This window comes from Gopherus flavomarginatus, chromosome 8, assembly GCF_025201925.1.
Source record: "Gopherus flavomarginatus isolate rGopFla2 chromosome 8, rGopFla2.mat.asm, whole genome shotgun sequence".
In the NCBI taxonomy this organism is placed as follows: domain Eukaryota; kingdom Metazoa; phylum Chordata; order Testudines; family Testudinidae; genus Gopherus; species Gopherus flavomarginatus.
In genome coordinates this window covers 38900557-39042684 of record NC_066624.1, presented here as the reverse complement: position 1 = coordinate 39042684, position 142128 = coordinate 38900557, and the positions used below count along the sequence as shown (strand labels likewise).

The 142128-nt window shown below is 48.1% G+C and overlaps 5 protein-coding genes across 14 annotated transcripts; 3 read left to right on the top strand and 2 right to left on the bottom strand.

Moving 5' to 3' along the window:
* Positions 1–13553: 13553 nt before the first annotated feature.
* On the bottom strand, positions 13554–49042 carry ARL13A (ADP ribosylation factor like GTPase 13A). Of its 2 annotated transcripts, XM_050965073.1 has the most exons (10): positions 48973–49042; positions 42256–42350; positions 28599–28669; positions 24249–24498; positions 22505–22610; positions 21123–21328; positions 19961–20054; positions 19639–19846; positions 16730–16843; positions 13554–14039 (listed from the first exon to the last, which is right to left on the bottom strand). In XM_050965073.1, the coding sequence occupies exons 1-10, from the start codon at positions 48979–48981 to the stop codon at positions 13963–13965; spliced, it is 1230 nt and encodes a 409-aa protein (XP_050821030.1). In that variant the 5' UTR covers positions 48982–49042; the 3' UTR covers positions 13554–13962. The 2 variants fall into 2 exon arrangements, with proteins under 2 accessions (XP_050821030.1, XP_050821029.1); XM_050965072.1 differs by lacking the exon at positions 13554–14039 and having other exon boundaries at positions 16395–16843; positions 48758–48994.
* Positions 49043–56873: 7831 nt separating this feature from the next.
* Positions 56874–76797, top strand: XKRX (XK related X-linked). The gene is made up of 4 exons (XM_050965075.1): positions 56874–57183; positions 65593–66726; positions 70076–70335; positions 75195–76797. The coding sequence occupies exons 2-4, from the start codon at positions 66392–66394 to the stop codon at positions 75938–75940; spliced, it is 1341 nt and encodes a 446-aa protein (XP_050821032.1). The 5' UTR covers positions 56874–57183; positions 65593–66391; the 3' UTR covers positions 75941–76797.
* Positions 76798–83698: 6901 nt separating this feature from the next.
* NOX1 (NADPH oxidase 1) lies at positions 83699–105410 on the top strand. 2 transcript variants are annotated; one of them, XM_050965061.1, is made up of 13 exons: positions 83699–86616; positions 96960–97055; positions 97511–97621; positions 98814–98898; positions 99631–99779; positions 99911–100035; positions 100467–100605; positions 101604–101696; positions 101942–102177; positions 102304–102466; positions 102702–102848; positions 103162–103286; positions 104653–105410. In XM_050965061.1, exons 1-13 carry the CDS (start codon positions 86572–86574, stop codon positions 104777–104779), a joined length of 1641 nt encoding a protein of 546 aa, XP_050821018.1. In that variant the 5' UTR covers positions 83699–86571; the 3' UTR covers positions 104780–105410. The 2 variants fall into 2 exon arrangements, with proteins under 2 accessions (XP_050821018.1, XP_050821017.1); XM_050965060.1 differs by having other exon boundaries at positions 99911–100092.
* A 1462-nt stretch (positions 105411–106872) lies between these two features.
* Positions 106873–125881, bottom strand: CSTF2 (cleavage stimulation factor subunit 2). Of its 5 annotated transcripts, none has more exons than XM_050965055.1 (16): positions 125788–125881; positions 122427–122505; positions 121976–122145; positions 121118–121254; positions 118037–118156; positions 117743–117898; positions 117392–117515; positions 117010–117072; positions 115454–115513; positions 114607–114748; positions 114063–114217; positions 113669–113716; positions 113349–113593; positions 109191–109346; positions 108632–108757; positions 106873–107091 (listed from the first exon to the last, which is right to left on the bottom strand). In XM_050965055.1, exons 1-15 carry the CDS (start codon positions 125843–125845, stop codon positions 108635–108637), a joined length of 1836 nt encoding a protein of 611 aa, XP_050821012.1. In that variant the 5' UTR covers positions 125846–125881; the 3' UTR covers positions 106873–107091; positions 108632–108634. The 5 variants fall into 5 exon arrangements, with proteins under 5 accessions (XP_050821012.1, XP_050821010.1, XP_050821009.1 ...); XM_050965053.1 differs by having other exon boundaries at positions 113349–113716; positions 117743–117803; positions 117840–117898; XM_050965052.1 differs by having other exon boundaries at positions 106873–107096; positions 113349–113716.
* Positions 125882–126028: 147 nt separating this feature from the next.
* TRMT12 (tRNA methyltransferase 12 homolog) lies at positions 126029–134648 on the top strand. 4 transcript variants are annotated; one of them, XM_050965069.1, is made up of 8 exons: positions 126029–126089; positions 127246–127330; positions 128091–128259; positions 129440–129638; positions 129719–129869; positions 129998–130107; positions 130592–130749; positions 132276–134648. In XM_050965069.1, the coding sequence occupies exons 1-8, from the start codon at positions 126047–126049 to the stop codon at positions 132747–132749; spliced, it is 1389 nt and encodes a 462-aa protein (XP_050821026.1). In that variant the 5' UTR covers positions 126029–126046; the 3' UTR covers positions 132750–134648. The 4 variants fall into 4 exon arrangements, with proteins under 4 accessions (XP_050821026.1, XP_050821027.1, XP_050821028.1 ...); XM_050965070.1 differs by lacking the exon at positions 126029–126089 and adding an exon at positions 126123–126203; XM_050965071.1 differs by lacking the exon at positions 126029–126089 and adding an exon at positions 126222–126914.
* Positions 134649–142128: the final 7480 nt, after the last annotated feature.

The following is a 142128-nucleotide window of genomic DNA, read 5'->3' as shown; positions in this document are numbered from 1 at the left end:
TGAAGTAACACAGGGCTCCATCCAACTCTCTTCTCACCCCTGACCAGCCCTGAAACCCTTACCAGTAGCCCTGTCTACTCAGCCGGACAATAGACCAAACTCCATGGCAATGACTCCTAAGTTCCTTGGCAAAGTTAATTTATTCTGTCACCATGAAATATCCTTCATTTCTGTCTTCCCATCACCACACAAACATCAACAGTCACAGCTCACAGTTGGAAATACTCACTGACAAAGTTTGTGGGTGGTTATTTTTGAGAACTGTTTCTTTTTCTATGCTCCCCAGGCATCCTAGCCCTACTTCCCAGGGCAGAATGGCTCAGGGCGGCCATAGCTAGAATGCACAGTGTGGGTGCACCTTGCACCCACCTCCAGCAGATGCTGCAGACTGCAGCATGGGCTGCTCTTGTGAGCTGCTGAACTTCCTCAACTGCTGCTGACTTTATGGGAAGGGAGGGGGTCAGTGCTTCTCAGGAGTTACACAGGATGCAGAAGGCTAGATTACAGCAGTGTCAGACAATGCCCCTTTGCAGTCATGGTAAGTTATCAGTGGCACTAGCTGGTTTCAGTATAGAACTCTATTTAACATTACAGGCCAGGTGCTGGGGTCTGGCTGAACCACACACAGCATTAGTAGGGAGGCATAAAATTTACCTTCGCACTCTGCCAGTCTAGGGGCTGCTAACTGCAGGACCAGTCTAGTACTGCTCCAGCTTACACCAGATTCCAGTACCCATAAGCTCCCAAAACCTCAGCTAGAGATCAGTGCATAGGGGCAATCTGGGCACATTGCCTTTCCTCTGGCCATGCCTCCTTTGCTATCAGCAAGGAGAATGAAGGCTGACATAGGAGGCCATATAGCAGCCCTATGCCCTCTGGTGCTGGGGTGTTCCTCCTGGGCCTAGAAACATCAGCTGTACATTCAGAATTCTCTAGTGGTGTTGCACAAAGTGACTGAACCATGCTGGGCAACCCAGCCTGGTGTTTGAAACCCTGTCCTGCTGCTGGACCAGTGGAAGGAGCTCCCAGTGCTCTCTCCCCTGTATAGTGCTTCTGAGCAGTAGAGCATCCTAGATGTGTCCCAAAGGAGGAATGAAAAGGAAGCTCTGGGAGTGACCCTCTGACACCCTCAGTTGCTTGTAACACTAATTTTATGACGCAAATTTCTGCAAGCATATCCAGGCAGTACCCTCCCTGTAGACAAAGGGTTGATCCTGCCCCCATTGACTTCAGTGGGAGAGTTGCCATTGGCCTGAGAGGGAGCAGATTGGGCCCTAAATACAGGGCAGAGCTGAAATTTAAAGAGAAAACCTGTGTTTTTAAGAGTGTGGGTTTTCTTCTTGTTCACCTGACTCATTTTGAGTTTGATGCAACTTTTACATGCTTCTTCCTTATCAGGCAGCTAATTCATTGATGTGCCCAATCTTGCAGTCAGGTGTCCCTGAAGTCAGCAATAAGAGGTGCCATTTTGGAAAGCCCCTAAGTGATTTAGGAGCATATCTCATTGAAAGTCAATGGCTCTTGAATCAAAGTCCTGGTGAGTTTCAATGAGACTTTGTTCCTTAGGGGCTTTTGAAAACTCCACCCAATGATACATAACTCTTATGCAGTGCATTTCAGCCACACATATCCAGGTGCTTTACACAGATAGCAGAACTGAAACACAGAGAGGTGAAGAGACCTCTCAACCCACCCAGGACACAGAGCAGGCCACTAGTAGAGCGGAGAACAGAACACAGGAGTACTGGATCACCAGTGCATGATGCCTTTGAGTGGGAATACTCACTGGAGTCAGGCCTGAAGGATTGGGCAAAATACATGCATGAAGTGCTGGAAATGTCTATTGCTTAATTGTTATGCACCGATGGAGATGCACTTAGCTCTGTACCAAATACAAAGTGCAGACAGACCCTACGAGTGCTGACCCACCGAAATAAGATTTGAAGATTAAAATTGTTATAAAAGTGCTGGACCTTATTACTCTTTATCACTATTATTTATAGTCAAAATGACTTTCTTCTTTTGTTTTTCAGTGAGAGTGAAGTTCCTGAGACCCAGGACAAAGGTAAAGGTTTGATTTTTTACTTATTTGAAGAGCAGTAAAGAGTCCTGTGGCACCTTATAGACTAACAGACGTTTTGGAGCATGAACTTTCATGAGTGAATACCCACTTCATTGAATGCATGTTGCACCCGACGAAGTGGGTATTCACCCTCGAAAGCTCATGCTCCAAAACATCTGTCAGTCTGTAAGGTGCCACAGGACTCTTTGCTGCTTTTACAGATCCAGACTAACATGGCTACCCCTCTAGTACTTTACTTACTTGAGAGTTCGAAGTTTTTTTTTCTTCTTAATCTGAATTCTGATATTTTGTATGCAATAAAATGCTATTGCACACACAAAAACTACATTAAAAGAACATTATTAAGGTTGGAAAGTCAAGCACTCAAAACTTAGGCAATGTCAGAATTAAGGTTATCTGTGTGACTTTAATTCAGCCCCTTTGTGCGTATGCATGGTACAGGCTTCAGTTACAGGGTCACATACTGCTTTTTCCACAAGATCCTGTGGACAGACCCACTCTGGAGTTGTTCCTTAGTACTATTCTTTAAATATAGCTTTTTGTGTGGAGTTTTCAAGGTTTAAAAAAAAAAGCAAACTGGAAAAACAGAAATTCTATCATGTGGCATCGTACTGACACCCACATGGGTCATCAGCAGGGTTAGAACTTTTATGTCCACTGCTCAGACCTTTGCCACCTGAATTAACAGAGTAACTACTAGCCGTAATAGGTGGTTATACTCTGTGTGGACCAGCTTAGAGGAGAAGACACTTTGCTAGTGGTCTCACTGATATTTGCTGACAGCAGAGGAATGGTGAGACTCAGAAATCTTATGTGCCATTCCAGTCTCTGGAGGGGAGTGTGCTTTACAGGGCAGATTTGTCTATCACTTTTCCTCCAATCTATCCCTGTCCCAGTCCTGTCTCTTCCCTACCCCTGGCTCCTCATCTCTGTCCTATTCTCCTAATGGAGTAAGTCCCGTCTCTTCTCTTTAGACCTCTCATCCCTCATTGCCCACCCAGGCCCAGTCTCCCACTCTGGACCCAGTCCCAATCTTCCCACTGCTCCCAGACCCAGTCTCCTTGGCTAGCCATTCACCATTCATCTCCAGCTCCATGTCTTCAGACTGCTTTCACCTCCAGTCCCTGTTCCTCATTCTTGGCTCCTTGTCTGATCAGCCTCTCTCCTCCTGCCCCATTTCCAATCACTCCCACACCTGTGCTCCTCATCCCCACTAGCTCCCAGTCTCAGTCTCCCATCCCAGGCTCCTCGTCCAGTTTCAGTCTCCCTCTCCCCATCTTCTTGTCCCAGTCTCTTTGCCCAGCCAGTCTCAGTTCTTCGCCCTCACCCTGGCTCTTCATCAGAACTGTCTCCCCTCCCCCCATCTCCTTCCTGCTCACTGGTTCCCAGTTCCAGTCCCATTGCCCAGCTAGTCTCAGTCTCATCCCAGCTCCTCAGCTGATCTCAGTCTCTCCACCTACCTACCAGCTCCCAGCCCTTCCCCCCCATTTCTTTCTCTGGCTCCCAGTTCCAGTCTCCTTGTCCAGCCAGTCCCAGATTCACTGACTACTCCCAGTTCTAATTCTACTCCCAGATCTAGCTTGCCTGCATATATATACCTGCCTCTGGAAATTTCCACTACATGCATCTGATGAAGTGGGTATTCACCCACGAAAGCTCATGCTCCAAAACGTCTGTTAGTCTATAAGGTGCCACAGGACTCTTTGCTGCTTTTACAGATCCAGACTAACACGGCTACCCCTCTGATACTCCCAGTTCTAGTTGTCCCCAGTGTCCGCCTGTCTCCTGTCTTCACCCCCCACTCCTCCCTGGGCTCCTTGTCCTACTTTACTGAGACAGAACCTGCCTGTCCTGTGATGCCCTTATTGCTGAGCCTAGGCAGTGTGAAGCAGGAAGCTGCCTGAATTGAATGCAGGGGATACAAGTACTGGATGTGGGAAGGTCGAGGGGGGAGTGAAATGACTGATACACCATACCTGGGGTTGCTTGGAACATATTGGCTGTAGCCTGTGTTTGAGTAAGAACCCCTTTTCACTTCCTGCTTCTGGGCATAGTTTTGGCTTCGTTGGAACACAAGCATGGTGCACCAGTAAAGGCTGCTGTAATGGATACAGGCCTTGAAACAATTGCACTATTTCTATGATTAAAATCCACTAATGACTTGCAGAAATGGAGCATAAACTGTCACTGAGTGGGTCTTTATGGGTTTATCCTTCTCTGTTCCCTCATCTTATTCCATGTATTTTTTACTATTGCTTATTTATTATGGCAGTACCTACAGGCTAGGGCCCCTTTGTCCTAGGCACTGTAAAAACATGCCCCGAAAGTAACAAGCCCCCTGAATGTAAGGAAAGCTCCTAAAGGTAAAAGACAGTGCCCACTATATTTACACACTCATCAGGAGAGAAAAGAGGCAAGATACTGCTCTCCAGTAAGGCTAGAAGAGTGATGCAATGTATAATAACTTGAAGTGGAAACTAGAAATGGTTGAACAAACGATATCTGTGTTCTGGTTGACAGCTCCATATGTTAACATACCCCATGCTCAGGATACTGAAGACACATTAAGGACGCCTGAGGTAAATCTGTTTTAAAATAATTTTGCATGAGAGGCACTCCTTGTATACAGCTTTTGGCAATGAGCATAGAGCAGGCAGCCGGGGACCCAATCAGGAGTGGCAGGAGAGGCTAGAAAGCACAGCAGGAAAGGGCCAGAAGGAAGCACAGTGGGGACACTTGGAGAAAACGAGGGGGAAGCACAGAGAAGCTAGGGATATTCTGAGAAAGAGGGATGCAGTAGAGGGAACAGGGAATGGGTGGAGCTGAGGTTCCCACCCAAAAGGTGAATGGATCCATGGTTTACTCAAAATATGGGTATTTAAATGTTATATAAGAAGCTGAAATTCCATCTAGTGACTTCCCTCTTGTCATTCCTGGCATCACTAGGACCCTGGGTGGAATTACAGCCCCTCCCCTAAGTTTTCCCACAGCTGCCTGTTGTACTTTCTGTACCTGCAGAGGAGAAGTTAAACCCTCAGAAAGGTGTACAATGAGCAGGCCATTTCCTCCCGTGTCAAACAGAACCTTTCCCAGACAGATTGCTGCCGTCTTCCTCTCTCTTCTAGGAGGCATGTTTCTTTGCCATCTAAGCCCCAGCTTGTGCTGCTGTGACAGTGCTGGCCACCAAGCACTAGCAGTGCTGTCAGCTGCAGGGCCAGAGATGGGACTCCTGTCACACTAACATACTAGGTCAGTTGTACAAGGAGGCAGCTGGGTTACTTGTGCCTTTTTTAAAAATAACCCCCAAATAGCCGACCTCAGGGCGTAGTTCGTAGGACTCCAGGAACCCTAGTGACTGGAGTCACACTGGGACTGGCCAGTTGGGGAGAAGGGATCGTTGGGTATTTCTAGAACAGGGGTTCTCAACCTTTCTCTTTCTGAGCCTCTCCCCCACAACATGCTATAAAAACTCCACAGCCCACTTGTGCCACAACATCTGTTTTTCTGCATATAAAAGCCAGGACCACTGTTAGGGGGTAGCAATCAGGACAACTACCTGGGGCCCAGGCCACAGGGGGCCCCATGAAGCTAAGTTGCTCAGGCTTCAGCTTCAGCCTTGGGTGACAGGGCTCAGGGCTTCAGCTGCACACGGAGGTGGAGAAGGCTTCATCTTTCTGCCCTAGGCCCCAGCAAGTCCAATGCTGACCCTGCTTGGTGGACCCCCTGAAACCTGCTCCTGGCCCCCCAGGGGGCCAGGGACCTGTGAGTGAAAACCATTGATCTAGAATAACCTTGGGGTGTAATTGCGGCTTGAGCTGCCATACCTGAGCTAGCTTTGATCTAGCTAGCTTGGGTACCAGAGCAGTGAAGCCACTATACAAACCCACTTGGAAGCCAGGGCAATTACTCCTGGGGCTAGCCCATGCAGAAGCCCAGGGTACCACAGCTGCTCCAGTATCCAAGCCAGCTAATTAAAGCTGACGTGGATATGTGTACATGAGCTGTCATCACACCCCATCATTACAGCGTAGACATACCCTTACAAGCTGTATGTGCCGCCTCCCAAACAAGTGTGATCAAAAATCGGGTCACCTTATTTTATGCATCTGCACAACAGCATCATCTTCTAATACACACAGCTATTCAGAGTAGCCTATCCAAAGGGGTCAGAAGAGAGGAAGTAGGCGAGAAGGATTTGTGATGAACCAGCTATTAGCTCAACCAGTTGTAAGCTTGTAACTTCTTTTCACTAAACCTTGGCTATCTGGGGTCACAGATTGCTCCCCCTCTTCTCTATTGATAAGACAAACCTGGGCTGACTTAAAGGAAAGAGTCCCCTTATGCCAGTAATGCTCATGGGATATGGCTCCATGGGCTAGTAATGGCCTCAGAAGCAGATACTGGAGTCTTTCTTTATACTGAAGGTGAGCTGCAAAGGACTTTCTAAAACACTGGGTTTGTGCCCTCTTTTGCTGCTTTCTCTTGGATGCAGAATACTTGGAGAGGTTATTTAAAAACAAACAAACACCCCCCTCTTTTCTTTAACCTTTTAAAATATTAGGCACGTCAAGCCTGGTCTTCTCTGATTTTGCTAGAGAACAGGTTGGGGTCTTCCATGTCTATTATGAGCTTCCACACCTCAGCTGACGGGGTGGTGATGTGCAGTCTCTAACAAAAGCACCCTGTCTCCCAAGTGTTCATCAGATAGGTGTGAAACAAAAAAAACCCAATCTGAGTCTGGCTAAAAATCCCTTCTCTTCCCTGTTGCTAAACTTTCACTCCTGTGATTTTTCTCGTTCGCCAGTTGCCAGCAGGCTGGACAAGGCCTGAATTTCTAAAGTGAAAAAAGAAAACTAAAATCTTTTTGGAAAGATTCTTTCAGAGCTTTTTCATAAAGCAGCAATAAATAGCAGTAGCCCCAGTTTTCCTGCCTTCTGCAGGTCTCTGCTAGCCAGGAGAAAGATTTGGACTTACGGTCAGTCTGCTCCTGACTATGCGTTATCAGCTCTCTTGGAGATCAGCCTTGAGGTCTTATTTACCTAAAAGGAGACAAACGCACGGACTGATGGATGAAGACACAAATACTCAGAGGGATCCATGCCACTGGCCATTACTTACAGCCTAGTAACAAGGTCTTGTTATTTTCCGAGACATGGTCCAATGGACCCAAAAAGTAGAAAACATGAGTCAGTTGTTACTTTTCCCATCCTTCAGTGAAAACATCTTCATTCCCCGAGCTGCTTTCACCCCATCTGGTATTCATAATAATTCACAAGCTAAAGCGGCAAATGCTTGGGGAAACTGGAGCCAATACAACAGCTGTAGCTCGTGTGAGTAGTCACCTTAACTCCAGGATGGGGTCAGTAGTGAGGAGGGCTGATATTTACATGGTCCCAGGAAATGGTTTGGGTTGAATTTGTTAAAGGAAATCAGTAGGGCGCTGTTCTTTGCCAGGCCAGATGGCAGCCTCCCTTCAAGATCCCTGTGTGCTCATCCAGTAATCCAGGCACTGGGTTAGATTAGGTCAGCTCTTTTGTTGTCCAGCAGCTTGGGTTAGAGACTGCTTAGAAAACTCTGACACTCTAATCCACATGCTGGAGGCTATAATTACATCTAGTGACTCCAGCCTCATTCCTGTCATTCCTGACATCACCAGAACCACTGGAATTACAACACCGCCCCCAAGATAAGAGCTTCTTGTTGTTCATTCAGTAGCTGTATAGCCCTGAAGAGCATGAATGAGACAGAATCATACACTGAGGGTACATCTACACTACAGGATTATTCCAATTTTACATAAACCAGTTTTGTAAAACGGATTGTATAAAGTCGAGTGCACGTGGCCACACAGAACACAATAATTCGGCGGTGTGTGTCCATGTACCGAGGCTAGCATCGATTTCTGGAGCGTTGCACTGTGGGTGACGATCCTGTAGCTATTCCATAGTTCCCGCAGTCTCCCCGGCCCATTGGAATTCTGGGTTGAGATCCCAATGCATGATGGTGGAAAAACAGTGTTGCGGGTGATTCTGGGTAAATGTTGTCACTCATTCCTTCCTCCGTGAAAGCAACGGCAGACAATCATTTCACGCCCTTTTTCCCTGGATTGCCCTGGCAGACGCCATAGCATGGCAACCATGGAGCCTGTTTTGCCTTTTGTCACTGTCACCATATGTGTACTGGGTGCTGCTGACAGAGGCGGAACTGCAGTGCTACACAGCAGCATTCATTTGCCTTTGCAAGGTAGCAGAGACGGTTACCATCCCTATTGCACCGTCTGCCATTGTAAATTGGTGATGAGATGACGGTTATCAGTCGTTCTGTACTGTCTGCTGCTGTCATGGGTGCTCCTAGCTGGCTTTTGCTGAGGTCGGCTGGGGGCACAAAGACAAAATTGGGAATGACTCCCCAGGTCATTCCCTCCTTTATGTTTTGTCTAAAAATAGAGTCAGTCCTGCCTAGAATATGCGGCAAGTGTACTAGAGAACCAGAGAGCACAGCCACTCCATGTCAGATCCCGCAGAAATGATGAGCTGCATGCCATTCTAGGGGGTGCCCCTGCAACAACCCCACCCGTTGCTTCCCTCCTCCCCCAACCCTCCTGGGCTACCATTGCAGTGCCCCCCCCATTTGTGTGATGAAGTAATAAAGAATGCAGGAATAAGAAACACTGACTTTTTAGTAAGATTAAATTAGGGGGAGGCAGCCTCCAGCTGCTATGATAGTCCAGGCAGGACATTAAATGGTGGCAGGGGAGAGGAACCCAGCTTCCTGCTGCTATGATAGTCCAGGCAGTACAGAATCTTTTCTGTAGACATGAAGCGGGGGGGTGATGGAGCTCAGCTCCCAGTTGCTATGATGAAGACAGTTACCAGCCGTTCTGTACCATCTGCTGGGAATGACCGGGAATCATTCCTATTTTTACCCAGGCGCCCCTGGCCAACCTCACCGAGGCCAGCCAGGAGCACTCACAGGATGATGAGGATGGCTATAAGTCATTTTGTACTGTACCATCTGGCACCGAGGAGGGGAGGGGAGGGGAGGGGAAAGGATGCTGTTGTTCAGTGCGGCAGCACCGCGTCTACCAGCAGCATGCGGTAGACATACGGTGACATTGAAAAAGTCAAGAAACGATTTTTTCCCTTTTCTTTCACGGGTGTGTGTGTGTGTGTGTGTGTAAATTGACAAGATATACCCTGAACCACCCTGGACAATGTGTTTGACCCTACAGGCATTAGGCGCTCAGCCAAGAATGCAAATACTTTTCGGAGACTGCGGGGACTGTGGGATAGCTGGAGTCCTCAGTATCCCTTCCCTCCCTCTATGAACATCCATTTGATTCTTTGGCTTTTCATTATGCTTGTCACGCAGCACTGTGTTGAGTCCCTGCTTGTGGCCTCTGTCTAGCATAGCCTGGAGATTTTTTTCAAATGCTTTGTCATTTTGTCTTCTGTAACGGAGCTCTGATAGAACAGATTTGTCTCCCCATACAGCGATCAGATCCAGTATCTCCTGTACAGTCCATGCTGGAGATCTTTTTGGATTTGGGACTGCATCGCCACCCGTGCTGATCAGAGCTCCACGCTGGGCAAACAGGGAATGAAATTCAAAAGTTCGCGGGGCTTTTCCTGTCTACCTGGCCAGTGCATCTGAGTTCAGATTGCTTTCCAGAGCGGTCATAATGGTGCACTGTGAGATACTGCCTGGAGGCCAATACCGTCAATTTGCGGCCACACTAACCCTAATCCAACATGGCAATACCAATTTCAGCGCTACTCCTCTCGTTGGGGAGGAGTACAGAAACCAGTTTAAAGAGCCCTTTATATCGATATAAAGGGCCTCATTGTGGGACGGGTGCAGGCTTAAATCAGTTTAACGCTGCTAAATTCGGTTTAAATGCATAGTGTAGACCAGGCCTGACTCTTTACTCTTCTCATGGTGCAGTTTGCCTTGTCCTACGAAGATGCTGGAAATAAAGGCTCCTCATTACGGGAGAAAACAGGTATCTAGGTACTTATATAACCCCCATCACTGTCTGATCTAAGTGCATCCCAATTGTTAATGGCTTTTAGACTCACAGAACCCCGGTGAGGTATGGACATATGATCCCTGTTTGACAGGCTGGGAACTGAAGCACAGGGTGGATTAAATGACTTGCCCAAGGTCACACAGGCAGTCTGTGGTTGAGCCAGGAATTGACCCTCTTGCCTACCTGAGGCCTAGTCCAGTGTTCTACCCACTAGACTATCCTTCTTACCCCAACGAGCCTTTCACTGACAGTATTTCATCAAATCTGTAATTACTGGTTAGCACACTGTTGTCTATACAGAGCTTGGCCATAGTTTATTACTGGCCTCCTTGGCTGCCAATATGGTGCAAGAGTGCAGGGTTTATATGGTACATATGGACATGTCATTACCCCTGTTTTGTTTCCTCCACAGGAGATGCTGCTGTTTCAGAGTTCTCCACTCCCAGTCCAGGGGCTTCAATGCCTGAGAAGGTGCCTGGTGTTCTGTCCACAGTTTTCTCACAATCATGCAGCAGCACAAGCGACATTTCATTACCAGCCCCAGTGGCCCCCTAGAAAATTCATATCAGATGCAAAACCTGTATGTCAAAAAGAATAAAATCGCTTCTTCAACTATTTGGATTTGGGTGTTTGTCAGTTAAGTTAGTGGTTAATTGTAGATTAAATCTCATGGAGTTAAACAAACCCTAACAGAAGAGGCAGACAAATGCAGGGAAACCTAAACAAAAGGACTAGTGAGTTATTCTTTTACAGGTGGAAGATGTCATAGCCCAGCTGCGTGCCATCCTGTCCAGCCTGATGGACAGCCGGGAGTTCTGTCATAGAGGCCAGACATCTCAACGTCCTCCTTCAGAGCAGCAGCAAACTTAGTGCTCCCATTCTTCAGAGACATAAGGTACCAGGAACTAACTGCTTTCCCTGGCTTGCGCCAGGTGCTAATGCAGCACATTTAGCTGTGTCAGTAAACATAATGCATTGTGGCTTCTGCATCAGAGAGACAGGAGCTGTGTTTGTTAGGATGAGCCCTGGTGTCAAGTGTACCAGAGACAACCATGCTGTAGCCATGAGCAGTTAGATACCTCTGATATCAGCTATTTATCAGAGGTGCAGGCCCTGCCAGAATGTCTCTTGGACCCCACATCTCATCAGGCCTCAGGCACACAATTAAGATCATGTAACCAAAGGGAATTTCAATAGCCCTTTTCTTTTAACTGAGGCCAGATAATGTTCCTGTTTGTCTCCCAATTAACTGAATTGCCCCAGCAGTTCTTGCTGCCCATAAACCAATAGGACCTGTGAACTTGTGAACATACTGTACAAATACTCTAACATTCAGTCATTGATTAATTCTCCTGCTCGTGGACCACTGAGTGCACAATTCAGTTCACCTCTTTCCAGAGAGTCTGGCTCCTACCAATGTTATGGCTAAGTCTATGTTAAGGCTGAGGCAGGTGAGATCAAAAGCCATGACATCCCTCCAACATATGCAAGACCTTCCTCAAGATCTTCGCCAACCAGCTTTTGTTGGATTAACCGAATAAAACTGGCAGATTGGTAGGGACTCTGGCACACCGAGCAGATGACCAACCCACCTGAGCTTGCATAGTCATTTGAGAAGACATTGGTGGCTGGTTGGTCCAGTGCCTTACATCCTTGTTCATAACATGGTGGAACCACCATATGCCTTCAATATGCTGTTGCTATTTCATGTCAAAAGCATCCAACTGGTGCATTTACATTTCTGTGGTGGCTTCAGAGCAGGGATAGGCAAATTATGGCCTGTGGGCTGGATCCAGCCTGTCAGGGCTTTGGATCCAGCCCACAGGATTGCCAGCCCTGCGCTGCTCCCAGAAGTGGCCAGCACCATGTCCCTGTGGCCCCTGGGTGAGGCGGAGGCAGAGGGCACCACACGCTGCCCTCACCTGCAGGCATGGCCCCCCGCAGCTTCCATTGGCCAGGAAAAGAGAACCACGGCCAATGGGAGCTTCAGGGAAGTTACCCGCAGGCGAGGGCAGCATGCGGAGCCTTCTTCCCCCGAACTCCCCTAGGGGCAGCAGAGACATGGTGTTGGACACTTCTGGGAGTGGCGGGGGTTAGGGCAGGCAGGGACCCTGCCTTAGCCCTGCTGTGTGCCAGTACCACCCCGGAGCCACTCAAGCTAAGCAGTGCCAGGCTGGAGCCAATACCCTGAACCCCTCCTGCATCCCCACACCCTAACCCTGAGCCCCCTACCACACCCTAAACCCCTCCTGCACCCCAAGCCTCTGCCATACCCCACACCTATCCTGCACCCCAAACCCCTGCCCTGAGCCCCCTCCTGCACCCTGCATCCTTCCTGCACCCCAACCCCTTGCCCTGAGCCCTTTCCTGCACACTGCATCCCCCGCACTCCCTCCCGCACCCCAACCCCCTGCCCCAGCCCTACATTCATGGCCGTGCATACAATTTCCCCACCCATATGTGGCCCTCAGGCCAAAAAGTTTGCCCACCCCTGCTTCAGAGCCATGCATATATATATACAGTGCTGAAACACTAACAGCTGAAAAACAAAAAACTAGTCCTCGCCATGATGCATTTATAGTATATGCAAGCATGCCTTGGATGCAGCCAGACACTCCTGGGCTGTTATCACATCATACGTGCCAATCTTATGTGCAATAATATTTCACAGGATGTGTGTGGTTATGGCTTTATGCATAAGGAGATAAAAGATGTGTGTCAATACACATGTCGGCGTCTGCGGTACACTGGGGCTGGACATGCTAGACAGGGTTATTATGATCCCATCCAGCCAAGCCATTTTATCCATGGAAACATTATGGGCCAGATTCTGCCACTCTTGCTCACGCATGATTAGTCCCATTCATTTCTGTGGGATGACTCAGAGTAAAGTGCACCTCTGCCAACAGACCCTTCACTTGTGGATTCCCACAAAAATCAATTCTCTCTCCAGTCCTACTCAACATTGACCAGCACTCAGCAGGTGAACTGGTCAGACAAGGTGGAGTCAGGTGACAGCAATATGTAGATAACACACAGCTTTACTTATCCTACACCAGCTGGCCCCTGGGGGAGAGGACTCCAGAAACAAAGCCTTAGTTGGCATGGTTGAACACTCAGTGAGGCCCCCTCACAGGGGATCCAAAACTCCCTTCCTGATCTTGTCACTGGAAAAAAATATCTTCCAGTTGGATAATTATTCAATCTACATCTACTAACTCAGCCCCAGCCCTGTGAAGCTAGGCTTGTATGGACACCAGCTGCCCTCTTCTGGATCGACAGATTGCATCATGCACAGACCTCTTCCCTGGCCTACTGGATGAGGGGACTTGGTCTGGTTCCCTGTTATCCCACCACAGGATAAGACAGTTTGAGAAAGAACATTAAGAAGAGACACAGAAAACCAGTCAGGTGTAGAAATGTTCCATTTCCTTTTATTCAGATGTTTGCATCCAGGTTGCTGGCAGAACTCTTTACACGTGTGACACTTCAGTTTCCACGTGTGAATCCCAGACATTCCCACAGTCCCTAGGAGGAGGATATTGGTCTTTACAGTTTGAAGACTCGCTGCTTGAGACTCCACAAGCCCTGAGAATCTTATCTCTCAAGCAGAGTTTCCATTAGGATAGACAATCTCACTGCCTGAGCTGATGATACTGACTGCACATGCTTGTGGACACTTACCCTTTGGGACTTGGGAGGTTCTGAGTGGGAGCACAGATACATTGCACTGGTAGAGGGGAACATAGAACTTCACACCAACAGCAATAACAGCACAGAACAATCTGCCATCAACTTCTCATGCCTGGTGGAGACCGTATTTATGCGGTCAACAATATGAAGCTTTTCTTCAGGGAGTGATAGCAGAAGGCTGCTTCCTCCACTCTTGCCTCATTTTCAGAGCCAGCATTGCCCTTCGATACAAGTCTGAGAAAATAAAGACCCATCGTTAATAACAAAGGAAAGATTTTAAATCCTGCTGCTGAGCAAGACAATGAGAACCCACCAACATCTTGGAGCAAAACTGATCATGAGCGTGCAGGACTCCTGTTCCTGGACAGTATATCGTGGGCCTGATTCAAAGTCCATTAGATCAGAAGTTCTGGCCTTGATGCTGAAGTTATGGGGTGAGGTTCTCTGGCCTGTGTTATGCAGGAGGACAGACTAGCTGATTACAACGATCCCTTCTGGCCTTACAATCTATGTAGTCAATAGAAAGGCTCCCATTGATGTTGATAAGCTTTGGATCAGGCCCTATGACAGCATGAGACCCCGCCCCCCAACAATAATGCTGAGCACAGACAACAAAGCTTACCCATAATTCATAACTCCCTATCCGCTCCTTTCTCCAGCCCTCTTCAAATAAAGAGGAGCAGGAGCAAGTCTACTTCTTTCCACCAAGTGTAGCAGGATGGTCTAGAAAAGGAATTCATTCTGCATCAGTGGCTGGGGTAGCTTCCTGCTTGGCTCGCTGCCACCACTCAGCCACACATAAGCTAGCTCTAAAGAAAGGATAGTTTTAAGACCAGCAAGAAGACGACTAATGGGGCTCTCTGTTCATCTAAGCAAAAACTGCCCATCTGAGCCAAAATAACCTCCAAAACTCTGTCTAATAACCTTAAAGATATTCTCCCATCCCTCTTGTGGAGAGGCCAAACAGCATTAACAATACACTTCAGCTAATGTATGCAGAAACATCTATATCATTCACCAGCCACCACCATAAAAAAAGACAGCTGTCTTCTCTTGGGGAGAAATCCTCTGAGAGAGTAAAGTCACTCACCCGGTGCAGACTTTTCAGTTATAACTTTGGAAAATCAAATGAACTTTGATGGCTGACAATCCCTTGACAGCAGTCTCAGCTAAAGGGCTGAAGTACTCCCCTCCTTTCTGGACAGGCTGCCCCCCATCCCCATTCTTTTTCAACCTCACTCTCAAGCCCTCAAATCAGACTTCACCCCTAGGAACAGAGGGCATCTGTGATGGAATACACCCCTGTATTCACACTTGACACACTATTGTAATAATCTATGTACAAGGTATGCTTTGTAAGGCATCATTTGAGAACTTGTAATTCACTGATCAGTATTGTCCTGATAACATACGTGTGGCAACAGCGTATGTGACATTATACGATTTCCCCATTCCAAACCCCACAGCCCCACCCAAGCAGAGGTTGGTAAACAGGTCTGTCCTAAAAAAAGGAATGTGTGCTTGCCTTAATTTGCATTTAAACAGTAAACAGAGTCATCAAGCAGGAAGGGAAAAACAGAAAGCTCTAACAGGTGCGAAAACCCCCCAGCAGGGAACATCCTTCTACATAGACTAATTCCTGGTTCTCAGCTGGAAATGTTTTTCAAGAGGGGGACTGAAATTAATAAAAGGAGGAGAAAACACCCTCAAGGGATCCCTTTCTCCCTGCCCATCATATTCTCCGCACCTCAGAAGACAAAAGGAAACAGCCATTGGACTCTAGGGGGTGGCTCCTGACCTGAAGAGTTTGGTTAGTAATCTTGCTAGAAGTATGTGGTGAGAAATGTTGCTAGAATCTAATACAGTTTGTTAAATTAGGCACTAGTAAGCATTTTATCTTTACTTTTCATGTAACCATTTCTGACTTTTATGCCTCATTATTTGTATTCACTTCAAATCTCTCTTTGTAGCTAATAAACTTGTTTTATTGTATCATCCAATCCAGTGTGTTTAAAGTGTCTGGGTAACTTCATTTATCATGATACGCTGCTGTATATTATTCCCTTAAAGGAATAATGAACTTAATATTTGCGAACTGTCCTGGAGAGGGCTGGACAGTACAAGATATACATTTCTGGGGGAAAAGTCCGGGACTGGGAGTGTGTTGAGGTCATCCTGTATTATAACCAGGCTGGTTAGAGGCAGAGCCAGGGTATGACTGGCAGGCAACAGTTACACTACTACATCTGGGAGTGGCCTGCCTGCTGGTGGCTGGTTATGAGCACTCCAGCTGGAGGCTATGGGAGCAAGGCATGGCAAGGCACCCCAGGTTACAAGGCAGGGATGACACAGCCACCAACTAATCTGGATTATATGCTGGTATGTCATAGTATCAGAGTTGCCTTGAACCATTGTATGCTTTCAGTATCCTCTGGGCACATCTGGCTATCCCTTTTAAACCTTGCTCTCCAATACCCACCCAGATAACCATCACTGGTCAGTCTGGGATCGTCCCAGGCTACAAGCTGTGCTGCAAAACAAATCAAACCAATACCTCTCACAACTCCTTGCTGACTGAACATACCATTCCCAACATTCCTCAGGCCAGCAGCAAGTTGGGGGAAGAGACTGAATGCAAACAGCATTAAATAAATAAAATAAATGTGTTAGTCTCTAAGGTGCCACAAGGACTCCTCGTTCTTTTTGTTGATACAGACTAACATGGCTACCACTCTGAAGCCTGCAAAGAGGATTCCCCATGGTCAGTTTGAAATCCACCAGTAACTTGACGCAATACGGGCCATAACATTTCACAAGCTTTCCTGATCCAAGAAGCACAGACGACAGCAGATCGAACCCTTTCCACTCTTTGCAGGAACATATACAGCGGATGTACAGCATCCCCTCCTGCATACACACTTCACCTGGGAAATACTGACCAAAGGTACCCGAGATTCCTTCATTCTGTGGCTCCAGTGAGGACTCCTGGGACTTGATTTTATTTTTAATTTTCTTCTTTTTCTTCTTTATGCTCTGCCCTGGATTAAATGAAATGAAATTGGATTTAACACTGAGACACAGATTTTTTGTGGTCATTACACTAGGTGGGAAAACTTTGCTCAACAGCTTTCTGAGAACATCAGTATTTTCCTCCCCATTCTCACAGCAACACCTGCCAAGGACGGCAAAGATGTTCTGCAAAGTCTTCCCTTCCTTTCCCCCTCCCACCCTCTCTGCTCCATGCAGCTAAACTCCAATTAGCTGCTTTAAACTATCTACTTTTCAAAAGTCACTGTTTAGTACCTGATAGTTCTGTGTCCAGTTACAGAGAGAGTTGATGTATTAAGGCACGAGAGTTTTCTATGTTAAAAACATAACTTATATTTCTATTACCAGGTTTATTTCTATTACCACTCTCTATGTTCAAGAGTTAATAACACATCTGAGGGAAATGTCCTGTAATACAAAGCAGGGGTTATTGGTTTCAGGCTTGTGTTTTTTAAATGCTCTTAACCAAAAAGACATCCATGGGGTTGATCTAATTTATTGGATCAAAAATCCATTTTTAAATCCACAGTACGGGTATTTCATAGGTCTTCAAACTCAGTACACGTTCCAAAATGTTTTATCAAAAGAGGATGCATTTCCAGTAGGAAGACACATCCCCCCACACACAATCACAAACTGTGCAGTGCATATGGAATGGGATGGTACAGGTAACTATTTTTAAAAACAAAGTTTTCTATGACCTTCCAGAGAAGTAGCACTCACAAGACCCTGTAGCAGCATGTCTAACCATGCTGTGAAATACCCTGTAGCTCAGGAAATCTGCTAACCCCTGATCATGCTTGGACTTGGACTTTCAGAAAGCCTTTGATAAGATCCCTCACCAAAGGCAAAGCAAAGGAGCAAAGTAAGCAGTCATGGGATAAGTGGAACCGCCCACTCATGGATCAGTAACTGGTTAAAAATAGGAAACAAAGGGTAGGAATAAATGGTCAGTTTTCACAGTGGAGAGGTAAATAGCAGGATCACCTAAGGATCTGTATGAGAACCAGTGCTGTACAACATATTCATAAATGACCTGGAAAAAGGGATAAACAGTGACGTGGAAAAGTTTGCAGCCAATACAAAATTACTATAGATAGTTAAGTCCAAAGGAGACTGCAAAGAGTTACAAAAAGGGATCTCACAAAACTGCGTGACTGCAAAACAAAATGGCAGATGACACTCAGTGTTGATAAATGTAAAGTAATGCACCTTGAAAAATGTAACACCAATGATATATACAAAATGATGGGGTCTAAATTAGCTGTTACCATTCAAGAAAGAGATCATGGAGTCATCGTGGATAGTTCTCTGGAACCATCTGCTCACATGTGAAGAGGCAGTCAAAAAAGGTAACAATGTTAGGAGCCATTAGGAAAGGGATAGATAATAAGATAGAAAATATCATAATGCCCCTATATTACTCCATGGTACATGCACACCTTGAATATTGCATATAATTCTGATTGGCTCATCTCAAAAAAGATATATTAGAATTGGAAAAGGTACAGAGAAGGGCAACAAAAATGATTAAGGATATGGAACAGCTTCCATATGAAGAGCGGTTTTAAAAAATTGGGACTGTTCAACTTGGAAAAGAGATGACTAAGGGGGGATGTTATAGAGGTCTATAAAATCATGATGGGTGGAGAAAGTGCATAAGGAAGTGTCGTTTACCCCTTCACATAACCCAAGTACTAGGAGTCACCAGGCAACAGGTTTAAAACAAACAAAAGGAAGTCTTTCTTCACATAATGCACAGTCAACCTGTGGCACGCATTGCTAGGGGTATGCTGTGAAGGCCAAAAGTATAACTGGATTCAAAAAATGAATTAGATAAGTTCATGGAGGATAGGTCCATCAATGGCTATTAATCAATATGGTCAGGGACATAATCCCATGCTCTGGGTGTCCCTAAACCCCAGACCACTAGAAATGGACTGGATGGCAGTGGATGAATCACTCAGTAAATTGCCCTGTTCTGTTCACTCCCTCTAAAACATCTGGCATTGGTTACTGGCATAGATGGACCATTGATCTGACCCAGTATGGCCATTCCTGTTTTTATGCTTAGCATGTGGCATTCAGGGGATAACTACATACTCACTAGAGAAGAATAAGTTCCGCAGAGTTTGTGTCACATGGACCAGACAGTGACAGGTTCATTGGCAGGTGGCCTACACCAAGGCACCCAATGCAGGTTGACTCAGAGGTTCAAATTCCACAAAAATCCACAAAAGTTCCTTAGCTATGGCAGTAAAGCCTTATAGGGATCTGCTACCACCTATTTAGTATATTAGTGGCTGAAGCACAAGGATTTCCCAATTGCATGGTAAAGGTATGGGGAACAGGTACATGTACTTCTTGATACCACTTCAGGATTTGGGGGATAGGCTTAGTAGAGAAGGTCACAAACCCCAGGAGAGGGCAGGAATCAGGCCACCGTCACAACCCACCACCTGAAGATAACATGCTAGGTGAAATTCAGAGGGCCCCGTGTGCTGGGAACACCCTGGATGGACCTGCCCTGATTGTTTGCAGGTTTGGTTATAAACTGGACCCACCCTGACTTGAGGTGGGTGCTGGGTTCCAGCTAAACTTTTCGCACAGCCTTAGGGTTTACATGTGCGAGATGTGCTGTTCTGATTCCCTGGCTTGAAGTGGTTTCCATCATACACAGGGTTTACAGTTTGGTTCAGTGGCTCTCAGCACCCCCACTATACAAAATTGTTCCAGCACCCCTGCTAGAACCTCCTTTCAGTCTGACGCCTACTAATACTGTTACCTGCTGGGAGACGAGTTGTCCCCTGGGGGAGTGGTTTCTCCAGGCCAACTCTGTTGCTGTGGAGGAGCCCAACTGCAGCACTTGCTCTGTTTTCTCCTCCCCCAGCTTTCTCTTCCTTTTCATCAGCCATGCTCCCACACTGCACCAACCCATTCTTCTTCACTTTCCCTTTCTTTCTCCTTCTCTTGGGTATCTTTTGGCCTTCCTCCTGTGCAGGGAAGAGGTGGTGGAAGTCCATTACCAGAAGTCAGTCCCTGTTTGGTGGAATAGTCACAGGAACAGCTATATTAAGAGGTGAGGAATGAGTGGAGGGGCTGGTTACCTGTGAGAGGATGTTCTGGATGGGCTGTAGTGGTTTGTACTCCCCTATCTTGGCACTTCCTTCTTGGGAACTGTCCGTTCTGGCCAGCAACACCCTAGGGACAGGAAGCACAGACAAATTAATAAATTGACACACACACACCCACAATATTTTTCCTCCCACAGCCCTTAGCTGCAGTGTCCCCGGCTGCGTGGCTGTGCCAAGGAAGGGCACACCAGCAGACAGCAGGAATTGAGAGACCAGAGCATGGATGCCTCTGAACTACAGGCCCAATTGAAATCCTGTCCCCACGCTCTTGCCCTGTTGAGGAGCAAAGGTCCTCGGATGCTGATGAAGGCCCTTAACATTCTGTAGCATCCTCTCCAGCCAGCCATTCCATGGAGCCAGTCCCAGGCCTCTGCTAAGCATGTGACCAAAAGCCCCCTGTATGCCTGAGGATGCTTCTGTCAGCTCCCAACAGGCATCCATCACTTCCCCCACTCATGGACCTGCAGCAGCCACACCTCATGCACAGTTCTTGTTCCCTGAGGGCTTTACCAAAGGTTCCATGTACATGCCCTGCCCAAAGCTCTCTCCCCCAGTCTGGTCCCAGGGAAGCGCCTCCTCACACCCCATTGTCACTATGCCAGCTAAAATGGCCGCCTCTTTCATGCTCCCAGTTTTGAATATAGCCACCCTTCCCCGCGTTGGTTTGCACACACAGGCTCAGCTCTTGAGGCACCAGGGGAGATGCTGGCACAGCCCCTGCTGGGAGAGGGAGGTGTGCAAGGAAGTTCACAGCTATTCCAGTATCACTAGGAATGGGTTATTTACTGCGTATTGTGAAGACCCTCTTGGATGGGGGCAGTGCTATAATTACAGAGCTCTGCGCATCACTTTTTTGTTGTGGTGCAGTGTCGTTCTGGAGCCAGATTCTGCTCCCATTTTCACTGGTGCAACTCCTTGGGCTTCGCTGGAGTTATTCCTGACTTACACCAGTGTAAGGGAGAGGAGAAGAGTAAGAAATGTGCTAGCTCTGGGGAGGCAGGGAAGCCTTTGGCTTTGAAGAATGAATCCCCCTCTTCTAGGCTTGCTGTCTGCATCCAGATCCACAGCTGAAATACATTGATATCAGACCAAGGGCAGGGCATGGCCCAGAATATTAACTCTCCATAGAGCAAACCTCTCCCCCCGTGTCTGGCTGTGGGCCCGTGTTGCTCTCCTGGGAGCCTCTTGCTCTCGGGGGGCTTTCTGGTCAAGGCTGTCTTGTTGCACCCGGGCACTCAGGACACTGTAGTTGATGGCAATGGTGTGCAGAAGCCAGCGGAGTCCCTGCAGGATGGTCCGGGACTGGCTTTTATGGAGACTTTTGGTTGCTGAAGATGGCTCCTGTGGACAGAGAAACCCGAGTCAGCATCTGCAGCAACAGCATGACAGCAAACTGCTGAGAGCAGCTCACCACAGGGAGAAGGCCAACTGCCTGGCTTCTACTATTGCAACCAGGGGGAAGTCCCTGTATGGCTCACTGGCACAGCGACTGTTACAGATCACAAGAGTCCCAGGTCAAGGTTAGCAGTAACATGCAGGACACACATCTGATTGCCCGATTAGGCTAAGGATTAAGTCAGCTCTAGTGTCTGGCCATCAGGTTGCAGACCTGGGGCTGTACCATAGATTTCTGTATCTGAGACAGAATCACCTGATTGGCAAGTTGGAGGAAACCCACTGAGTCCTTTGACATGAGATGGCCTGGATAGGAGAGGGCTAGCAGGAAATAGCTACCTGGTTGCAAAGCATATGGAGAAGTTTCCCCTCTCCCACATAAGATCTAGAAGTGCAGAGAGACTGACAGCATCCCAACATGCTAAGCCACTTCCAGGCAGTATGGGGAATCCTGCTCCAAAACCCTCACAGGCCGCCATCAAGTAAACCAAAGGACAATCTCAGCTGTAGCAGTGTTTATATCCTCTGAAGACCTCTGCATAACATGGTCACACACTTGAACAAATCCAGTAGAGGGCACTGGTGACAAACACCTGCTTATATATGACATTCCCCTTCCACCCAGTGGAATCCTAATCTCAACCTCACACTGAGTGGTCTGCTAGCTGCAAGACAGTCTGAGTGGTGTGGATTATGGTTTGGGACTTATTTTTATTAGACTGTCATGGGCCCAATGGCCCTTCAGGAGAATTAGGGCCTAATAGGCTCACAACAACCCTGTGGGCTACACCTGATTTTGTGTGACAGGAGCCCAGCTTAAGCCCCCTTAGTATGGGGGTGCAAGACAGTGGGAGCTGCAGGTGCTCAGGCCCAAGGTATCTCAAGTTGGGCTCCCAGAATATGAACCACTCCAAAAAAACAATGGCCACTTTTGACAGTGCTGGTCTGCATGTTCCACATGCCCATGTTTTCTCCCTTCTACATAATTCCTTTTGATGCTGATGGCAAAAGGCACACAGCATAATGTGTTCTCTGGAGATTCCTGTATAAGGATGAAGATGAATGAGATTGGTGGGAATGGTGCCAACTACATCAAGCTGGTCAAGCCCTTCTCACACTTACGATGCGGCACAGTGACTTGTTTTCATTCACAAGCCTCTCCAGGGACAGGCATTCGATCAGCTCACATGGGAGGAGGGCATCAACCTTGTCCTGTTTATTGGCCAGCCTGGGAGCAATGAGAAGGGAGGAAGGAGAGAGAAGGATAAGACCTCACTGGCCAGCAGAGCTCCTACAGTAGCTCAACATTGTCCTTCTTCAGCTTCACTCCTGAGGGGAGGTGGTGCCAGGCTAGTGCTGTGGGGAGCTTGTCCAGGGTGATTGGCATGATTTGGTAACCCTGCAGTTTGAGGTTTATTCAAAGACAACACGGCAAATTCCAAAGACAGCCAGCGAGGTTCATATATGAGCTTGTGGGAGTTTGTCAGGGCCTGGTTCAGCCCAGACCACCACTCTGTGGCCATCTGTACCGAGCTCTGGGATGGGATCAAACAAACCCACCAAACTCAGCCTCAGAAACTCAGACAAATCTGAGGCATCAAAAAGCTTCACTTTGGGTTTGGCAGAGTCTCACAAAAGCCCTCAAAAGTTTCCTTAGAAGCCTGGCAGGGTCAGGCTTTAGTTACACAAGCTTCTTATCTCTAGAGTGGAGAGGAGCATGTGAAAGTTTGGGACTGCTGAAGCAGAGGGATGGAATCCACAGTCTCTGTCACATAGACAGGAGAACCCTCAACTGGCTCATGGTTCCGAATGAAGAATTGTAATTTGGGGTAGGCTTTGTTCATCCCTAACATTCACTTCACCCCCAGGCCTGCTTCTGTTTGAGTCAATGGCAAAAATTACATTCACCTCAGTGGGATTAGGACTGGCCCCTCCACCCAGCCCTGAGCCTGGGCCCCCACCCTTTCCTTATAACCCACTGTCCTGCTCTGCTGCAGCCCCCTGCTTCACAGACTAACTGCTCTGTCCCATCCATCCCAGCAGTGCAGACACTATGCTAGTGGAACGCAAGGGACTGGTGAAGACACTATGAGATAGGACTGAGGAGCTCAGTGACAAGGGCCTATTTGTTCAGATGTTGCCACCACCATTTCCAAAGCAGTTCAGGATGTGCTAAGCTGAGATAACACAAAGCCATGGTTCCAAACTGATGTGAACAGAACCGTGTGGCTGGGCTTTTCTTTCCGCACCGTGTCAGACAGGTCCAGTTAACACTCAGAGCACACAGCCCTATGGGGAGCGTACCATCACCTCAATGCTTGGCAGAGTCTCCCAGATAAGCTGCATCTGTCTCATTCCCTAAAATAACCCATCATGCTACAGTAACTGTTGAGTCATGTTAAAACTCAGACACACCATAACGAGACCCAATGGCAACCAACAAGACTAAGCAGATGGACTATCTGCTCTGTGTGGGAACCCATGAACCCCTCTGCTCTACTGTCTCTTCACCAAGTTTAGACTGACAGCTCCATCTCTGTGCAATATAACTAATGATCATCACTAAGGCACCCGCAGCTCTACCCTGCAGAGAACACAAGAGAAGTGGGGTCTGTAGAACTATCCTACTTTCACTCTGTGCTGGTCTCACTTGCACTGTGCTTCTTTCTAATCACCCCACCAGCCCTAATCCAAAGGGACAATCCTCAGCTTCCTCATTCGTTCTGATCCTGGGTTCCCCTCACCCATGCTGTTTCAGCACTGGGATCCCTGAATATTGCCTTTGAGGTTCCTGCCTGGATGTGCAGCAACGCCATTTACTGGAATGGCCAAGGAGCATTTCAATGCAAGGGAGAGGCAGCCTTACAGTAACAGGGGCTTCCCTGAAATCCTAGGGTGAGCCAGAAGATGGCCCAAGGTTCTCTTGGCCTCTTCCATCCGCAGCACGTTGCTGGAGTCCAGAACAAAGATAATCCCGTGAGCGTCACCATAGTGATTACGCCATGTGCCCCACGACCTCTGCCCTCTGGATAGGTCGACAAGGGAGACTTCAAACCGGTCCACTCTGAGTTCTGTCTGGTTAGGCTTTGTTGTGGGGAGCACCTCACACGAGAGCACTGCAGAGAGAACAGCACCCACAGTAACACACATGCAGCCCCCAGACAAACACCGAACATTGTTCCCAGCTATGGTTTATAGCAAGAATCCCCTGTATTAGCATTAACCCCCCTTCAGCTTCATTCCTGTTCTCATTTAAAGGGGATACACTGGCAATTCTGGGAAGCGCCAGGACTACATTTGCTATGGACAGCTTCAGGGAGTTATCTCAGGATCTAAGCCCCTGGAGTTAAAGTAGGGTTGTACAGTGATTAGGGCACTAGTCTGGGACTTAGGCAGACCCAGGTTCACTTCCTTACTCTGCCACAGATGGCTAGTGTGACTCAGGTGAGTTGTTTAGTCCCTCTCTGCCTCCATTCCCCACTAGTAAAATAATGGGATGGCCCTAAAAGGGTAACTGCATTACAAATTGGAAGGCAGTACAGATCATAGAATATCAGGGTTGGAAGGGACCTCAGGAGGTCATTTAGTCCAGCCCCCTGTTCAAAACAGGACAAATCCCCAGACAGTGTTGTTGGGTTTTTTTTGTTTTCTTTTAAACTCCAGTTCCCTAAATGACCCCCTCAAGGATTGAAGTCATAACCCTGGGTTTAGCAGGCCACTACTCAAACCACTGAGATATAAGTCCCCTCCCCCCCGCACAGTGATAGGGGCCAGATAAATACCATAGGTAGGTTAATCCTAGGACTGTGTTCGCTGTAGACTATGTCTGTTTCAGATCCATTTCCTGTTTTAAAGTAAGTGATTCAAGCAGGGATTAAGTGAGTCTTGGTCAGCATCATGACTTTAGGCCACTGTAGCAGAAACTCTTTGCTCTGTAAAAACAACAAGGAGTCCTTTTGGCACCTTAGAGACTAACAAATTTATTTGGGCATAAGCTTTCATGGGCTACAGCTCACTTCATCAGATGCATGAAGTGAAAAATACAGGAGCAGGTATAAATACTTTGTCCTCACCCACAACTATTTCAGATTTGGGGACAATTTATACCTTCATGTTAGCCTGACTGCTATGGGTACCTGCATGGCCCCACAGTATGCCAACATTTTTATGGCTGACTTAGAACAACGTTTCCTCAGCTCTCGTCTCCTAACGCCTCTACTCTACTTGCGCTCAGGACCAGTGCTAGGGGTTTGAGCGCCCTAGGTGGATGGCAATTTCGCCGCCCCGTGCACTGGTCCCGCGGCTCCGCTGGAGCTGCCGCAGTGGTGCCTGCGGAGGGTCCGGTGCTCCGTGGCTCCGGTGGAGCTGCCGCAGTCGTGCCTGCGGGCGGTCCACCGGAGCCACGTGAGCAGCCGACCGTCCACAGGCACGACTGCGGCAGCTCCACAGGAGCCGCAGAGCACCGGACCCTCCGCAGGCACCACTGCGGCAGCTCCACCACAGCCGCCTGCCGCCCCCTCCGGCAAAACGGCTCCCACCATTTATTCTGGCACCCTAGGCAATTGCCTAGGCTGCCTAAATGGTAGCGCCGGCTCTGCTTGTGCTACATTGATGACATCTTCATCATCTGGACCCATGGAAAAGAAGCCCTTGAGGAATTCCACCAAGATTTCAACGATTTCCATCCCACCATCAACCTCAGCTGGAACAGTCCACACAAGAGATCCGCTTCCTGGACACTACAGTGCTAATAAGCAATGGTCACAAAACACCACCCTATACTGGAAACCTATTGACTGCTATACTTACCTACATGCTTCCAGCTTTCATCCAGACCACATCACACAATCCATTGTCTACAGCCAAGCTCTAAGATACAACTGCATTTGCTCTGATTCCTCAGACAGAGACAAACACCTAAAGAATCTCTATCAAGCGTTCTTAAAACTGCAATACACACCTGGTGAAGTGAAGAAACAGATTGACAGAGCCAGAAGGGTACCGAGAAGTCACTTACTACAAGACAGGCCCAACAAAGAAAGTAACAGAAAGCCACTAGCCGTCACCTACAGCCCCCAATTAAAACCTCTCCAGCGCATCATCAAGGATCTACAACCTGTCTTGAAGGATGATCCCTCACTCTCACAGACCTTGGGAGACAGACCAGTCCTTGCCTACAGACATCCCCCCCAACCTGAAACAAATACTTACCAGCAACGACACACCACACAACAAAAACACCAACCCAGGAACCAAACCCTGCTACAAACCCAGTGCCAACTCTGTCACATATCTATTCAAGGGACACCATCATAGGACCTAACCACATCAGCCACACCATCAGGGGCTCATTCACCTGCACATCTACCAATGTGATATATGCCGTCATGTGCCAGCAATGTCCCTCTGCCATGTAGATTGGCCAAACCGGACAGTCTCTACGCAAAAGAATAAATGGAAACAAATCTGACATCAGGAATCATAACATTCAAAACACAGTAGGAGAACACTTCAGTCTCACTGGTCACTCAATAACAGACCTAAAAGTGGCATTTCTTCAATAAAAAAAACTTTAAAAACAGACTCCAACGTGAAACTGCAGAACTGGAATTAATTTGCAAACTGAATACCATCAGATTAGGCCTGAATAAAGACTGGGAGTAGCTGAGTCATTACAAAACCTACACTTAATTTCCCCATTACTAATTTCTCCCTACTGTTACTCACACCTTCCTGTCAACTGTCTGTAATGGGCCATTCTCTTACCACTTCAAAAGTTATTTTTCCTCCCTTGGTATCTTGCTATTAATTGATTTATCTCATTAGACTGACCTCACACTTGGTAAAGCAACCCCCATCCTTTCATGTATTTGTACCTGCTCCTGTATTTTTCACTTCATGCATCTGATGAAGTGGGCTCTAGCTCATGAAAGCTTATGCCCAAATAAATGTGTTAGTTTCTAAGGTGCCACAAGGACTCCTTGTTGTTTTTGCTGATCCAGACTAACACGGCTACCACTCTGAAATCTGTCTCCTTGCTCTGTGACACCCCTGTTCAGAAACCTATCCTAAATCCTGGCAGATTTGGGCTCAGCACATGGCCTGGGGGGAGGGAGGGAATAGCCCTACTCTGTCACCCTGTTTCCTATTGTGCAATGGCAGGTTAGGTTAATCCTAGCAGTATATTTCTTAAAGCAATCATGACTCTGTTGATTGTTTTAGAGTGGCCAAATGGCTTGGCAGGAATCCCAGGGACTGAGGCCTGTTGATATCCCAGCCATATTTCCCACTGGTGATCTTATCCTCTATGTTTAACCTGAGTGGATACCCCAGTACTACATTTCTGTTGCATCTGGCTGTCTAAATCCCAGTTCTGCGGAAGAGGCTTTTGTATTCCAGAAACTCTGCAAGTCTAGATGCATCATGCTGTACGCCTGCATCCTGTGTAACAGCCTGATGCAGTGAATTCAGATCTCTGATGCTCAGCAGTGGCTTGGTCCTCAAGCCCCGCAGAGAGTAAGTGATACAGACTGTCCGAGTCTACATCCCCTAGGCTGGACTTGGACAAATAATGTCAGCTAAAGTTACCTAATAGACATGAGAGAGTCAAACCCAGCTACCAGAGCTACCAGCTTCCAGCAGCTCCCATTTCCCGGAGCAGCGATCTGCGGCCAGTGGGAGCCGCGATCAGCCAGACGTGCGGACAGGCAGGTAAACCCACTGACCCGACCCGCCAGGGGTTTTCTCTACACAAGTGGCAACCCCTGTTTGAGAAATCCTGCACAATTAGGATCCAATTTTGACCTCACCGGATTATTACAATGCTGCCTCCTGCAGAGGATGGAGGGGAGTAATTGGAAGCACAGAAAGTTTTATCCCCTCAGTGATGGGGACATTTGAAGTTATTTGCAAAGAACAATAAACTCTGCCTCTGGCGTCATATCAGCTCAGCTGAGACTCAAGGTATGCCTACACTGCAATCAGAGGTGTGACAGGTAGACACAGCAACAAAGGTGAGGTACTGCAGGTAGCAGCCTGGGTTGTGCAGCCCTGCCCAAGACCCCGCTGCTGGTGGTGGCTTCAGTGCTGCTGTTATTGGAGCTAGCTGGATCAAAGCTAGCTCGGATATGTCAACATATGCTGCTCCCTCACCTCTGACAGCAGCATAGACATATCCCCAGATTCCAGCAGTAGCTGGAGACAGTTGGCTCCTCACCTCTCTGTATCTCCGTTATGAGGGAGGTTTTCCCTGTATTGTCCAGGCCCATGACAAGGAGGGTCACTTTCCTGATGAGGAAGAAAAACAAAGTTAGCCTGCACTAAGTAGATATTCTCCCCTCCTGTCATAAACAGATAGCTAAGGGTTAATGTCTCTTTCACCTGAAGCACCTGACCAGAGGACCAATCAGGAAACCGGATTTTTTCAACTTTGGGTGGAGGGAATTGAGTGTCTAAGGTCTTTGTTTTCTGGCTGCCTGCTTTCTCTGAGCTTTGGAGAAGTAGCTCTACTTTCTAGTCTTCTGTTTCTAAGTGTAAGGACAAAGAGATCAGATAGTAAGTTATATGGTTTCTTTTCTTTGGTATTTGCATGAATATAAGTGCTGGAGTGCTTTGATTTGTATTCTTTTTGAATAAGGCTGTTTATTCAATATTCTTTTAAGAAATTGCCCTGTATTGTGTCATCTTAATACAGAGAGACTATTTGTATTTTTTCTTTCTTTTTTATATAAAGCTTTCTTTTAAGACCTGTTGGAGTTTTTCTTTACTGCAGGGAAATTGAGTCTGTACTCACCAGGGAATTGGTGGGAGGAAGAAATCAAGGGGAGATTTGTGTGTTGGATTGCTAGCCTGACTTTGCATTCCCTCTGGGGGAATAGGAAAGTACTTTTTGTTTCCAGGATTGGGAACAGAGAGGGAGATTCACTCTGTTTGGATTCACAGAGCTTGTGTCTGTGTATCTCTCCAGGAGCATCTGGAGGGGGGAAGGGAAAAAGGATTATTTCCCTTTGTTGTGAGACTCAAGGGATTTGGGTCTTGGGGTCCCCAGGGAAGGTTTTTCAGAGGGACCAGAGTGCCCCAAAACACTCTAATTTTTTGGGTGGTGGCAGCAGGTACCAGGTCCAAGCTGGTAACTAAGCTTGGAGGTTTTCATGCTAACCCCCAGATTTTGGACGCTAAGGTCCAAATCTGGGACTAAGGTTATTACATGAGTGGCAGCTGGTGGGAGATAGACAGAACCCAGAAGCCAGTAGAAATATTATATTTTTCTTTTCTCTGCTAAGGGCTTTTTAGCAGAGAGAAACAGTTTGGTTTTAAAAGGGAACCAGAGAGAAATTTTTTTTTTCTGCTCTCTCTGGCAGTTTGTGGCTTGCATGTTAAGGGTCTTTTGTCACACAATAGCACTCCCATTGAGAGTCGTACCAGCACTTATAGGCATGCAAATAAAGTGGTTTTTCTGGTTTCCCTTCATTGAACATTAGCTAGAGAGAGAAAAGGAAAAAAGCACTGCTGCTAGGCAGACTTCAGGAGGCAACAGAACCTGCAGTTCAGAAGATAAACACCGGAGGGCACCCCAACACAAGAAAACAGGAACCATGACTTCTAAGGCAAAAATTGACGCCGAAGAACAAATCAAAGAAGCTGAACACAGGCGACAGATGGAGATGAAAGAAAAGGAAGAAAGCATCAAACTGGCAGCCTTCCAAAGAGAACAGGCGGCCCAAGAGGCAGCACACAAAAGAAAACTAGAAGAAGAAGAGGTGGCCCACCGCCGAGAAATGGAAAAGCACCAAAAAGAAATGGAAAAACAACAAAAAGAAATGGAAAAACAACAAAAAGAGAATGAAGAGAAGGAAAAACAGAGAAAACATGAACTGGAGTTGGCAAAAGCTGGGCTGCATGTGCCAGCCAACCCTAACAACCCGGCGCCAAATATTGCTCCACAGCACAGGAAATTTCCCACCTACAAGGCAGGTGATGACACCGAGGCCTTCTTGGAAAATTTTGAAAGAGCCTGTCTTGGGTACAGCATTCCCGAAGACCAGTACATGGTAGAATTGAGGTCACAGCTCAGTGGACCTTTAGCAGAGGTGGCAGCTGAAATGCCTAAGCACCAAATGAATGACTATAAACTTTTTCTAACCAAGGCCAGATACAGGATGGGGATAACCCCAGATCATGCCCGTCGGCGCTTCAGAACCCAAAAGTGGAAACCAGAGGTGTCATTTCCCAAACACGCCTACTACATTGCAAAAAACTATGAGGCCTGGCTAACAGGAAACAACATTCAAACCTTGGAAGAACTGAACCTCCTCATACAAATGGAGCAGTTCTTGGATGGTGTTCCTGAAGACATCACGCGGTACATACAAGATGGAAACCCCAAGAATATCGCTGAGGCGGGGGAGATTGGAGCCAAATGGATGGAACTGGCAGAAAGCAAGAAAGCTACTGTCAAGGGGAACGATTACCCCAGGGGGCACACAGACCATAAACCCTACAACCGAGGACAGCCAAAGACCCCACATACCACCCAAGTAAAGCCACAGATACCCTACCCTTCAACCTCACCAGTCTCCAGTAACTCACCTCGGCCCAGTGACCCATCAGATGGAAGATGCTTTAAGTGTAATGAACTGGGACATATCAAGGCCAAGTGTCCCAAGAACACCATGCGAGTGCAATTCATTACACCACCATCACACCCAAGATCCCCAGGCCCGGATGCCTCTCAAATACCCTTGGAGCGAAGGGAAAATTTGAGAGTGGGTGGAAAGAAGGTTACTGCGTGGAGAGACACGGGGGCACAAGTGTCAGCTATCCACCAATCCTTCGTTGACCCCAAATTCATCAACCCAAAGGCCAAAGTTACAATTTACCCCTTCATGTCACAAGCTGTAGACTTGCCTACAGCTCAACTGCCTGTCCAGTACAAAGGCTGGTCAGGAATGTGGACTTTTGCAGTCTATGACAATTATCCTATCCCCATGCTACTGGGGGAAGACTTGGCCAACCAGGTGAGGCGGGCCAAGAGAGTGGGAATGGTTACACGTAGCCAAACCAGGCAAGCTTCCAGACCCATTCCTGTTCCTGAGCCGTCCACAGAGGCCCCGTCTGTGTTACCAGAGACCCAGACAGAGGTAGTGGACCCGGATTCCATGCCTACCACTGAAACAGCCACAGCATCTCCAGTCCCAGGCCCGGAACTGGAACAGCAACCAGCACCAGCAAGTGCAACCCCATCTTCAAACTCAACGCCAGAGGGCGCCAGCGAGCCAGAACTGGCAGAAGCACAAGACAGCCATACCCAAAAGGCTCAGCCAGAGCCTGAAATACCCTCAGGTGCACCAGCGGAGAGCGGTACACCAGCAACGGAAACAACCCCATCACCTACATCGCTTCCAGAGGGACCAAGCCCAAGTCCACAGTCTGAGGAAGAACTGGTGACCCCAGCCTCAAGGGAACAGTTCCAGGCTGAGCAGGAAGCGGATGACAGCCTTCAGAAAGCTTGGGCAGCGGCACGGAGCACCCCACCGCCTCTCAGCTCTTCTAATCGATCCCGGTTTGTTATAGACCAAGGACTTTTGTACAAGGAAATTCTTTCTGGTGGACACCGGGAAGAATGGCAGCCGCAAAAACAGTTGGTGGTTCCAACTAAGTACCGGGGGAAGCTCTTAAGCTTAGCCCATGATTATCCCAGTGGCCATGCTGGGGTGAACAGAACCAAGGACCGGTTGGGGAAGTCCTTCCACTGGGAGGGGATGGGCAAGGACGTTGCCAAGTATGTCCGGTCTTGTGAGGTATGCCAAAGAGTGGGTAAGCCTCAAGACCAGGTCAAGGCCCCTCTCCAGCCACTCCCCATAATTGAGGTCCCATTTCAGCGAGTAGCTGTGGATATTCTGGGCCCTTTCCCAAAAAAGACGCCCAGAGGAAAGCAGTACGTACTGACTTTAGTGGACTTTGCTACCCGATGGCCAGAAGCAGTCGCTCTAGGCAACACCAGGGCTAACACTGTGTGCCTGGCCCTAACAGACATCTTTGCCAGGGTAGGTTGGCCCTGCGACATCCTTACAGATTCAGGGTCTAATTTCCTGGCAGGGACCATGGAAAAACTGTGGGAAACTCATGGGGTGAATCACTTGGTTGCCACCCCATACCACCATCAAACCAATGGCCTGGTGGAAAGGTTCAATGGAACTTTGGGGGCCATGATACGAAAATTCATCAACGAATTCTCCAATAATTGGGACCTAGTGTTGCAGCAGTTGCTGTTTGCCTACAGGGCTGTACCACATCCCAGTTTAGGGTTTTCACCATTTGAACTTGTGTATGGTCACGAGGTTAAGGGGCCATTACAGTTGGTGAAGCAGCAATGGGAGGGGTTTACGCCTTCTCCAGGAACTAACATGCTGGACTTTGTAAGCAACCTACAAAACACCCTCCGACACTCTTTAGCCCTTGCTAAAGAGAACCTACAGGATGCTCAAGAAGAGCAAAAGGCCTGGTATGACAGACATGCCAGAGATCGGTCCTTCAAGGTAGGAGACCAGGTTATGGTCTTGAAGGCGCAACAGGCCCATAAGATGGAAGCATCATGGGAAGGGCCCTTCACGGTCCAAGAGCGCCTGGGAGCTGTAAACTACCTCATAGCTTTTCCCAATTCCTCACTAAAGCCTAAAGTGTACCATGTTAATTCTCTCAAGCCTTTCTATTCCAGAGACTTACAGGTTTGTCAGTTTACAGTCCAGGGAGATGATGCTGAGTGGCCTGACGGTGTCTACTACGACGGGAAAAAAGACGGTGGCGTGGAAGAGGTGAACCTCTCAACCACCCTGGAACGTCTGCAGCGGCAACAAATTAAGGAGCTGTGCACTAGCTTCGCCCCATTGTTCTCAGCCACCCCAGGACGGACTGAACGGGCATACCACTCCATTGATACAGGTAATGCTCACCCAATCAGAACCCCACCCTACCGAGTGTCTCCTCATGCCCAAGCTGCTATAGAACGGGAGATCCAAAACATGCTACAGATGGGTATAATCCGCTCATCTACCAGTGCATGGGCATCTCCAGTGGTTCTGGTACCCAAACCAGATGGGGAAATACGCTTTTGCGTGGACTACCGTAAGCTCAATGCTGTAACTCGTCCGGACAACTATCCAATGCCACGTACCGATGAGCTATTGGAAAAGTTGGGACGTGCCCAGTTCATCTCTACAATAGACTTAACCAAGGGGTACTGGCAAGTACCGCTAGATGAACCTGCCAAGGAGAGGTCAGCATTCGTCACCCATGCAGGGGTGTATGAATTCAATGTCCTTCCTTTCGGCCTTCGAAATGCACCCGCCACCTTCCAGAGGCTGGTAGATGGTCTACTAGCTGGACTGGGAGAATTTGCAGTTGCCTACCTCGATGATGTGGCCATTTTTTCAGACTCCTGGCCCGAACACCTACTACACCTGGAAAAGGTCTTTGAGCGCATCAGGCAGGCAGGACTAACTGTTAAGGCCAAAAAGTGTCAAATAGGCCAAAACAGAGTGACTTACCTGGGGCACCAGGTGGGTCGAGGAACCATAAACCCCCTACAGGCCAAGGTGGATGCTATCCAAAAGTGGCCTGTCCCAAAGTCAAAGAAGCAAGTCCAATCCTTCTTAGGCTTGGCCGGATACTACAGGCGATTTGTACCACACTACAGCCAAATCGCTGCCCCACTGACCGACCTGACCAAAAAGACCCAGCCAAATGCAGTTAAGTGGACTGATGAGTGTCAAAAGGCCTTTACCCAACTTAAGGCAACGCTCATGTCTGACCCTGTGCTCAGGGCCCCGGATTTTGACAAGCCATTCCTAGTAACCACAGATGCATCTGAGCGTGGTATAGGAGCAGTGCTCATGCAGGAAGCAACAGATCACAACTTCCATCCTGTCGTGTTTCTCAGCAAGAAACTGTCTGAGAGGGAAAGTCACTGGTCAGTCAGTGAAAAGGAATGCTATGCCATTGTGTACGCCCTGGAAAAGCTACGCCCATATGTTTGGGGACGGCGGTTCCAACTACAAACTGACCATGCTGCACTAAAGTGGCTTCATACTGCCAAGGGGAACAACAAGAAACTTCTTCGTTGGAGTTTAGCTCTCCAAGATTTTGATTTTGAAATTCAACACATCACAGGAGCTTCTAATAAAGTTGCTGATGCACTCTCCCGTGAGAGTTTCCCAGAATTCAGTAGTTAAAAAGTGTTCTTAAAATGTAGAAGTCTGTTAGTTATATACTTAGGAGTATATGTAAAGGTGTATGTGTTGTATTAATCTGTTTATTTTCAAGTTCTAGAAGGAAATCGCCGCCAGTGAGCTTCCCCACTGTCTGCAATTTGGGGGGCGTGTCATAAACAGATAGCTAAGGGTTAATGTCTCTTTCACCTGAAGCACCTGACCAGAGGACCAATCAGGAAACCGGATTTTTTCAACTTTGGGTGGAGGGAATTGAGTGTCTAAGGTCTTTGTTTTCTGGCTGCCTGCTTTCTCTGAGCTTTGGAGAAGTAGCTCTACTTTCTAGTCTTCTGTTTCTAAGTGTAAGGACAAAGAGATCAGATAGTAAGTTATATGGTTTCTTTTCTTTGGTATTTGCATGAATATAAGTGCTGGAGTGCTTTGATTTGTATTCTTTTTGAATAAGGCTGTTTATTCAATATTCTTTTAAGAAATTGCCCTGTATTGTGTCATCTTAATACAGAGAGACTATTTGTATTTTTTCTTTCTTTTTTATATAAAGCTTTCTTTTAAGACCTGTTGGAGTTTTTCTTTACTGCAGGGAAATTGAGTCTGTACTCACCAGGGAATTGGTGGGAGGAAGAAATCAAGGGGAGATTTGTGTGTTGGATTGCTAGCCTGACTTTGCATTCCCTCTGGGGGAATAGGAAAGTACTTTTTGTTTCCAGGATTGGGAACAGAGAGGGAGATTCACTCTGTTTGGATTCACAGAGCTTGTGTCTGTGTATCTCTCCAGGAGCATCTGGAGGGGGGAAGGGAAAAAGGATTATTTCCCTTTGTTGTGAGACTCAAGGGATTTGGGTCTTGGGGTCCCCAGGGAAGGTTTTTCAGAGGGACCAGAGTGCCCCAAAACACTCTAATTTTTTGGGTGGTGGCAGCAGGTACCAGGTCCAAGCTGGTAACTAAGCTTGGAGGTTTTCATGCTAACCCCCAGATTTTGGACGCTAAGGTCCAAATCTGGGACTAAGGTTATTACACCTCCAAGCTATGGAATTGTGGTCTCCGACTTGAAATGGTCATCACAGCCAACAGGGATTTCCCTACACCTCCCCATGGGGGTGTTTACCCCCCCGAAAAATTTCCCCAACACCCCCGACCCCGTTTTGTGAACTAGTTACATGCAGTGTTGCCAATTTAGTGACTGTTTGGAAATTTGAATCGAAATTGAAATAATACACACTTTAAAAGCATAAAAAGTGTATCATAAAATTCATGTATCTGAAAAAGTATAATAGATTTGAAAAGTATGAACATAGACTAGCTTCCTTATGCAGCTGTTTTTTTATGACAATGTCAGTGCATTCATTTGGGTGATGTTGGCCAACCTAATAATTTCAAATAATGATTTGTAAGCAAAGTCTAAATGAGCTCTGACAGCTAGTGATGAGCTAGGGGCAGGGGGGAAAGGCTTCAGAATCAGGTTGTATTTACATTCACATCTAATCTACCTAGGTATCCAGAAAACAGAGCTACATTGCCCAAGTGATAGATTTTGGCTGGGGTTGGGTTATAAATCACTTGAATGCGGAGGGGAGGAGTGGGGGCGGGGCGCGGGGAACGAAATTTGTTATTCTTATTGTATGAGCAAAGGGCAGTAGAACTGTACTTAGCCCAAGAGTAGGTAACCTATGGCACACGTGCCGAAGGTGGCACACAAGCTGATTTTCAGTGGCACTCACACTGCCTGGGTCCTGGCCACCAGTCTGGAGAGGCTCTGCATTTTAACTTAATTTTAAATGAAACTTCTTAAACATTTAAAAAACCTTATTTACTTTACATACAACAATACACCTCTACCTCGATATAACACAACCTGATATAACACGAATTCGGATATAACACGATAAAGCAGCGCTACGGGAGGGTGGGGCTGCGCACTCCAGCAGATCAAAGTAAGTTCAATACAACGTGGTTTCACCTATGACGCAGTAAGATTTTTTAGCTCCTGAGGACAGCATTATATCGGGGTAGAGGTGTAGTTTAATTCTATATTATAGACTTATAGAAAGAGACCTTCTAAAAATATTAAAATGTATTACTGGCACACAAAACCTTAAATCAGAGCGAATAAATGAAGACTTGGCACAGCACTTCTGAAAGGTTTCTGACTCCTGACTTAGCCTGTGCTGACTGAGGGTGGGGACAGGTGTTTTGCCTGATGGTCTGCCTGAGTCGCAAGTACTATTTGACCTGCCCCTCTCCATTGTTTAAAGACAGAGCTGATTAGGCTCCATAGATAATCTTTTGTTTTGTTAAGTGACCACTGCAGCTGAAATCACTGATACTCAGGTCTAAATGCTTAGACCTGCTGTGGGACAGTGTTTCTGTGGAAGAGACGGCCCAGTCTGCACTAGCAGCGAGGTTCCCCCACTGAGAGCTCAGCTGAAATCACTGAGAGCTGGTGGAATCTCAAGAGACCAGCTCACAGAGGTCACAGTGGCAGGAAGCAGCAGAAGGTGATGGCGCAGGGCCATTGGCAACAGAGTGATGGAGTGAATGGTGGCACAACGAACAACAGTGGCCAGAACGAATAGTGAGCAGTTGGAGGAACGAACAAGGTACCTTCTTGCCCCATACCTGGGAGGTGAACTCATGTGAAAGCAACCCTGAACTCTGAGTCTCCACTGACCAAGAACAACACTGATGAGTGTTAATGAGGCTGTTAAGGATCTTGGAGACACAACACAGTTCATGCAAACAAACATGGCTGTGGCATCATACGTTCTATTTAAACAAGAGATACCACACACTACAAACTGAAGGCCAGTGTTAAGTGCATTGTCACTTGTTCATCCTGAAGTTGAACACTGGTTTCCAACAAGACCAGCAAATGCTCACTGTCTTTCTGCAAGAAACTTAGCTGACTGGCTAGACGCATGTGGTGCAACAGTGAAAGACTCAACAGTTGAAAAAGTGAAGAACTCTCTCATCACATTCAAAAAATTAGCATACATGGCTGATGAATGCATCAATGCAAGTGGACATCAAGTATTAAGTCATTGTGTACATTATCTTGATGTCAGTGGTAGCCAGTAGATGCATTTCTAGATGTTCAAGTTATAGAAGACAGATTGGCTGCATCTGTGATAACCCACATCTTAGAAGAGTTAAATGCTTGTCAGTTAGATCCCAAACAGATGGCTGCTTATGCATTTGATGGAGCTGCAAACTTCTCTGGAAGACATGGTAGAGCACAAGCTTTGCTCAGAGAAAAGTGTAACCCTAATCTCTCCTATACACACTGTAGAGGTCATCTACTCCAACTAGTGCTAGTACGAGCTGCAGACTCTTCAAAAGACATTTAAAAAGCTATAAATTTAGTGTCTTTATTATAATCTTTTTTCAACAAAAGTCCAAAAAGACTGACTATCTTGGAAAATGTAGAAGATACACTGGGACTGAAGTTCAAATTAGTCCAACCTGGGAAAACCCTCTGGCTTTCCCATGAGCAATCCTTGGCTGTTGTCTTAAAATTACTCCAGCCATTATTACTGGCTTTGGAAAGTATCTACCAAGATGGGATGGATCTAAGTAGTGAGGCTAGTGGATTACTTTTGCTACTACATTCAGAGAAGACTATTGCCATTCTCTCTCTTGTAAGTCTACTGTAGAAACCGCTTGGGTTATTAAACAGTGCCATCCAGGCATCTGCTACAACAGTAGATCTTTGTCCAGCAATGCAAGCTACATTTGGATCAACCAGAGAGCTATCCATTGAAAAAGTACTGGAAGAAGCAAAGACTTCAGTCCAGAAGTTGACTAATGAAGGCATTTATATTGAATCCTTAAGTGAAGAGGACAAGAAGTGTTTGTTAAGACAACTGAAAAAGTACACAGACTTGATTCTCAAAAATCTACAACAGCGACATCTAGATTCTACTCAACCTCTGCATAGCTTTTACAGATCCCTGTCTTATAAAGTACCGACAGCTGAGTGGAGTGAGGCATTACCAGCAATGGGGCTGCCATGTGCTCAGGACAGAACAGAGAATTTGAACACAGAGTGGAATATCATATAATGAATGAATGAAGATTTGACTTCAACTTCTTTTTTATCATCACTAATGGCTTGACCCGATCTTTGTGTTATGTTTCTTGGGATGAAAGAAGTAGGAATTCATCTCTTGCTACTCCCAGGCACAATAACTACAGTTGAGCGTTCTTTTTCATCATTGAATAGAATTTTGCGTTTTGAAAGAAGTTGCCTTATGCCTGCTCATATGAATGAACTAATGAGGATATCAGTTGAAGGAATGGAAGTACCGGACACATGAGAAGCCACCAAAGATGAATGCATTGCATTCAAGAAGTTCATTAACAGAGTTCTGCAAAATTGTAACAAGAAATCAAGAAGGATGTAGATTCAGTGCTTCATAGAAGGCTTGAGTAGCCAACTTTAATTTGTGTGATGGTTTTACAACATGAGTTAAATCTAATAAAATGGTCATGAAACATTTTTCAGTTTTTACTATGGTGCCATACAGCCCACCTTCACCCTCACGGTCTCACCCCTCATCGACCCTGCCCCCCTGTAAATGTGAAGGCCCCTCCCCCAATTTCAATTCCTGAGGGAGAACAGCCACCATCTTGTGAGGAATTATCCTAAGGGCTCATTGGGTCTAGTTCTCCCTGGTATAACTTCCCTGAATTCATGGGGTTAGAGCAGGGAGGAAGTTGCCCTTTGTGGACATAGCATGGATCGCTGAGGATGAGGGCAGGGTAAAAGAGTAATACAGAAAAAACACCCTTAGTCTGTTCCCTAGGGGCCAGCCCAGGATTGTCCCCTCCAGCAGAGTTCTCTTGGCTTGGATTCCTTCCCCGGAGCGAGGCCTCTTGTCACTACCTGGACAGAATCCTTCCCCAGAGCCAGGGGCCTGCTTCCTGCAGCTCTCCTCTGGGGACTCATGACAGCCTAAGGCTTCCTGCCACTGTCTGGGAGTTCCCTGCCCCTTGGCGCACACCTGCCAGGCCTGCTCCCACTCCGCTGCAAGTTCCTGTCTCTAGGAACCACCTCAGCTAAGCCCAGGTAATCCTTTATCAGGCTCATTAGCTAATCAGATGCCAACCAGCCACCTAGGGATTTCATTATTGCCAAGGGGCGTGGGTTGGCTTGTTCTCCCTTACAGGCTTGTCACAGGTAACTAGTCCCTGACTCCCTTGAAAGGCCCGGTCCATGTGACAGAGCCTCTCTCTCCTGGTCCCTCCTTACATTGGTGTTTACACCAATGCAGAGTCTATCTTGAGAGTGTTGAAACAACGGCATTTACAGGAATGGGAGTAAGGAGCGCCAGGGCTGTGCCCTGACAAAGTTTTGCTCCAGGGCTCAGACATACATCAGACACAGCACCCTGGGCACAGGAATGCCTGTCAGACCCACTTCTCCTCTTGTGCTGTAACCCCAAGATGCATCAATACCACTTTGCTCCATGATGCTGAGACCTGGGCCAACAGCCACCTAAGGTGAGGACCTTCTTCCTTCTATTTTATTCTTCTTTGCTCATTGTCCCAACAGACAAGAAAATTCCCAAGTCCTAAGCACAGCAATGAGCTGGAGGGGGCTCAAAGGGACTCCTTGTTTTAGTTCTGCCACTAATTTTGAAGGAGGTTTGGGCGATTCCCCTGCCTCTGCTGAAGCTCACCCCTTCACTGGACACGGCTAATCCCCCCGACAGAGATTACTTATCCTTAGGGTTCAAACATCCTGCTGAGAAACTCAGCGTTTTCCTTACTGACCCACAAGATAGTGCAAAATGACAGATATTTTCAAAAACATTCCTAGGGGAAGGAGTCCCCAGCCCTCTCCATTCAATTATTGTATTAGGGACAAAGAGGCCTGATTCTCCTAACCCTGCACTTCTGCAAGGTTGCCTACAAACCATTCCTGCTGATGTGTGGGAGTGAAACATTCTTCATTGGGAGCATTTTACATCTACTTTGCACAGGTGTAAATAACTAGATAAGGTTCAAGGCAAAGGAGAATCCAGACCAAAGAATTGTCCCTCTGCTGAGCAATAGCATATCTGGGGCCTTGCACGTAGGCTCCCCCATGGAGGAGAAAGCAGTGATGTCAGAGGGGATCATAAACAGCATGCAGGCAATCCCTTGCCTAGTTCCCAGGGAGCAACTCTGCCCCAACAATTGCCTAGTTACATGAAGGCAGAGGGCAAAGTCTCCTGCTGCCTCCACAGCTCCCCTAAAGAATCTGCAACAACAAAACTAACAATGACATCTCTTCAGAGACTGAACATTACATGCTGCGAGAAAGAAGGTGTAAGACTATGTATAACTGTGCTACCTGGTGACCCCTGCTGTAGCAGTCTAGACATCTCCAGCAAAGTGCAGCTTCAAAACAGTTTGTTGGTCCAGGGGAGCTGTCTCCTTCCATGGCTAGGGGACAGTGATTTTGCTTATATGGGAAAACCAATTAATTGTATTACTGGGGTGTATGTGCTGGGGATACATGGCTCATCGCAGGCTAAGGGGACACTTTTGTGGGACACCTGCATTAAAATACTGGTAGCGCATCACTGCATGAATATTTTTTTAAAGCAACAATCCCAGAATTCCTAATACTATCACAAAATGCAGAATTCAGCTCTCATTAAAAGTAATTGGATGAAACTGAGCAAAGGCTAAATAGCAGAGAACATTTGCTAGCACCAAGGTCTATTATTTTAGGGGTACTATTTCCCAGTGTAAATGGTGAAAATTTTATTGCTTGGTCATTCTAGCCTAAAACTAAACAAACCACTGGACAATAGAGCTAGTCAGAAAAAACTCCAACAGAACCATTTTCCATCAGAAGGTTCAATTCTATCTAAATTGAAACGCTTCACGAAATTGTGTCCTCTTCACCAAAATTTAATTTCAGAGAAAAAGCGAAAAATGTTCCAACAAAGAGAAAACATTCCTTTCCCTCATTTTCCAAACTAAACATTTTGAATTTACATTTTTAAATGACTGTTTAGAAATTTTTTTATTTTGTATTATAAAATAAAGTCAAAATTAAAACATTTTGGATTTGGTTGAAAGGAAACATGTCAATCAACCTGGAGTGAAAATTCTTCAGAATTTTCCTCTGCGGAGAATTTTGAAATTTTCAGGTTTGTTTCAAATTGAAACAAAGCCAGATTTTGAAATCTTTTGTGAAATGGAATTTATGTCCTCTGCATGCATAGGGAACATACCTGTCCAGCGCAAGAGTGAGATATGACCTTTAAATCTTTTCCCATCTGGTTTTCAGTTTAATAACATTTTCTTTATTGTTTTTAAAATATTTTAACATTAACACTATTTTGATGGGCAAAGCAAAGAGCTTGGAAACATCACAATGCAGCACGCTCCCTCTCTGACAACATGGACAGTCCTTTGGGCTGGACAAATGGGGCTCTCTTCCAGGCACTAGGCATCCAAAAAGGTTTATTAAACAATCACACAAAGGGCCAGCATCAGGGCAAAGTTCCTCAGGGTTCAGGACACTGTACAGATCCCTGTCCCAGACAACGCAAAGGGTCAGACATCCTACCAGTCACTGATTCATTTCTAACACAAAGCTGTGGGCAGTTAACATGCAAAATGTCATGAGGGAACTGGGTCCTGGGGGATTACCTGATTGGTTCCTGTATTGCCTGCAGCCGCGACCAGCAGTGGGAGAGGAGCTGGAACATACTCTGCAGAGAGGGGAGAACCTCTAGCCTCTGTACCTAGGAATACCAGAGAAAGTGAACAGCAAGCCCTCCTTACTGCTGTGTCAGCCAGCAGGTGATCAAGAGAGGAGTCGTCACTGATACTAGGACAGAACCACCAGAGACTCCAGTTCTACTGTGCTGTGCTTCATCCTCCCAGCTATAACAATGTTCATCTGTCCATAACGACCACCCATTGGGCTGTAGATAACACTTTATTGGGCTTTCTCAGGATCTCTAGGACTTTCCCTCTCCTGCACATAAACAGGACTGGGCTCCCCTCTCTCTTCTGGGAAGGGTCGTGCTGGCCTGAAATTCCTCTTTCTGTGTGTGGGATAATGGAGTCGTGTTAGCCTCACTCTCCCTAAAATCTCCTGTTTCCAGCCATGTGCAGAAGGGTCAAAATGCCGCAAGAAATAGTCTGTAAGCTCTTTCAGGCAAGGACCATCTTTGTGTTGTGTGGTTGTACAGGTCCTGGTCCTTGAGTGGACCCCTCAGGTGCTACTGCAGTGTACAAGTAATAAATAACTGGCCTGGTTTTGCAGGCCCAAGTGGTCCAGAGCAGCCTCCAAACTTTGGGATGTTTCTCTGAACTGAACCACCAGCAGTTTGTCTATGGCCAGCCACCGCACATTGGGTGTCCACCTGAGAAGACAGGATGGTCAATATTCTAAGCCATCTCATAGTGGGAATCTGTGACTGGGTTTAACTGTGTTTTTCTTAGATGCTATCCTCGTCTTCTTGCCCATTCTACTCTCTAAGCATAGGGCCAGATTCTCTGCTGATGTTAATCAGCATAACCACACTGAAGTCAATCACTGATTTGCACCAGTTCAAGAGTTGACCTGACCTGATGCTGGGAGGAGCAGGAAGGTCTGGGGAATGGGGAGAGGGAAGGGCAAGAGGGAAGGGTAACATCTAAAAAAGTCAAAATTAAACTCCTGCTCATTGCAGAATTTTAAATAAGATGTCCTGTGAGCACAGAATAACCAGATAACCAGAACTAACTGCAAGTCTATTTGTACAGTGCCTAGCACAATGGGGTCCTGCCCAATGAAGTAGATTTCTAGGTGCTTCAACAATACAAATAATACAGACATTTCTTAATAATTATATTAATTAGTTACTGTAACAGTAACTCTGCTGCAGCCTTTTTATTATTATTATCAGGGTTGGAAGGGACCTCTGGAGGCTATCTAGTCTAACCCCCTGCTCAAAGCAGGACCAATCCCCAGACAGATTTTTACCCCAGTTCCCTAAACAGCCTCCTCAAGGACTGAACTCACAACCCTGGGTTTAACAGGCCAATGCTCAAACCACTGAGCTACCACTCCCCCCACTGTATATCACTATTTTTCTTTCCTAACAAACAGCAGCTGATCAGACATTTCTCACTGGAGATGGCCCATTGTTCACTGCAAGCAGCCCAAGTGAAGCAAAGCCATTCACCCCGCTCACTCGCTGTGATGCAGAGTAACTCCCATCACCGCCAAGTGGAGTTCTCAGTGACAGGCTGATAATAAGCCTCAACCACCAGATTCTGGCACTCTCAGACACCCTGAGTACCCCTCACTCCACCGAGATCAACAGGTTTATTTGGGGAGAACGGTACTACTTAGTGTAAGGACATTGAAATCTGCTCCTGGGTCCCCATGAGGATACAGAAAAAGACAAAGGCACCTTGTTTTGGGATGGAGAAATAATAGCTGACTTTCCTCCCTCCTCTCAAGTGATGGATCTAGGGATTTTTGAGGACTGACAGGTGTAACCATTCCCCAACAACCCCTCAGTTGCAATACTTTTACCTCTAACACAATGCTTCCCTAAACAACTGTCTGTTCTTGTATGGTAGAACCAGCCTTGGCTTCTGCCTCAGCCAGTCTTCTGAAGTCAAATGCCACCATCTTTCCCTGAACTTTTTTTCAATGCCCAAAGAATGACTACAAACTCCAAAAACGGCCACCCAGGCCTGAAGAGAAAAAACACCCCTCCCAGCAGTATCCTGAGAATCCAGGTAATATTCCTGAGCTAAGAATCCCTCAGAACTGAGCCCCAATTCCAGCCAGGAGACAAGATCATCTCAAGTTAAAGGAGTGGACGTCAGAGTTTCTCACCAGTTAGCCTCTGCTCTCCGGTTGCTGGTCACACTCTCTTCCTTCCTGCAGCATTCAACTAAATCTAATCTGGATTTAAACTAGTCACTACCTGTAGCCTTCTTAATCCCAGGATGAGTTCAGACCAGGAGATCTGTGCATTATGGGAAATGTAGTTCTGAAGGCTTTGCCTCTACTGCTGCATTTTACAATACTGGAGGAAGAGTTGCTTTATTCACAATGCCAGGTGCGTGACCACTGAATAAAGCAACAATCAGTTCCATCTCTGTTTTTAAATGGCTTGGAGAAATGGAGCACTCGGATTGGCCACCAACGAAGATAGTATCTGCTGTAACAGATCACCCACTGGCCTAATCTCCCAATTGCTATTCATACCCTGTAGCACCTGCAAAGAGCAACAGCCATTCAACACTCATGTGGCATCCTTTCTTGGGGAGAGTTGCCTTTGCTGCTCCCCCCCTCCACTTTTTAAACATAAGATATAACTGGTTCTTGTGAATTCACTAGTGTTTCTTTTTATTTAACATCTTTATATGGCACATACTGGGCAACATCTGAACATTCTATGATAAAGTCAGACATATTATTCAAATCAGATCTACCAGCTTGAATAGATCACCAGCCAGAAGCAAAGGATCCAGGACTGGGGAACACTCAGAAGCCCACAGGCAAATGCAAGGAAACAGTTCCAAAGTGATATCAAAAAATTCAGGAAGATAGGTTATATATTAAACAGTGTAGGGAGCCCAAAATACAGCTGCCAAACCACATGCCCTTACAGCATGTTCTGAAAGCAGCCAGGAGAAAGTGTGTCACCCAGAGAATAGGGTGAGCCTGATCACATGATTGGAATTTGCAGGTCAGTAAGTGAAACCCTGGGAGAGACACTGTTCAAACTCATTGCGGCAAAGAAGAAATGGATATTTAGATGGAATCAGACTGGGGAAGGCTAGATGGTACAGGTGACTGATAACTAGGTCATATGTAGCCCAAGCTTGAAATGCCCAAAGTTTTTACCATCTGGCTGCTGCTGGTCAGTGGCCTGTGTAAAATGAACCTGGCAGGTATGAGTGCAGTTTCTACTGGGTGGGTGTAGAGGTCACAAAACAACCATCATAGGTGGCATGAATTGGTAACCTCATCTGGTGCCCAACCAGAGGCCAGCTATTGAATGGCCATGGAGCCTGAACTATGTCTGAGACCCTTTGGCTGTGCAGTGTGGGGAGGCTTATGCTGCCATTCCTCTTGCTGCATGTGTTCTGTGGATAAATAGACTATCTCCAGCTATACCACCGCCAATCTGACACTTTCCACTGGATGCTTTTTTAAATGATTAAAGCAATGTACTACCCAGCAAGGTCAGCAAGAGAAGCTGATGTTCCCTTATTTCAGAAGGAAACCAGAGAGCACAGATGGGAATCCAGATCTGCAAACCTGACACAGGAAGTGGGAAGAAAGTGCTGAGAAGCACTACTAGGGAAAGGGCTGTTTAGGGGCAATCAGCCCATTGAACTGGCTACAATCCTTGGACTACATTACTAACCACACAGATGGAGGGGAACCAGATCTTCAGCCTCCATGGGATATTGTACACCTATGCATCAGACTTGTTCACAACGCCTTTAAAACACAGAGCTGAAAGCTGTTTTCTAAGAATAGGAAGCACACTGTGTGATAGGGCTGGCAGGTGTGATAAACAGGGAGGGGCTGCTTGTTCTGCAACCCCCAGCCTCTTATCTCTCCCCAACAGGTTTCCTTTTGCCACACCCCTGCTTCCTGCCCCTGAAACTATTCTTCCATCTACAGACAAAGGACTTGAGAAGGCTTCAAGCCACAATTTTCCCAGTAGCTTAATTTTTTGACAGGAGGGAGGGCATCAGAGATGAGGATGCAGCAAAGGGAGAGGACAGCATGAGCAAAGTGAAAGGGATTTGGACAGATTAATCTGTGGGCTGGATACATGGCTCCTACAGTGCAGTGTATGGAAGTGGACAAATAGAATCAAGCAGCACACAGAGCAGGAGACATGAAGGGGCACTGGGGAGAGAGGGGCAATATTAATTAGCAATCATGTGAAGGGCATTCAGCCCAAGAAGCGATGGATCACGTTATACACAGGGCTATGTGAGTTTGGAGGCAACGGGAAGTACCAAAGACCCCAATGTCATTTGAATATCGTGGGATTCCTGCTTCCTGTTAGGGAGGATATTGCTGGGACTGAAGATGGGCCACTGAATGTGTAGGGTTAGGGTGATGTAAATGATAGAGATCTGCCAAAAACCAGATGGATAGAAGAAGTGTCATCTTGCAGAGAGAGAGAGAGGAAGGGATCAGAATGATACACACAAGCGGCTTAAAGACAGCCATGCTATTTTGAACTGCTGAGTTCAGGTGGAGGGCATGGATGGTGAGGAATGTGCATCGCGTACCCCATGACATGCAAATTTTGATTTCCAAGGGGCAACCCATCCTGTGGCACCTGCCAGTTCTTTTATCTTCTGGCCTCTTATGAATACCTTGAGTTTTCTATCTGCTCTGATAGTAGTAAATTAATAGCAATGGGCCAGATCTGTAGGTGGTGTAATCAGCATAGCCTCAGTGAAATCCATGGAGCAACACTGATTTACTTCAGCTGAGGATGTAGCCCAATAATTCTTAGCACTTAGGGGTTTTGCTTTTCATCCAAAGATCTCATCACAGTGCATGACGCTAACCAGGCAAGCTCCCTGCCTTAAGGGGGTTACTTACTAAACCAGAGGGTTAAAATGATAAACAGGGCAAAAGAACCAGGGGAAAGGGGAAATACATCACAGTTCAGGGCAACTACACCAGTATTTCCCCCAGTGCTCTAGCAATGATGCCCTCTGTCAGGCATCCTGCTCCCAGCCATCACCTCTCTTGGGTGGAGACCTGCATCTCTCTCCTTTCTGACCTTGGTATTTCCAGGCTGCACAGTTCCCTGCCTTCACTGTGTTAGCCCAGCAAAAGACAATCTGAGCAGATGTGCCCCTTTCTCTTCCAAGACAGTTTACACTGTGGCTGCCCACAGTTATAGCTACCGACTGCACAGCACTTCCTGTGCAGGCCGCTTTTATTCTCTGAAAGTAAAAAGCACTACAGAGAAAACATACCCAAAACAGGAAAAGAACCTGCACACCAGCTAATAAGCTTACCAGAGATCACCCCAACCCTAACAGGGGCTCTGGCTGGAGCACTCCACTGAAGGAGTATCCTTGTGGTTCCAAGGTCCGCTTCAGCTCAGAACAATCACACCGTCTTATGGGGCCTCAGTAGGCCCAGGCATTCCATCACTTCACTAAATATTGAGGCCCTCTGTGGACCAGGGGTCCTGTCCATTTGCTGGATCAGGAAGAACCAGTTTAAAACCAGGCTATTTATCCAAAAATGCTTTGTCTGTTGGTCCCTGGACTCCCTCTACCTCTGAACCAGTATACATGCATCTCTCCACCGGGGGCTTCAAAGGGCTGATAACCAGAGGAATTACATTAGCATCCCCCTCCTCCTCCTCGAGAAGTTACATGCAATTCTACAACAACACATACACTAATTGCATTCTTAATACAAATGCACCCTAAAGGTATTAACCTTAATTCAATAAGGTTTAACTTAATTCCATAAAATTCATTCAGGATATGTCAGGAAATGGTCAGTCTGTCATAGCTGCCATGGGAGATTATCAGTGTTTGTGATCATGTGGGCTGATCCACTGGAGTCATCACTCCACTGATTCCTTAGGGCTGATCTTGGGGAGAAATTTGCATAATGGCTTTGGAGCTAATGAGCAGATTGCAAGCAAGGAGCAGGAGAGGACTGGCAAGAGTCTGAGAACAGATTTCAGACTGCTAGTAGTGATCCAGGCAGAATTGCCTGACGTCAGTGAGGCAAGCAGAGCAAGTACAGAAAAAGTTATTGTTAATTAATGTTTAATGCCAACATTGTATTCAGCACAGAAAACAAGGACATAAAGAACCTCAAACACAGCTAACGAGCACAGTGGAAATCCAGGGCTGAAGAGAGTTTAGAGATTTGTTGTTTCCATATTTCTAACAAACTCCCTTCTCTTAAGCACTACAGGATTTGGGACAAACTTCCAGAGATAAGAGGCAGTGACACACACTCACCCGCTCAAGACGGAGAAGAGCAGATTTTGGGGAGGAAAAGACAACACTTGGGACTCAGAACAGGGACTCTAGGAGATTGTGTGGGAGGGCCACCAGGGCACGTAGGTGATAATGGGGCTAAGTGATAATAGGGCTACATAGGGACTAGTTGTGGAGGCTAGGGGCCTACCTTCATTCTCTTTTCAGCAAGCTGGCTCTGGCTGTATCACGAAGAAATGCATTTCAGCTTGTCCCTTATTAGTCAAAGCTCAGAACAGGCATCATTCCTTCATAAACAACCCCCCTGCCCAACATACACGTTTCTTGCTTGCTACATATGATCAGCTCCTGCAATTGCTTTATCCCTTGACCACTAATCTGCATATTGTATGTAAGTCATTATACATTGGGCATGTTGCAGGCTCCCCAGCATCCTTCCTCTCTCACACCTTGCTGTGCACTGCTGTTTAATGGGTTAGAGTCTAGGTCATGTACATGTTCAGTGAGCGGGCAGGTGGTTAATGAGTAACACAGGAAGTTTCCAACAGGATGTTGCTGCTGAATAGAGCACATGTATATACACCCTTTGGTTGAGTAAACATCCATTAGAAACTCCTGCTGCTTCTTTCATGCACCTCCTGGAGAAGGGACAGTGTACTCACCAATCAGGAGAAATGTGAGGCCTCTCCCACTTGCTGGCTCTGCTCCAGCCTGGGGGGGGTGGGGGAAGGAGGAGAATAAGGCTGTGGCTGAAAGCCTGCTGCACTGCAGTTCATGGGCTAGGTGGTGTCAGCACTTCCATTGTAACAACTCCCCTTCTGAGAGGGCGATAAGATAACCCATCACTTAGGGCTAAGACAGGGCTGCAAGGACGTATAACAGATGTGCTAGATATTGTCGCTCACCTGTGTCTTCCAGGCCCACTTACAGCCCTCAGGACCTTCCTCACACAGTCTCACTTCACAGTGCTAGTCTCTGGCAGAGAGAGGTTTGAACCCCTCACTGTTGCCCCTTGGGTCTGCCAGGAAGGTGGTGAGTGAGCAGTGCTAGGGAAAACCTCCCACTTTCCCCAAGCAGTTCATTGGACTCTCTTCAATTAACACTAAGGATCAGGCAAGTCCATAAAAGTCAGTTTCCAAATAGAATTCAAAGTTCAGCTGCCATTACTTTACTTCTCCCAGCAGTGGGCCTCTCACTCTCAGAGGCAGCTTGTTTTGGACTGCCTGGACCTGCCCCAGGTGCACCAGCACAACAGGGTGAGAGGATTGAACTAAATCAAAGCCCTGATCTCATTTTAAAATAGTTTCTCTGAATAAAAACTCTGATCAAAATAAAAACAATTAATAGTTTCCCCTTCTCTAGCCTCTTCTCTCCAAGGACGGCAAAGCGCGTTACAGATGTTTGTCTATTTAGCCTTACCTCACACCAGCTTGGCGAGAGGGAGGAGTATAACCTCGTTGGGAAACAGGACTATAGAACTTGGTGCCCTGATTTTCAGAAGTCACCACTGAGTTCAGGTGCCTCGTTCTGAGACAGCTTGGGTCTGACTGTCAAAGGGGCTGAGAGCACCTGCCGCTCCCACTGATATTAAGTGGTGTGCATGGTTCCCAGCAAGTCAGACAGAAGGTGTCAAGTTGGGCCCCATTAAACCAAAGCACCTCGTTAGTGGCCTCTTTTAAAAGTGAGGCTGTAGGTGACTTGCCTAAGGCACTGTAAGCTTTTGTAGGAGTGTGCACATACATACATACATGCATGCATGCAGTGGGGAATTCATGGCAAAATACACCACTTCTGTCTCAAGATAGCATTCCAGGCTCTCTCTTCTGGCTCACTTGGTGGAAAAGCTTCCTACACATCACAAAGGGCCAGCATGTCTCGCCTGCAACATTCATTGAGTTGAGCACAAGCCACACAGTGGAGTTCAACAGTAATACGCTATGTTTGATCTAGTGTCTGACCACCAACAACTAAACAGAGCAGAACAAATACGGCAAAGCAGATGTTAAAAAACAAACAAGCCACTCTCTGAACTAGGTAACACTCTCTCTTCCTGTATTGTCCATGGAGCAGTCGAGATTTCAGCCAGGGAAGCACCAGATAGCCAGGGCCATCCTTAGGATTTATAGGGCCCTATGCAGTATTATTAAACTAGTGCCCCTATGCCCAATGGCAGCCCAGACTCACATGTGTATTTTAGATAAGGGTGGTCTTATGAAGGATTTATTTAAAAAACTATGTCTGAAGATCCTAGCATTTAAAGCTAAAGATGAATACTCAGATTGTGCATCTAAAAATCTATGCAAGGATCTTTTAGAGATGTGATTTTATAATCTTCAGCAACACACTAATGAAATATTTTTAAAGCAAATTTTAAACTAAGGTCCTGTAGACTAACATGTTCTGAGTAAATATTACAGTAATGCACACCTGTTTTTGTCGGTAAATTCAGAAACTGACAGTATATACCCGGAGGTTGGCAAATGCCTGTTAAATGGCTTCATTACCATTTGAACCACTCTTTAACAGTTTCAGTGTTGTGCTAATGGGTCTGGCAGGATGGAAGGCTTTTTCACTTTTAAATACTAGATCCCCTCTGGAGGAAGACTCACCAGGCTGCAGCAGCCAGTCGTGGTGGGAGCCTGCAGGAAGGGTCAGAAGAGGTGTGTGTGTGTGTGGGGGGAAGGACACTAAAACTCAGGGGTGGGCCAAATTTCGGGTGTCCTACGCAGCCGTGTATGCTGCGTATGCCTAAGGACGGTCCTGCAGATAGCCCCACTTGCAAAGTCCCAGGCTAAGTGGTAAGCGCTGCTGGGTCAGGCAGACTTTTGTCGTGTTAACAATTTTACTTAACCTAGACTTACAAATATTGGTATAAATCAGGATTTCTCTCTAACAGGGGTCGCCGCTTGTGTAGGAAAAGCCCCTGGCGGGCCGGGTCAATGTGTTTACCTGCCCAGTACAGCCGATCGCAGCTCCCACTGGCCGCAGTTCGCTGCTCCGGGCCAATGGGAGCTGCTGGAAGCAGTGGCCAGTAAGTCCCTCGGCCTGCGCCGCTTCCAGCAGCTCCCTTTGGCCTAGAGCAGCGAATCACAGCCAGTGGGAGCCACGATCAGCCAGACCTGCGGATGGGGCTGGTAAACACACTGGCCCAGCCTGCCAGGGGCTTTCCCTACACAAGCAGTGACCCCAGTTTGAGAAACCCTGGTATATACTGTCGTATGCCAAGAGATAGCGCTCTTTACAGTGTAACAGCAGAGGTGTGCAAACGAAAGAAGCCAGGCCACATTATCTAAAACTCCAACAAAACTTAACTGTGACCAGAGACCTCCCACAGCAGCAGGAGCCTCCCCTAGAGCTGGTGACAGGTGGTGTGACCCACTACAATAACATTTTATTTCAATTCCCTTATCCTCTCTCTCTCAAACCACAGCCACCTGTAACCCAGCTAGTGGGGAAGATGAAGTCAGTCACAATAGGAACTAACCACAGACACAAGCCATGTGCCTGAGTTTTCAGAGGTGCTAAGCACCCACATCTCCCATTGACTTCAACATAGGTATGAGTGTTCAGCACCTCTGAAATATCAGGCCCAGCCAGAGCTGAGGACCAGGGACACTGCCCAGAACCCCGAGGCTAGGCAAGTCTGGATTCTACCCCCAGCACCACAAAAGGCAGTATTTTGGGGGCAGGGATTCAGTACCTCAGAAGTGTAACCAACCCCAAAATCATCAGTCAGACCCCCAAAATAACAACAGGTTTCAGAGTGGTAGCCGTGTTAGTCTGTATCAACAAAAACAATGAGGAGTCCTTGTGGCACCTTAGAGACTAACAAATTTATTTGGGCATAAGCTTTCGTGGACTAAAACCCACATGTCATAAACAGATAGCTAAGGGTTAATGTCTCTTTCACCTGAAGCACCTGACCAGAGGACCAATCAGGAAACCGGATTTTTTCAACTTTGGGTGGAGGGAATTGTGTGTCTAAGGTCTTTGTTTTCCGGCTGCCTGCTTTCTCTGAGCTTTGGAAAAGTAGTTCTACTTTCTAGTCTTCTGTTTCCAAGTGTAAGGACAAAGAGATCAGATAGTAAGTTATATGGTTTCTTTTCTTTGGTATTTGCATGAATATAAGTGCTGGAGTGCTTTGATTTGTATTCTTTTGGAATAAGGCTGTTTATTCAATATTCTTTTAAGCAATTGACCCTGTGTTGTATCATCTAATACAGAGAGAACATTTGTACTTATTTTTCTTTTTGGTGTTTTTCCATTTCTCGGTGGTGGGCCAACTCTTCTTCTGCTTGTTTCCTTCGGTAGGCTATCTCTTCTTCTTCTAGTTTTCTTTTGTGTGCTGCCTCTTGGGCTGCCTGTTCTCTTTGGAAGGCTGCCAGTTTCATGCTTTCTTCCTTTTCTTTCATCTCCATCTGTCGCCTGTGTTCAGCTTCTTTGATTTGTTCTTCGGCCTCAATTTTTGCCTTAGAAGTCATGGTTCCTGTTTTCTTGTGTTGGGGTGCCCTCCGGTGTTTATCTTCTGAACTGCAGGTTCTGTTGCCTCCTGAAGTCTGCCTAGCAACAGTGCTTTTTTCCTTTTCTCTCTCTAGCTAATGTTCAATGAAAGGAAAACCAGAAAAACCACTTTATTTGCATGCCTATAAGTGCTGGTACGACTCTCAATGGGAGTGCTATTGTGTGACAAAAGACTGTTAATAGTCCTTAACGACTTCTGCTTAACATGCAAGACACAAACTGCCAGAGAGAGCAGAAAAAAAAATTCTCTCTGGTTCCCTTTTAAAACCAACTGCTTCTCTCTGCTAAAAAGCCCTTAGCAGAGAAAAGAAAAATATAATATTCCTACTGGCTTCTGGATTCTAGTCCCACCAGCTGCACACCATGTAATAACCTTAGTCCCAGATTTGGACCTTAGCGTCCAAAATATGGGGGTTAGCATGAAAACCTCCAAGCTTAGTTACCAGCTTGGACCTGGTACCTGCTGCCACCACCCAAAAAATTAGAGTGTTTTGGGGCACTCTGGTCCCTCTGAAAAACCTTCCCTGGGGACCCCAAGACCCAAATCCCTTGAGTCTCACAACCAAGGGAAATAATCCTTTTTCCCTTCCCCCCTCCAGGTGCTCCTGGAGAGATACACCGACACAAGCTCTGTGAAACTACACAGAGGGACTCCCCCTCTCCGTTCCCAATCCTGGAAACAAAAAGTACTTTCCTATTCCCCCAGAGGGAATGCAAAGTCAGGCTAGCAATCCAACACACAAATCTCCCCGATTCCTTCCTCCCACCAATTCCCTGGTGAGTACAGACTCAATTTCCCTGAAGTAAAGAAAAACTCCAACAGGTCTTAAAAGAAAGCTTTATATAAAAAGAAAGAAAAATAAGTACAAATGTTCTCTCTGTATTAGATGATACAACACAGGGTCAATTGCTTAAAAGAATATTGAATAAACAGCCTTATTCCAAAAGAATACAAATCAAAGCACTCCAGCACTTATATTCATGCAAATACCAAAGAAAAGAAACCATATAACTTACTATCTGATCTCTTTGTCCTTACACTTGGAAACAGAAGACTAGAAAGTAGAACTACTTTTCCAAAGCTCAGAGAAAGCAGGCAGCCGGAAAACAAAGACCTCAGACACACAATTCCCTCCACCCAAAGTTGAAAAAATCCGGTTTCCTGATTGGTCCTCTGGTCAGGTGCTTCAGGTGAAAGAGACATTAACCCTTAGCTATCTGTTTATGACACCACATCATCAAATGCATGGAGTGAAAAATACAGTAAGCAGTATCACAGCGCATGAAAAGATGGGAGTTGCCTTACCAAGTGAGGCATCAGTGCTAATGAGGCCAATTCAGTTAAGGTGGAAGTGGCCTATTCTCCACAGTTGACAAGAAGGTGCAGGCAAGGGTGAAAGTAACTTACAGGACTTACTGGTACTGCCGGACTCCTGAGGGGGCGTGGCCTCATCTGGAAGAGATGTGGCCTCAAGCAGAAGAGGCATGGCCTCTCAAGATTTAAAGGCCCTGGGGCACCGGCTGTGGCTGGGAGACACAGGGCCTTTAAATCAGCCAGGGGCTCCCAGCTGAAGAGGTGGCTGGGAGCCCCCAGGGCTCAGGGGCAAATTAAAGGGCTCGGGGCTCTGGCTGCTGCGGGGAACCCTGAGCTTTGCAGGGCTGGGGCCAGGATTTAAAGGGTCCAGAGCTCCTGCCGCTGCGGGGAGCCCCGAGCTCTTTAAATCCCAGCCCCAGCCCAGCCGCTGGAGCCGCGGCTGGGATTTAAAGGGCTCTGGGCTGCCTGCAGCGGCAGGGAGCTCCGAGCCCTTTAAATCCTGGCCCCAGCCCGGCTGCCGTAGCTGCAGTGGGGATTTAAAGGGTTCTGGGCTGCCTGCAGCGGCGGGCAGCCCAGAACCCTTTAAATCCCCACCGTGGAAGCCGGTGTGGTCCAGCACAGCGTACTGGCTCTTGCCGGTATGCCGTACCATACCATACCGGCTCACTTACACCTCTGGGTGCAGGTGATATATGCCATCATGTGCCAGCAATGCCCTCTGCCTTGTACATTGGCCAAGCCAGACCGTCTCTACACAACAAAATAAATGGACACAAATCAGACATCAAGAATTGTAACATTCAAAAACCAGTAGGAGAGCACTTCAATCTCCTTGGACCGTCAATATCAGACTTAAAAGTGGCCATTCTTCAACAAAAACTTCAAAAACAAACTTCAATGAGAAACTGCAGAACTGGAATTAATTTGCAAACTGGACACCATCAAACTAGGCCTGAATAAAGACTGGGAGTGGATGGATTTGCTCTGCTGATACACTTTCTTGTCAACTGTTTGAAATGGGTGACATCCACCTTGATTATATTGGCCTCATTTGCACTACAAAAGTAATTTTCCCTCTCTTGATATTCACCCCTTCTTGTCAACTGTTGAGAATAGGCCACTTCCACCTTAACTGAACTGGCCTCATTAGCACTGACCCCTCACTTGGTAAGGCAACTCCCATCTTTTCATGTGCTGTGATATATATACTACTTACTGTATTTTTCACTCCATGCATCTGATGAAGTGGGTTTTAGCCCATGAAAGCTTATGCCCAAATAATTTTGTTAGTCTCCAAGGTGCCACAAGGACTCCTCAAAAATGATGAGACAGCCTTCTAAAAATCTCATAATTTTTAAAGCCAAATAAAGCCTACTGTTTTGTACCAATCTCTTGATTTTTTTCCACCTCCGGGGAAGATGCTGCCTATCCCCAGTTTGCGTGGGATCATCTCAGGGTCAAAATGCAACCTTAAATAAATTCCCCTCCCTGTCCACTGCTTGGAGGGAACATCACTTACCCACTCATATCCCATGGGGCCAGGGAGCTGCCATGTTTTCCCTCTCTAGCTCCTTTCCAAGGAGACAAGACAGGCAGCTGCCATACCCATTCTCCCTGCAGGCCCCCACTACATGTCTCCCACATTCATGTTCCCCCCTAGTCTCCATCCCATCACAGTCTCCTCCTGCTCCCCTGTCTGCTACCTGCATCCACCGCGCCCACTTGTCCCCTCATAGTTTACTGTCCTGTTTCTCAACACTCTTTCCCCACCTGCTGTGCCCAGAGCCCCATTTCCAGCACCTCTACGTTTTCCTGTCCCCTGCCTGGCTCACACACGGTGACAAAAGGGCCACCCATTTTCCCTGAGAGTGGTCTATGGCTTCAGTCGAGTAATGGAAGATGGTGGCCATTTTCGACAAGGACAAGCCTTCCCAAGACTGAAGGCAGATAGCAGCAATTCACAGGGACCCTTAACTCCTTCCCTCACAATTTTTCCAAGACTCACAGTAAAAATCAGAGAGTTGGCAAAACTGCATCAGTGACCCTAAAATTCCAGGGCCAAATCCTAATCCATTGAAGTCAATGGGCATTTTGCTACTGGCCTGAATTTGGCCCATTGCTTTAGTCTATGTCAGGGTACACAGTCAAACGTCCTAGCCTTGAGATAAACACCTCAGCCCAGCTTTGGTTTCAACTGGGCATAGCTATTCTTGACCAGATTCTGCTCTCAGCTACCCCAGCGCAAGCCAGGAGTAACAGGAGGGAAGCCAGTGAAGTTATTCTCAATTTACTTTGGAGTGGGTGAGAGCTGAATCTCTCCCTCAGCCTCCAGGGAGAGGCCCCTGGGCTTCAACTCTCTCTTATTGTAGGAGCAGTTCCAGGTTTCCCTGGTAACCGTTGCCAGGTGAGACTGGGAGGTAGAATTTAGTCCCCAGTTGATAACAGAAGACGTTCTCCATTAGGGCTGCTAACAAGCTACACAGTGACCAAGAATCTAGTGTGGCTGCCAGTAGGCGTCTCCCCCTTGTCACTGCCCACTGTGCGATAGATTCAGAGGCACACGAAGGAGCATGCTGGCACCGGAAACTTCAGGGGCTGTTTAAACTCCCAGCACACAAGTCCCTTAAGAGTCTGCACATATTTTTAAAATCTCAGTGTACATTGCTGCATCCCCTGAGGTCCAGTGAACAAGGACAGCTGTGACATCTTTAGAACTGAGAAGGAGCCGTGAGGATGGGAAGGCACTGGCTATTCACTCTGACAGGGATTGCTTAAGAACCGTGAGTATGAGTTAGGATGGGCTAGATTTGCTGTTATTTGGGACCCAAAAAAACTGGCTAGGAATAGCCCAACTTGATGAGAATTTGCTAGAACAAGATGGGATTGACTAGAGTTGGGAAGGAGGGTTAATGAGGATTAACAGTTAAAATCAGTGAGGCTAGGGATTACCTGGCACCAATTAGTGATGATTACAGTCAGCACTGAGTAACAATTTCTTAAGATTCAGGTAGGTCAGTGAAGACAACAAAAAGGAAAGGGTGACTGTGTCCTGATTTTCTCAGTGGAAAAGGGAGATCTGTTCTCAAGGGATCCATCTGATGCTTTCATAGGATCTCTGTAGAGTAGTGGGATCTGCTCACTATGAGCTCTGCTTGCTGTGCGGTGGGCATCATTTCCTCCTATGGTTCCAATATTGGCAAGGTAGATGATAGCTGTAACCTTCAGAGGGAGAGAGTGTTATTTTCTTGAAGTGCCTCTTGTAATAAATGCCAACAAATCAAAGCAAAATCGTGCGGCAAATATGCATGGTTAAATATCACACTGTCCCTTTAAATTCCTGCACAGCTCTGGCAGCTAATGTTAAGTCGGATAATGGGGGCTTTACACTCTGAGAACTAATTACACACAAACACCACAAGGTCTGAGTGGAATCACAAGATAACTGCTGCCTTTCCTGAGGAAAATTAGATGCTGATGAATCAAGGCCTTCAGCAGCCTGATGCTAGCTGATATGGAATAGCCTGATGGAGGGCTGCTGTAATAGGAGGAAAGTTGTCACTAAACCCCCCATTAGCTAGCAGTACATGTACCTTGCTTGTGGCACTAGCTAAAGTTCAGCTTGCTGTTGGATATCAGCACCCTGCCCTGGTGTGTTCCCCAGCTTGGCACTGGCACGCTGTCAAACAGGGCTAACAGAGCTCTCTTTTCCAGTCAATAGCTTTTTTGAGACATTTTGGGAGGGCGGAGTTAAATTTTCCTTTTGAGCTCACACGCTACAGTTCTCTTAACCCCGTGGAATGAAGGAAACTAGGGACCTGAAATCAAGTGTAGAGAGATAAGCAGCGTCCCAGAGTATATTCATATTCAGCATCTGAAGAACACTGCACAAACACCTGTTCATTCCTTATGAAACAAAGATATTTAAGCACATAGTGATGAGATGTGTAATAAAACAGACAGGCTTGAAGGAGGTAAGGCAAACAGTTCCCAGAATGGGGAAACAGGCCACGAGAAGAGCCAGATTGTTTCCTTTTGATTCCATTGGGATTTCCTGGGGGGCATGTCAGGGTGATGCACCATCTGGACTAAGGCTTCACACCCTGAGGATGCAGGAATGACTGTTATGTGGTTGACGTACACAGATACTTGTTTGTGCTAGATTCATTTGCAATAGGAGAATTAGTTCCAACCTTTGCTCCGGGGAGAGGAGAGAATGTCCATAAAGAGCAGCCTGCTGTAAAGCTTGCAACCCCTCCCATTGGGTAACGGGACTAGTTTGCATAGCAATTTGCTGCTAGGGGACAGGGCTTTCAGTTTTCCCATGCCATTCCCATTCCAGGAGTTTTGTAGTATATTTTGCAGGAAAGCTGACTTTGAATGCAGCCTCTGATTTTCTGGCAGACCTTTACTTTTTACCCAGCTTTTGTGCTTGCTTTTACTGGGGCACTTGGCCTCAATTAAGACAGCAAGCCCATGACAGAGACAGGCCTAGATGCTTTCTTCTAGCTTGTCTGTTATACTTTCTTTTCCATTTCCCATACAGGGAGAAGTTAACATGTAATTTCTCTGTGCCAGACACCACTCCACAGTGCCTCTCCATTTGGGTATGGGCCTCTCTTAACCCTTTGATCACAGATTCTGAACAGCAGTGCTGGACCTGAAGGGTTCTTGGGCATGACAGGGTTAACTTCCACTGTGGGCTGGACTCCATTCCGGAGGCCTCCTCATGCTGCTTGCAGCAATGACAATGGTAGGCATGATGATGTGGCCCTGACCCTGCCTGGTACAGCCACGTCACTCACAGACACACTGTGGCTGGCTCAGAGCATTAACAGGGCCACATAAGGTTAAACCTCCAGGGACAAGGTGAATCTGTTAATTATAGAGACAAACTCTTACTACCTGGTTTATTGTTACAGTGTCACCTGCTGTGTGTATGAGAATTGCCACAAAGCTGAAAGAATTTGAAAGAATTACACTAAATAAATCAGCCAAAATAGACATTTCTTGATTTCTTTTAAAAGGCAATTCAGCAAACAAGCAGCAGTAACATTTCCCATGTCTGAGATTTACCACAAGAGAAGCAATGAAATTCCCATCAACACTACCAACTCACATAATATTATCCAAGTGCGTACCAAGTTATTATCTGCTCAGTATCTAATCGGACACTGACCAGTCACACTCAGCACAAAAGTTGCTTTTATATAAGTCCAGCCCCAAGGCTGCTGCAGTTAGATCCAATTGAATCTCCGACCCCAGGACTCCATGCAAGTGCAGGATTCTCCCCAACACAGATCTGATGACAGGATTGAGGCCTTATGTTGTAGAAGACAAAAAAGAGCAATACAAAAGTTTCCAGGAAGTCTGAAAGAAAAATCACATCAAAACACGTTTCTAAAGCCACCCCCCTGAAGTGTTTGCAATCCAAATATTGCAGCATTATTTAGCACATGGAAACCTTGCGCTGAAAGCGAATGGAAGCAAAAGTAAAAACTGACACATCTATGCTGAAATGCAAAGCAGCAAAAATCCAATCTGCGTTTTCAAAAAGAATTGTTCAGTTTTAGTTATCTACACTATGTTGCTTTGCAAAATGGCCGAGTTTCTGACTTGCAATTGATTTTGAACCTACATTATCCCTTTAGTCACCAGTTTAGTTGGTCTAATCTCTGTAATTGTTCTGAACCCAGAGTTTCAATGTTGGTTTCCTTTGTTTGTTGAATGTTTAATTTGTTAATATTTGGTGATTCCCATTTAATCCAGCTCCCTCATTCTGAGCTGCATTTTGCTTCTTTTCAGGCAGTGGAAGGAGGGTTTCAAAACACCCTTTCATCAGCCACAGCTAAATATTTAGTCATTCCTCAGTGCAAATTCTGTTTGCAGAGAGATTCCTGATCCAAAACGGGGGATGGGGAACCATAACTGCCTGTCTCTTCACTGAGACCCAGCTGCTTCTACCCCCGTTCATGACTATATTTGGGAAGCAGACAGTTCGTTTCTTGGCATGACCCAGTGATTTCCTCCAGTAGTAATGCCTTCTTCAGGGTCCTAATGCAATAGTGTTTCCAGGCAGACACCAAAGAAAAGGAGAGAGGTTTGTTTTCAAGCAGCACGTGCTCAGTTCTCTGGTCTTTTAGCTCTTTAAGAGCAGCTTCTGTTCTCCATTTACAGAAGCTAAACTGCTGGGCAGGGAATATTTTGAACTGGAGAAGCCAATGAAGCATGAAGCTTCTTCTCCCTCTCTCCTCCCCGCCCCCCGCGCCACATATAAAATCATCTCACCAAACTTTATACAGAGAGAAAGTAAAGCTCATACAGTGAATTCTGTATTTGGGTTTTATATTTAGGATGAGCAGTATTGCAACCCCAAAATGTTCTGAGATCATGAGTCAGGACCCAAAGATCATGAGGAAAAAACAGAACACATATATGTTGGTTAACCATAAGGGCTAGAACCCTGCCCCCCATTCCCTGTAAATAAAAGTCAAAATTCTCCCATGATCACAGGACTCAGAGAGCTGGGACTTTAAGAAAAGTGCCAAATATCGTGAGATTTGTGAAAATCAAGAAGAGTTGGCAACACTGGCTGAGAAGAAGGATGGTCTTGTAGTTCTGGCCCAAGACTGCAACTCACCAGGTCTAGAATCAATTTCCTGCTCTGCAGCAGACTCCAGTGTTTGATCTTGGACAAGCCACTTCATCTGTCTGTAAAATGGAACTAATGCTGTCTGTTTTGTCTATTTAGATGGTAACCTCTTCAAGGCAAGGCCTATGTTTCACTATGAGCCTGCAGTGCCTAGGATAATAGGGCTCTAAGTGCTACTGTGATACAAATAATTAGTGTCTCTGGAAAAGAGTATAGGAAGCATTCCTAGAGACCATCCACAAATAACTCTCTCCTAGCTGCTTTAGAGCAATGCTAAGTTATTCCTGGTTTTTAGCCCTAACTTTCTTTATCATCATTTTGTAATTTCTGTTTGGAAACTTTGGTCACCTCTTATTCAGGGAAATAAGACACTCCCCCATCTGTTCCATTTCTTAGATACCTGATGTCATCCGGCACTATGCTCATCTTAGAGGCAGCAGCTGCTTCTGCAGCATGGCAACTAACAGGCACACAACTCTCCAGATGGGAACTAACTCTTGCATCACATGGAATGATCTATTTCTGTTCCCTCTCTCTGCTTGCACAGTCACTCCTTGTTTACCTCTGTCCTATTTTGTACTGCTGCTCTGCAATAAACTGAGTTCAAGGCCTTCTCTATAGTAACCTCAGGCCCAGTTCAGCACAGATACATGCATGCCCATCCCATTGATTATAATGGGAGTGCTAAGTGGATATGAGAGCAGAATTTAGCTTTTATCCTTACAATCTTGTTTTATGATCTGTCTGTTAAAGCACAAGATTGAGTCAGATGTAGGTTCTGATCCTAGCTCTGCCAGTGACTTGCTGTGTGAACTAGGGCAATTCCCTTAACCTCTCTCAGTGCCTCACCTATAAAATGGGGATGATCATACCAAACTCACAGTAGGAGATATGCAGCTTTATTGGTTAATTCCTGTGAAGTACTTGGAGATTCTTGTACAGAAGGCAGCATTAGAGTGCTTATGTGCTTAAATAATTATATTTAATTCATTTATCAGGAAATATGGAAAGACACAATTAAGAATCTATGACTATGTTGAGTTAGGAGAGCTCAGGCATTGCTCAATTGAAGGCAAGCTGCACTGGCAGCTTGCCAGAATCCTGATGGTTGCATTTAATTTGCATAAATGGAGCAGATTACAAGTTGCTCTTATGGTTAATGAAAAGGTGTGGACATGACTGGCCCCAACATGCAATGTTTCTTTAGTGCTCAGATGAAGGTGGTGCATTGCATGCTGGGACCAGTCATGTCCACAGGCTGCACCTGTGTATTGAAGAGGATGCCAGCTGTGCTTGGTACATTTACTGCTTTGTGCTGGGGGATGAATGTGTTATGTCACAATGTGGCATGAATGCCACTGTACTGTGATGCTGCATCAGCCCCTGAAGATATTTCAGCTCTGTTTGGAGAATAGATCTATCACTACTGACTGTCCCACAAAATGAAGGCAGGTGGCAGCCATCCTGTTTCCTGCAGAGACCTTTGGAAAGCAGAGTCACCCAGTAAGGTCCAGAGGTAGATACAGAGGTGCTACAGCAGTTTCCCATACTGTTACTCTTATAGGCCATTGCAGCTGTAAGCTGGGACACTAATGGTCTCATCTAGCCTTCCCTTTCCTCTTCTCTCAAATAGAACATACTTCCTTCTGGGGCTTTTGACATCTTCATGCTTGTAGCACCCTATATTAGCAGCCTGGTATAGTGTTGTCTAGGAGCCGAGGAGAAAACATTGACCACTTGCTGAAAGCATAATTACTTGTTTACTTCACAGCCCTGCTGAACACCCACCTGAGAAAGGAGCACAATAATGAAGTACTCTGGTTTCTGTGTGTTTCAGAGGGAAAGCTTCTGATGGTAGTGAAAGCCCCTCAACATCTAGCCAAATTCTATTTCCAGTTCTGCTACTGATATGCTAAGTGACCCTTGGCAGCCTTCCTATGCCTCAGTTTCCCCTCGGTATACCAGGGATAACACTTACTTAACTCACAAGGGTTGTAAGGGTTCATGTTTGCAAAGCACAGGGAGGCTGTTGGATGAAGGATGCTACAGAAGGGGGTGAGGTAGTATTAGCAGTGGACGGTACACATCTTACTGTTTTCCTATAAATTTGGATCAACACCTTTCAAGCTAGCCTAGTTGCAAAGGGACTGTCTGGCAAGCAGCTTTTAAAGCTACCTATAGCTTCTGGGTCTCCGTAAAATAGGAAAAATTGGCCAATCACAAACATTTCATGGCTGAGTCACATCTCACATCTAGTAGGTGCTGTCAGTATACATGATCATAGACCACTTATTGAATTCTGGCAAACAAGGAGCGTGCATATAGGCTCTGAGGACCTGTTGACAGTTATTGATTAGCCTATGGCGGTATCAGTGCTCATGCATTAAGAAAGAGGTCAGATATTTGGGAACGGAAGGAATGATCCCTGACTGAGGTCAGGAACAGGGGTGCTGGTAAAAACAATGAGGAGTTAGGTGGCACCTTAAAGACTAACAGATTTATTTGGGCATAAGCTTTCGTGGGTGAAAAACCACTTCTTCAGATGCTTCAGGGGTGCTGGTGCTGCCTTGGGATTGATGTTATTGGGGAAGTGGTCAGAGATGCTGACTGGTACATGGTGCTGGCCACCAGGTCCTTCCCACATCTACAGTTGTGATGTTTCCATAGCCCCAAGCCCTGACTGCAAGAATATGGGGTCCCTGACCTGCAGGATGGAGGGAAGGTCTATTCTGTTGCCTTGGTTCAAATCTTTATCCCCCTATGTTAGACAAGGAGACATCCCACTTGTCTCCAGCTCACAGGCATATGGAGACCCTGGAGACACAAGGGAAAACACCCTCATCAATAGGCTAGGGGAGGGTGTTCAGGTGAGGCTCATAGGAATAGCTAGGAGAGGGTACAGGTCAAAAGTGTTTTAAGATCTCATCAGTTTCCCATTAGATTATAGAATAAAAGAAAATACCTGCTTTGTTTACTACAGGAATTCACATGCCATTGCAGAGGCCAGCTGCTCCAGCCCACTTCATCTTACCCAAATGCTGGCTGCAGTCATGACTTCTCAGTAACATCTATTTCCACACAGCCTCCCCTTACACAGAGAACAGCTGTGCCCAGACACACAACACAGAACCTGGTTACATTCATGACTCCTCACTCAGCCACCTTTCCTCTCATCAAGAAACTAACTCTGGAAATAGGTCTGATCTCATTGTGCATTAGAAGGATCTCCACTTTTCTGCCTCACAATTTATGCTTCTTAGGCAGCAAACAAACTCCACACCCGGAGGCTGGTCCTAGGTGGGTGAGAACAAAGATCTGATAGTGATCTGCTGAGTTCCGCTCACATGTTAGCTTCTGTGGACAGATCACTGTTATCTTCCTTCCTTCTTTGCAAAGCAGAGAAAGGGGTACAGAGAATAGTAGAGAGCAGGAGGAATCTAACTTCAAGGGCCTAGCTAGGGTCTTCAGGGCAGCATTGGGCCAGTTAGCTAAGGAAAGCAGCATGTACTAAGAGAGAGTCACTCAGTCAGCAGCCATCATCACAGCCAGATTTTCAAAGGAGCTTTGTGCACCCAACATGCTAAACTTTATTGAAAATCTAGTCCACAATGTCTAGGACAATAGTGCCAAACATCTGGCTACTTGATGTACTTATATGGTCTGCACAGTTTATGAGGATTCTGTAGAATCTCAGTTTTCATTTTAAAAAGTTTCGGGCCCTACCAGTTGCAAAGAAAACCTTCCAAACACAAAGGGAGCATAACCAATGCAGTCTGTAGAGAGTATGACAACATAACCGAGAGGTGGGAACTCCCCCATCCTTCAGTCGTTTCACTAGGGGTTGACACCAAAGCCTACAGAGTCTTACACTTTACAGATCGGCATTAACTATTTCATTGCTGATCATTTTAGTTGGGGAATTGAAACCCATGGGGGTGGGAACGCGGATCTGGTGCAGCAAAGCAAACGCAGAGGGAAAAGGCAGGGAGGGAGGAAGAGCAAGACTAGCACTGGTCCCAGGGCGAGTGTAGGTCCCCCCTGCCTGGTGGGGGAGGGGGACATGCAACAGCGCACTGAAAGAATAGCGATGAGGCTGATGATGGGGGATACTTTGTGCCAGCCCCCCATTAACGCCACTGGGAGACCCTCTCGGGACTCGCTGAGGGACTCCGCAGTCCGCTCCCCGCCCCGAGTGAACGGCAGCCGGCTCCAGGCGCTGAGCCACGCGCCGCTCTGCGGTGGGCGCTAGGACCCGGGAAGCCGGCGCACGGAAGCGCTCACACCTGCTGGGCCACATCAGCCCGGGCGAGCCCCGCGGCTGGGGGTGGGGAAAAGGGAACTGGCCTGTGGGCTGCTGCCCTGGCCGCGGCTGAGTCCGCTGGGGGAGCAGGGCGGGCAGCCTCGCGCGAGGTGCCCGCGTGCGCCCGGGAGCTGGTCCCCGCCCGTGCCCACGCGGTGCCGGGGGAGGGTGAGCCATCGGCGGGCGGCTCCCGCTGTGCGTGCCCGCGCTCAGCCCGTCTCTCCTCTTCCTCCTCCGCAGAGCCCCGCGCAGCCCGTCTCCGGGGAGGACGCCGCAGCCAGCTGCCCGCCGGGGCGCACGGAGCTCCTGGCTGCGGGCGGGTAGTGCGGCGCGCTATGGACCCGGAGAGCCCGCCCGGCGCTGCTGCGAGCGGGGTGCAGCCTGCCCGCCGTGTGCCGAGACCTCCAGCGCCGGGACAGGGCCACCTGCACGGCGCCGTCTAGGACGGGCTCCTCTCCCTGCCCGGGATCCAGAGCAGCAGCAACTTTCCCCCGTGGACCATTCTCCCCCAACTTCTCGGCGCCGGCAGGAGCCCGGGTGACATTCCCCTGCACTGCAGCTCCCTGCTCAGGCTGTGGCTCCTACGCTCCTTTGGAAGAGACGCCAGTTCAGTTGCCTGAATTTGATACGCCTTAAAAAAAAAAAAAAAAAGAAAAAAAAAAAAACCAGAAGCCAAGACATCTCTCTCCAGGCTATCCTCCCTGGCGTCGGATCACCATTAGCTCGGAGGAGCCATTGCTGTTGTCCGAATCTAGGGTACAGTTGCCCGTGACCGGCAGAAGCAGCCTGGCTCTGGGCTGAAAGTGAGGAAGTTGTACAGCCAATGCTCTTTTGTAGATTTATTCAACACACACTGCAGGTTGCCCCTCCTAGCAGGCTGCATCTCAGAGAAAGGCAGCACAGCCACTGAAAAAGGATGGTTCTTAAAGGCTCCTGAGCTGAACAGGGTTAATTCATCACTGCATTAAACACTTCTGTGGCTCAAGGAAGGGGACACTAGCTCAGAGCTGGTAAGACTGGAGAGGCTGGGGTTCCAAGGATGGACAACATGTGTGAGGTTCCCATTGGGGAATGTTCAGACCAACCCCAACTTGAAGAAAAAACAGGGGAGCCCCTTGTAGCTCCCAAGACAAAGCCACCATTCAGTATCATCTTCTCCACACTTCTCTTCTGTGGCGAGTGTGTGGCTGCTGGGTTCCTGTGTTCCTCCTACAGTCACTCTGATGATCACTTCTGGCTTGCAATGACCATTCTCTTCATGTTGTATCCATCCATCATGGTCCAGCTGACCCTCATTTTTGTCCACAGGGATTTGACCAGTGACAAGCCACTGGTGCTACTGATGCACATTCTACAGTTGGGTCCTGTCATCAGGTGAGCAGCATGAATACCTCCCCATCCCCACTGTAATACATACACGTCCCCCTTCTCCCTGCCCCAATGAACTAGGGATGAGGTGATCTGTTCCCTGAGTCAACCAGCTGCACACTGAGTCAGTCCCAGGGACACTGTGTTGACTAGGGAAGCTTCCTGTACAGAGTTCTCCTAGGGGACGATGCAGGAGCACTGGCTGTGATAGAGTTCTCAGCCATTACAGTTCTACCCTGCTGAGAGTTATTGTTTGTATAGTGCTTTGTCAGTGGAAACCATGACTAATATTACTGTTACTAGAGAGGCTCTCTGGGGCATGGTGTAGTAGCAGCTCTGGCTGTGGGTAAATTCTTAGCTGCCCCAGTCCCTGTAGGGAGAGGTGTAGGAGCTGTAGGGTAGTTCCTAGATCCTTCCCTGTGGTACATGCTAGCTATATGGGGGGGAGGGATAGCTCAGTGGCTTGAGCATTGGTCTGCTAAACCCAGGGTTGTGAGTTCAGTCCTTGAGGGGGCTGTTTGGGGCAAAAATCTGTCTGGGATTGGCCCTGCTTTGAGCAGGGGGTTGGACCAGATGACCTCCTGAGGTCCCTTCCTACCTTGATATTCTATAGGTTCCAGGAGCTCCAGGCTACTGCATTTGGTTCCCTTTAGCATTATACAGGAGATTGCAACCTGTTTCCTCCTGCCCACAGCAAGGCAAGAGTAGTTATGAAAGGTCAAGTAAGCAAACCAGATTTAGGCTTGGATTCAGCTGCCTTACAAAAAAATAGAATCTGTAACTTAGCAAAACCTCATGAGGCTGAGACAGTTCATTATCTCAAAATAGTTCCATTTTCTCTCTCCCTCCTCTACCCAAAGACAGGCTCAGAGGAATAAAGCCCTGGAGATTTCCTCTTCTCCTCCTAACCCCAATGGAAATGAACCACAGGAGTTTCCTACCCAGCCATCTCCCCCAAAGACAGTGGTCACTGGAACCTACCCAGGCAGCTTCCTGCCTCACCCCTTCCAGACTAAATGCTTACTGTCTCTCTGTAAGGGAGGTCTGCAGTGAACTCTTCTTTAACAAAGACTTCTTTTTCATGATTGCTATTTGCACTTCTTGTCCCCTCTGAGTTAGTTGGCCACACTGAGAAACAGGGAATTGGCTAACGAAGTCTGTGTAGTCACAGCTGTATAGCATGGGGGAAGGGGCAAATTCTCTTGCTGGGGCCATTTCAGAGCTGAGATGAGAATAAGGTGTGGCTGGGAGTCCTGTCTCTGACTGAGGGAAGGCAGCTGTCACCTTGGGTTTGATGACATGGGAAGGATGAGATAGGGAGACAGGGGACAAGGAAGGGAAGAGCATTGATGCAAATGGGTGAGTTTTGGAACAGTAAAATCCTAGGAGCAGCGAGACACCCAGGCTGCTGTAGCCATAGACCCAAGAGAGACAGGAGGAGCTGGATGCAGTAAACAGGAAGGGAAGAAGTCTAGGTAGGTCTCATTCCTAGAGAATGACAGTGATTCCTCCTTCCAGACAGGAATCTGCCCCTCCCCGTGTTAGCTCTGCCTATTCCAGCAAAACAGCCTGTTTTTACGTACCCTATGTTGTGGGAAAGCCATGCTGGCTGCATTAGAGCTCACTAAAAAAATAAAAGCTTTTAAAACCAGTTTCTGTTTCCAGCTGGGCTGGGGAACAGGCTAGGTGTCTCTCTTCTGGCCTGTGAGGGTGTCAGTTGCCCTGGGATGCACCCAGGTGATGTTCAGACGTCTCCATGGAGAAATGTTGGGAAGGAGATAAGCAGGACAATATGGTATATCTAGCTGGCATCTAAACAACTAACTCAGAGCCCTCCACTTCGTGCAGTGCCCACAAACCCCCAGAGATTCAGAGCTGGTACTCCTTCTTACAGGAGGCAAAGAATGGAGGAGTATCAGGGTGTCCCTCAGCACGCGTTGTTTCAGCTCTAATGGGATAATGGTGTCCTTGACTGAATATCCAAGTTTTTGGGGACTTCCATCTGGCCATTTGATCAGGATGAGAGTTATTTTAGGGCTAAATTTCCACTGCCAGTTTTAATGGTAGCATAAATTGTATCATTGAGTAGAGGCCATCTGCAGGGCCTCTCTGATCCCACACCTTGCCCCAAATGCCTAACTCATCTTGCTGTGCAGACTCTAGCTGTGTGAAAGCACACAGCCGGATCTCTCTACAAGGGGACGATGCTGCAACTGGCCCCCATCCATTTCAGCAGCAAAAGGTCAAATGTAGAGTGCCTGTAATGCCTTCTGTTGTGACATCTGCAGGTACGTGGCTGAAGTGAGAGGAGCCTCAGAACATTCTAGAGAGACTTGTCTGCAAACCCTTTCAAGAGCAGCCCTGCAGTCCAAACTGCTGAGTCTCACCTGGTTTCACTGAGTCATACATTGGCTCTGGGCTCACTGGAAACTGGTCCTTTCAGATGAATGTGGCTTCAGTTCAGAGTTTGCAACACAACATATAACCAGGCGAGGCTTGGGTCCCATAAGAGAAGTGGTGCAGAGATCTAATTCCACTTGGTCTGAAAAATGGCGATTTCTCTTGTACCACTGATTGTCCTAATAAAGTTTTCTGCTATCAGTCTTAGAGTGCATTGGTTTCTAAGCTGAAGCTAAACACATTTAGGTGTTAGCTCTTTTCAGCAAACCATTTCTCTTTCTCTCATACTTACTCTGCCTCTAGTGATTTTGATGGATATTGAACTGACTCTTACAAGTGCTGAGAGTAATGTAATGCAGATTTCCAAAGAAAACCAAGGGCCAGAATATTTCAGAGATGCACAGTGCAAGAATGGTCTCCAGGGCTGGCAAAACCAACCATAAACTACCACATACAGCATAAGTAGAAGGACTTCCCCAACCCTTCACTTACTCTAAGGAGGCCAGTGAGGATCTGGTTGTGGCAAAGACTCCAGGGTACCTGTTCCCTGGGCTAAAGTAAATCAAACAAAATGCATGGACGACAAGGGGGGAAAAGTCATGCTGCCAGAACTGTCATGCCAACAGGTTAGGAAGGGGATCACTCTCTCTTACCCACACACACACACTCACTCAGTCCTGCTCGTTTCAAGCATTGCAGAAGAGCAAAGCGTGTTTTGGGGTGCATGTTTCCCAAAATGCAAATATAGTGCCCTGCCCCTGGTTTGGGAACGGGGGGTGCTGTTTGCCTTGCCATGCTCTCCTTCACTAGTTGCCTCCTTGTTAAACTGCTTGAGTGGAATCAGCAAACTCCGGCTGGGGAGGATGCCGACAAGGAGAGACTTGCGGAGGAGCATGACAGGGTCCCTGGTGAGGGTGCAGGCTGGCTGAGCTGATGGGCTCCTTTGTCTGTGCAGGTGCGTGGAGGCCCTGGTGGTTTACTGTTGCTCGGGGCGGCAGGAGGAGCCATACGTTACCATCACACGCAAGAAGAAGCTCAGGAAGGGCTCTGAGGTGGAGCTGGAGCAGGAGGTCGGCCACTCGATCCGCAAGCTGGTCACACACCGCAATGCCTTCAAGCGCATGGCAGTGATCCAGGCCTTCCTGGGCTCCACACCGCAGCTCACACTGCAGCTGTACATCAGCATCATTGAGATGTATGTCCCCACTGCCAGAGGTAAAGGAGGAATGGGGCAGCATGGGTAGTGACCAGTGAGGCTCAAGTTGCAGGCCCAGAAATTCGAGTGCTTATCCAAGTCTATCAGGTCTGCAAATGCACAGTGGAAGTCTCATAAGAACAGGGTAGTCCTCTAGTTCAACCTCCTCTGGAATGGAAGGTGACAGATGTTTAACAGCACATAGCAATGCTGTACCATGCTTTGGGAGAGCATGTGAAGACAAATGCAGTATCCAGGGCCGGCTCCAGGCCCCAGCGCGCCAAGCGCATGCTTGGGGCAGCATGCTGTGGGGGGCGCTCTGCCGGTTGCCGGGAGGGCGGCAGGCGGCTCCAGTGGACCTCTCGCAGGCGTCCGTGCGGAGGGTCTGCTGGTCCCGCGGCTCCAGTGGACCTCCCACACGTGTGCCTGCGGATGCTCCACCGGAGCTGCAGGACCAGCGGACCCTCTGCAGGGACGCCTGTGGGAGGTCCACTGGAGCCGTGGGACCGGCGAGCAGCAGAGCGCCCCCCGCGGCGTGCCACCGTGCTTGGGGCGGCGAAATGGCTAGAGCTGGCCCTGGCAGTATCCAAATGATACTAGAGGGGAATGTTTAGGTAGCAAACTCAGACTTGTGGGTAACATCTTTGTGGAGCCTGTTTCATGCCAGAGAAAAGGTCCATGGCAGGTAGGGCAGCACACTGCTGAATAGGATGTCTTAGGCACTGGCCCATACAGCTAAGATCTAAGTCTTCTAAACTTGATGTATCACTCAAAAAGGATGGGAAAGAAACATGTCTAGTTCAGTCCCTGGCTTATTTTTCCATGCAGGACTCTCTCTGTCGTGTAAAGTCCTGTAGGTGAGGGAATGATGGCCTAGTGGCTAGGGCACTGGTGTGGGGCTCAGGACATCTGGGTTCAATTCCTGTCTCACCCACTGACTGACTGCCTGTGTGGCTTTGCAGAGTCACAGTCTACCCTGTGCCTCAGTCCTCCAACAGTCAATTGGGGATAATGCTTCCTTGCCCCATAGGGCCCCATGGAGGCTAAAATCCATGAACCAATGTGAGGTGATCTGGTACCATGGCCATAAAAGTTAGATTCCCCATCTCCACTAGGGGCATAGTGAGGTAGGGCTTTAACATCTCCCTTCATGTGATACTGTTGCCTCTGTCTCCTTTGGAAGCTGCATCCATTCCAGAGCTCATCTTACTGTTACGTATATTTTAAAAGAATTTTTCGTAGTCATATTTAAATCTGGTGCAGCCACAAATAAGTTCATATGACGTCCATGGAAAAAAATCACTAAAGCTGTTAGGATCCAGGCAAGGAAACAGACTCCAAACCAAAATAAACCTTAATTTAAGCTAATAGTATAAATGATGAGGAGGAAATTGGGTTTTATCCAATCAGTTGCTATTCCTAATGTACAATGAGTGCTGTGTTTAGTGACTCTCTGCTTATAAAATCCTGAGAGCTACCGTCTCAGTCTCATTTAATAGAATTAGAGGGTGAGTGCCTCACTCGTGCTTTGAGCCATTCATGCTGTGTAAAAGGGCAGGAGCAGTGTAAAGAGGCCCTAAATGCCCTGCTTCCAGCATGGAAGGAGTCCCCTGGTAGGGGCACTGTGGAAGAGAAGGCTACGTCCTAGGACCCCCTTGCAAGTTGGGGTGTATGGGTTGTGCTGAGGTAGGAGCAGTGTGCCGAGGTGAGGCCATAGCTTGCATCACTGGGGAGACTTGGGGGAAGCTATGGTAACTAAGAGAGGCTCCCAGAGCTACTCCAAGGGCCTCTCCAGACTCTGGACTGGTGCAGGACGGGGAGGGAACAAAAGTGGCTTAAAACCACCATAACTCCCCTCCTCCCAGGTTGCAAGTTCATGCTGCTCCTCTGAGAGGCACAGCACAGAATCTTAGCCAGAGGGAGTCCCATAGGTCCATATCCTTGGCTGGTGTGAATCATGGTAGCCCTCTTGACTTAGCAGCATTGTTGGTTTCACTTGCCAGGGATGGGGGCTATAAATTTCAACTGGATTACTCCCATGAGTAAAGTTAAGCATGGACCTGGCCCAGGACTGGTAAAGTAAATTGGCTTTGGGTAGGGAAGGTGATCTCATGGATGAGGTGCAGGCCAGGAAGGGAGGTGACCTAGGTCGTCCTGTGGCTCTGCCACACATTTCCCGTGTGACCTGGAGCAAGCTCGAACTTGTGACTCAGTTTTCCCCTGAAGATAACAGCATGTACCTACCTCCTGCAGGTGTGGTGAGGCTAGATTAATTAATGTTTGTGAAGCGCTGTGAGAGCTGCAGATAGAAGAAGCTCTAGAAGCACAAAATAGTAGTATTGCATCTAATTTATTACAACTTGAACCTACATTGTTAAAGTCAAAGGGAAGTTTTCCATTGACTGGGAGCAGGATTGGGCATAGAATCAGTAAATGTGTAAACCAAGTTTTCCAATTCCTCATCTGTGTAAACAATGTAACCTCCTGATGCAGTGGTTCTTAACCTTTCCCGGCTACTGCACCCCTTTTAGGAATCTGATTTGTTTTGCATACCCCAAGTTTCACCTCACTTAAAAACTACTTGCTTACAAAATCAGACATACAAATACAGAAGTCACTTGCTGAAAAATTGCTCACTTTCACATTTTTACCATAGCATTATAAGATAAATCAATTGGAATATAAATATTGTACTTACATTTCAGTGTATAGTATATAGAGCAGTATAAACAAGACATTGTCTATATGAAATTTTAGTTTGAAACTGGTGTTTATCACTAGTTTACATAAAAGTTTACTAGTTCAGAAAGTGGAGATTTCCATTCTTGTGTATGTCTCATATGCCTCAAGCTGCTAAACACTTACACACCCAAAGGAGCATGAATTAATAGGAGAATGACACCCAGTTTCCACTGACCTTCATGTCCACGTGCAATTTAAGGATTTGTGCAATGAGCAGTATTCCAGGTCACAAATAACGCACTGCTCCCTAGGAAAGAAGAGGAGATTATTCACAAAGTACAGAAAGAAACTCCTTTTCATTTTGTGAGGCCCTTCCAGGGTCTACCTGTACACTCTGTATCCTCTGTAACTGTAAAACACTCTGGGTCTCACACTGTGGTCCATGCATCACTGGGGACTTGCTGGTGGTTCATGGAGTGCCGACTAGCCAGACTGTGCTGCCTGCCTTCCTTGCAGGACAATTAAAAGCACCTTTTCCCCCTAGTAGTACTTTTCTACATAAGCCAGTGCCATAGTTACCCAGGGATGCTGTGTGATCATGAATGTGAGGGAAAGTGTCCCCTAGAAAATCTCCATTCAGGTGTGATCCACACTACAGAAATGTTTGAGAAGCTCTGGAATAAAACCTCTGGCTATTCCAGCAACAGATGCAGGAAAGTAACCCTAGCTAAGGCATTTGCATAGGGAGCTTGTCTGTACATCTTGAATCTACATGCCACAAGTAGCAAATACATCATTTATTTACTACACCTGAGATCAAAAGCAATTTTCCTTTATGGTTGCAGCACAGTTTCCCTGTCCAGGCTGAACTAGAGTGACCAGGCCAGCTACGTTTCCTGTATTTAAAGACTGACTTTGTAACACACAGGACAAAAGCTCACTCCTCCCACATGTACTACAGTACATTGAAATCATAGTATCTGATCATTTGCCTGGCTACTGCTGAAACATGAGACAAAGTATGTCCTGCATTGACTTGCTGTGGCTCACAGGACATTAGTCACTAAATAAGGGTGGACAGAGACTTGCTTAAACATAACTCTCCTAGCAGAATCTGTCAGAGATTGCCCTGTCGCAAGTCTGCAGCCACTTTCTTGTCTAGTTTATAACTGTGTTAGGTGCGGATCGCAGCAATAATTGTGTCCGATGACTGAGTCCAATGCACTTACAAGCCTCAGTCTGGACAGGGCCTGGGCTGGTTACAGTTGTAGAGACAGAAAAGGGAATGGGGCCAAACAAGATTCATGGCTGTCCTGCAGCCTGCCCTCCTTGCTACTGCACTAACTACCTAGGTGCTTATACCACACTGCTCCCCATTGTATTTGAGCACCTGGGCCACCAGATCATACCCAGTTACAACTGCACAACCCCAGCCAAGAGCAGAATTTTACCCTAACTCGGAGGTCTTAAGCCAAATTCAGGCCTAGCTGACGCAGGGGCAGCCATGGCTCTGGGCCTGCTGGCATCTGGGCTCAACTGAATCTCCTTTCTGGAGTGACATGGGGTTTGTTAGCTGTCTGAATTAGTGGGGTGGGGGAAGGTGTAGATGGTACATTAACCTACTGCTGAGCACCCACTCACCCAGCAGGTAAGAAGGAATGCAAATGTTCCCACTTTGGGCAGAAGAGGGTCTTGGGTGGCTACACTTACAGGAAGAAGAAAGAGGCTTGCTGTGGAGGATTTAGGGCACCAGGACATACTGTCTTCACCAGGCCGTTCTCGGCAGGGACATTCCTTTCCCATTTGGGATCTAGCTAACCAGACTGTTTCTGTCCCTCACCTGCAGCTGCTGTAGGCCCCTGCTGCTGCCTGCCACAAGCTGTTCCTCTCCTGCTCCTTGCCAGCTCCCAGCCCCTTTTCATACCACTGTGAACCATTCTGCCCCAGTACCAGTTCCAAACCCCTGCACACACCCTCCAGGCGTCATCCCTCAGCAGTGCCTGCTTGAATTGGGCATGAGTTGTCCCTCCCCAGTACCCACTCCAAGCCCCTGTCCACACTGAGACTTTTGTGCCTGACCCAGGGTCTGCTTGGACAGTGGGGCAGAGGGGAAGTCATGGACTAGAGCAGCATGTGTGCATTGCCCTGTGTAACCTCTAACCACACCTGGTCACCACCTTTCTTCCCTCCCATGCAGCAGTCCTGATGGGCATCTGCCTGGTATCAGTCACCTATGGGGCGCTGGTCTGCAACATCCTGGCCATCCAGATAAAATACGATGATTACAAGGTCCAGCTGCGGCCGCTGGCATTCATCTGTATCATCCTGTGGCGCAGCCTGGAGATCTCCACCCGTGTGGCCGTCCTGGTGCTCTTCTGCAGCGTCTTCAAGCACTGGATCATCCCCATTATGCTCGCCAACCTGCTGATCCTCTTCTTCCTGCCGTGGGTGCAATTCTGGTGTAGTGGCGCCCAGCTGCCCAACAATGTTGAAAAGAACTTTAGCCGGGTGGGCACCGTGGTGGTGCTGTGCTCCGTCACCCTCCTGTACGCTGGCATCAACATATTCTGCTGGTCGGCTGTGCAGCTGAAGCTGGCTGACCGGGACCTGATAGACAAGGCACAGAACTGGGGCCGGTTGGCCACATACTATGCTGTGCGGCTGGCAGAGAACGCTGTCCTGCTTGTCCTCTGGTACCTCTTCAAGACAGACGTGTTTGACTACATCTGTGCCCCACTGCTGGTGCTGCAGCTGCTGGTGGGCTACTGTCTGGCGATCTTCTTCATGCTCCTCTTCTTCCAGTACCTGCACCCATGCCGCCAGCTCTTCCAGCACAATGTCTCTGACTTCCTGCAGTGTGTCTGCTGCCAGCGATGTGCACCAGTCAGGCCCACACAGCTCGATACACCCTGCGAGTCTGGCGTGAGGCACAGCATCGTCTGACGCACACAGCAGGGGGAGGGGGCAGGTCCAAAAGATACAACACGAGGCAGTTGCCGATGTTAATGACCGATCAAAAGCACTTGCCTGGCTCTTGCCCGGTGTCTAGCTTTGACACGTGCCTGTTTACAGACTGAATGGGGCGGGAGCAGCCAGGCAGCAAAGCTGTGATTTATGAAGAGGAGACCAGCCAGGCTGGGCCCAAGGGGCCTCCTTACCAGTCACTAGCACAAAGCAGGTCTAAGCTGAACAGGCACCAAGACCAGAATTCTCCTGTGCCACCCACACTGCAGATCTCGGCACTTTGATGTCATGGAGGGGTCTGGTGCCTGTGGACCCAGAATCCCACCCCTCCACACTCTGCCTCTGCTGCATACTGAGGTGTCCAGCAGGAGGGGCAAGTTCAGTCTCCATTATGACACCCCCGCTGCATGAGTAAAGTGCACACTTGTCCCCACCTCCACCTCCTAACTTGTCAGGAGAGCCCTGGTTCGGGGTAGGAGAGGAGTCCAGTCCCTGACTCTCTGCTCGTCCAGACCTCCATTGCCCACCAATACACTGCGTCAATTGCACACCCAACCTGGAGTGCAGGCGCCGCCCTCTGCTGCCATGAAAGGAGATTTCTGTCTCCAAGTAAGTCCGTGCATCCCTGGACACCCCTGCTGCCCTGTGCCTTTGCTTGGCACTGCACGTCTCAGCTGTACCTCAGTAGAAGGGACGTTGTTCGTGATTGTGCCCTGTCTTCCCCATTCCCGGTGTTCTCTTTCTGGTTATTACTGTACATTTGTTGAACTCACAAAGGATGACTCTTGAAGTTGACATGGTGGGAAATGTTCTGTGTTTTAAAGGAACTGATGTCACTTTGGGTCTGGCTTTTGTCTCTTCTGGTTTTTCGTGGGCAGCATCACGTGGTTGGGTTTGAAGAGGCTGAGAGCTCCAGCGACTCATGCTCAGTGGGTGGAAATCAGGAGAATTTTCCTCCTCCCTGCTCCTGGGCTCTAACTAACTGTTCAATAGTGCCCCAGTTAGGTGTGTGTTTATTCCTTTCTTTGTGGCTTGTGGTAGTGTTTGCTAGTTGAGTCCAAATTGAACACTGGATCCTGCCCCTTCATCCTCTGGGAAAGTCTGGATCCAGATCTGAACTGCTTGGCCCATCTCCAAGACATCAGCCTGAAAGGCCCCTGAATTCCAGGGAAGTCTAGTCTGGCTTCAGACATCCCTCAGTCCCACATCCAATTGCAACACACTATTTACCAACTTCCCTCCTCTAGCTGTTTGCTAAACAAATCTCTGGAGGGAAGAGCTCTCTCTCCAGGGAGACATTGGGAATGCAGTCTTATGTTTGCAGCGGAGATAACTGCAAATGCTAACATTACTGTCCCTGACCCAGTGGGGGAGTCCTAGCAGCAGAGTATAGATAAAGTACCACATCTCATACCTCAGAGCATAGCATCTAGTATCTGGGTGCACGGACGGTCTTGTCTAAATAATAGCCCTGAGCCTAGGCAGCAGCCATCCTGGAGGTCAGAGCAAGCCTGAGAGAACACCTCTATGTCACTAGAGCAGCGGTTCCCAAATGTCATTGCACCGTGACCCCCTTCTGACAATAAAAGTTACTATAGGACCCCAGGAGCGAGGACCAAAGCCTGAGCACACCCAAGCCTTGCTGCCCCAAGCGGGGGACCAGAGCCTGAGCCCCACTGCCCCAGACTGGGGGGGGGGTCAAAGCTGAAACTAAGAGCTAGTCTTAGATGTGGAGCCTGCAACTTGAGCCCCACCACCCTAGGCTGAAGCCCTCAAGCTTCAGCTTTTGCGCCCAGGCGGTAGGGCTCAGACTTCGGCTTTGGCCCCAGGTGGTGGGGCTTGGGCTTCAGTCCCAGGTCCCAGCAAGTCTAACGTGAGCCCTGACAGCCCCATTAAAATGGGGGTGTGACCCGCTTTGGGGTCCTGACCCACTTTGAGAACCACTGCACTAGAGCTCTGCAAGTGAAGGATAGCACTACACCCCACTTCTGCCTAGTCTCGGTGCTCTCACCTAGCACTATGAATATCAGCCCTCAACTCTGTCCTGACAGCTGGTGAGCAGGAAATGTCGAAAGCAGGGCTGGGCAAACAAAACCAGCTTTGCAACCCAAACCTGCTTAGCCTCTCCACAGAGGCACTGCCAGGAGAAAGCGAGGGATAACAGGATCCTGCTCTTATCTGTGAACATTTTCTAAACCAGCTGTGACAGGTGTAGAAGCTTTCCTGATGGGGCTCATGGGCAGGCAGGACATTATTCCCACCAGATGGCAATACAAGTAGTATCTGGAGACCTAAGCCAGAGAGGTAGGTTTCTCCCTGAATGTGTCATAACTCGGGGAGCCCTGAAGGGAAGTGTTGCTACAGAAGCATGTGGAGGAATTGCTAACCAGCATAACCTGTTTTTGAGCCTGGGGAGACAAAACAAAGGCTGGCAGCCTATACAGGCAGCCAGGTGCTGCACAGACTGTCTGGCTCAGTCACTTGTATTTCACAGACATGGCACAATACTCATCAGGGAGTTGAGTCTCAGCCTGGGGGGCAACATAGATAAGAGTTTTGTCCAGCAAAATCAGTCCAGCATGGAGAAGACTGATTAGCCAGCATGGTGGGAGTTCTCCCAGAGGCTAGACGAGCAGTTAGTTAAATACAGGGGATTTGCTGTGTTTGGAACATCAGACCCAGGAAATGCAGATGAGTGCCACAGTGGGAAAGGAAGGCCCTTGGGGAAACAGACCCCTGCAGGCTAGTCCCTTCCCTGCTGAATCAGTCCTCATGGCATCACAGAAATTCACCAAGCACACACCTTAGGTCACCCTTTCATTCCCAGATGATGGCAGGTGGGTTGGAGAGTTTGGGTTCTTGTAGAAGGGAAGTTACTCATCCATCTGTTTCTGATATGCTCATCACCATGATTCCTACCTACCCTAAGGTGCGGTGTAAATCCTAAACATCTGGGCACCAAATACAAAATTACAAATTTGTCCCCAGTGATGGAGGGTAGTGCCTGTGCATAAGCCTCCTGCGCTGCAGCATCCTAAGGGTTAAGTTCCACCACTTAGGTGCATTCTAATGTCCTCTCCCACATGGGAGGTGCATGCCACCCCACCTACTGCCGAAGGGCCAGTCCACACTGGAGGTTTGCTCCAGGTATTTGTGTCTAGCCACTAGCATGGCTGAACTAGTGCATAGCTCTAGTGCTGACTGGCTATGAAAATGCATCAGTGTAGCCTTCCCTGTGCTTACAGGAGTGCTGTCTGTCTACATTGGGGAGTTGTGCAGTGCAGCTATGCCATTGGGTGGTCCCTGATGGCTTAATACCCAGTGTAGAGGAGACCTGTGCTTCCTAGAGCCACTAAGGGCTTGTCTACACTTACATTTTGTAGCACTCTAACTTGCTGGCTCAGAGGGGTGAAAAATCACCCTCCTGAGCGTAGCAAATCTGAACACTTTAAAGTGCTAGTGTAGCCAGGCTCTGAGGGCTGGGAGCCGTGCTCCCAGCCCTCTGAGCTAATCCTCTCATAGAGGTGGATTACCAGGAGCGCAACCACACTCTGGGTTTGTCTACACTACAGAGTTGCAGTGCTGGTGAGGGGGTTACAGCGCTGCAACTTAGGATGTGTACACACCTGCACGGCACTACCAGCGCTGCAACTCCCTGTTTGCAGCGCTGGCCGTACACCCGGTCGAGCCTCGGGTGTAGAGGATCCAGCGCTGGATCACCAGCGCTGGTCATCAGGTGTAGACACTCACCAGCGTTTTTGTTGACCTCCGTGGCATAAGCAGGTATCCCAGCATACCTGAAGAAGCCTCTCTGGTAATCAAGCAAACTCCATTGCCCTGTGCTCACCTGACCCCTCCTTTAAATGCCCCGGGAATTTTAAAAATCCCCTTCCTGTTTGCTCAGCCAGGTGTGGAGTGCAATTAATCTATCAATCACTCAGCGACCATGCCTCCATGCACCAAACGAGCCCCAGCATGGACCAATGCAGAGCTGCAGGACCTCATTAGTGTTTGGGGAGAGGAGGCTGTGCAAACACAGCTGCGCTCCAGAAGGAGAAATTATGATACGTATGGGCAGATATCGCAGTCCTTGATGAGAAGGGGCCATGAATGGGACGCCTTGCAGTGCAGGGTAAAAATTAAAGAGCTGAGGAGTGCATACTGCAAAGCCCGTGAGGGAAATCGCCGCTCAGGAGCTGCCCCCACAACCTGCCGGTTTTACAAGGAGCTGGATGCCATACTTGGGTGTGACCCCACTGCAAATCCTAGGAGCACGATGGAGAGTTCAGAGCAGGGAGAAGTGGGGGATGTTGTAGAGGACGGAGACACTGAGGCTCCTGGCGTGGAGGGAGACACCCTGGAGTCCCAGGACACATGCAGCCAGGAGCTCTTCTCAAACCCGGAGGAGGCTAGCCAGTCGCAGCAGCTGGAAGCTGATGCTGAGAAGGAAGCTGAGGATCATGCTCGTGGTAAGTAGATTTCAATGTTTTGGGAGAGGAGGATTTTGGTTATGGCTGCCTGCATGCATGCCTAAACGTGGAATAGCCCATTGATTTGATCTATAACGTCTCTGTAATCTGCCTCGGTAATCTCTTGAAATGTTGCTGCAAGAGAGTTTGCAATTTGCTTTCTCAAATTGATCGGGAGAGCCACCGTGGTCCCTGTCCCGGTCAGGCTAACTCGTCCGATCCACTGTGCAGCGAGGGGTGGGGGGACCATGGCTGCACACAGGCAAGCTGCATAGGGGCCAGGGCGGTATCCACATTCCTGTAGAAGACCCTCCCTCTCTTCCCAGGTAACACGCAGCAATGATATGTCTGGCAGTAGGAAACCCTGTTGAGAGTTTAGGGATAATTGAGTGCAGGGCGCCAGATTCGCGGTTCCCCAGCCCATGGCGCTCTGTTTTTACCCCCCCCCCCTTCCCAGCACGTAGGCAGCCACGCGGTGTGCTCCGGTGTTCCCCGACCCCCCCTCCAAGCAGGTATCCTTCCCCGCGGTGTGCTCTGGTGTTCCCCGACCCCCCCTCCAAGCAGGCATCCAGCCCCGCGGTGTGCTCCCGTGTTTCCCACCCCCCCCCAGCACGTAGGCAGCCACGCGGTGTGCTCCGGTGTTCCCCGACCCCCACTCCAAGCAGGCATCCTGCCCCGCGGTGTGCTCTGGTGTTCCCCACCCACCCTCCGAGCAGGCATCCAGCACCGCATTTCCCCCCCCCCCCGGTCAATTCCCACTCCCAAGGGGAAATCGGGGCAAAACCACTCACCCCATTGCTCGCCATGACTTAGCTTACATACCTCACATAACACAGGGAGGGCAGGCGAGAAGGATGCTACCAAAAGTCTAAAAAGTCCTTCAAACTGTGATAATAAACAATGATGCCTCTGTGTATTACATGGTTCTATCTCTCTGTTTTCTAGGGACCTTGACTACTGCAGCCGTATCACCGGCCTCACGTAGGTTGCAGAACTTGAGACGGAATCCTAGGAAATCAAAAGAGGAATTGATCAAGTCTGTAATGAGCCACTACAACAGAGAAAGTAGGAAGACAGAGGAATGGAGAGAGAAGACCTATGAATGGAGAAGCAGTGTACATGAGTGGAGAAAGAGTGTACATGAATGGAGGCAAACAGAAAGCAGGAGAAAGGAATTGTCTGCCAAAAAAACCACAAAGCAGATGATAAGCCTCCTGTCTCGCCAAACTGAGTCTTTCGAGTCTCTTGTAGCCATGCAGACAAATATGTACCGTGGTAACCCACAGCCCTCCCAAAGCCCTCTTCCTTGTTCCCCAGTATTTCCACAAAACAACTTTCTCCAGCAGCCAGTTCCATATTATCCCCAGCTGCCCCCAACACCTATAAGATCACCTACCCAGCCCTGAAAACTATAATTCTTACCCTGTTCACTCCACCCCCATTATTCTGCAGCATAGTAATCCTCAAGTGCAGCAGACAGTGAATATTGATCAAAATAGGACATATTAAAACCTGTAAATGTACAGTCCACCACCCCTACCCCCTTGCCTGTTATGTACTGTATGTTGAATGAAGTTTTTTTTTTCTATTTCTTTCACTACGTTTTATTGTTGCTGGAAGTGGTAAATATTACACAGCAAGGTAAAGCAAAGCACATCAAATGCATCAAACATTACTGTTGGCTCTCAGCATCAAATTGCTCCCTTAAAGCATCCCTAATCCTTGAAGCCCTTTCCTGGGCCTCCCTATTAGCCCTGCTCTCTGGCTGAGCAAACTCATCCTCCAGGCGTCGAACCTCGGAGGTCCATTCCTCACTGAATCTTTCACCCTTCCCTTCACAAATATTATGGAGGGTGCAGCACGCGGATATAACAGCGGTGATGCTGCTTTCCACCAAATCTAGCTTCCCATAAAGACAGCACCAGCGAGCTTTCAAACAGCCAAAAGCACACTCCACAATCATTCTGCACCGGCTCAGCCTGTAGTTGAACCGGTCCTTGCTCCTGTCAAGCTTCCCTGTATATGGTTTCATGAGCCATGGCATTAAGGGGTAAGCAGGGTCTCCAAGGATCACAGTGGGCATTTCGATGTCCCCTACTGTGATTTTGCGGTCTGGGAAAAAAGTCCCAGCCCTCAGCCTCCTGAACAGGGCACTGTTCCGAAATATGCATGCATCGTGCACCTTTCCAGGCCATCCTGAGTAAATGTCAGTGAAACGCCCACGGTGATCCACAAGCGCTTGCAGAACCACGGAGAAATACCCCTTGCGATTAACATACTCTGATGCCAGGTGGGGTGGTGACAGAATAGGAATATGCGTCCCATCTATTGCCCCTCCACAGTTAGGGAACCCCATTTCTGCAAAGCCATCTACAATGTCCTGCACGTTCCCAAGAGTCACGGTTCTTCTTAGCAGGGTGCGATTAATGGCCTGCAAACTTGCATCAGCACCATTCCAACGGTAGACTTTCCCACTCCAAACTGGTTCGCCACCGTTCTGAAGCAGTCTGGAGTTGCCAGCTTCCAGATTGCAATAGCCACCCGCTTCTCCACAGGCAGGGCAGCTCTAAATCTCGTGTCCCTGCGCCGCAGGGTAGGGGTGAGCTCAGCACACAGTGCCATGAAAGTGGCTTTTCTCATCCAAAAGTTCTGCAGCCACTGCTCGTCATCCCAGGATTGCAGGACGATTTGATCCCACCACTGAGTGCTGGTTTCCCGAGCCCAAACGCGCCGGTCCATGGAGCTGAGCACGTCTGTTACTGCTACAAGCAATTTACTGTCTTCACAGTGAGGCGATTCAGTATCATCGTCGGACTCCTCACTCTCACTCTCACTCTCATTTTGCAACTGAAGGAATAGCTCCACTGCCAAGCGCGATGTGCTGGCAACATTCATCAATAAGGTCGCCAGCTGCTCAGGATCCATTTATAAAAAAAAATCGCAGAAAAAGCGCTGTACAATCACAATGCTGCCACACTGCTTGGAATGTGTACCAAAGCACCACGGGGCATTGGAACAGGAAGCGGAAAGACAATCACACTTCCTTCCCCTTCCCACAAGCCACAGCGCCGAAATGGGACGAGGTGCTCTGTGGGATAGCCGCCCACAATGCACCACTCCCAACAGCGCTGCAGTGTGGCCACATTTAACACCACTTGCAGCGCTGGTTGCTGTAAGTGTGGCCACTCTGCAGCGCTGGCCCTATACAGCTGTACTAACACAGCTGTAACAACCAGCGCTGCAAAATTGTAGGTGTAGACATACCCTCATACTTCAAAGTGCTGCTGCAGGAGCATTCCCACAGTAGTGCTTTGAAGTTTCCAGTATTAGGGAAGGGAAGCTGTGTCCACCTCAGCCCCATGATTATCAGCTGCCTCCCACACAGGCAGGCCAGACTGGCACAGGGGATAGTTCCATGGGGGATGTAAGGCAAGGGTGGGAATAGGAGGGCACTGCCCTTGAGAGGGGGAGAGAAAACGGGGCCTATCATCGTCTCCTCCCCTCTCTGTCACATTCTCCCCTTACAGAATAGGAACAGGGGCATGCTACAGTAAAGGGAGGGTTGAGGGAAAACAATATTCACCTGTGGCTGTGGCCCCTTTTACAGTGTTTTCCAGCTGCCAGCTCCAGGCGCAGCTATGCACTTGCTGGCACCTGTGTCACAGACAAGACAGAGCTCTGAGCTGATTTGGGATTCCTGAGTGAGTGTGTGCATGCGTGCGTGTGTGCTGGAGTGAAAGGGACACTGGACAAGTACCATGCAGCAATACAGGGAGCTTTGTTTTCACAGGGAAGCTTTTCATTGTCCCACTCAACATTCAGTAACATCCACCTGGATTTTGTTATTAGTTCTTTTACAGTAGCACCAAGGGGCCCCAACATGGATCAGGACCCTATTTGTGCTAGGAGCTGAACATGTACAGTAGAACCTCAGAGTTACAAACACCAGTGTAACGAACTGACTGGTCAACCATACCTCATTTGGAACTGAAAGTATGCAGTCAGGCAGCAGCAGAGAGAGAGGAAAAAAAAGAACGAAAGAAAGAAAGAAAAAAAAAAGCAAATACAGTACATAACTGTGTTAAATTTAAACTACTAAAAATAAAGGGAAAGTTTAAAAAAAATTGACAAGGAAACTTTCTGTGCTAGTTTCATTTAAATTAAGATGGTTAAAAGCAGCACTTTTCTTCTGCAAAGTTTCAAAGCTGTATTAAGTCAATATTCAGTTGTAAACTTTTGAAAGAACAACCGTAACATTTTGTTCAGAGTTACGAACATTTCAGTTACAAACAACCTCCATTCCTGAGGTATCCATAACTCTGAGGTTCTACTGTACATAGTAAAAGACAGTCCCTGTATCAAAGAACTTACAATCTAAATAGACAGTGGGGACACAGAAAAAATTACTTGTACAATGTCACCCAGCTAATCAGTGACAAAGGCAGGCATAGAAGAACCCAGGTGTCCCGATTCCAAATCTGGTACCCTATGCACATGAGATTTCTTGGTCTTCCCCTGTCCTGATCACTGTAGGCCTGATAGCTCTAGCAGAAGTCAATGAGAACTGCAGGTGTGCAAACCAGGCCTAGATGCTGCTGCTTACTGATCCTTATCTAAGGTAGCAGGACTTCAGGTTGACTCCAAGCTGCGCTCCCTCAGTAACAAAGCTGAGACAGTTTAAATTAAACTGTTACACCTAACCTAATTGAACTGTGCAGTCATACCCTCCCTTTTGTATTTTTCTCATAAAACATCTGTGGCAGAGATTAGGGGGGAGGCAGTTAGAGAACAGGATTTGACTAGCAAACCAGACTACTGAATCTGCTGCCTGCCTCCAGTGCTATCCACTGCTTTGGAGGAAGGTGAAAAGCCCCATACAGCACCTGGCCAATTGTGGGAAGTCCTTTCTGCACAGAGCAGGGAGTGCATTCTCCCACTTGCTCAGAAATGGACTCATGTAGGAACTCTCTCCACTCCCAAAGATCAATTAGCCCTGGAGAGTACTCCCCCTTTCCCCTCCATGCACAGATGAATTCACTCAGCAGGAGATCATTTTTTTGTGATGTAAACACTTGTCAGTTAAGAACAAATCAAAGGACAAACACATTCTGGATGGATCATCACACAGCCACCAGAATGTAACACACTACTGTCGCTCCTGAGCTGTCCCAGAGAGAAAGGCAGCGTATTCCATGTAACAGTCACTGGAGCCATCTAGTCCTCCTGATACTCATTCTCCTGTCTTTCTAACAGCTGATTGGGACAACATCATCTACCCTGCAGAGTTCTGACACCACTCTGGAGTTGAATCTGAAGCACTTCATCTTTGGAGAAGTTCAAACTGGCTGCAAACTCTCCTGTTCAGGACCCTCTATGACTGGCCAAACCAGAACTCTGACTCCATACACCCTTGAGCTGGATCCAAATCTGGATTTGAGTTTACTAGTTCACACCCATTTCTGATACATACAAACAGACACCAGCTCTACACATCCCGTCTCCTCCATCTCCAGTATTGCCAGCCCCAGGCATTCAAATATCATGAGTCAGCCCCCCCATGAGATTTTTCAAAGTAACAATGTGGGGGAGGTCTTTTTATTTGGTTTTTGGTTTCTGAGCCATCACTCAGGTCACATATTTCAGCTTCTCTTTGCAATGATGTGGGCTAGAATCTCTCAAGACCACTTGACTCCAAGGAACTGGGGCTTGCAGAAAAACACCAAGTAGTGTGAAACTCACCCTGGTTTGGGTGTGCCCTAGCCTGGGTGCATTGACTGAATGAATAAAAGCTCATGAATATTATTCTGGATAGACAAGGCTAGTGTTTTGCTGCGGATGTTTCTTGGTAGAGCAGTAAGGCCCTTTCTGGGAGAATCTGAGCTTAAAAAAAAATAATGCTTAGCATTTCCTTAATGGAAATCCAGCGGGGAAAACCCCTGCAGTTCCATTCTCGTAGGCCAGGCAGGACTGCAAATTCCAGATCACCTGCCAAGCTTATAAAACAGGTGAAACAAGTGAAAAGAGTGACACATACAGTCACAAACAGATCCTGAGAGATACAGAGAGAGAAAAGGTGAATCTATCTGGACACACAGGCAGCCAGAGAAGAGCAGCAACAGCACAGATCCTTGTAGAACACCAATGGGAAACTGGGTCCTGAACCACTGGTTTCCAGCTGTGGTGATTGTAAGTGACTCTTTACTCATATCCAGTTAGAGATTCTTTTTAGACCACGAGGGACACATTTAAAAAAAAACAGATATCTAGCACTAGCTGGTCATGGAGAAATGGCAAATACTGCTCATTTTGTACAACTACCAGTAGCTTTAAACCTGAATGAAATAGACTTATGAACTTAAAAAGATTTAGGTACCAACTCAGGACACTGATTCAGCTCATTCTTACCTGTAAGCACAGGGATTTTAGCACATATTAAGAACATGCTGATATGCTGCCCTGAATTGGGTCATTACAAAACTCCACATCTGGGGCTTGTTTGGAAGGAGGATATGTAGACTGGCTACTTAGACAAGGTATACACCATTAAAACCTGAAAGAGAAAGAAAAAATTAATCTATTGCATGATTCAGTTGGCTTGGAATGAGTCACACCAGGCCTGAGGTCTTTTGAAAATCGGTATTTAAAAAAAAAAAATCACTCAGATCTTTTGTTTTATGTTCAAACTAACTGATTAAAATCTACAGTATTTATTACTAAGCAAATAATTTATTCCTTGAATTTCCTTGAATTTTTCCATTAAAGAAAATTTAATGATCAGATTGTGAAATTCTCAGGTATTTTTATCCAAAATGATTAGTGACGTTCTTCATGAAATGTTTCCCCCAATGTGAATAGCTCACAAACAGAGCTTAGCAAAAACTGGAAATTCCAATATTTTGACACTTGCTATCATCCCTCATTGGGACAAATTGTTGAAATACTGAAATTTTTCACAGAATGAAAATGCTGGCAAATTTCGATTCAGAAATGAAACATTTCATTTTGATATTTTCAGACAAAACAAAGGAAGTGTTTCGTTTTGGTGTGTTGAAACAAATCAAAATCTTTTGTGTTGAGCCAGTTTGATATTAAACTACATTGGCCTATGGTGCTGCAGTGCCTTAATGGGAATTGTAGTTCATGTGCATCATGCCATCATTCTTCCCTAGGGTCCAGGCTCTCTAGCGGCAATGCATCTCCCATGATGCACCATGTACTGTTGGTCAGGAGAAGAGATGTACTCAGGCCAAAGAGACAGTCCATAAAATAGAATGTGGGGGGAGGAGGAGCATAAAACACCCCAAACTACCACTCCACTGATGCACTGTGACACTTTAATGTTGAACTTACATGAAACAAAATGTTTCAACTCTGTTCAGCAAACCTAAATGTTTCAATCTGGGTCAAACTGTCACAAAACAAAATATTTTATTTTGATTTTCCTGACAGAAAATAGAAACATTTCAACAAAATTTAAAAAATTCCTATGGAAATTTTTGATTTTGTGGAAAGTATTTTTTCCATTGAAAAATCATTTTGGAAGAAACCCCCCGATCAGCTTTACTCACAACCATGGTGCTGCAAATATTTGATATTTGAGATGTAAAATTCACTCTCTGTTAGTCAGTCACTTAAGTCACCTGGTGTTGTGTCTGTCTCCTGACTGGACAACTGATGCAACTAGTCAACACATCACACATTTAGAGTGCTGAATATTGTAACTGAATACACAATCAGAAATGTTGCTTTTGGGAAATACTCAGGCTTCAAATTTGCTTTTAGGGAATATTCACACTGGTAAAACCTGGCTGCTCAAATGTTCGTGGAAAGCAAAAGCAACAAAAGATGGGGCCAAACACGGTTACATCAAAATCCAGTTTTCAGTTTGAATGAATATTCACAGATTTCCCCCACCCTATTCTGTCAGTTCAATGTTTATTATATTTAAGGATTTCTTCAGAGAAAATTACAAAACCCTGCTGCCATGTCAAACATTTTCTCTATTTCCCTTTCCTCATTCTTTAGAGATAAGGGAATGACAACAGCATAATTTTTTTAAGAATTTCTCTGCTCCCCTGCTTAGTCCTAACCTGAGGACATGATCCCTTATATATTGCATCATAGTTGCTTGCTGTGGAATCCAGTTCATCACCTTTGTGAGAAAGAAACAGTGGAAGTGATAGAAAAACAGCATTGTACCTAAGGCATTGATCTACAGAACCCTGCAAATCTGCAGATATCCGCTTTATATCCACAGATATACGCATCCGGATCATTTTTGCAGATTGGATGTGGATGCAAATTTTGTGTCCACACAGGGCTCTACTGATTTACCAGTAGATCCACTGGGCTCTACTGATTTACCAGGGTCACACACCGAGAGGACCCCTTTTTCCTTCACAGGGCCCATATTATAATGGTGCAAAGCTTGTTATAGTATCAAGGCCTAAATAGGTTATCCATTTTAGACAGTAAGATCTTCAGGACAAGGACTATATCAGGGGTCGGCAACCTTTCAGAAGTGGTGTGCCAAGTCTTCATTTATTCACTTTAATTTAAGGTTTTGCGTGCCGGTAATACATTTTAATGTTTTTTAGAAGGTCTCTCGCTATAAGTCCATATATTATATAACTAAACTATTATATTGTAAAATGTTTAAGAAGCTTCATTTAAATTAAATTAAAATGTTGATCTTACGCCACTGGCCTGCTCAGCCCACTGCTGGTCTGGGGTTCTGTTTGCTTAGGCTGGCAGCGGGCTGAGCAGGACCTGCGGCAGGGACCCCGGCTGGCAAGGGGCCTGCAGCTTGACCCCCAGACCGGCAGTGGGCTGTGCGGGTCCAGTGGCTGGGACCCCAGACCGACAGTTGGCTGAGTGGCTCAGCCCGCTGCCGCTCAGGGGTTCCATCCGCCGGCTCCTGCCAGCCAGGATCCCGGCTGCTGGACTCACTCAGCCCGCTGCCAGTCTGGGGTCCTGGCCCTGCCCACATACAGTGGGTACCTATCTTCTCCTTAGTTCTGGCCCATTCTTTTCCTCTCTCTCTGCACTGAGCTGAGGGTGGGAATGCACTGAGCACAGGGCTGGGGGTGAAGAAGCAGGCTGGAGGTTGGAGTGTAGGGTATGGCCAGGCGCTTAGAATGAGAGAGGGGGCTCAGAGTTGGGGCAGGAGGTTTGGGTGTGATCTGGGCAGCTCCCATTTGGTGCGAGGGGTGCAGGTGAGAATGTGGGTGGGGGGTGCAGGAGCTCCTGTTCGGTGCTCAGGGTGGGGGTGGGGATATAGGGAGTGCAAGAGTCAGGATGTGGGGTGTGCATGGGGTGGGGGCTGGGTATGTGGAGGGGGTGCAAGAGTCAGGGCAGAGGCCTGGGGGCATGTGAGGGGGGTGCAGGTGTCAGGGCATGGGGCATGGGTGCCTGGGTATGTGTGGGGTGCCAGAATTAGGGCTGGGGTCATGAGGATGGTGGTGAAGGAGTCAAGCAGAGGGCTGCGTGTGTATGAGGAGGGTACAGGGCTCAGGGCAGGGGCCTGGGGTGTGTGCAGGGCTCAGGGCAGAGGGGTGTGTGTGTGTGTGTGTGTGTGTGTGTGTGTGTGTGTGTGGAGGGTCAGGGCTCAGGGCAGCGGTTTGGGGGGTGTGCAGGGCACAGGGCTTAGGGCACAGACCTAGGTGTGTGCAGGGCTCAGGGCAGAGGGCTGGGTGTGTGTGAGGGGGGCGGTCAAGGCTCAGGGCAGGGGTCTGGGGGGTGTGCACAGCACAAGGCTCAAGGCATGGACCTAGAGTGTGTGCAGGGTTCAGGGCAGAGGGCTGGGGGGTGTGCAGGGCTCAGGGCAGAGGGCTGGGTGTGTGTGTGGGGGGGTCAGGGCAGGGGGCTGGAGGGGATATGCCCCTATTCCACCCTCCCTTCCCCAAGGCCCTGCCCCTGCTTCTTCTCTGCCTCCTTCCTGACCTCCTCCCTTGCAAGGGCCATCAGCTGATCCGCGGCAGGGAGGGAGGGAGAGGAGAAGGAGGGGCAGGAACCCAGCACACTGTGGGAAGAGGAAGGGGAGCCGGCAGGACCAAGCTTCTGCCCCTGCCCCTTGCTCCCACGGGAGGGGGCGGAGAAGAGTGGGTGGGGCCGGGCTGGTCAGGATTTTTAATGTTTGCCATTAAAAATCGGCTGGCTTGCCGTCTTTGGCATGCGTGCCATAGGTTGCCGACCCCTGGACTATATGGTTGTTACACACATTGGCAAGACTTAAATAATAAAGGCCCCAACTCAGGCAGGTGTTGAAACACGTGCCTAACTTTAAGAATGTGAGTAGTCCCCTTGGTGTTAATTGGACTACTCATATGTTTAAACATAAAAGCATAAGAAGGACCATACTGGGTCAGATCAATGGGCCATCTAGTCCAATATTCTGTATCCTGACAGTGGAAAGATGCTTGAGAGGGAGTGAATGGAACAGAGCAATGTATTGAGTGATCCATCCCCTGTGATCCAGTAGCCCCTTCTAGCAATCGGAGGTTTAGGGACACCCAGCGCATGGGGTTGTGTCCCTGACTTTACTGGCTAATAGCCATTGGTGGACCTATCCTCCATGGACTAGTCTAATTCTTTTCTGAACCCAGTTATACTTTTGGCCTTCACAACATCCCCTAGCAACGAGTTCTATAGGTTGTGTGATGAAGAACTTCCTTATTATGGGTGGTGGGACAACCTACCGTGGCCCTGCCCCCAGGCCGGGGTGGCTGGTACTGGGCCATGCTGCCTGCCCGGCGTTCCGGGGCTAGCTGCCCGAGCCCCGAAACTGGGGGCTGCCCAGAGCCCCAGGGCTAGGGATGCAGCAACCACGCTGCCCAGTCACCTGCGCACTGGGGCTGGGGGTGCAGCGACTGTGCCCATGTTCCTTATGTTTGTCTTAAACCTGCTGCCTATTAATTTCATTGGGTGACGCCTGGTTCCTGTGTCATGTAAAGCAATAACTTCCTTATTCACTTTTTCCACATCATTCATGATTTTAAAGACCTCTATCATATTCCCCTCTGTTGTCTCTTTTCCAAGATGAACAGTACCAGTTTTTTTAACCTCTCCTCATATAAAAACTGTTCCATACCCTTAATCATTCTCTGCACCTTTTCCAATTCTAACATGTCTATTTTGAGAAAGGGTGACCAGAACTACACACAATATTCAAGGTATGGGAGGACCGTGGATTTCTATAGTAGCACTATGATCTTTTCTGTCTTATTATCTATCCCTTTACTAATGATTCCTAACATTGTTAGCCTTTTTGACAGCTGCTGTACATTGGGCAGATGTTCTCAGAGAACTATCCATGATGATTCCAAGATCTTTCTTGAGAAGTAACAGCTAATTTCAACCCCATCATTTTGTGTGTATAACTGGGATTATGTTTTCAAATGTGCATTACTTTGTATTTATCAACACTGAATTTCTCCTGCTATTTTTTTGCGCAGTCACCCAGTTTTATGAGATCCCTCTTTCTAACTCTTTTCAGTCTGCTTTGGACTTAGCTATCTTGAGTTATTTTGTATCATCTGCAAACTTTGCCACTGTTCATCCCCTTTTCCAGATCATTTATGAATATATTGAACAGCATTAGTCCCCGCATAGATTCTTGCAGGGCCGGCTCTACAGTTTTCACCGCCCCAAGCAGCGCACCGAATTGCTGCCAAGGATGGCAGGGGCAGTCCATGTGCCCTTAGGGCAGCAGGTGCATTTCTGCAGCGACCGCAATTCGGCAGCAGCTTCTATGTTTAGCTGAAGCCACCGCAGACAGCTAAACTTAGAAGCTGCTGCCAAATTGTCGCCACCGCGGAAATGCGTGTGTCGCCCTAAGGGCACAAGGACTGCCCCCACTCTCTGCGGCGGCAATTCGGCACGCTGCTTGGGGGCAAAACAACAGGGACTGCCCCCCCTTACAGATTGCCGCCCCAAGCACCAGCTTGGAATGCTGGTGCCTGGAGCCGGCCCTGGATCCTTGGGGGATCTCACTATTTCCCTCTCTCAGCTTTGAAAACTGACCATTTATTCCTAGCCTTTGTTTTGTATCTTTTAACCAGTTAGCGATCCATGAAGGGACCTTCCCTTTTATCCCAGGACTCCTTCCTTTGCTTAAGAGCCTTTGGTGAGGGATCTTGTCAATAGTTTTCTGGAAGTCCAAGTAAATTATATTCACTGGATTTCCCCTGTCCAAATGTTTGTTGACCCTCTCAAAGAATTCTAATAGATTGGTGAGGCATGATTTCCCTTTACAAAAGGGAGTTGACTCTTCCCCAACACACCATGCTCATCTATAAGGTCTAATAATTCTGTTCTTTACTATAGTTTCAACCAATTTGCCCAGTACTCAAATAAGTTTACCAGCCTATAATTGCCAGGATTGCCTCTGGAGCCTTTTAAAAAGAAAATCAGTTATCAAATCAGTCAGCTTGTACAGTGGCTGATTTAAGCAATTGGTTACATGCCACAGTTAAGTTCGGCACGAGTTTAAGTACCTTTTTGAGCTCTGTCCGAGGTGCCCAAGTTACCTCCTAATAAAGTCCATGGGACTTTTGCTGGATAAGGGCTACTGAATTTGGTTCAAATAACATAATAAAATAAAAATATTGTAATGATAAAACATCATTCTAAAACAATAAATGCATGTTCTTTCAGTGTTTCCCATTAGGATTCTGGCTGGCTAGTGTCATGGTAGCATCTATCCAATAGTAAATACTTTGGGTGCTTTGCTAAGAATTTCCTAGGTTATTTAAATGCCTCCTTCTGCTTCCCCTTGAGTTTACAGCTTTGCACACACTGACTTCATGGTAACACTTTAAATTCCATAGACAGTTCTTTGTTTGCAGTGGTGTTGCAGCCATGTTGGTCCCAGACAGTATATACCTCCAGATCAGTGGCACCACTATGGGCACCCGCATGGCCCTACAATATGCCAACATTTTTATGGCTGACCTGGAACAACGCTTCCTCAGCTCTCGTCCACTCACGCCCCTTCTCTACCTACATTACATTGTTGACATCTTCATCATCTGGACCCATGGGAAGGAGACTCTGGAAAAATTCCACCACGATTTCAACAGCTTCCACCCCACCATCAACCTCAGCCTGGACCAATCTATATGGGAGGTCCACTTCCTAGACACCACAGTGCAAATAAGTGATGGTCACATTAGTACCACCCTATACCGAAAACCTACCAACCGCTATGCCTACCTTCATGCCTCCAGTTTCCATCCCGGGCACACCACACCATCCATTGTCTACAGCCAAGCACTGAGGTACAACCGCATTTGCTCTAACCCCTCAGACAGAGACCAACACCTACAAAATCTCCACCAAGCATTCTCAAAACTACAATACCTGCACGAGGAAATAAGGAAACAGATCAACAGAGCCAGACATGTACCCAGAAGCCTCCTACTGCAAGACAAACCCAAGAAAGAAACCAACAGGACTCCACTGGCCATCACATACAGTCCTAGCTAAAACCCCTCCAATGCATCATCAGGGATCTACAACCCATCCTGGACAATGATCCCACACTTTCACAGGCCTTGGGTGGCAGGCCAGTCCTTGCCCACAGACAACCTGCCAACCTGAAGCATATTCTCACCAGTAACTGCACACTGCACCACAGTAACTTTAACTCTAACTCAGGAACCAATCCATGCAACAAACCTTGATGCCAACTCTGCCCACATATCTACACCAGCGACACCATCACAGGACCTAACCAGATCAGCCACACCATCACCGGTTCATTCACCTGCACGTCCACCAATGTAATATACGCCATCATATGCCAGCAATGCCCCTCTGCTATGTACATCGGCCAAACCAGACAGTCTCTACAGAAAAGGATAAATGGACACAAATCAGATATTAAGAATGGCAATACACAAAAACCTGTAAGAGAACACTTCAACCTCCCTGGCCACACAATAGCAGATCTTCAGGTGGCCATCCTGCAGCAAAAAAACTTCAGGACCAGACTTCAAAGAGAAACTGCTAAGCTTCAGTTCATCTGCAAATGTGACCCCATCAGCTCAGGATTAAACAAAGACTGTGAATGGCTTGCCAGCTACAAAACCAGTTTCTCCTCCCTTGGTTTTCACATCTCAGCTGCTAGAAGAGGGCCTCATCCTCCCTGTTTGAACTAACCTCATTATCTCTAGCCTGCTTCTTGCTTGCACATATATACCTGCCCCTGTAAATTTCCACTACATGCATCCGACAAAGTGGGTATTCACCCATGAAAGCTCATGCTCCAAAACGTCTGTTAGTGTGTAAGGTGCCACAGGACTCTTTGCTGCTTTTACAGATCCAGACTAACACGGCTACCCCTCTGATACTTGACACCTACTAAATTACTAAGGAAGCTAAACTATGGTGTAAGATGAAAGAAATGATCTACAATGTCGGTTAGATCCTGCTCTCAGTTACAGAGGTGTAAAGCCAGTCACTGCATAGAAGTTAGCAGTTACTCTGGATTTACACCTATGTCACTGAAAGTGGAATTTGGCCCAAATGCTCAAAGGGAGTTAGGCATCTAAATATCTTGGAAGATCTGCAATGCCTGGCTCTGATCCTGCAGCTGGGTCTGTGTAGGCAAACTCTGCATCCATGCTGAACTGCTTTGGCATCAGTGGACTCTGCATGGGCGGGGCACAGGGGTTTGCCTGCATGGAGCCAGCTGCAGGATCAGAATCTAACTCAGTAGTCAACAGCTACCATAGAGGCACCGAGATCTGATGTGGGATTTGTGCTCGAGGGATTTTGTCTCTCTTGACATTTGATAAGTGCTGCTATTGCTGGGGAAAGATGCTTGTCTGACTGCCCTGGAGATGGAAACGCTCTACTTATCCACAGACCACGGACTGTTTAGGTATGGTAGGGCTGGCTTCCTCCCAACAGCTGCTACCCTGGCCTGGAGGGATGAGAGGGGAATTCTGTCTCCATGGCCCATTCAGACAGTGCTTAGTGTGTGTGCGCGTGCGCTGAGGGAGGGCAAAGGCCGTGTTTGCAAGGAGTCACAGACCAACAAATGAAATAAATATATAAACACTGACCTGGGTTGCTGAGGGGTGCATTTTAAACATTGTCTTACCAAACCCGCTGCTCCCACAAATATGATAGTCCTATCACTTTTTTCAGATCATTTGACACATTGCCGTTGACCTCTCTGCTGAGACAGCGTGCCAGCTGTGCCGGGGATTGTAATATGGGCAATTCTCCATTGGGAGCTAGACTGAGAACCAGCAACTCCTCTCACCTAGGCCAGGACACAGCCCTCTGATACCCATGAAATGTCCTGTCACTGACTTGATCTGACGGGCTGAATGGAAACTGTCCATGAACAGCATCGCGCTCTTGTTTGGGGGGGAAGGGGAGATGCTAACCCTTCTCACTGAGAGACTGAGCAGCACTACTGTAGTCCTATATGGGGCTCTGAACAGCACCCCAAAGCGGAGGGGCACAGTTCTACCGCGATCGGTGGTGATTTGGCGGCAGATTTACCGCCACCGCTTCTTCGGCGGCAATTCAGCAGTGGGTCCCTGAGTCCCTCTCAGAGGGAAGGACCTGCCACCGAATTGCCACCGCCACTTCATTCATTCTTCGGCAGCAATTTGGCGGTGGGTCTTTCTCTCCGACAGTGACTCGGGGACCTGCTGCCAAATTGCCGCCAAAGAGCCTGGAGCTGGCCCTTACCTTGGGTGCAAAAATTCCTTGTTATGGCTCTGCCCCAAGGCCAGATGACAGGTGAGACCCAGGGGAACAGTGACACAAACAGAACCAGCAGATGGACTTTCTGTTAGTCCGGCCCTTGCTTCATCACCTACAGACCAAATAACCTCAGATAAGGGGGAGTAGCAGGGACATTCTCCCTTCATTTCCACCACAGTTCCCCTGGACTCGTGAGAACTCATCTGCTCTGATAAAGTTTGCCAATACAAGGAGCATTTGGGAATGGAAGTTCCTTCAGCCTGGCAAGCTCTGCATCCTCCTTGGCATCCAGCTCCCTGTGACTTCAATAGGAGCTGTCTGTGGGTGCTCTCACCTCAGAAAATGAGGCCTTAACTCTCTAGGGCTGCAGACCCAACTCCTTCTCCCAGGAAACCAGCACAGTACTGAGCTCTCATAGCTTCAAGTCTCAAGGGGCACCATGGCACCTCAGAACATCAGGCACAAAGCATCTCAAAATGGGCCTCTCTGAAAGTGCTGCTGCGAGTGATCACTCTGCTTTGTAATTCGGTGCAGTGATTACAGCCCATGGGTCACATCCTGAGCTGATATAAATTGGAATAACTCCCCTGAAGGCAGTAGAGCTATGGCAGCTGAGGATCTGGCCCTCCTGAGTTTATTAGAGAATGTTTAAATAAATAGTACACTAGCATTTCCCTGTAAGGTTCACTGAAATAAAGGAACACAAGTCTTTTGTTGTCACCTCCTCCCCTCAGACATACTAACACCCTGTTTGACTGTGTGGTCTTTCAATTGCCATTTAACTGTCTTTTCTCCCCACTCTCTAGGCAGCCTGGTTGGGCCTGAATGTTTTCCTGTTTGTATATTATTTCCTGCTGTTTGACAGGGATAAGAAGTTCTACTACACCAGAGTGCTCCTTGGGGTGAGGACAGTCTCCTTCTCTCTTCCCTGCCCCTCTTTTTGCCAGACACTGACCTTATCAGCTGGGAGTGTTTCCCATCTCAGAAATAGGAAGCCTTTCCCATCACAGCTCCACTTCCGACTGGAGATGGGCAGGGTATGTAAACTCCCCCCATTTCGTGCTGGTGCTGCTCCAAATGGAGCACACAGGGAGGCTGTTTGTGGCTATGACCCCTTTGGGATTTCATCACAATAGTAGTCTGGGGCAGAACACTAGCCAGTAGTGGTTGACATATAGTAGCATCCACTGCTGTTCAGTGAGGGGAGGATGTTAAAATGCCACCCTCGCTGGGGTAAATGAAGGGCCTCAGGCTCCTGCATTAAAGCCAAATGCAGTGTGGTGTATACAGTGATAGCTGGTTACTGGTGGGCACCCACAAAGTGAGACTGACCCTGTCTTTGCACATCCTCCACCAGTCTGCACTGGCATGGGCCAGGGCCTCAGCAAAATGCCTGAACTTTAACAGCATGCTGATCCTGTTACCAGTGTGTCGCAACCTGCTTTCCTTCCTGAGGGGCACCTGCTTGGTGAGTGACCAGCCCTGCCCCACCCTCACTCCCCATCCCACCACACAAATGCTCACCCAGGACTGGGACTGATTCTGGCCTCACCTGGCACTCCCGGCCAGTCACACCCAGCACGGTCATGCACTAGTGACAGAATGAGCCAGACACCAAAACATCAGGAGATTGGCCCAAAAGTCAATTACAAATATTACTGTGTTTGTGATGTGGCCTTTGAACTCCTCCTGCCTCAGGGTGTGTATGTGAAATCAGTGCTGCCAACACGTCAACATATACAGTGTGAGGAGGTTTTACTGCTGCAGCCTGATGGGGTGGGGTAAGGTCCCCCCCATCTCCCCAAAGCTCACAGTTCCCATTAATTACTTCCGTGTCCCCCCACGGCCCCTCCCTCAACCCAGTAATTCATTATCCACCCCCTGCATCTGCTCCTTGCCCCTCCTTGCCCCTCTGCTCCTCCTGTAGCTCCAGGGGTTCTGCAGCCTCCTCTCCTGGACCTGGGGGGCTGCAGGAGGGTCCCTTCCTTCCTTTCCTAGGCCAGAAGGGACAGCTTCGGGGGCTCTTCACCCTCTCTGCATCCTCCCGGACTGGGTGTTGTAGGGATGGAGGGAAAGGGGCAGGGAACAGACTGAACCAGGGCTTGGTGGGGGGGAGGAGCACCTCCCCCCTTCCCTACTCTGAGAAAGGTGTCATCTCCTCCCTCACCCAAAAGTGTTCTGGCTCCTGAGGGCAGGAGGAGGGCTCCATGTGCCTTCTGTAGCAGCTCTGATTGGCTGCTTTTCCTCAGGAGGCAGGGTAGGGGTCAGGGCCGGCTCTAGGGAGATCCTCCGAGATCACCCAGAATGCTGCCCCTGAAATTGTGCTGTCCCAAGCACGTGCTTGGTTTGCTGGTGCCTAGAGCTGGTCCTGGTAGGGGCAGGTCACAAGGGCAGGTTGCTAGCACCAATGCCCAAGTGGCTCCAGCTGAGGCCAAGGTCCCCTCATTGGCTACAGCTAGATGAAATGCACAACATGGCCCCTGGCCCTGTGTGTCCATGCCTGCCCACCCTTAGGGCCTCCCCCTGCCTCACATGGGGAGGGGCTCACTCTGCCCCCAGTTTCCCCTCCCACCTGTCCCACTCAGCTGGCCCTACCCCTCTTGCCCCCTCAGTCTGGAAGCAGCCCCCCATTTGCTGACCATTTCCTCTCCTCCCTGCAGTGTTGCAGGCGCACAATGAGGAAGCAGCTGGATCACAACCTCACCTTCCACAAGCTTGTGGCCTACGCGATTGCCCTGCTCACAGGTAACTCAGGAACCCACCTCACTGCACACAGTACAGAAAGTGCTCAGTACAAGAAAGTGCTGCACCAGCCAGCAGTTGCTGATTCAGGTTCCCCCTTGCCTGTGGGTAGGGTTGCTAACCCTCCAAGACTGTCTTGGAGTGTCCAGGAATTAAACATTATGTCATGTGATGAAACTTCCAGGAATACATCCAACCAAAATTGGCACCCTACTGAGGGCAGAGTGAGCAGATGCCTAGGCCCTCCCCAGTGGGATGATGATCAGGGTCTGAGCTCGGTCTGCATGTGGCGAGCATGGATTCTATATCCAAGAGGGCAATGGAGGGGGGGCCAGCTGACCTTTTCACAGCAAGCTGTGATGCCTTGGCTTGCAGCAGGTCTTAGGGTATATGTCTACGCAGCAATTAAATACCTGCACCTGGCCCAGGTCAGCTGATTTGGGCTCCCAGGGCTAGGGCTGTAGGGTTGTAAAATTGCCGTTAGGCATTTGGGCTCGGGCTAGATCCCAGTCTATGAGACTCCCGCAATATGAGACTCCCAGAGCCTGGGCTCTAGCCCAAGCCCGAATGTCTATCCAGCAATTTTAGCTCCACAGCCCAAGTCAACTAAGCCAGGCCAGCCATGGCTGTGCCCCAGGAACGTTTATTCCAGTGTAGACTTGCCCTGGCTGATGGACTCTCAGGGTGTAGGTTGGTTCCAATCTCTCTCTCTCTCTCTGTGTTGGTGATGTTCAGCTGTTCACATCATCGCCCACCTGTGTAACTTTGAGTGGTACAATGACAGCCAGCAAGCTGCGGATGGGAGCCTCTCCTCCATCCTCTCCAACCTGCATCAAGATGAGGAGAGTAACAAATGGCTAAACCCCATCCACACCAACAGCACAGTGAGTACCCAGGACCTGCCTTGTGGGGATGTGAGTCCCAGGGTGGCTGCCACAGGGTGCCATGGCTTCATTCTGTGCTGCCTGCTGACTTTATATGACCATCCCCATCTCCTCGCTGTGTTCTCTTGCAGACTCCAGCATATGTAACATTCACTACCATCCCGGGCCTGACAGGCGTAATCATCACTTTGGCGCTGATCCTCATGGTCACCTCCTCCATGGAGTTCATCCGCAGGAGCTATTTTGAGGTCTTCTGGTACACACACCATCTCTTCATCATCTACTTCGCCGGTCTTGTTATCCATGGCATCGCGTAAGGCACCACACAACAGCCAGACGTCACTCCCAAATGGCATCTCACTGGCAGGCCCTGTCCACCTCCCCATCTGTCATGCACTCCCCATTTCCTACCCTGGCATGTGACTCTCACGCCAAATCCCTACTGCCGTGGAGCATCTGGCACCCTCCTTGCTTCCCATCCAAGCATCTGTCTCACCCTCCCTTTACCCAACCCCCTCCTCTGACTTGTCCACCCTCCCCCGTTTCCAGCAGAACCTCCTGCTATCACATGCTTCCCATCTCTAGGGCAGCGTCTCCCCTTCCTCCTTTGCTCAGCAGTTATGAAAGTGAAGCAGGGAGGTAGGCTTGGATCAGGAGAGCTGTGGTGACATGTCTCTCCTCTCCCAGTGGTCTAGTTCGTGGGCAGACAGCAAAGAGCTTGAATAAGCACAACCCAGAGCACTGTGCGCAGGACCCTACACACTGGGGAGGAAACAACACAGACTCCCACTGTGAAGAGCCCGAGTTTGGGAGCATCCCAGCTGAGGTGAGTCCTTCCAGTGCAGATAATAGTTGGCAGGAGACCACGCTGAGCTAACTGACAGACCTCATCCTTGTCCCATCAGGAGGGGGCAGTGCAGTCACTGACACAATCTTATTTTCCATGGTGTGACGGGAGAGGAGTTCTCTGACCCTCCTAACTCCTTCCCCTCCCTGCCACTCATGCCTGCCAGGAGAACAAGCTCCCTCCCACCTCCCTAAAGCCTCTCCATGCCAAGTATCCCACACAGGGCTCTTCACAGCCTGCCTCAGCCCTGCTCAACTTTCTAGGTGCTTCTTGATAAGACAGCCCCTCCCTTCCCCCGATGTACACTCCTGGCCAACCTACCTCTTCCCTGCTGGTTCCCAGTCTGACAGGGGTCGGTGAGAAATGCCAGCAGCACAGGACAAGGCTCCTATCAGGCTAGAGCAGCTCCAACCTGCTGCTCTGGGGGTAGCCCTCAGTGTCATCCAGCTGGGAAGTAGCCAGTTCTCAAAAGGGTTTAGAGGGGATGACATGAACAATATCACAGCCCTCTGCAGAGGGACTTGGAAACCCAGCTTTTCTCCTCTCTGAATTGACATTAGACTGAAATACGCTCCCCTAACTTGCTGTAACCCACACTGCACTAGTGAGCATCGCCCCGGGGAGCTCTGTGCCAAGCTTGCATGGATTGCAGGGATAACTCCTGCAGGGATAGCTCTCGCCCTCTGCCCAGACTTCCTGGTGACGGAGCTTGAGAACTTGAATTAGAGTGGGTGGGACAGTGCTCTGTAGGTATAAGGTACTAATGCCAATCCTGGTGTGCCCATGTCACCCTGCACCAGCATGGAGCCATGTCTCCATAAAAACATTTCCCAAAACATTAGGTGAGAACATTTGATCTAGGAATCACCCTGTAGGGACATCAGTGCCCTACACTGCCAAACCTCCCCTCAGTGCACATCGGCTCCTCCAGAGATGGAAAGGCTCTCACAGTATATTATTCACTTCTGTCTCCACAGTCCTGGCAGTGGGTGCTGACCCCAATTCTTCTCTATGTCTTTGAGCGGGTCTTACGCTTTTGGCGTTCTCGACAGAGGGTCGTCGTTACAAAGGTAAGAGGTGTCTCAGCACAGCCAGTGCAGCCTCTCCCAGCAGGAGTCACTGTAGGCAATGGGATAGAAGCACTACCTGTGGGAGCTCCTAGCCACTCCAATCCCAGTCTTTCCCAGCAGGAGTCACAGTATGCTCCCTGTGTAGGGTGCTCCTAGCTACTCCACGCTCAGCCCAAGCAGCGGTGTCGCTGTAGAAGCAGCTGGGTGGGACATACTCATGCTTTGCGGATGTGCCTTTCCTACAGGCTGTTGTACACCCATCAAAAGTGTTAGAACTACAGATGCACAAGAAGGGCTTCAGCATGGAAGTGGGCCAGTATATTTTCATCAATTGCCCCTCTGTCTCGCACCTGGAGTGGCATCCTTTCACCCTGACCTCTGCACCAGAAGAAGATTTCTTCTCTGTTCACATCCGGGCAGCAGGGGACTGGACAGAGAATCTTATTGATACCTTTCAGCAGCAGAAACCAAAGACACCCAGGTAGGCCAGGATGGTATTAGAGCCAGGAAGCCATTAGAACTCACCCCCTGGGAAGAGTTTTGTGATACAAAGTGATGCAGGAAGGCAGCTTCGACTTCTTACCTGGGTCCTGACTTATTTTACCAGGATAGAGGTGGATGGCCCCTTTGGCACAGCCAGTGAAGATGTGTTCCAGTATGAGGTTGCTATGCTGGTGGGAGCAGGGATCGGGGTCACGCCGTTTGCCTCTGTACTGAAATCAATCTGGTACAAGTTCCAGCATGCAGACCAGCGTCTCAAAACCAAAAAGGTAACCAGTGCAATAGGGGAAAGGCTGGCCCTACAGATGTCTGTCTGACCTTCATTTCCAGCAACCTCTTGTGTGTCCTTAAAGTGCAACATCCCACCATCCCACAGCGCAAAGCTACAGCCTTACTGCTGAATCTGTCCTTGTTGTAATGGACTCTCTCCTCTGGTCCACTGCAGTGCACAGCTCTCCCATTGTCAGTAACGTCTCTCTTTCTCTTTGTGCTGTTGGATCCCAGATCTACTTCTACTGGCTCTGCCGGGATACAGGTGCATTTACCTGGTTCAATGACCTGCTCGCCTCCCTGGAGCAAGAGATGGAGGAATCTGGCAAAACAGGTTTCCTGAACTATCGACTCTTCCTCACAGGCTGGGACAACAGCGTTGTGAGTCACATACACCATACGGTTCTGATGGCAGATGTGTCACAGTCTAGGAGGGGAGAACGCTATGGCCCAGAAGAGAACAGGGGAGAATGTCTGTAGGTGGGAATGGGAAGAAGGTGAGAACACCATGTTAAAAGCTAGACAAGATGAACACAGGCACCAGAGTGGAGATTCTGCCATTTAACCCCTCAGGGAGGGTGGCAACAGTTGAGGCCAAGGCCTCATGAATGAGGGCTCCTGCAGCCCGTCTGTTGGGTTCCAGACATTGGCAGGACGTCTGCCTGTTCTCACTCCTCATCTCCTGTAACTCTAGGCTGGCCAAGCAGCTTTCAACTTTGATAACGACACAGATGTGGTGACAGGTCTCAAACAGAAAACCTCCTTTGGGAGACCCATGTGGAGGAATGAGTTCTCTGCAGTGGCAACTGCCCACCCCAGGTAAGTGTCTAGTGCCCTGGAGACCATATTGCTAGAGCTGGAAATGCGTCTTCAAGCTACCTGGCCTCTTCCTCCTCAGATTGCATGCCCAGCAAGTCTAGTGCTGCTTCTGTAAGCACAAGTGCCACCTAAGGACACTGAGAGCATGTCTAGACTACCCGCCGCATCGGCGGGTAGTGTTTGATGTATCTGGGATCGATTTATTGTGTCTCATCTGGAGGGATGCGATAAATCGATCCGTGAATCGACACCCGTACTCCACCTTGGCAGGAGGAGTAAGTGGAGTCGACGGGGGAACCGCAGCAGTTGACTCACCCCTGTGAGAACGGCCAGGTAAATCGAACTAAGATACTTCGACTTCAGCTGCGCAAATAGCATAGCTGAAGTTGCATATCTTAGTTCAAACCCCCACCACCACCACTAGTGTAGCCCAGACCTGAGAATGAGCTGCATATTCTATAGAACCAGAATGATTAGATTAATAGGTTAGGGACTACTGTAATCATCTGACCCCCTGTATAACATAAGCCAGAGAACTTGCCAAAACAATTCCTAGAGCAGATCTTCTAGAAAAACAGCCAATCTTGATTTAAAAAATGCTAGTAATGGAGAATTCACCATAACTCTTGGTAAATTGTTCCAATGGTTAATTACTGAAGAATTCCCAGATTATTGGATGTGCTGTCACATCTAATACAGCCTAGGTTTTTTCAGCGGTGCAGAATACCTACAGCTCCTACTACCTTCAGGTGGAGTCGTGGCTGCTCAGCATCTCTGAAAACTGGGCCCAAGGCCGAAATTCAAGGATCTTCTATGGCAGTGGTTTTCAACCTTTTTTTCATCTGCGGACCTCTAACAAATTTCAAATGGACGTGCGGACCCCTTTGGAATGATCTTAGACCACAGGACTTAGACCTGTGGACCAGAGTGAAAACCACTGTTCTATAGGATGATAGCAAAGCATCTCTTGAGGGAAGCACTGGGAAGAACTGAAGGTTTCCTGCACAGATCATAAATACCCTGCACAGTAAAATCCTTCTCCATGGCTCCTCCACACACAGCTGTCCTTTCTGAAGGCTGTAAAGAGGACTGGAATCTCCTCTGAGGTAGGGGTGATGGGCGTAAGGGATGTTAGGAGTTAAGTGTGCACATGGTCTCAGAGTTCCCTGGAGCTATGGGCTAATATATGTACTGTAATTCATCTGGTACGCTGCCCCAGCAGCAGGGATCAATGAATGCCTAGGATGCGGGTGTGTTCTGAAGATGGAGGCAAGTGAAGGCCCACAGATGGTGAAGGGCCCTGGACAGAGCCTGGGGAGGGCAGATGATCTCTCCCCAGTAATAACATTTCCTTTGTTCTGTGCAGGTCTGTAGTGGGGGTGTTCCTCTGTGGGCCTCAAGCTTTGGCAAAGAGCCTGCAGAAGTGCTGCCATCAGTACTCCAGCCTGGACCCTAGGAAGGTCAAATTCTACTTCAACAAGGAGAACTTCTAAGCAGCAGGAACATGGCGACTATACTGTGACACACCACAACCTCCCAAAGAACAATTATCTGATCCTCTACAGCTCCTTTTAAAACTGAATCAACCTGGCCCTGCTGAGGATGCGCTGACTGACACTACTGGGAAATGCTGCCATTCAAACCACATGTCTCCTATCTACTAAACTCAAGGAAGAAGTGAGTTTCCAGAACAACACTGCGTTCCTCCAAAGGAAGTGTCCTTTTGAGTTTTCCACCTTGCATCTCCTTTAAAAGGGAGGGGAATGGGTCTCCTTCACTAGAGGTCAACAGTGATCTCACATGCAGATCAGAGTTGAAATGGACTTTCTGGTGCAATCAGCATGATCTTACAAAGTTCAATTGCGGCACCTGCACAAGGGACTGACAAAGGCTGAGACTGATCATTAAACTTGATTTGGGCATGGACAGAGGAATTCCAGGATGATGGGCTTGGGGGAAATCTGCTGGGGAGAACGATAGAGGTAATTTGTAGTTAATCCATCACAAAGGGGCAATATTCTCCAATAAATGTTTCTGTACATGAATATTAAAATAAACAAAACTTGCTTCCATTGTAAATAACTTGGGATAAAACCCAACCCAGGTGAACCATTCTGTTCAATTTAAGATGCAAATGCAGAGCATTTACCTAGTGTCTGATGGTGTCTGTTGAACCTGTGCTCTGTCTGCGCTAATTGTAAAAAACAGAGTAATAAAGTCAAATTGCCACCTCCTCTCCCGTCACAGCTGTTCTGTTTGGTGACATTGTGAGCATATTCTGTCATCCAGTAGCCACAGCAGAAAGGTTTAACAACCCGATTTGAGAGTGACTCACGGAAACAAAACCTGCCTGAATGTATCCTGAAAAGAAGAAAAACATATTACCAGGAATGGAAGATATCTTAAATGATACAGCAGCCACAGCTGACCTGCCAGTTGAGAGCAAGGGGCTTAGCAATCCACAACGGCATTTTTCATGTCAGGATGGGTAGGACTGAAAGCTAAGCTACCCATTTCAGCCCTATAGGAGATCTTCCACAGAAGGATGTACACAAGTGTAAGGGGTGTTGTGGGAACAGTTGCACTGCAGCTTCCTTTGCTGCACCCAGTGGTGGGCAGAGTGCTCCAGTCCTGCATGCAATTCAGTGTCTTACACCAGCACACAATTCACTGAAAGAAATGCCCAAGAAAAACTTCAATCAGACAAGTGCGACAGATACATTTTCATCACAGGTGCTTTGATAAGGGTGCCTCATAAATCTTGCCAAAGTGACTGTGGCCCAAATGTTCCCACCTGCCTGCTATCACAAAAGACCTTACCACTTAAATGGGGGGTTGCCATGAACTGTTTGAAATGTTTTTTCTCTCACTGATGGAGCAAGCTGACATGGTTGTTAATGAAAGAAAAATGACACAGGTGTGGGCATTTTCAGTGGGCCCAGTTGGTGCCTGGCAAGGTTTCCAGATCAACTGGGACATTCTTGGTAAGAGGACATCTTCACCTTATGCCCCTTTCACTCCTCACCACATGTATGAAACTCAGCAGAGCAGATATAATACAGACCCGGCTCTTTGTCCCACCACAGTGGTCAGGCTGGCCTAACTGTCCCTTGTCATACTCCTCAGATAACAATTTCAGTGCACCAGCCTTCTCCAGACACGCCAGTTTACTGAGTTTCTTCTGCCAGAGACTGCAAGTAATAACGGTAGCATCTCATCTGTTCAGCAAATAGCAACAAGCTGCCTAGAGGGACCATCTCTTTCTCCCACCATCCCCTTTAGGAAGAGTCATGCTGAGCACAGATCAGCCTGTAAGAAACCTTCTGTGTGGTTAAGGGAACAAGGCTGGGAAACATGGACTTCGGTGTCTGCAGAAACACAGTGACTAATGATCAATCCTGGAGCCAGGATATGCTGCACCAGATGAAGGAATTCCCCGATTATACTGGAGAGAGGCCATCATGCCTGGCCAGGTGAAGGGCTCACACGTGTGACCCAGAGGCCTTTGCCATCTCTAGTGCTTCTAAGTCAGGCACAGAAAGAGGCGCCCGTTGGAGGCAATATCAAGCAGAGTTGTGAACTGTACTCAAATCCTCCTCCAAGTTTATTTCAAATACTGTAAAACACACACACAAAACACAGAATGAAAAGTATGGGGGTGATTCTGGGTGGGAAGAAGGGGGAACCCTTCCCCTGATGGCTGCACCAGGTCAGACAGTGATGAAGTGAAGCTGCTGCCTTGGGTGCCTCCTCCATCCCACAGGTCTGGATCTTCAGAGTTGTTGCCAGGGTCACCAAGGGTCTTCTAAACTATGCAAAAATAAGAGGGATATTTGAGGGGAGTACATAAGGCCTGGTGCCCACGCCAGGCCATTCTGGATTCCCAGGAGAAATAACTGAGTGTGTCCTTACAGGCCGGGGCCCAGCCCATGGGAATTTCCCACAGCACAAACGGCAGCTCCTCAAGAAGCAACCCTCCTACATTTCCACAGCCTTGTGAAAGGAGATATCCCTTCTTTAAAGAGATTTAGAGCAGTGGCTGCAGACGCAGGGTTTTGCTGGGCACCACTGGCCACTGTTGCTGCTCTCTTCTGGATAGCTGAATACAGTCCAGCAATGCATACACGTATCCCACTGCCCGGTCTAGCCCCTCAGCCTTCCATATGACATGTAACACAGGAGCATGCTGCCCACGACCTCCTACCCAACAGCTGCAGGAGCACTTTGAGCCTCCTCTCCAGCCACAAGCAGGAGTGAAGCCCATATACTTCTCCGGGCAGGATTAACTGGGGCCCATCCCCTAGCGCTGTAAAGGCCAAACCGAGGCTGGTTTGTCTGAGGAGGCCCAAAGAACCTCAGGGAGAGCGAAAGAGCAGGGGGCTATCTGACAGTCAGCATATCCAATATGTCAGCAGCAGCTTCACCTGCTACCAGCCTTCATTGGGTGACACTGGGGAGGTGTAACTAGCACCCTGCTTTACAGAGGGGAAACTAAGGCACACAGCATGATGTGACTGGCCCCAGATCACACAGTGAATCAGAGGCAGAGCGACGCCATGCCCCATCTCTCGCTTACAGGAGTATGTGTGTTTATTGTGGAAGCTGTAAGGTGAGGGCTGGGTTAGCTACAGTGCCACAAGGCTGGCCACACTGGAACAGAGCACCCCTAACTCAGTACTTGTCTGGCACAGAAATCACTGGAGATGCACCAGAGAGAAGAATGACCCTCCCAACACCACACATAACTAGGCAACCCTATAATGCAGTGGCTCTTAACCTTTCCAGGCTACTGTACTCCTGGCAGGAGTCTGATTTGTTGTGCATACCCCAAGTTTCACCTCATTTAAAAACTACTTGCTTACAAAATTAGACATTAAAATACAAGTGTCACAGCACACTAGTACTGAAAAATTGCTGACTTTCTCATTTTTACCATATAATTACAGATCAATTGGAATATAAATATTGTACGTACATTTCAGTGTGCAGTGCAGTATAAACAAGTCATTGAGTGAAATTTTAGTTTGTACTGAATTCGTTAGTGCTTTTTATGTAGCCTGTTGTAAAACCAGACAAATACCTAGATGAGTTGATGTACCCCCTGGAAGACCTCTGGGTACTCCTGGTTGAGAACCACTGCTACAACGCATGGGAGAATGTGTGGCACCTAACCAGGGCAGGCCATAGGGCATCTAATTCAGTGGCAGGGTTAGGGGATCTTCTCCATTTCACACTGCTCTCCATACTTCCTTCACCCCCTTAGTTCATACAAGCTGTCCCATCACCTTTCTGGCTACAGCCTCGCCCTCCCTGGCTGCAGTAATGCGGCCTCCACCCCATCTCACCTGTCATGGAGCCCCAGTGGATTTCTGGATCTGCTCCTTTAGGATAAGGATGCTTTGCCTTTGCTCTGGGGGCAACATGGCGATCTGGTCCGCAGTCAGCTGGAGAACCTGCATGATCAGGGCAGCCTGTGGAGAGAGAGGGGAGGATCTGCAATACCATGTGCAAGAGCAATTTCCCAAGAGGAAGGGGGCAGCAAAGGGTTACAGAAAAGCCAGTAAAGAGGAAGTTATCCAAAGACCAGGCTGCTGGAGGGAGGGAAGGAGGAAGGCAAAGCGCAGGAGCAGTATAAACTCTCATCACCTGAAAGGACCTGGCTCACTGGCCACGCCCAAAGGAAAAGTTTCAAACCAGCCATCTTGCTGCTGCTTATGAACACTCTCCTGGAAAGCTGCAGGAGCATTAACTCCCCAGGCGGAGCTGGCCCCAGCACAGAAACTACAAGACACTGGAGACTCTTGCTGTGCCAGAGAGAAGGAGCGCTTAGTTCATTCCCATGGCAATGGGGTATCCAGCCTCCGTCCCCGCCCTCTGAGCCTGAGTTGCCCTTTGTTTACTCACCTTCTCATGATCTTGAGGGGTGACCTGGTTCTGCCCAGGGCTAAAGCCTCCTGGCTGGCCAGTTCCTTGTACCACTGCCCCTGGCATGGCTCCTGCTTGTATGCCTGCCCCTGGCATACCACCTCCTTGTATGCCTGCCCCTGGCATGTTGGGAACCTGTGGGCACAAAGAGATGGGATGACCTGGGCCCCTCTGCTCTTGTAGAACTGTGAATAGTTTGGATTCAGTCACGGAAAACACAATGCATGCACTAGAACGTAAAGTAGGTAAGTTCCTGGCACCATGAGGGGGGGCTGAAAGTGGAGTGCCACGAGAAACAAGGAAATAGGCCCCCCAAGTTCAAGAGACCGTAGTCCATGTAATCCTGGCAATAACAGCAGAAGGTTGGAGGAAGGCCGGCCTTGTGGCTAAGATGCTGGATTGGACTAAGGACGGTTGGGTTCAGTTCCAAGCTGTGTCACCAACACCCTTGTGATCTTAGGCAAGTCACTTAGGGCCAGACTTGAATGTAAGAATGGCCATACTGGGTCAGACCAAAGGTCGATCTAGCCCAGTATTCTGTCTTCTGACTGGCCAATGCCAGGTGCCCCAGAGGGAATGAACAGAACAGGTAATCATCAAGTGATCCATCCCGTTGCCCATTCCTAGCTTCTGACGAACAGGCTAGTGACACTATCCCTGCCCATCCTGGCTAATAGCCATTGATGGATCTATCCTCCATTAACATATCTAGCTCTTTTTTGAACCCTGTTATAGTCTTGGCCTTCACAACATCCTCTGGCAAGGAGTTCCACAGGCTGACTTTGCCTTGTGTGAAAAAATACTTCCTTTCGTTTGTTTTAAACCTGCCTATTAATTTCATTTGGTGACCCCCGTTCTTGTGTTGTGAGTAGTAAATAACACTTCCTTAGTTACTTTCTCCACACCAGTCATGACTTGTAGACCTCTATCATATCCCGCCTTAGTTGTCTCTTTTCCTAGCTGAAAAGTCCCAGTCTTATTAATCTCTCCTCATACGGCAGCCATTCCATGTCCCTAAACATTTTTGTTGCCCTTTTCTGAACATTTTCCAATTCCAATATATCTTTTTTGAGATGGGGCGACCACATCTCCACGTAGTATTCAAGATCTGGGCATATCATGCATTTATAAAGAGGCAATATGATATTTTCTGTCTTTTTATCTATCCCTTTCTTAATGACTCCCAACATTCTGTTTGCTTTTTTGACTGCTGCTGCACATTGAGTGGATGTTTTCAGAGAACTGTCCATGCCTCCAAGATCTCTTTCTTGAGTGGTAAGAGCTAATTTAGACCCCATCATTTTATATGTATAGTTGGGATTATGTTTTCCAATGTGCATTACTTTGCATTTATCAACACTAAATTTCATTTGCCATTTTGTTGCCCAGTTACCCAGTTTTGAGAGATCCTTTTGTAGCTCTTCACAGTCTGCATAAGAATTAATTATCTTGAATAATTGTGTATCTTCTGCAGATTTTGCCACCTAACTGTTTACCCCTTTTCCCGGATCATTTATGAATAAGTTGAATAGGACTGTTCCCAGTACAGACCCCTGGGGGACACCACCATTTACCTCCCTCAATTCTGAAAACTGACCATTTATTCCAACCCTTTGTTTCCTATCTTTTAAGCAGTTACCAATCCAGAAGAGGACCTTCCCTCTTATCACATGACAGCTTACTTTGCTTAAAAGCCTGGTGAGGGACTTGTCAAAGGCTTTCTGAAAATCTATGTACACTATATCCACTGGATTCCCCGTCCACATGCTTGTTGGTCCCCTAAAGAATTCTAGTAGATTGGTGAGGCATGATTTCCTTTTACAAAAGCCATGTTGACTTTTCCCCAATACATTATGTTCATCTATATGTCTGACCATTTTGTTCTTTACTATAGTTTCAACCAGTTTGTCCAGTACAAAAGTCAAGCTTACTGGCCTGTAATTACCCGGGTCACCTCTGGAGCCCTTTTTAAAAATTGGTGTCACATTAGCTATCCTACAGTCAATTGGTTCAGAAGCTGATTTAAATGATAGGTTACAAACTACAGTTAGTAGTTTTGCAATTTCACATTTGAGTTCCTTCAGATTACTGTTTAGTTTATCAATTTGTTTCAAAAGACACCTCAATCTGGGACAGTTCCTCAGATTTGTTACCTAAAAAGAATGGCTCAGGTTTGGGAATCTCCCTCACATCCTCAGCCTTGAAAACCTAAGCAAAAAATTAATTTTGTTTCTCCGCAATGGCCTTATCATCCTTGAGTGCTCCTTTAGCATCTTGGTTGTCCAGTGGCCTCACTGGTTGTTAAGTTCCTGCTTCTGATGTGCTTAAAAAATGTTTCGCTATTACTTTTTGAGGTTTTGACTAGCTGTTCTTCAAATTCTTTTTTGGCTTTCTTAATTATATTTTTACACTTCATTTGCCAAAATTTATGCTCCTTTCTATTTTCCTCACCAGGATTTAACTTCCACTTTTTAAAGGATGCCTTTTTGCCTCTCACACTTTTTTGTTTAGCCACGGTAGCATTTTTTTGGTTCTCTGTTTTTTACTTTAAGGTACACATTTAAGTTGAGCCTCTATCATGGAGTCTTTAAAAAGTTTCCATGCAGCTTGCAGGGATTTCTGAAATGAAATGCTACAGTGTTGGGCTGCTGTGGTGTTTTCCCCACCACAGGGATGTTAAATTTAATTATATTATGGTCACTGTTACCAAACGGTCCAGCTATATTCACCTCTTGGACCAGATCCTGAGCTCCACTTAGGACTAAATCAATAATTGCCTCTCCTCTTGTGGGTTCCAAGAGTAGCTGCTCCAAGAAGCAGTCACTTAAACTGTCAGGAAACATTATCTCTGCATCCCATTCTGAGGTGACATGCACCCAGTCAATATGGAGATAGTTGAAATCCCCCACATTGTTATTATTGAGTTTTTTATTTTTATAGCCTCTCTAATCTCCCTGAGCATTTCAGTCACTATCACCATCCTGGTCAGGTGGTTGGTAATATATCCCTACTGCTATATTCTCATGATTAGAGCATGCAATTACTATTGTGGAAGTGGAAAAAGGGATAAAGGGAATTTGAACATGGAGATCTTAGTTGGACTCTAGGAATAGAGCAAGAGTCAGGCTAACAAAGTTAGGCAGACACCGACTCTAATAACACGAGACTTGAAGGCACGGCCTAGGCGAGTAGAAAGCGAGAAAGTGAATGGAACAGACAGTAAGAGACTGTTTTGAGCTTGTGATAGATAAGAATGGAATGTAGACTGTAGCAGAAATTAATGAGAAAATGAGATATCAGGAAGAAATATGTATAACAAAATGCAGCTGTTGCTCATTATTATATGTAACAAAAAGGTATAAAAGCTTGCTCTAATTGTTTATGTATCAGAGACCTGCCTGGACAGAGTGAATCCCTGCCAGTGTGCTCTTTCTCCTCTTCGCAATTGCTTGAGAATAAAGACTGTCTCTGACTTGCTGTACCCAACCCGAGCGTGAAGGGCTGTTTTCTTCCACAATTTGGTGCTGTGACTCGGGGGGGAAAATAAAAAATTGTGGAAGAAAACAGGTCTCCACGCTTGGGTTGGGTAGAGCAATCTACAGCAATATCCATTGAGATTCTATGGTACAGCTTGGTTCATTTAAGGTTTTTACTTCATTTGATTCTACGCTTTCTTACATATATAGTGCCACTCCCCCACCAGCATGAGCTATTCCAGGGGTGAGCAAACTATGGTTCGCGGGCCGGATCCAGCCCCTCAGGGCTTTGGATCCCGCCCGTGGGATTGCCACCGCCATGGCACTGCAGGCCCCGCACCGATCCCAGAAGCGGACGACATCACGTCCCTGCAGCCCCTGGGGAAGAAGGGGCAGACGGCTCCGTGCACTGCCCTTGCCTGTGGGTACCTCCCCTGAAGCTCCCGTTGGCTGGGAAGGGGGAACCACAGCCAATGGGAGCTTCGGGGCAGGTACCCACAGGCAAGGGCAGTGCGTGGAGCCCTCTGCTCCCCCTCGCCAAGGGGCTGTAGGGACAAGTGGGATGCAGGCTGTTAAAGAATTGACATCACCAAGAAACCTGCCACTAAGTGCTTGTAGTTATCTATCAGATTAAGACTGAAACAGAAGATGCTGTGTGTACCTGTCTAGGTCCCTGAGGGCCACTTGCTCCCAAGTTAAGTGGCCCAGGTCCTTGAATTCCACCAGGCATAGGGCCCCTTGGGTTGGGGCCAGGGCCCCTGGGCTCCATCCCTCTAGGCTCCATTCCTCTGGCATCCATGCCTCTGGGCTCCATCCCTCTGGGTTCCATCCCTCTTGGCTCCATGCCCCTGGGCTCCATGCCCCTGGGCTCCATCCCTCTGGGCTCCATCCCTCTGGGCTCCATGCCTCTGGGCTCCATGCCCCTGGGCTCCATCCCTCTGGGCTCCATGCCCCTGGGCTCCATCCCTCTGGGCTCCATGCCCCTGGGCTCCATCCCTCTGGGCTCCATCCCTCTGGGATCTCTTCCACCTGCAGAGAAAAAACAAGCCATAAGGAAGGGAATTCTGTGTGGGAGAACGTTGGGGACACAGACCCACATTTGAAAGTTAAGCCTCCTTTGGTTTAATGACTGGCAGAAAACCAAGACGGGTCAGGGACGGTGTGTGAACGGCACCTGCTTTTGGAAAATGACAAATCTGAACTTCTTCTCCCCTTTCCCTGTGTAACTACACCTCCCCCTCCCCCCAGTGCCTCCCTCCAACCCTGTATAACTTTCTCTGCATCTCACTTCACTGCTGAAATGTCCCACCTTCCCATTTTCCTCACATCCCTGGGTCCTCTCTTGGTCACGTTTCATTTATGGCCATTCTCTCACCTCGAGCATCCATCAAAGGCCCTCTAGGTTCTCCCATCAATGGCCTGGGTTCTCCCATTGGTCCTCCCCTCATTTCATGTGGGGGTGGGCCACGATTGTCGTGGCCGGGCATATGGTGCATGGGTGGACCCTGGTGTGGTGGCCCAAGGTAACCTCTGTTGAGAGAGAGAAAGAAGGAAAACAGAGCAGAAGGAGAAAGGTGAGTGTGAGAATCGGACACAAGCTTGGCACCGAGCAGGTACAGTATTTTGACCAAAGCACATAGTCGGCTGCACAGAAAGTGGGGGAGTTTGGCACATAGGGATGGATGCTAATGTTTCCACCTTGCCTAGTCAGTCTGAGTGGCCACAAACACCATCCTCCCTTCCTGCTGCACAGCTGTGTGTACCTGGATGCCAGCAAACATCCCTCTGAGCAGCCAGCATGGGACCCAGCAGTTCACCCGGCAGGCAGTGCCACTTAACCAACACTCCGACCACAAGAGGCGGGGATTCAGAGCCTCTAAGGCTCAGATTGGTACCGATTCATCCTCTGGCCCACTCACCTGGGCTCCACTTCTCCAGTGACTGAAAGCAGGGTCCCTCCACGTGGGTCATTTGGGGCATCTCCCAGAAGGCCCCGGGGTGGTGGGCCGCTAGCAGGTAATGGTCCACGCTGCATAGGGGCCCTTGGGTCCGGCATGGGCACTGCCAGGGAGGCAAGCAAGGGAAATTACTGAGGTCAAGCATTGGCAAGAACAATCACACCAAAGTCCTCCTGTGAGACAGCACCACTCCTGTCGTCCCTGACAGTGAGATGCAACCGAATCCCATCCCCAGTGCTCCCTGTAGCTCACAGACACACACTGGCTTTGGACAAAGGCAACACTGCTGTCCATGATGTGGCTGGAAGTGATGCACAGCAAACAGGAAGGAAATCTTCCCACAGACAACACTGCAGCTCACAGAAGCGGGTGCCTTCGGTGCTAAGTTCAGACCTTCCTGTCCCCCACAGCGGCTGCTGTGGCTTGTTGACAAAAAGTCGAGAACCAAGATTGCAATAACTACCAACAAAACTGGTCACATCAAGCGTGAGTCACAAGGTCAACTGTGAGCCTAGACAGTGCAGATCAAATCCAGTAACCCCACATCCATGAGGTCAAAAAGCCGAGCATGAGCAGCGATGGCCTCCTCTCTCCCGTCTGTTTCCGCATGTACTGGGTTAATCTCTTACCCCTCTATGCAGAACCCTAGGCCCTGCCTTTGACGAGTGCTCACTTCCACACTGGGCAGACTACATAAAGCGGTCCCACAGCCCCAAGCAAAGAGAACCCTAGTGCTGAACTCCAGGCTTTTTCCATGCATTCCACACAAAGCCCCGTGACAAAGGGAGCTGGTAGCTGTCATGGATACCTTGAACTCGCTCAATAGATGCAGGCCTGGCAGGTCCCACGGGCGAGAGCTGCAGGTTTCCTGGGTGAGCAGCAGGAAAAGAGGGAAAAGAGCAGACACATAAATAGCGCACGTACACACGCACACACAGACTCAGCGACAGGCCTGCCTACACCACAGACCCACTAGTGCTGCACAGACTCTTTTCCCTCCGCGGTGTGAGCTCATAGATTCATAGACCTAAGGTCAGAAGGGACCATTATGGTCATCTAGTCTGACCTTCTGCATAATGCAGGCAACAGAATCTCACCCACCCACTCCTGTAACAAACCCCTAACCTATAAGGCAGGCTCCCACAAATCAGACTGCATATTTTGAAGAGATGCTGCCAATTTTACAGGCCTGGCTTTGTCAGATCTTCCCAATAATGCCACTGGATGGAAACACTGAAGGCCAGTCTTGTGAGGAGGATGGTTTCTTCTACATAGCTTGAAAAACCCACTCACCTAGACACTATTTTCTCTGGTCACTATGGCGGAGGGGACAGGGACCTATACCATAAAGTTCTGTTGCATTTTTACTTTCTTTAAAATATATTAAATGTGTAGCCCTTACAGTTTCAAAATAACCTTCTGTAAGTGGGAGGCAGCATGAGGTGGTCAGGCTGTGCCTGAGTGTGCAGGAGACAGCTCCACTGCCTCTGCTCAGAGCTTCCCCAAGCAGACACAGAAATTAACAAAAGTCTGGTTCAGTTTCACCACTGCTATTCAAAGTCCTGCAAACAGCAGGGAAGCTGCTAAGAATTATTTCGTGTGGTTGCTTCTTGGCAAAGCTCTGGCAGCAGTGGGGAGGCACTGGGGCTGTTAATGGGGGTGAAGGACCCAAAGGTGAAATCAAAACAAGCCTGTCTCAGATTCCGCTGCTTTTAAGGTATGTAAAAATATGGGATTCCCAAAGGAATTTGCCATGTTCTGCTAGAAGGCTGAGGGAGGATACTCACTCCCCCCATGTCCCACAATATGAAAGAACAGGGATCCCTTTGTTGTGATAAACTGGATAATGAGAGTCCCGACTTTAACTGTCTAATTGCATTATATCTCATTCCAAGACACTGGTGTACAGCCTTCCACATAGGGAGGGAGGACTAAGCAAAACATCTCCATAGAAACACACTCTGCTTTGATCATCACTCCACACACATCACTATTCTGTGCAAAAGAAAAGCTACTGCTCCCTCTCCTGGACAAGCAAAAGAAAGCACAGGAGACTCAACAGTAGCAAATAGCAGGCAACAGCCTGGCTCGCCTACACCTGGACATGCAAAGTACCAGAAAGCGAGTTACTGGAGAAGGCATTGTTCTCCCTGCTCACTATACACACTCTCAGACAGAAAGACAAGTGCACACAGACTCACAGACAGGCTGGAAAAACTTTTACACATTCAGTTAGCTTGGGGGGATTCCCTGCTCCGTCAACAACTCTGACACGTGGCTCTGAAAGTCTCAACGTCCTGGCCTGGAAGTAGGGATCCCTATGACACATTGCATCAAACATGGATTAACTGACATCTGGTTTACCTTGTCCACGTTCCAAGGGCACTGGTCCACCTCCTGGCATCCCGACCTGAGGCTGCATTCCACCTGGGAGGGAAGAGCAGAGAACTCACAACCCCTCTCTCTGGTTCTCTCTCCCCACAGCCCTCACTATTCTGCTCCTATAAAGATGCCCCACCCTGCCACTGACAGACAGATTTCCACCTGGCCTAACAGGCCATAGAGATGGAGTGAGCCCCTCCAGTTGGATGACCCAAGAGTTACTCCCTAGGCTTCAAATCTTCTACATGTGCAACTATCTCTCTTAAAAGCCTGCAATGTCCCCGCACTCATGGGGCATGTTGTCCCTGCAGAAGCTTTGGGCAACTTTTACGGTTTGCAGTTCAGACATGCTCATGGAGCTCACCTCCAGGAGCCAAGGGGCCAGGACCTGGGCCGGCTACGGAGGCTGGCATCTGACCTGGGGCTGGCACTCCACCCTGCATAGGAGGCTGCATCAGAGGAGGAGCTCCATTTACATGCATGCCACCCTGTAGAGGGAAGAAATCACATTGAGAGCCCCTTCTCACCAACAGACATGAGCATCACCCATTGTGCCAGGGTTGCAGGCGGAGAACTCCTCCTTACCAACACACACACACAACGCTCCCCCACACACCAGGGTTTCACACTGAGAAGCCTTCTCAACAACACACACGGAGACTTCACACCCTTAACCTCCATCTCAATAATGTGGGTTGAACAAACAGATTCTTACTATGGGCTGTGGCTGGGACGATGGGGGATTCTGCTGGTTCATCTGTGCATTAGGACCTGGACCTGGACCAGGCCCGGGTCCAGGCCCAGGCCCTGGAACTGGCTGTGGGTTGCCTGGAATCAGAGGTGGAACACTGGTCTGACGATGCAGAATTTTCTAAGGGCAGAAGATGGAGGACAAAGAAGTTGTGCATGCACCAACTAGACATGGCCATTCCTGGAATCCACCCACAGCCCCATCTCTCCAGACAAGTGTCCCCGTTGATGCCAGACTGAGGGGCGGGATCATACATACCAGAGCAATCTCTGGATCGACGATCCTCATCACCACTTGGGCCTGGAGCAGGGCATATGCCAGCTGAGGGTTCTGGAGCAGCATGTTCCGTGCCTCCTGAGGGCTGTTCTGCACACATAACTAAAGAGCAACACACAGATCAGAGTTCTCAATGGGCCTCGCTGCTGCTGTGTAGTATTAAGCCCTTCACTGATAACTGTTGCTGCAACCCATGGGGACAGCAATGTTTCTGGAAATGCAGGAATGGCAATATCTCAAAGGGCAGGAGCGTTTTGCTTCATTTGTCTGGTACGTTACATGGTGCTGGCATGGTTAATAAAACAACCAATAATGCATCTGAGTGACTCATGCTGTGGACTGTCTGAAACACAAGGACAGTTAATAAAGAAATCACGCTCAGGCTGCTCATAAAAATGTGCCTGATCCACATCCTCTTCTCCATGATCATCTCCTCTTCTCCAACGTCCACAGTATTAGCCAAACCAAGGAGTGCTAACAGGGAAGTAGGACACTAGACAGCCCAGCTCTCCACAACAGCAAGTCCAGCTGTTAGACTAGCTCACGTCCTTGTCCAACCTGCTTATATTCCTCATGACAGCACCCCAGATACTGAGGGCATGTCTACACTACGGGATTATTCCGATTTTACAGAAATCGATTTTTGGAAACAGATTGTATAAAGTCGAGTGCACGCGGCCACATTAAGCACATTAATTCGGCGGTGTGCGTCCATGTACCGAGGCTAGCGTCAACTTCCAGAGCGTTGCACTGTGGGTAGCTATCCCATAGTTCCCGCAGTCTCCCCCGCCCATTGGAATTCTGGGTTGAGATCCCAGTGCCTGATGGGGCCAAAAATTTGTCATGGGTGGTTATGGGTAAATGTCGTCAGTCAATCCTCCCTCCGTGAAAGCAACAGCAGACAATGATTTCGCACCCTTTTCCCTGGATTGCCCGGGCAGACGCCATAGCACAGCAACCATGGAGCCCGTTCAGCTTTTTTTCACTGTCACTGTATGTGTACTGGATGCTGCTGACAGATGCGGTACTGCAGTGCTACACAGCAGCATCCCCTTGCCTTTGCAAGTTAACAAAGACGGTTACCAGTCATACTGTATCATCTGCTGGTGTCACGGGGTTATCCTAGCCGGCCTCGGTGAGGTCGGTCGGGGTGCCTGGACAAAAATGGGAATGACTCCCCAGGTCATTCTCTTCTTTAAGTTTTGTCTAATGGAGAGTCAGTCTTGCCTAGAATATCAGGCAAGCCTACTAAAGAACCAGAGAGGCAAACGGCCGCTCTGGGTCAGAGCCCCAGACATCCCGCAGAAATGATGAGCTGCATGCCATTCTAGGGGGTGCCCCTGCAACAACCCCACCTGTTGCTTCCCTCCTCCCCCACCCCTCCTGAGCTACCGTGGCAGTGTCCCCCCATTTGTGTGATGAAGTAATAAAGAATGCAGGAATAAGAAACAACACTGACTTTATTGCCTCTGCAAGCAGAGATCAAAGAGGGGAGGAGAGGGCGGTTGGCTTACAGTGAAGTAGAGTGAACCACCATTCTGCACTTGCTCAGCCTATAGCTAAAAATGGGAATCTGTGACAAGCACTAGGATAGAAGCACAGGCAGGACTGAATCTCCATTTGCGTGTGGGCCTTTGGCTGACACTGGTAAAATACAAAATGTCCCAGGATATGTATGTTGGGGGACAGTTCTAAACGGCAGCTTAATTTTTTTATTTGCAGCAAAATGTAGAGGCCTAAGTATCTGATTGTGAGCCCTGGTAGCAAGGAGTAGGCTGGGGTAGGCGCGACCGCATGGTGGGAGAGCAGCCTGAGTCAGAAGCCTCCAACTGCCACAATATTCCAGGCAGGACTGAATCTCCATGAGACAAAACTTAAAGAAGAGAATGACCTAGAGACATTCCAATTTTTGCCAAGGTTCCCCTGGCCGACGTCACTGAGGCCAGCCAGGAGCACCCACGGGATGATGATGATGGATATCAGTCCTACTGTACTGTCTGCCGTTCGCAAGGCAAGGGGATGCTGCTGTGTAGCGCTGCAGCACCACGTCTGCCAGCAGCATCCAGTAGACATACGGCGACATTGAAAAAAGGCAAGAAATGATTTTTTCCCCTTTGCTTTCATGGGGGGGCTGATGACATATACCCTGAACCACCTGCGACAATGTTTTTGACCCTTCAGGCTTTGGGAGCTCAGTCTAGAATTCAAATGGGTTTCGGAGAGTGCGGGAACTGTGGGATAGCTACAGCCGTCAGTTGCCCCTCCTTCCATGAGCATCCATTTGATTCTTTGGCTTTCTGGTATGCTTGTCTCAGCTCCTTAAGTTTCAGGCAGCACTGTGTTGAGCCCCTGTTGTAGCCTCTGTCCATCACGGCCTTGGAGATTTTTTCAAATGCTTTGGCATTTTGTCTTTTGGAATGGAGTTCTGATAGAATAGATTCATCTCCCCATACAGAGATCAGATTCAGTATCTCCCGTATGGTCCATGTTGGAGCTCTTTTTTAATTCTGGGAATGCATGGTCACCTGTGCTGATCAGCGCTCCATGCTGGGCAAACAGGAAATGAAATTCAAAAGTTCGCGGGGCTTTTCCTGTATGAGTTCAGATTGCTGTCCAGAGTGGTTACAATGGTGCACTGTGGGATAGCTCCTGGAGGCCAATACCGTCGAACTGCGGCCACACTAACCCTAATTTGAAATGGCAATACTGATTTCAGTGCTACTCCCCTCATCAGGGAGGAGTACAAATATCGATATTAAGAGTCCTTTATATAGAAGTAAAGGGCTTCGTTGTGTGGATAGGTGCAGGCTTAATTTGGTTTAATGCTGCTAAATTCGAGATAAACTCTTAGTGTAGACCAGGCCCGATTGACCCTCCGGATCATTCTACCCTGCATCAGCAGTGGCACATATGAGGCATTAACAGGAGTGGCAATGTCACAGAGTTGTGAGTGAGGAACTGCTGCTGCCTGGTTTTTCGTGTGATGGGGGTGGGGTTATTCTGCACTGTAAGACCATGGTTGCAAGTTTGTGACTTGGTACCAGGCACTTTGCTCCCACTCACCTTCATCTGCTTCATCAGCTCAAACATCTGCTCAGGTGGCAGGCTGGCAACTGCCCTGCTGATAGACTCGGGGGCATCTTCAGGATTTATAGGGTCTCCATATGGTGACTCTATAATAGGGGCACCTGTGCCCAAGCCTGACAGGGATAGAGAGGGGGAGACAAAGAGGAAAGGTTAAACACACAAGCGTCCTGGGAACCCTAAGCTTCTGGTCTCAGTCTCATTTCACATCACAGGAATCACCAGCACAATTGCTGGTGCTTTCTCGCACTGACCCCTTCAGCTGAAAGGCCAATAACTCAAGGATGATGTACTCACAGCTGCATCTTCACAAACAGGAGGGAGGGAAATGTACTTTTGAAACACAGATTCAGGAGCACCATTCTGCTGTTGGACAGTACATGGGTCACTGACTAAAAGTCTGGGCTCTGAACATGCCTGGAATTCCTACCAAGTCAATTAGAAGTTGAGGGCTGCGCCATGGTTCAGTAGAAAGATTGTTTCACACAGATCTGTAATACAGTCTCCTACGTGAGCTAGGACCCTGGATGTCACAATAATGTGGCTATTCGTCATACACCGCTTTGTCAAATGTGGAGCTTCACTAATCAAAAAAAGCAGGTCTGGGTAGGGTTTGTCTGGTCACGGAAATTACAATCCTCCCCCAAACTTCCACTTGCTATCTTATCTGCAGCACATCAGCTATCTGTGAGCTTTTCATTGTCAACCTCATCCCGATTTGGGTGGGGGTCTACATTTTGTACCTTGGCTAGTAGATTTTTGTTACAGATATGTAAGGTTGGTTTAGGCCAAACATTATGGTAGCATTAACCCCCTCAACTCAAAGTTCAGACTCACTCTTCAGTTCCTCCTTATTCTTCTCGCTGGCTGCATTGTCCACACGCAACGCCCTCCCGCTGAACTCACGCCCATTCAGGTTCCGCATGGCGCTGAGCGCTGTCTCCTGGTCTTGGTACTCACAAAAGCCATATCCCTTTGGTTTGCCTGTCTCTCTGTCATACACCAACCTGGATGGCAGAGCCAAAAGAATCACAGGCATTAGATGCAGTACGGCACTCGGGGAAAGTATTACACAATACCACAGCATTTTCCGGACTGGTAACGCCATCTCCATACCCTCTGCTCAGTCCCCAACAAGATGAAGGACTACCTCATTCAAAGCTTGTGTCTGCCAAGTATGCCTGAGACCCATCTGCTTGTGGCTGGAGTGCTGATGAGTGCAGAATTGGCTACAGCTGAGATCACCTGTCTATTTATGGGTGACGCCAAAAAGAGAAACAGTTCTCACCTGAAACTGACGACAGGTCCGACCTCCGAGAAAATGTCCTTTAACTGCTCCTCTGTGGCTTCATACGGGATATTCCCCACTATGGGAGAGGGGACCAACATATCAGTACAGACATCGAGTATCAGGAAAAAACACAGGCATGAACCTCTCTCCATGAGAAGACAGGAAAGAACAGAAATGAACCCAGGGATGGCAAAGCCCAGGGATTGCTGTGTGAACATACACACACAGACAGGTTTCTGGCAATCTGCTGCAGGACTGCAGATTTTTGTGTATATACACCATTGCTCCTGATGCATCTGTTGATGCAGTGTCTCATTGCTAGTACAGAATCCAGGCTGGGGCACATTTTAGGACTCTGGTAATGTGCCTCAATCCAGACACAGGTCAGAAGGGAATTGCAGGGAAGTGGGTAGTTGTTTCTTAAAATAATGGGTCCCTATTATGGGCTGGATACCAGTACTTATGTTTTAGGATTTTGTGGACTATTCCACCAGGCTCTTCCCCTCCTCCAAGCTTAATGAGCTGCCTATGGTCTCCAGAATGCCACAGTTGCCTGCTTTCCTTTCATTTGTGCTGCCCAACCCACTATGGAGCATAGAGTGCTCATGGAAGTAGGATTAAGAGCAGCTCAAGAGCTCCATGAGAGTTCAGAGTGTACATAATCCAATGAGAGATAGCAGGCATTGGCTAATACTACTGAAGTCCAAACAGGAAGAGTTGCCTGAAAAGGTTAGGAATCACCATCTGAGAAGATCTGACCTTATTTGTCAGATGAGTGGGTCATACACTGGGGCAGTGAATCACAAAACAGTGGAGCAATACTGCTGCAAGTTCCTTCTTTCTCCCCATTTTTACCACCATGCTGGTATCAATCAGTGCAGGACACAGGTAAGTACAATACAGGGACTACAGTGAGCCTGGGACATCTTCCTAACCCTTTATTAGAGGGATGGCAGGTCTCATTTCATGTGTTTTCTGCCACTCTTTTCCTATCTGTTTTAGTGAAAATATTGGTGGAATATTTAGTTTAATCAGGTTTGGTGGTTCCTTAACTCCATTTCCACTTGCCTGAGAAGTATGAAGGGCCCATGCGGAGGAAGGTAAAGGGGACAGTGCTATGATTTTCCACAGCACACCAAGGTGACTCTGCATCCAGGGTCCAATCCAAAATCTACTTATGTCTATGGACTTTGGCCCAAGCCTTTAATCAGTGCAGAATAGTCAAAAACTGTGTGTATACTTTTTAACTCCACTCATCACATCAACGACCAAAGAACGTGAACACAGAAAGGCTCTGAGGAGGATGACATGGCGGAGGCTCGAAGACAGCCTGCACCCCCTGTGAGTAGGAAAATTGGATTTCGGATAGGGGAGCAGATCATTGGTCCATCAGTTACACTGTCATTGGCCAGTACTTGATGCTTCGGAGGAATGCAGCTCCTGAACCCTGTTACACACAGGCTGATTGCACACTTCTGCACATCACTTGGAGGGAGGGAAGGGGGAAATCCTACAGGTAGTTGTCCTGTGACCTGAAGTATGTGTTGTGATTACTTCATCTCAGCCTGTAATAACAACCAATTATCAACCTCTTACAATTATATTGTATATTGTAATTATACAATTAATTGTATAACCTCTTACAATTATCCAGCCCCTTTTAAAACCCGTCTGCGATGTGATCCCATGACACTCTGGAGCAGCAAATCCCAGAGGCTGACTACGTGCAGCATAAAGACATTTTCTTACTTTGTTCCTAGATTACCTGCTATGACTTTGAGTGACCCATTCTTTTATAATGGGAAAGACAAAGGAGGTAGTGCAATTTTCACTAACCCCTTCTAGTCACATCTAATTCTTCCTTGTCCTGATTAAATAATCATAGCTTTTAAAAACTTTCCATATGCATAAGCCACTTATACAATACCAATTAATCAACATCTTTGGTCCATACAAACTAGATACGCTACACCAAATAAAAACACACCACAGTTTGATATAATACCCATTCTGTACCAACCCCACAACAGAGAGATGCTTATGATGCATCTCTGTGCAGGTGACATGCAAAAGGACAGAGCTGTCTGGAAAATGGAAATTCCATCCCACAAAAAACTTAAAGAGTTTCCAAGTTTTTTTCATTCCAATTCAGAACAAAAAGTCAAAATCTTGAAGTTTTTCACAAAAACTGAAATTCCCCCAAAATGGTTTGGGAAACAATGAAACATTCCCACTGTCAATCTCCCCGCCTAGCAGATGGGCTGGCTTCCCAGAGCTCCCTCTGATCACTGGCTGCCTGATGTGCCTAACTGGCAGGCTGCCAGGTTGCCTGGCTCTCAGGGAATCCCAAACTTCCTGCTAGGCAGACAACTTGGAAACTGAATAAGGTGGCTAGCATTTTTCCTTGGAAAATTTTTACCAGCTGTACACAAGAGGTAGTACAGCAGAAAAGAGCGTTCATATTGAAAGCAAAAAATGTTCATATCTATATATAGTACACCCCATGGACACTTTAGCGTCTGTATGCACTTGCAACACTTTAATCACCACTTGCTCAGGGTAAGTAAAGCATCTCTAGCTTTCTAAGTCAGCTTTACAGTAAGGAACAGGTGAGTTTTAGTGCCTGAGCTGGTAGACTTTCATGTCTGTTTTGCAAGGCTGCACTGTATGCTTAATTTCCCTTTTACTACCTGCCTTAGGTTTTCACGTGATGCCCAAGGCAATGATCTCTTCTGTGCTGCTTCCCCTTACTGTAATAGTCCCCAGGGAAGGCTTTGGGGCAAGAGATCACATTGCTGTGGATATTCTCTCTCTCCAGCCAGTATCTGGTGAGTGACGGATAGCACAAACATAGGTTTGAGAAGTGTTTTATTGAGAACCCATTCTGCTCAGAAACATGTATTATTTATTTCTGGGGGTCCATTTCTGACACCAGCATTACAACATCACAATGATCACTGCAACAAGCTGCTGTGATGTCACAGAGAAGGAGAGTGTGGGCAAGGGGCGGAGAAGAGGATCTCTACACCCAGTAGAGTAGGGGGCTACGCTGTGGGCCTCTGTCGAGGGAAAGCGGTGGGGGGAGTCTCTGTTCCAGAGCAGTGGGTCTAACCGGGGGTGGGAGGGCACCTGGCAGGGGGAGGCTCCGGGGCCGATTCCGTGCTCTGGAGAGGGGAGAGCCGGGATGGGGGCGGGACTCAGGCGCAGAGGAGGCGGGAGGGAGGTCCGGGAAGCAGATACAAGGCCAGGGGGGGGCCCGGGCGCTGCCCCCCACCCCCCCAGTGACACAGCTGGGTGAGGGAGTATTGGGGTCTCTGTCCCAGGGGCGGGAGGGTCTCGCTCCCCGGCTCCTGCTCACCGAACACGGAGCGCAGCGAGCGATCCACCGCGGGGTCCCGCACCGCCAGCCCCGCCATCCTTCACCCACCGCCGGTGCAGCGCTTCCAGTCTCCCCCCTTCCGGCACCCCCGTGCTCCGGCTGGAAACACGCACGGCCACTTCCGTTCCGCTCGAGCCCCGCCAAGGCTCCGGGGCGCTTCCAGGGAGGGAGCAGAGCCTAGCGGCGCTGGCAGCAGCGAGCTCTACCGCCGTAACCAGGCGACCGGCCCACAAGAAAGATGGCGGCGGCAGGCGCCGAACGGCATTCACGACTCGGTTCCGGTGAGAAACACTAACCCCGCGCGTCTAGTTCCGCGCGTGTCTGTGCCTCGGAGTCTCCCTCGCGGGGCAGCGAGCCACGTCCAGCCCAGAACCAAGGGCTGGGGCAGCCAAGCAGTGAGGGGGCGGGGGGCGCGTGGCAGTGGGGTGGGAGGCAGGGGCACATGGGAGGCAAGGGACGCGTGGCAGTGGGGAAAGAGGGTGGGAGCTTGGGGCTGGTGGCAGTGGACAGGGTAGGAGATTGTGCTGGGGGAGAGGCATAGGATGTTGTACTGTGGTTGGAGCACAGGGTGATGAATTCACTCTGATTTTTAAGTAAATGGTGTGGCTGCTCCTGCTTAATCCTGCTGGCACTGCCTCTCTCAGTGCTCTAGGGAGGCAGGAAATGTGCCTCTAGGGTTGCCACCTCTCCTGGGATTCTGCAGATTGTCCCACTTGTAACAGGGTGGCTAGTTACTGATCTGCAAAGCACTTCCAGGGCCATGAAGCATCTTCACCTTGCCCTTCAAGCACACTCACAGAGGTGGCAGCCTCACTGCCCACACATCCATCAAAGTGCAGCCCAATTATCACATGGGCTGTGAAATCTAGAACAAGAGGTGCTGTAGTGCTAGCAGGGAGCTTCTCTCTGCCACCTCCCCTTTTCCAAAGGCAGACTTCTGGGCATTTCTGGCATAGGTCCTGTTAATAAAGCTGCACTCACAGCACCGATTGGGTTGATGGTGTATAGTGTTCTTCTGTGACGTAGCTTTGAGGTGCACACCTAGAGCATGCAGTGTTATGTAGGGCTTTGATAATGGGGATATGGAGACTTCTGCCTCCATAAAGGTAAAAATCCAGCCCAAGTCAATAGTAACCAAAAGTCACCGTGATCTGATTGCTGTTTGGTGGCCTGTGTGAAATGAGTTTGTTGCCCTTGATCTATCTCTTAGTATATAAGTGTCCATATCACAATCGGTCCTGTTGTTGGCATCCTTAGCAGAGAGATCAGGGCTACAGGTTGCAGCAGTTTGCATCTTCAATTACTCTTTTGGGGAGAAGTTTTTGGGTGCTGAGAGACATTCAGGCTGCAGCTCCCTGGAATTGCCAAACATGTGTCGAGTAGCTTTGCTTACTGCCAAGCCAGACAACTGGGTGGTGATGTTTTCTTCTCTTCTAGGTTCTTGCAAGATGAATGCAAAGGATTTGAATTCTAGTCCCATCTCTGTACTTATTACTGAGTCACAGTTTGCCCAGCTGTTCAGGTACAGTATAGAGATGCAGATGGAGGGAGAAAGCTGAAAGACATTGTTGTAGCTGTACTGAGCTGATCACATTGTCATTAACATGGCAAAATAGAGCAAAAAAACCTATCCTGTAGATCTGGGCTTCCTTGAATGGGAGCAGAACTCATAGTTCCAGACTAGTACATTACTAGTAGTAATAATCTGCTTGTATCAACACACAACCCCAGCTTCAGAGCATTAGGGGCTGCAGTGGAATTCTCACTTTCATAAGTGATGGACCATTTGGTGGATCTCTGCCCAGTCCTTAATGGGCATTGATCCACTTCCCAAAATTAGCACATACTGTAAATTGGAATGATTGCCAGTACCCATTCATAGGAAGGCCACGGTGATGAGAAGTCAGAAATGAGATACAGAGCTTGCACAGCCAGCACTTGCCAGTACTATGCTTGGATCAATTCAGCACTGTCATCTCAAAGCCTTTACAAAGGTGGGTGGGTATCATCCCCATTTTACAGAGGACACTGAGACACCCAGGGATGCAGTGACTTGCCTGAGGTCACGCAGTGAGTCATTCACAGAGTTGGGAATAGATTCAGCTCTCCTGACACTAGGCCAGTGCAGTTTGTTACTCCAGGAGATGATGATCTCATCAGACCAGGATTGAACAATGTGTATAGAGCATTGCTTTGATCAGGCTTACATGAGAAGGTTGCAGAAAGCCTAGAGTGTATAATGACAGATGAATAAATACCTGAATACATCATTGGACTTGCAGGGAGTATTTGGAGAGAGAGAGGGTTCTGGATGTCTGCCATCGTGTGCAAAAGCTGCTGGATGGCACAGTGGCATTGCCTGTGCTGGGAGAGAAACTCACTGAGCAGCACCTGCAGGAGCTGCGGGAGAGCCTGCCCCCTGAGAAGACATGCACACTGACGTGGGATCAGGTCAGCAAAGCACTGGCTTCCTCAGTAGAATCGGGGTAGGATTTACCATACCAGACTCTTGTGCCCTGTATCCTGTCTCTGCAAATTGCTGTGTCCCCACGGGTCATTGGCATGCCAACCCCTCCCATAGTGTACCTTAGCCATTTGTACAATACATCACTTGAAGACAGTGAAATTCTTTTCTGACCCGTTCTGCCATCAGCTTAAGGGGAATATGACTAAAATTCCCTGGGACTATCTTAGCCTTGCCTGGCACTGACAGGGAGCTCCTGGAAGCTAGATAGAAGAGAAGGCAAGTTTCACTTTATAGTCTGATTCAGTTCCTGGGTATTTTATTTAGGGCCCAGTCCTGCCAGCTGCTGAGCGTGCTCCATTCTGTGGAAGATAGTGAGAGATGAGGCTGTTCAGCAGCTTGCAGGAAGCACCTGGGACCTCAGGATCAGGTTCCTTTTTCCTGTGAGGTTTGTAACATGTGCTGGGATTGTCTGAGTTCACCAATGACAGGGCTGCCTGAGGTCAGGCAGTTCTACTCCTTCCTAGCAGAGTTTGATTGAATTCCTAAGTCTCAATTGAGGGGCTCCTTGGCAGGGACCTCATGAGTCACTGATGGAGCAGAGACTTTCACTCTAGTGCCGTGAGAGATGGGATTGCAGGGGGCAGTAATATTCCATTTTAGCTGCTCTTCCATGCCTGTCTGCACAGGGCTTACTACGTGCTTTCCCCACAGCTGGCTGGGAAAACGCCCAGCACCAAAAGGAATAAATTCCTGCCACATTAAACAAGCAGACAAACCTCCCTGCTTTAAAAGGAGGAGCTTGTGCCCTCCTTGCAGGGTCCCCAGGCCCATCACAGTCTCCAGGAGCTGCCAGTGCGGTGGGTAACTCGTTGCCTTTATTTAGAGAGCAGTGGCTGCTCCAGCTTGAGGGACATTATCTGGATATAGTGGATGTGGCCCATGGGTCCTGAAGCCCCTTCAGTCTGTTGCAGGTTAGTGTAGACAGTGTGATTGAAGAATCACACCCAGCGAGCTGGACTTTCCAGTCTCTGAGGGAGGTGAAGGGAAATGACCCAGTACAGCAGCTGTGGGAGGGAGATTCACCCACAGACATATCCTGTCACAGCGCAGGGAGGGAGAGAGCCTATCTCAGCATCAGTGTTTTTCTTTGTGTTTCTTTCCCAGAACCCCATTCCCTCCAAGGCAGCACGAGTCCAGTCGCCCGCCCGGAAGCTGTGCAGAGAGCTACAGCATTTAGTGTCAGCCTCTGGGGGCAGGTGGTCAGATGAGCTGGAGGATGATCTCCCTCGTTCCTGGCAGCGGCACAGAGACCTCATCCTGCTGAGCGAGGACAGCTTCAGGGCTGCTTTGTGGAAGGAGCTGGGTAAGAGGGACCTGTCACTCTATCTTCCAAGATGCACTGAACCTACCTTCTCTAACCACCTGCTTGGGCCTCTCTTCCAGGACCAGAACTCTGGGAAACAGTTGCTTCTGCTCTGGGCGCCCGACGCATAGCCAAACGAGGGCGAATATCGCCGGATGGAGTACGATCCCCGACAGTGACCCTATTGCTGGGGCAGGATGGCTGGGTGGAGCATGTGGACAATGGAATCAGGTAGAGGGGGGGGATTGGGCATGGGTGGAAGAAGCAGGAAGGGGCTGTCGAGCCCAGATGCCCCTGGGAAGGGATTCCTGGCCAGCCCCATGTTGGCGGCTCTCACTGGGCCTATGGTGTTTTCCCAGATATACATTCGATGTGACCAGGTGCATGTTCTCTCCTGGAAACATCACAGAAAAGCTGCGGGTGGCGTCGCTGCCATGTGCTGGGGAAGTGCTAGTGGATCTTTATGCAGGTAACTGTCCGTGGGGTGATGGGAAAGGGCTGGCTGCCTCCTCTGAGTTTTGGGAATAATGCTATGCTCTGTGCATTCTGAAGAGTTTGCTGGGGCTCTGAGAGCAGAGCCTATGGGCCGTGGATTACTGCTCCCCATCCTCCTGTCTGGAACCACCCCTAGCCCCAGAAAAAATACACTGCCCTGTTGATCACAAGAATTCAGTTCATCCCATTGTTCATTATTTGCTCAGCACTATCCATCCAGTGGCATCCTCTACCCCATGCTTGCCAAAGTATCTGTCCAGTAGCCAATGCTGTGTGCTTAACAGCAGCTTCAGCCCCTGGAACCTTCTCCCTCTCCCCCTAAGCTCTGCCCACAGCCTCAATCTAGTTCATCTCTGCTGTTGAGAATGAGGCCTTCACCCTGAGCCTGAGCACTTTGTTCCTACCTGTGGGTGTCTCTGGACTGTGCTGTCAGCAGCATCTGTCTCCTGTGCCCTCAGGGATTGGCTATTTCACGGTACCGTACCTGATTCACGCCGGTGCTGCCTTTGTCCATGCCTGTGAGTGGAACCCCCATGCTGTGGAGGCCCTGAGAAAGAACCTGGAGCTGAATGGTGTGCAGGATCGGTGTCAGATCCACCAAGGGGATAACAGGCAGGTGAGCAGAGAGCTACCCTTCCACAGCTATGGGGCCGCAATGGAGTCTTAGGGAAACGAATTCCAAGGGTACAGCCCACGCTGCTGAGACCCCCTAAGGGGGGTGATGTGCCTCTGAATTTTAACCTTGGCTCTAGATGTCACAGGAATTTCTTTCCCAGGAAACTGCTCTTCTCCCCCCATCCCTCTCCTCTTTCTGATGTGGCAAAGCTTCTTCCCCATGGTACAAGGGATGGGAACAAAGGTCCAAAGAGTCTGTGTTGGGGAGGCAGACTCTGTTATGTTTGCAAACTGTAGGAGACAGGGACATGGTGCTCTGAGGTCTGGTCAGACAGACTCAGTAGTTCTAGAGCACAGAGATGAAAAGGATCTAATAGGTCCCATCTCCTGGAGGGCTTGGGGTGTGTGTTCCAAGGGTGTCCAGTGCCCCAAGCAGTGGAGCTGCACACCCTTCCCTTAGGAAACTGTAGATCTAGAGACATCCCTATGTGCCATCCTAAATAACTCTCACATGTTAAATACTTGCCCCTGGTTATCAGACCCCGCTACATCCTTCCTAGTTGTTCTGGCCAAGCTATTTATATCTGACTGAGTGAAGTCAGGCCCGACACTCAACATCATTATTATTATTATTTGTGTTACCTCAGTGCCTAGCAGCCCTAGCCAAGGACTGGGGCCCCCACGTGGTAACTGCTGCATAAACACAGATGGTCCCTGAAACAGAGCCTTCGATCCGTCTTGATGGCCTTTCTCTGTCTGACCGTAACACAATAACTTTTGAATGCTGCAGCCAAGCAGTTCAAATTTCAGGGAATGTTCTCGGTCTCAATGTAATTGTCTGTAGATCAAAGAGCCATCTGATGGCAGCCAGTATCCTCAGATCACCTCTGTGCAGCCTCCCAATACAGTTCAAAATGTATCAGAATGACACAACAAAATGAGAATGGTGAGGAGAAGGAAGGCACCAAGTCCCTAGCATGGGGAGAATGGGAGACCCGGGAATGGGGAGAAGGAGGGCCTGGGGGGCACACTGAGACCCCTAACTTGGAGGAGGAGGTGGGGATGGGTTGCAGGGAGTCCCTGAAATAGAGAGGAATAGGAAGATGGCACACAGGGAGCTTGTTGAGGGAAATGGAGGGATGCAAGGAGCATGTGCTACGAGCTTGGCCTACAATGATGCGTGTGACCTTCTAGTTAATTCTCAGGTAAGATGGGGAGGGGGGGGCCCTGAGGAGGTACAAGAGCAGTGGTTGGGCTTCATGGTTCTGGCAAAAACTTTATATATTACTCCCAACTCAGAGCAAGAGCGTGCGAGCAATGCCCACTTACATCCACCCTCTTTCTATGGTAGATGGCAAGAGACAGAGCTGTGGCAACTTTTATATACTGTTATATTCCCCTGAGGGAAAGAGATCTTCTCCATGCCTTGCTTGGTGTGTTTTCCTCATCCTGACATGGGGCCCTCTGTGGTGTATGTCATTTCACCAACCCATCCACCTCTTCCTCACCTCCCCCTGTCGTTTCCAGCTGGAGCTTCGAGACGTGGCCAACAGGGTGAATCTGGGGCTGCTCCCCAGCTCAGAGGAAGGCTGGCCTATCGCCTGCCAGCTTTTGCGGAAGGGCACAGGGGGCATTCTCCACATCCACCAGAATGTGGAGTCCTTTCCAGCAAAGGCTCATTTGCATAGTGGCCACTTGGAGGAGCAGCAGCTGCAGCAATGCCCAGAACAAGCTGTATCCAACAGGCAGGAGGACAAAATGGGCCACAGGAGCCCAAAAGATGCTGACCTCATGGATTCTGGGAGGGAGACCCAGGCAGCTGCGACCAGGGCCGAGTGGCAGAGGTGGGCAGAGACCACAGGAATGCGTATCAGGGTTCTGCTTCAGCAGCTACATGGGAAGCCTTGGAGGACAAACATTCTGCACATTGAGCCAGTGAAATCGTACGCACCCCATGTGTATCACATAGTCCTGGATCTGGAGTGCCGCCCCCTCTCTTAATACACAAGGAGAGTGGACTGCACCCTTGGGATCCCCAGGAATGTCGCCTTCTCTGCTAGCAAACGTGCTGGGGGAGCTCATGGCCCAAGCCTGAGAAGTGCACAAAGCCTACACAGAGTTGAGTGCTCCCAGCTGGTACCTTGTGAACTGGTTCAGTCTGACACTGGTCTTGCCTTCTGCTCTCTTGGGGCCCCTCTTCTCTCCAGACTGGTATGCAACAGCTTGACCTGACCATCATGGTGCTCCCTGCAGCTGCTTTCTGATCTTCACTCTATTTCCATTTCCTGTAACCAGGTAAAACGTTTGTTGTTAGTTTTATCTGCATGGGTCGTTTTTCCCAGCGGGATGGCAGAGTTCTTCAGCACTCAGCTTCAAACTCTGTTTTCACCACTAATGCCAGCAAGAGACCTGGGCATGTGAACTTAGCAGAATGTCTGAGTTCAGATTCACCAGTTGAGCCAGAGAGCATCTCAGTCCTGACAGAGGCTGCCACTAGTGCCAGGCTGTGGGCAGATTGTGTCTCTGTGACCACTAGGACCTAGGCTGAGACTCACCAGACTTACTGCCCTTGTGATCTAATCAGAAAATGCTGAGCGCTTTGCTTGTGGTATTCATTTGTTGTGGGCATGTAAAGATATCCAGGATGTAGTGCAGTCCCTGTGAGCTGACCATGCTCCCTCTACTGCTGTCCTGGTCTATTCCTAATTACTGCACTACAAACCTAATCTTGCAGAGTGCCCCCGTACAGGCAGAACCCCACTGATGTAAGTGGGGCTCAGTGTGGAGCGGGCCGTATGTACTTTATCATAACAGATACCAACTTTCATGTTTCTTAGCATCTAAGGAGGCTTGTTCATCCTCTTGTTCCAAGCCTGGATCTGAAGTTGCTATGATGTTTGCCCACAAGTTTCAGGAAGCCTGGGCATGCGGCTTCTCTGCTGCTACTTGGGATTTTTGGCCTGTCTCTGTTTAAAATAGTGAGAAATGAATGAATGTAGTGCTACTGAAAGGTACCAAACTGAGATCCCCAGAGACCAAAGCTTCTCCCCACAGAACGGATGCAGAGTCAGTGCAAGATTTCCCCACGCAGCAATTCTGCCTCACTCCTGCCCTGGATGGAACATAGGAACTGCCAAACTGGGTCACGCCAGTGGTGTGTCTCCAACAGTGGCCAGTGCAAGCTGCTTTGGAGGAGGGTGCAAGAAACCCTGCAGAAAGCAGTTATGAAATATCCTGCCCACAATAATAATTTCTTCCTAATCTGTGTTTGTTAGAGGCTGGTTTGTGCCCTGAAGCAGGAGGGCTTAAATCCCTTCCAAACCTCTGCATTATTTGTAACCCTCACCATTCTAACTTGTGATGCCAGTCCTTGCTGAGGTCAGTGAGATATTGTGGCAGTGAGTTCCACAGGTGAATTATGTACTGTGTGGAAAAAGTATTCCCTTTTATCAATTTTTAATTCACCACCTTTTGCTTTCGTTTAGTGTCCCCTTGTTCTTCTACAGCAAGAGAGGGTGAAGAAAAGCTCCTGACCTGCCTTCTCAATACCATTCATTGCCACCTCCTCGCTAGTAATTAATGCTAAGAGGGTAGCTGCCCATTTAATCCTGGGCCTCGATTTAGAAACTGCCAAATAAGAAGCCATTTGGGATGTTGGGCTTTTCAAAGGGGCCATCTGTTACCTAGGAACTGAAGTGGAACCGCCACATTGATTTGACATAACCTACTGCTCAGCAGCCATGCAATGGCAATGACTTCCAGTTGCTACTGACCTAGGCTGCAGTCAGGCCTGTGACAAGAGGTGAAAGGCTCTGGATTAGGGCTGTTGATTAATCGCAGTTAACTCACACGATTAACTCAAAAAAATTAATTGCATTTAATCGCAGGTTTAATCGCACTGTTAAATTTCAATTGGTATTCTATTGTTTATTAAATATTTTGGATGTTTTTCTACATTCATATATATTGTATTCTGTGTTGTAACTGAAATCAAAGCGTGTATTTTTTATTACAAATATTTGCACTGTAAAAATGATAAAGGAAATAGTATTTTTCAATTCACCTCATACAAGTTCTGTAGTGCAATCTCCTTGTAGTAAAAGTGCAATTTACAAATGTAGATTTTTTTTTTTTGGTTACATAACTGCGCTCAAAAACAAAACAATGTAAAACTTCAGAGCCTACTAGTCCACTCAGTCCTACTTTTTGTTCAGCCAATCGCTCAAACAAACAAGTTTGTTTACATTTACAGGAGATAATGCTGCCCTCTTCTTATTTACAATGTCACCAGAATGTGAGAACAGGCATTTGCATGGCACTTTTGTAGCCGGCATTGCAAGGTATTTATGTGCCAGATTATGCTAAACATTTGTATGCCCCTTCATGCTTTGGCCACCATTTCAGAAGACATGCTGATGACGCTCGTAAAAAAAAAATTACACGTTAATTAAATTTGTGACTGAACTCCTGGGTAGAGAATTGTATGTCCCCTGCTCTGTTTTACCTGCATTCTGCCATATATTTCATGTTATAGCAATCTCCGATGATGACCCAGTAGATGTTGTTCATTTTAAGAACACTTTTCCTGCAGATTTTACAAAATGCAAAGAAGGTACCAATGTGAGATTTCAAAAGATAGCTACAGCACTCGACCCAAGGTTTAAGAATCTGAAGTGCCTTCCAAAATCCGAGAGGAACGGGGTGTGGAGCATGCTTTCAGAAGTCTTAGAAGAGCAACGCTCCGATGCAGAAACTACAGAACCTGAACTACCAAAAAAGAAAATCAACCTTCTGCTGGTGACATCTGACTCAGATAATGAAAATGAACATGCGTCGGTCTGCTCTGCTTTGGATCGTTATTGAGCAGAACCCGTCGTCAGCATGGAAGGCATGTCCCCGGGAATGGTGGTTGAAGCATGATGGGACGTACGAATATTTAGCTCATCTGGCATGTAAATATCTTGCGACACTGGCTACAACAGTGCCATGTGAATGCCTGTTCTCACTTCCGGGTGACATTGTAAACAAGAAGGGGGCAGCATTTTCTCCTGCAAATGTAACCAAACTTGTGTGTCTGAGCGACTGGTTGAATAAGAAGTAGGAATGAGTGGCTTTTTCCTTTCCCAGTTTATGTGAGTTAGCTGCCCAAATCAAAGATGGTCGCTGTGTGCGCTGAGCCCTGGCACAGGGGGGAAGAGTGGCAGCGAGAATTAGCTACCTTAGCTGTTCCAGATCAGCTCTGTGTTTTCCTCCAAATGTCACTTGCTATTCCTTCATGCAGTTCTTATGTGCGAAGGGGCTGCTCCTCTACACCTCGGGATCCTGGTGGCCAGGCACATAGTTTTGGGAAGGGGAGCCCAAATGGTGTCACACAAGCCGATGTGTCAGCATAGGTGGTGGACAGTCAGGAATGAAAAAAAATTACCACCATGCCCTTGAGATGAGCAAGACAGTTACTGCCCTTCTTTGTTAGGTAGTTACTAGTTGGTACCCATAGAAAATGCATGTAACTGAGAGATCACACATTGCTCCCTATTCTCATCCGCTCCTCTTTTGCCCACTACTTATTTGTGACTGGCAGCGTACCAAGGGGTAAAAGTTGGCCTTTGCGCAGGAAACAGAGCAGTTGGTTGGTGTATTTAGCTTTGAATTCTGATTGCAGACCTGAAGTTGTACTGTACACGTGCATATCCCTGGTCACGAGAACTGTGCCATCCAAATGGCAGAGCCTTTCATTTCGAGTATATGCAGGGAAACAAGGGAAATGATGAAACACGTCACTGATATGCAGCTTTTTCAATAACACAAGATTCTCCCACAGTGAACAATCCATGAACAACCCCTGCTGGACAGGGGAAGTGCGTGAAACATGTACAACTGCAGGAACTAGTTAGAGCCTAGAGCTTTAAATTCACATGGGCCAAATAATCAGCCCAACAGGTCACACCCAGTTTGCCTGTCTGTGAGTTGCTGCCTAGGAGATAGCATAATAGCTGTTGCAGTCTCCTCCTCTGTGTGTACACATACTGCTGATACGGCAGTGATCTGGGTTGCCCAGGTGTTACATACACACACCCACCCACCAACCACTGCCAGCCTCCAAAGCTTCTCACTGTCCTCTTTGAAACGTGGCAATCCCTCTCTCTCTCTCTAAAAGTAATTGGAGTAGTTATTCATGCTTTTGCGTGAGGGGCTGATAGTACTGACTACACCAATTACAATATGGAGGACAGATGGGTGTGATGCCTGCTGCACAAAGCATCTGAATTCTGGTCTTAGAGCATCCCTCTAACCACAGTCTTGGGCCCCAAATAGTTCTGCTAACACAGCTTGATCCTGAGATGCAGCAGTGCATATAATGGTAAACTACTGCCAGCGCAAATTCAGTTTTGGCCTACAGCACTTTGGGCTATTTCTGTCTTGGGAATGCACCTTGTCCCTCTGTTCCTGTCTTAGGTCCTCAGAGCTCTCCCCCAGGCCTGCTGTGCTGTCCCTGCAACTCCAGCTCAAGTCCCATTCACACTACCCTGACTGTACATCTGTGCTGTGGTGACCCTACAGCCCTGAGATCTGGCTGAGGGAGAAAGAGAGAGTGTGGAAAGAAGTCTCTTGTAGTGCTTTTAACTCTCGCTCATTCCAGGTACAGCACTGCCTTTATGTGCTTCCCTCTGCCTCTGAAATCTTTGCCCTGAAGGACAATAGCAGAGAGGCTGAGAACTCCCAAGAGGGTGGTTTTATGTGCACACCTAGGGCTCTCCTTTATAACACAGAGATAGAGCAGAGTGTAAATGATGGTGACTCATGTGTATTCTATGAGCCACCTCCCCACAGCACAGGATCTCACTGAATCTAAAGCAGTGCCTTAGAGTAGTAATTGAATTCATTTTCGGGAGCAGCAGAGTGAGCCAGTCAGGGTGAGGGAAGGAATTTACCCAGGTGATGCTGGCATGGTTTTTGAGGGTTCAACCAAGAAGTTCTGCATGTTCCTGTCATTTCCCTCTGCAGAGGGAGAGCTTTGCAAACTAATCAGACCCCACCCAGATTAATTCCTAGTGCAGCAGTTTCTGTGTGTGCTCTCTGGGCGGAGCTGGCTTCCCCAGCTCTCATGCCGCAGGAGCCTTCATGCAAATAAACCACAAGCTCTACTATAGCAAAACACACTTTGGTAACCAGAGTGACCTGAGCCAAACCTTTGGGTCTAACTGCCCCCACACTGGGGGGAAGGAGATGACCTAAACAGGATCTGTAGCTGAGTTTCACACCGGGTCCCTGTTTCTGTAATGGGCTGAAGCGACATCTTGGACCCAGACAACCCTGATTATTGAGGATTCCAAAAGCCAGAAATGAATTGTGCTGCTCAGGCCCTTTTCCAGTATAAAACAACCTCCAAATCCAGCATGCAGGGCCCTTCTAGAAACCAATCCTGGGAATCCAGGATAAAGCACTTATGGGGCATATTCAAGTAGTTCAGAGAAAGGGGAAGGGGCCCAGTCTGCTTTGCATGTTCAGGAAACGCTGGTGAGACCGATGCAGACGTGTTCAGACAGGAGGGGATGGAGTCTTCTTGCCCTTTTCATTTCCACGCTTTTATGGCAGCCTCTGAAGAGCCTTCTCATGACCATCTGAGCACTGGGAAGCAACACAAACAATAGGGATTTTATTCTTCTCCTAAATAAAGAAAAGCAGTGATTGGTTCTTCCAAGACTGTCTGCTGTGGTACTATAGCCTGAATTACTTTAGCCAGTAGAATGGCCTGTAATCATAGCAAGCAAGATTAGTGACCACCACCTGTCAAAACTATATCAAGGAGTTGTACTATATCCTTAATATATCTCACCTGTTATAATCAGAGCCTCAGCTTGCTTTATATCCTGTGCTCAAAATAAGCCTTTGTGGCTAAGGCACCGTGACACATCTGCATAAGGACATGCCACTCAGAAGAATTTGAAATAGAAGAACAGATTCCATGTGTCCTTGGGTTGATAAGCAACCTGCAAATGCAGATGATCGAAGAGGTGTTTAACCTGGCTAGAGTATAGGAGGCAAAAGTCTTTAATGCTTTGATGAGGCATTCAGTGTGCTGAGATATGTTAAGGACATAATACAACTCCTGGATATGATCTCAGCGTGCTTCCAAAAAATACACTTACCCCAGAATGACCGATGGGCACAGATAAAATAAAACCTGAAATTGACTGGAGGGTAAAATTAGATCTTATTGAGCAAATACAGATGCCACCTGACTGGGTTAACAGTATGGGCACTAGAATCAAAACAAACAAGGATTTGTATATTTCCCTTCCTTTGTGCTGGACAGAAGTATAAGGAAGTCTTAATGGGAGCATTGGCTTAATATCATGTTTTGTGTTTCTTCCCTACATCCTAGGGACTGATTCTGGTAGGGTTTGTCTTCTGTTTCTTTTCCCCTTGTGTTGCTTGGTGTTTTGATCTTTATTTATTGGCTGTGATCACTTTGTTGTTAAATTTTACTAGTAAAAGAAGCAGCAGCAGAATTCATTAGCAATGCAGTGCAGTGCTGAGAGCCAGTTTCATCTCAGCACATCTCACTTGCACCATGTGAAAATCACAGAATCTCCCAGCCAAGAGCTAACCTGCATACTGATTGCTAATTCATTTTCACATGCAAATATTATCTGGCTCACACAGGGCTGCTCCTCTGAGCTGGACCAAATCCAGGAGTTCTGCCCCTTCCCTCCTATAGATTTTAGGGTCAGAAGGGATCAGTATGATCATCTAGTCTGACCTGTATAGAGAATTTCATCCAGTAATTCCTCCATCTAGCTGAATAACTTGTAGTGCAAGTAGAGCAGATCTTTTAAACAGAGAATCTACCATGTCCTTTGGGTAAACTGTTCCAATGGCTAATTATCCTGTGTTAAAAATATCTGCCTTGTTTCTAGACTGAATGTTTCTAACATCAATATTCAGCGATTAGATCTTGTTATTCCTTTGTCTGCTACATTAAAGACCCATATAGTATTGTCTGTCTTCTTCCTCTGTGAGTACAGTACTTCTAAGACCATGATCAAGTAACCTCTCAACCTTCTCTTTGATAAACCACATAAAATGAGTTTCTTAAGTCTTTCATTGAAAGGATGCAAAGTCCTGTGGCACCTTATAGACTAACAGATGTATTGGAGCATGAGCTTTCATGGGTGAATATCCTCTTCGTCGGTTGCATTGAAAGGATGGTTTTCCAGATCATGAATTGTTCTTGTAGCTCTTTTCTAGACCTTTTCAAATTTTTCAACATCCTTTTCAAAGGGTGGTGATCAGACCTGAATACAGTATCATCTCCCTACTCTTACCTGATAATCCCCCATTCAAGGATTGCATTAGCCCTCTTCCCCATCACATCACTTGGGGAGCTTTGGTTCTCTGCCATGATCGCTAAGTCCTTTAGTATTCCCCTTTCACACTGCACATTTACAAGCACTAGCCAAGGGGATGAAGAGCAGAATTCAGGTGTGTTAAATTGCAGGACTAGAATTGCAGGGGGTGCTGGTTTGTGCAGGCACACGCTTGTGTATGTAGGTGTCTGCACTGGACTATCTGGGCTGCTGCATGTCAGAAGTAAGATGTGCCAGCAGAGCTGTGCGTAGGCCCAGGACTGCAACTGCAGTGATGCTGTGAGAGCAGGATTCAAGTCCGTTATCAGAGGCATGCAGCTTGCCTGGTCACCCACGTATCTTGTGTACTGTAACTGGCTGTAGTGACTGCTATCAGTCCCTGATTTCATGAGCACTGGAAAGTTGCCTATGATTTTTCAAAGACAGAGAGAGTGAAACATTTCAGAGAGGACAGTGCAAAGCTTGATGGCTCGGCGGTGATGTCGCCTGTGATGTGGGGGTGGCACAGAGAGAAACGAGGCCAGTGTGGGATTGATTAGTGCAGCCATTGTGCTGACTCTCAGGCAGCAGTCCCCAGATAAAGGAGCAGGCAGCTATCTACAGGGTGTGACCTGTTAGGCTGTAGTGGTTGGGCCCACACAGATTTAATACTCTGAATACTAGAAATGTCTCCTGGGTTAAACTTCTGCTTGTTTCAGCCACTTACTGTGTCTTGTTTAGGTTGGGCATAAGCTTTCATGGATAAAAAAATCCACTTCTTCAGATGCCCAAATAAATCTGTTTGTCTTTAAGGTGCCACTGGACTCCTTCTTGTTTTTGTGGATATAGACTAACACAGCTACCCCCAATACTTGTTTAGGTTGCACACTGCTGTGCACTAACCTGAACGTGCTTTACGGAATAAACTGCATGTCCTTTCCTAAAAGGAAAATTCCTACATTTTCAGGATAGGACATTCCTAAATCGGAACTAGAAGAGTGTAGTAAATGTATTGGGTCAGCATACTACCCTTTCACCTCCAGGATTAGAATTCACTGTGCAGATCACCAATGAATTGAGTTTGATGTTCTCAGACTAGGATGGTGGAAGCATTTGCTCACTTCACAATATTGAAAAATGTATCACTGCTAGCAGTATTGGCTTGTGTTTGTTATATTGGATTACCCAACTGTGGCTCCAGGTGGGAGCACGCTGCAGATCAGGATCAAGATAGACTGAGAGAGCTGTGGGCGGGCCCCAGGACTGGATTAACAGTGTGATTGGAGATCAGCAACCAGGTGCATTGGTATTGCTGTGTGTGTGTCAGAACTGACACCTGGCTGGCCTGATTTATGTCTGGCTCCAGACAAGTCCTGCCTGTCAAGCTCCTTCAACATCACAAAGCCATACAGCTCATCAGATCCAACCTCATGCAAGGCTGTTCAGGCAGCTGCATCACAGCAGGGTGGGGCTTCAGGGGAACAAGTGTGAGAGGGAAGTTCTGCAGTGTCACCTTAGCAAACATTTACTGAGCAGCCATGTTAGGGCCTGCTCCTGAGAAGTGCTGGGTACCGCCAAATTCTAGCAGATGCAAGTGCGCCACACCTCTCAGAATTGGGCCCTCAGCACAGTCTTTTTCATTACTGCTAGGATGAGGGAACATCCTGACAGGGCTCAACAATCAAGTCTTTCTCTGTGTGACTGAGTTAGTTTCAGGTTGTGTAGTGTGTTAATGTGGCAGCTCTTCACCTCCGGAGACTGGGGTCCAGCTCTGACTCAGGGCAGACCATGAAGAAAAATTAGTTCCATGGTTCCTTGCATGTGCTTAGAAACATTTGTCCATATTGCAAAACTCACCATACACAACCCTGGGCAATGCCAGAGTGGGGTTCCTGTTGTCCAGTGACCTGTCACCAACACTGGCCATCACCAGCTTCTTCAGGGCAAGGTGCAAGAAGCCCCAAAGTGGACAATTCTGGAATAGCCTTCCCAGAAGGGAAGTTTCTCACCAACAAACTGAGTTATTGGCT

Coding starts and splice junctions, on each gene's coding strand:
- NOX1 (XM_050965060.1), top strand. CDS start 86,572: ATGGGAAACTGGGTCCTGAACCACTGGTTTCCAGCTGTGGTGATT. Junction 98,899..99,630: donor CGCGATTGCCCTGCTCACAG/GTAACTCAGGAA, acceptor GGTGATGTTCAG/CTGTTCACATCATCGCCCAC. Junction 100,606..101,603: donor TTGGGAGCATCCCAGCTGAG/GTGAGTCCTTCC, acceptor CTGTCTCCACAG/TCCTGGCAGTGGGTGCTGAC.
- ARL13A (XM_050965072.1), bottom strand. Junction 22,611..24,248: donor TCAGGGAAGCCCCTGTTACT/GTAAGGCTGCCT, acceptor CATTGCTCCCAG/GCTGGCCAATAAACAGGACA. Junction 21,329..22,504: donor ACAAGTCACTGTGCCGCATC/GTAAGTGTGAGA, acceptor CTCTGTCCACAG/GAGCCATCTTCAGCAACCAA.
- CSTF2 (XM_050965052.1), bottom strand. CDS start 125,845: ATGGCGGGGCTGGCGGTGCGGGACCCCGCGGTGGATCGCTCGCTGCGC. Junction 122,146..122,426: donor GGACCTGTCGTCAGTTTCAG/GTGAGAACTGTT, acceptor TCTGCCATCCAG/GTTGGTGTATGACAGAGAGA. Junction 108,758..109,190: donor CCCCTCAAGATCATGAGAAG/GTGAGTAAACAA, acceptor CTCTCTCCACAG/GCTGCCCTGATCATGCAGGT.
- XKRX (XM_050965075.1), top strand. CDS start 66,392: ATGGACAACATGTGTGAGGTTCCCATTGGGGAATGTTCAGACCAACCC. Junction 66,727..70,075: donor CAGTTGGGTCCTGTCATCAG/GTGAGCAGCATG, acceptor TTGTCTGTGCAG/GTGCGTGGAGGCCCTGGTGG. Junction 70,336..75,194: donor GTATGTCCCCACTGCCAGAG/GTAAAGGAGGAA, acceptor CCTCCCATGCAG/CAGTCCTGATGGGCATCTGC.
- TRMT12 (XM_050965068.1), top strand. CDS start 127,179: ATGTGTCGAGTAGCTTTGCTTACTGCCAAGCCAGACAACTGGGTGGTG. Junction 129,870..129,997: donor CATGTGGACAATGGAATCAG/GTAGAGGGGGGG, acceptor GTGTTTTCCCAG/ATATACATTCGATGTGACCA. Junction 130,750..132,275: donor ACCAAGGGGATAACAGGCAG/GTGAGCAGAGAG, acceptor TGTCGTTTCCAG/CTGGAGCTTCGAGACGTGGC.